Source organism: Ahaetulla prasina, chromosome 4 (genome assembly GCF_028640845.1).
Source record: "Ahaetulla prasina isolate Xishuangbanna chromosome 4, ASM2864084v1, whole genome shotgun sequence".
Lineage (NCBI taxonomy): Eukaryota > Metazoa > Chordata > Lepidosauria > Squamata > Colubridae > Ahaetulla > Ahaetulla prasina.
In genome coordinates this window covers 43,539,901-43,684,079 of record NC_080542.1, presented here as the reverse complement: position 1 = coordinate 43,684,079, position 144,179 = coordinate 43,539,901, and the positions used below count along the sequence as shown (strand labels likewise).

Below are 144,179 nucleotides of genomic sequence, written 5' to 3'. Positions count from 1 at the left end.
GGAAGCTGAAAGTTCTCTATGCTGGGATGTGGGAGTTTTGCAGCAATAAAAAATCCCACCATTCCCATTATCCTAGACAAAATGGAAAGAAAAGAAACTTGTGGCAGTCTCAATCCGTGCAACAATTATTCAAACAAAACAAAGCACAGGATGCAGCCCAATTCTTTGCAGCCATCACTCGCTTCTCAAAAAAAAAGGTGGGGCATGGGGAAGTTAGCACCCTATCTATTTCTAACTTTTTGTTTTATTTGTGAAAATAGAACAGCTGCTAACACTCTGCGCTCTCAAAACAGATCCAATCAATTTCAGTTGTATTTAAAATGAAGTCAGTACAGCTAGTTGTTGCTAATTTTTTTTAAACCAACTAGTGCTATGAAATGGAACCTATAAAACTGTTAAGTCATCTTTCCCTTTTAAGGACCTGTGAATAATGCTACTTCACCTGAAGCTCACAATTTAGAAGACAAAGTCAACCAAAAATTTCTGCTTTTGAAAAAACAGTTTGCTCATAAACTCTGGTTTCTTTGCTGATAATGGGAAAATTGAAATTGAAAATAGCACCTTTTTAATGATTTTGACTACATAACTGAGCTACAAATAAATATGCTCAGCAGCAGAACACAGACAACATAATAGAAACATAACTCTGGAAATGTGGAAGTGTTCCAATTCTGTCTAATACAGGTGCTTGTAGTCCTTGCCTTATTGTCATAATTGGACCAGAATTTCCATTGTTAAGCAAGGAGTTGTGCCGATTTCCAGCCTTTTTTGCTGCAGTTAAAATGGAGTCATTATATGAATCTGGCTTCCCCCCATTGACTTTCCTTGTCAGAAACTGGCTAGGAAGGTTGCAGATGGTGATCACTAGATCCAGGGACACTGCAAACATCGTAAATACTTCCGGTTGCAGAGTACCTGAATCTCAGGCAAGTAACCATGGGGATGCTGCAATGGTTGTAAGTGCAGAGTGGTTGTAAGTTGCTCTTTTTCATTGCCATTGTAACTTTGAATGGTCAGTAAATGAATGGTCGGTAAATGAAGGACTACCTGCATGCATCTCTCCTCAAACAACCTGCTCTTTTAACAGATTGAATCTTTAGGGAAAGATGTGTGGCTTGAATTCTACTATCCTTCTGACCCCAGGAAACCTGGGCAAGATACATGTTAAGAACAGTGAGGAAATAATGATCTATTATCAACAGCCTCCAGTGATCTTAATAATAGGGTTGTTTCCTGACCACTAATAGCATCCTCCTAGAAGGTAAAAACATGATTTGCTGTTCCATTCTTCTGGGATGTTTTTGTTTGCCATCTGCAACAACACAACTATGGCTGATCTCATAAAACCTAAGCAGCATGGACTTGAATAGTAGACCACTAAGAAATCCCAAGTCTGTATGCTAGACTAATTTTTAAAAAAAGAAAAAACCTGGAAGATGGCAATGGCAAAGCACTTTTTCCTATTGTCAAATAATATTACAGAAATTTATTGATATAGCCTTGCTTAATACAAAGTTTTGGATTTTTGTTTTTTTTTACCCCCAGGAAGTAATTTCAGTACAAGTTAGAAGTAGTTGTCAACTTTTAAATATATCTCATTGCTAAAATTCCAGATAGTCTCTGGTCTTTTACTATGTTCCTGCTCAAGAGAAGTTTGGCAGACAATCTTAGTAAGAGTGATTAGGGCCACTTCACATTCTCTACTTCTCCCAGTCTCCAAACAACTTAACAAAATTGTATTTTTATTTAGTTTCTTAAATACAAGTTTATTTTATATAACAAAGAACACTATATTAATTTTATTATTACCTTCAAGGAGTTTTTGAAGTAGGATAAAATAGGTAGGTTATGCTAACAATGTTATCCATTGAGCACAGTGAGCTTGGTTTTAGTACTAATCCAGTACAATCTAGCCATGTGTACTCTTAACATAATATACTTTTGCTAGTTTTAGAATTGTGCCTAGATTGTGGCTTTGGCTCACCTGTGACTCATTACATATATTTTATATTTTGGGTGTGTCCTTTTGATGTGTTTGAGCCACTTTTCTGATGATATATTTCTATGAACGGTGTATTCTGCCACTCATACGTACATATTCTTCTGTTACTTAAGTGTGTATTTGAATGATCTTGTTATGAATCTACTGGGGAAGTCAAATTCTGGATCTGCTCAAAATTTAGGTTGTTTATTGTCTCTCTTTTTTGGCTGGACGTATCTTTGCAATCTGAAATACTTATTAAAAACCTTCATTCAACTCAGACCAGAATAAATCTTCATGTTATTTAGATTTGATTTTTATCTCTGAAAAAGTAGTCCAATTCTCCTTAAGCAAATTGCTTGGGTATTTAGTTTTAATTTTTTTGGCAACTTGCTTTTAATCTCTATTTCCTCTCATGTTCTACTGAAATGTGTGTTGTTTAATTATATTTTATAATTAAGACAGTGATTGAAAACAAGATATTTAATTTAATTTAAATGCATATTTATTTATTTTTCTTTGATAATACTATTCTTCCAAATTCAGTATAGTAATGTTGCCATCCATTAGAGAGGCTACAAATATTAGAGTGTTTTTTTTCTGAAAGAATAGCATTGTGCTTCTTTTGCTCACAAATGGTTCTTAGCTGCTTTGTTTGAAAGGAGCTGAATAGAGAAAACAGTTTACTACTCCTAGATAATAGTGGATAATAATCTAATCTCATATAAAGCAGATTTCTGCTAAGGTAATAAACAAAAAGCTGGTGATAAATTTTCAGAGCGAATGTCTTTTAGGGAGGTATTGAAAATTAATATGTGATAAATGTACTGCACTCTATTCTGTCCACCATTGATACAGTCTTCATGGATGGAGAAATTCCCAAGAGGCATAATAGGATCCTATTTCTTCTTCCTTATATGTGGAAAATCTCCACACCAGATCATTTCTAGAAACGTGAAGCTGATCTTTTCTCACTTCCCATTTCATCCTGTCCAACCTTCTCTCTCAGGGCTTGGCCTTCAATGTGGGAGGCCTATACAAGCCTCTCTTACCTACAGTGATCAAATGTAAAGGGTGCATGTGCACTGCCCACTGAGGGATTGATCCGTCACTGGGCTCTCTTATGCCCCATCAGATCCTCCCAGGCACATGTCCTATGGTCGCAATAAACTTTTGCGCTCAGACACTGATACAATCCAACTCAATATAAAATCTTTCATCTTCAAAAAGATTCCTCTAGAAATATTTTAAACCTAATTTTCCTTAGTTAGCCATGCGTAAATTATGTGCAAAGAATTAAATCATAGTTTATATCTTGCCATTCTTTGTTTTAAATGTTCCAACACTGCACATGTAGGAGATAGGCTAGGCGTTCCTCAGGCATTTCTGGATGAGGGAGATAATTCACCTAGCTTGAATTCACCCTATCAACTCTCTGTTAGAATCCCTTCTTTTTTCCTCTTTGTCATGCAGTGACTATCACTCACACCAGGCGTCTGCTTTGGTGTACCTCCTAGCCTGCACTTTTTGTCAACTGCTGTTTTTAATACCTCCCCTGCTATTGGCTTCCAAGTAGCTTTGGAAATGAACTCCATCTTGCTCAATGAATTGATCAGGAGGTATTATTTCTTCACTTCATTGGTACAGGGTACAGAAAGAAAAATGTTTTCATCTTTCTCACAATACTGTGACAACCTAATAGTATCATCTGTTAGGCATCTTGGTCAAGATAGTCAGAGAGAACTTTTACTACAGAGTATATTATTAATCTATAAAATCTACTAGCCTAAGATAATGTCTTATTCTATATGTATAGTAGCTCCTATGATACATGCTTTGTGTCTCAGTTAATAGAACATGTATTCCTGGGCAAATTCTTCATCCTGCCTTTTATAATTGACAAAACTTTGCCACTTTTCTGCATAGTACTGAAAAGCAGTGTTAAGGTATTAACATTTGATACTTAAAGAATCTTTTAGGTGGATCTGTTTTCTGGAACACCAAAGTTGATAATACATACATTTACTACACAAGGTTTTACATTTTTAATTTTCCAGTGCTTTCCAGTGCCCTTTAGTAAATAAAATTTGTGAGATGGAAATGTGGACTATTACTTCTATAATGTCATTTGCAGTATCTGTTGTCCATCTGAAGGGCTTTCAGATGTTCTCTCATTTGACTTCTGGATTATCAAAGGGCATTGCCAAATGGAAACCAATCTTGTCCACAGTCCTTTTTGGTTATTTTCTTAAGAATTTTCTTTTAGCAGAATGACTGACCTTTTCTGACATTTTTTCCCTTCCCATCCCCATCACATTTATTGAAATTAAATGGACAAGGTGTGGAGAATGAGCATAAATGTTATCAAAAATAAAACAAACAGCTTTAAGACGTTCAAAAGAGTTTTGGATTGTGATTTTAAACTGGTTTTTAGAGAGTGTTCTTCAAATTTTATCAAAAGATGTGAGACAATGCTAAACCTGCCTTATGTTCTAGAAGTAAAGCTTGGTTTTTAGGTGTAACTCTGTGGAATCAGTCTTCAAGGGTAAGGGAAGACATGCATATGTGGTCAGAAGTCTTTTTATTCATTCATATGCATTACTTTAATTAGTGGTACATACTGCTGAATGGATGTGTTTCCCTCTAAAGAGAATGGGCTGCCAGTCCAAAATGAGCACTCTTTGCACAAGTTTGTTCCACAAGGACTGAAGAAGTCACACTTTAAAATGTGATTCTACAGATACACATACATTTCCTATTTTACAATGAAAATCGTGGAAACTTTCCTTGGAATAATTCTCCCCTCCTCAAATTCTGTGACTTAAAAGGACGAGTGTGAAAATAGAATGGGAAGCATGATATTCTTGTCTCTCCCTCTGCAAAATCCAGAAACGTGGACTTCGCTTCTCCCCACCTGCAATTTTTGTCAAAGAATGCAAACTCTGTTTTCTGCCTTTGGGTAGGAGGTGGGCATCGACCCAGTAAGGGCATGTCAGGAACAGTTAATTTGCTCCTCTGTGGGCATAATTGGGTAACCCAACAATCATTCTCTTGGCCAGGCGAACAGTCACTCGTTGTTCCAGCTACTAGCTTTGCCTTTTGTCTTTGTCTACAACAGCGGGGGTTCTGGAAACAATCCATTCTGAATTATACATTCCCTTTTCTAGCGCTAGGCCTATGTGTAAGGTGCTGAATAGCTTTTTGTTTTTGGCAACTATCCCATTTTGAAGACTTAATATCCCAAGTTAGGTAGATTGGGTAGCTACGTTCCTTAAAATCTGAGACAAAACCTATTGAAATATTTTTTTAAAAAAGTACTGTTGATACTTGGAAATATTGACTCCAGAAAATGGTAATAAATTAGAACTTTATTGTTAATGTTGGATCTTTTGCTAAAATGATAAGATTGCAATATTGGTTTTGGTATGATGCTAAAATTGGTAAGATTGATAAGTTCAGCGTGGAAAGAAAATTTGGGAAAATACTAATTTTTTTTCCAAGTTGATTGGTGGAGTTAGAACTAACATTTAGAACAATGGTTTTTAAAGTATGGTCTTCGGACCCCTAGGATCCCTGAGACTATATTAGGGGTTCTCAAAATCGTTTGCTAGCTTAGGGTGAAAAATAATACTATATTAAAATCCCATCAAACAATTGCTACAAATGGTAGTGTCAATGAATGCATCCATTTTAATTTTTATTACAGTATAAATATCAATAAGTATAACCTATATAAATATATAAACTCTTTTGGAGTTTAAAATTGGGTAGGGGTCCTGAGATAAAAAGCTTTAATAAACAGTGCTTTAGAACATAGTTATGGTAATAGGAAGCATAGTCAGCACTGGCTGCCTCCAAGTTCATGTCCTCTAAATCAGCTGAAGAAACTTGTAATTGAAAAATAAATGTACACTATCCATTGTTTCAGGTTTAATTTGGTGACATCAGTGTTTATAAAATTTTGATGTGTATGGCAAAATTGCAAACATTAGAAAGAAACAAGATACGGCAGACATTAAAAAGGAAACGAGGTATGACATGTGTTGTCTGTGCATTCAAGAGAATATCTCAAGAGATCTAGAACATTTAAGAGAGAGAAAGAGAAAGAGAAGCAGACAAGTAGAGGAAGGTATAAATTCACAAGCTTGTTTTTTTTCTTCAGATATAGTAAAGTGAGAGACACATGGCTCCCTCGGTGGCTCAGTGGCTAAGACACTGAGCTTGTCGATCAGAAAGGTCGGCAGTTTGAATCCCTAGTATAGGTCTCCTGCGTGAGCAGGGATTTGGACTAGATGACCTCCAAGGTCCCTTCCAACTCTGTTACTGTTGCTTTTATACGTGACTTACTTAAAATACGTTGAATTATATACACTCAGTGCCTTGAGCATTGACCATGAATGCCTCAGAATTCATTGATTATATTCTCCTATATTTAAGCAAATATCAGAACAACGATGAAAAGTCTGTGATGCTTGAATAACTTTATTTTACATAGATGACAAGGAATGGGGAAAAGGAAGGAAGGAGGATTGCAGAACCAGAAAACCTATATGTTCCCACATACTCTTAGCTGCCCACTGTTAACTCTCTGCTGTATGGCAACTCTAATCAGAAAAGTAATCATTAAAAGTAATGGCTGAATCAGAATATGTTCTTGTACTTCGAGACATTTGGGTTGTTCTTCAAAGAGAAAGAGATCTGTAGCTGGATTAAGATTTATTTATTTATCATATGTCACATTTACATCACATTTTGATAAAAACACAGGAGACATTTCATACAAAATATGAAATATAAAATCCAAAATATTATATACTTATGTCTAGTATAGTTTTTGCTTCATTTGTCACAGCCAGGAAATCAGCAAATAGGCTCTGTTTTAGCAATCTGACGCTATATGTTGGGTGGTTTGTTTTTCTGCCCACAGTCACAATTCCACAATGGTATTTTACTGCCCTTATAGAGAGCATTTACACATCTGTCTACCATTTGCCAGTGCAAATCCATGTTTCAATAGATTGAGGGGTATAAATAAGGATAAAGATAGGACTCAGAAATATTTACTTATTGGATCTTTGTCATCTTCTTCCATGGTTATTTTCTAGATTGAATTATTTTCAAAATCAAAACCAAAGACTCAGCTTCCAAATATCCATGTTTTCTCATTCCAGAAGGCCACAGTACTCTGTCTTAACATAAGAGTCCTAATTTTCTTCACCCAAACTTTAGTTCTTTTCCTGTGTAAGAAACTCTGAGCTTTAATAAATTTACGCAGCAGAATTATATAATAAAATATTTCCTAGATTATGCCATATTGGCTGAAAGAGATAATCACATTTTGGAATCCTCCAAAATGTAAGGCTGTTCAGCATTTCTGATTTAATTCCCTTCAACTTAATATGTGTCTGCAACTCTTCAAAGCAGTGATGCCTTCTTGTGTGACTGCATAACCAAAATTTACTTTTGAGTTCCACAGCTATGCAATGAATTTCTGATAACACGATCAGTTCCTCTGATCATCTGCGCTGTACCTTTTAACCTTAATAATTAACCCATTGTCATAGTTTGGGGAGTCCAGATCAGACTAGCCTTCTAGCCTCTCCTCCTAGTTGACCATTGTTATCCTGCCCAGAATTAGGAATGGAAACCAAGCCTCAGTTGTACAGCTGTCTGCCTTATTGCTTTTCTGTGGCACAGCTGTGTGCCTCTAGTCTCCCTTGCAATTGGCTCTGGGCCACGCCTCTGTGTGTTAACAGAGGGAGGGATTAGTCCACAGAAACCTTGTGTTTTGCACTGTCAGGGTGGGGATGTTATGGGCTGTGAGTTGGTGGAAATCCTCAGGGTGCATTCCCCAGCTGTGAGCCTCTTCCTGAGTAGAGGCCCCATTCAATGCATCCCCTTTCATGTCTAATCTCCTGGCATGTGCCAGCTCTTTTGTTTGCTGGGCTCACATCCTGGCTTTTTTCCCTGCGAATTGTGTATGTGTGTGTATGCGCACATGTACGTATGTACGTGTAGGAGATTGCTTGTTTTTTTGGCTAAAAAGGAGGTAATCAAAGCCATCCTTGGGGGACTGGCCTGGAGGCCTTTCCCATCTGAAGGTCTGTTCTCCCTGAGTGGGGCCAAGCTTTTTAATATCCTGTCTGACTGGTTTACTCCGGACTATAACTTGAAGAAAAACATCGGCAGACATCCTACAGGAAAGGAGCTGTGGATGTACAGCCAAATGCCTTAACCTTTTCATGTCTGGGGGGAGCAGCAAACACTTCACACATGTGCTGGCTATGCCTTTTTGTTTTGTTTTGTTATTCTTGTGCACATGCAAGTCTGGACCAGCCTTTATGGTTTGCCAGGATTCATGTGACTTCTTCCCTTGCAGCTTTTCAGTGCAGCCTCCAAGTTACTCTGTCCCCAATCTTTTCGCTGTCTCCAACCTTAAGATCACCTTTCCCCAGATTGTTAAGGATTATCTCCCTGCCTTATTTGTGTCTGGAGTCAGAGCTATTTCTTCAACCAGGAGTCATGGGAATCAAGCCTTTTGAAATAAGCTGTGCCAGAGTGGAGGGTATATCAATAAACCTATTTATGTACGTGAGTGTCAGGAGGATTGATGCATTTCATGGAGCTAGAGGACAGCCTGCTGGAAGTTTAGAGGGTGGTCTCCATGTGAATCTAGGTGTCATTGGATAGAATTTTCCTTAGAAGTGTCTATGTGGTAGAATTTTCCTTAGAATTGTCTAGAACCTGTTCATACAGGTTCTAGATAAGATATATAACCACATACAAATACATTACACTCTTATCTTTTGTGCCATCTAATGTATTACATTAGGGTTCTGCTAAACGACACAAAATTAATAAAAATGGTAAACTATTAATTTTTAAAACAAATGTTTTATTACACAGCAATAGAGTGATGCTACTTTTTAATCTTTTTTTATGACAAAACGCTTAAATAAAATAACAGGCTATGCCAACATTCAGCTTAGCATAGAAACCTAATGGAAGAGTGTAGTCCACCCTCATAGATGGAAGAAAAGACTAAAAATTACCTTGGAAGGGTAAACGTTCAGAGGAAAAGGCCTTCACCCATTATACCATGGAAGGCCTGCCAATGATCTCAGCATGATAGCAACATTGTAGGGAAATCAGCCATCCTCCAAATGGACTGGCCCCAACTTATTATGGTTTTAAAAATGAAAAGGGTTTTTTTCCGAATTGGAAACAAACTGCAAGGCAGTCCAAATTCGAAAATGTAGAGCAATATATTCCATGTAACAGATCTCCAATACCACCCAGGCAGCAGCATTTTGCATTGGTTGTCTTTTCCAAATGTAATTCAAAAGCAGCCCTCACTGTACTGATCCAACGTGAACATGGCCAAGATTTATACGCCAAATTAGGCTGGCTTCTGACAAATTCAGGCTATCCTCACTGCAACCTTGAAGATTGGTTAAACAGAGAGATTGAATGATGACATCTAGCGAGCTTCCTGACCAGTGGGAATCTAAATCCAGATCTCAGGCTAATATCTTGAACACAAAGCAACACTAGCTTACCAGTCAAAGCAGAACAAAAATATTACAGCATCTGTTTGACACTTGACAGGCATAGACAAAGGCTGAGTTCAGGAGAATCATCAAATTGAAATATATAAAGAGAACTTGCAACCCCAAAACAGGAAAAGTACCCAGTTTCAGTTTCCTTGCTGAAAAATGCCACCCTTTTATCTGAATTACTCCAATCACTCTTTCCTTTAGTTCTTTAAGTGCCTATTTCATTTTGCCTGCTGATGAGTTCTGTATAACCTGGAAGCTTGCATGCTTTTATGCTGATGGAATTCTTTCCTTGTGTACTTTTGAAGACTGGCCTTTCAAAATCCTGGCTGTCCATTGCCCATGTTACTCAATAAGGCAACATTTTATTTTAGAAGCTGAAATAGTAGCCAGTTTCCCAGTTAAATGAAACCATTGTTAATTCTTAAGCTATTTATCCATTTTTCTCTAGAAATTATTAATTAAGGGCATTAAAAACTGTTTAAGACTGCTTGCCATTAATTATTTCTATGTCTAACTAATATTAAATATCTTTTATGGCACAACTTGAATATTTTGTCCCTTTCTTGTCCTTTGATAGATAGATGATTCCCTGTTTAATATTGTATATTATTTAGTGGAAATTAACATGAACAATTTACAGAATTAGTTATTGTTTTGTTCAAAGGATAAAACACTCTGTGTGTGCTCTGGGACACTTTTTAAAATTATGGTTTTATCATTCCTCACGCAAATCAAACCCTTTTTGCTTTCAACTCCAGGAAGCCTAATTATTGCTGTGCTGCTTGTCTTCCTCCCCTCCCCCGCTTCCTCTCCTCCATCACCTTAAGCTGCAACACCAAGGTTTAATGCACCTGGGACTGGTTATGGCTGGCTTAACTCCAGATTTTATTTCACTGGCCTGAAAATGTCAGATTGCATCTTGAAGAGATGCCATCCCTCCCTTGCAGAAAGCATGCTGGAGGCGGCTTTCAAAACTTTCAGGCCTTCAGGTTTACAGAATTGGGTTTTTTTCTTACTCATTGGGCTACTGCGTTCCTTTTCCATTTTCCTTGTGAAGTATCTGTTATGTTAAAAGCTTTGGGGTTGCAAAATCTGTCTGACCAAAATATAAGTTACTGGAAAGCATTCCCCAGCAGGACATGGTGAGATGGTTCACTTTTAAATGATGTTGTTAAAACCGCAAAGTGGTGGTCCCAAGAAGCTAACTGGTGTTTATATCGAGACTGTCTTTGATCAGCCACCTTTGCAGAACATTTCCCCTTCTCCGTTTCCATATTCCTTTCTGAAAATCCACAGTCAGAGCAAGGGATCCACTTGGATTACAAAGACAGCAATCAATTTGTTATTGTAGATAATTTTATATATGTATCTTCATCTTGTCATTCATACTAGTATTATTCAACAGAAATGTTGGAGGTTGTTTTTTTTTAAAATCTAAAACGATGATATGGTAAGTTAGAATAAGCATTTCTGGTATGCAAGCATTTTAAGAGCAGAAATTCTTGCTTAGTCCTTCCTCATTGATGTCCATTTTGAAAGAGATCAGAATCACATTCCACATAAGAGCATTAACATCTGTGTATGTGTGAATGAGAAACCGAGATAGAACTCTGTGAACCAATCTTTCATCTTTTTTTCTCCCTAGAACATATTAAACCAAATCCTTTTAACAGCATCATTTCATATCAAGCACTGGAAAATCAAGCAATGCCATGCACATTTGGCTCAAAAATAGTGTAACTAAAGGGAATTGATTAAGTAACTCACATATAGCCAGGATGTAAAAAAGATGTTGAGACTCTAGAAAGAATGCAGAGAAGAGCAACAAAGATGATTAGGGGACTGGAGGCTAAAACATATGAAGAACAGTTGCAAGAACTCGGTATGCCTAGTTTAATGAAAAGAAGGACTAGGGGAGACATGATAGCAGTGTTCCAATATCTCAGGGGTTGCCACAAAGAAGAGGGAGTCAAACTATTCTCCAAAGCATCTGAGGGTAGAACAAGAAGCAATGGGTGGAAACTAATCAAGGAGAGAAGCAAGTTAGAACTAAGGAGAAATTTCCAGACAGTTAGAATAATCAATAAGTGGAACAACTTGCCTGCAGAAGTTGTGAATGCTCCAACACTGGAAGTTTTTAAGAAAATGTTGAATAGCCATTTGTCTGAAATGGTGTAGGGTTTCCTGCCTTGGCAGGGGGTTGGACTAGAAGACCTCCAAGGTCCCTTCCAACTCTGTTATTATGTTATGTTATATAGGTTCCAGATAGATTTGAAACTTCACCAGTACTTTCATGTGTTTTTTTTTCTCTCTTTTTCTGTAGCCATTGAAACACAAAGTACCAGCTCAGAAGAGATTGTACCCAGTCCTCCTTCACCACCCCCACTGCCCCGAATCTACAAACCCTGCTTTGTGTGTCAGGATAAGTCATCCGGCTACCACTATGGTGTTAGCGCCTGTGAAGGATGCAAGGTGAGAGTCAAAATAGATGGAGGCATAACTACAGCAGGAAAGCTAAAGAGAATAAGGGGCACTCAAATATACAGGTTCCAAAGACGAAGTGTGGAATGCAGAATCCTAATGCAACATTTAGAGATTTAGAGGAGGTCACAAATGTTAGAACGCAGGTCCTTGTATCAGCTATGACCCAGAAAGACCATTTTCTCTTGTCTTTTCCAATTATTCCAAAGGGCTTCAAGAACGTTTGATAAAGTGTCCAGTCATCATCTGGCAACTGTCATCATGGGCTTTTGCCCATGTCATGTGGCTTTAAGAATGTGGATGAGCAGAACTGTGTTTCTTACAGAGCTGGGAAGATTTGAAAGTAATGCCAAGCTCCCGATCCCTCTACTTCTCTAGGAAATGCTGAGTTTTGTGCTTTGTTGACTCTGAAGATACAACTCCCATTATATATAAGCATTTGCTTCATTGGTTGGGGCTGATTGGAATTGTAATAGAGGCTACCAGTTATTTACTTCTTCTTTGTTTCATTCATGATACGTTATCTATTATTTTTAAATGTACTCCTCAGTCCAGTATGTAAAAAAGACGAACGGCTGTGACACTACCTGTTCAGGCACATGCTCCCACTTGCACTAGGCCATCACCATGACTTTTTAAGTTAAGCTGTCAGAGATCAGACTGGGGAGGAAGACATGGCCCAATCAGCTGATCTTTTTCTCCAGCTCATTAACAGAGAACTCTATATGCCTCTGACACAAAAGAAAGGGTTTTCTTCCTCTCCACCCCAAGTCCCTTAATCTCATTAAGGGATTCATTCCCCTGGGTTCCTGAGCCGCAGTCTGGCTGCTTCTGTGTTTACCATCTCCTCCTCCTTCCTCTTCCATATCAGTTGATTTCTGCTTTAAGTGCACCAGTCAGGTGTACCAGGAGCCCCCTTTTTGTTAAAAATAAAAGCTCTACTACTTTTTGGTTTCAAAATCAGATTAAAATTGTAAACGTACTTTTAGAAATTGGTCTTGGATGATTTATACATGTGTGGGCTTTTGGTTTCAAAGAGAAGGTGCTATTAAATTAATTTTAATTAAATAAATTTAAATAAAATTATTAAATAATTTAAAAATAATAATGAAATAATTTTTCCTCTTCCCTTCTTTTATTAGTTTTTCCTTGGTAAAAACTGTAATATCTTGCATTGTTCTGAGTATGGTATCTGTGTTTTCTAAGTTAGGTGGGTTGTTTTTGGAGGTTACATACAGTCCAAATATAGGAAGCCCAATTTTCATACAGTTAGAGATCCAGTTTGGTCTTGTGCGGGTGTCAGCAACCCGCAGCTCCGGAGCTGCATGCAGCTCTTTGGGCCCTCTGTTACCGCTCCCTATTGGGTAATCCCACCACTGACTGGCCATGCCCCTCACCCTCCCCTCCCAGTCACTCCTCGCCTGGCCTAAGAAGGTAAGGGCTGTGGCGGGGGATGGGGAAGCGGCCGGGCTGATTCTTCATTGCCTCATCTCTTGCTGGCGCTTCTTCCAGCCCTTGTTGGTGCTGGGCCTCGGTCACTTGGGGAGACATGCAACCTGCTCTCTGCCCTGAGATACTGGCCTGACCCGGCTGCGACCGATGCTGGCCTCACTAACACAAGGGCTGGCTGAGAAGGAATGGGATTCAAGAGGAGGGGACAACAGAAAGGGGGATGGGCCCACTGCACCCAGCTGTGGCTTTAAAACTTGCACAGAGAACTTTTGTTGCCCAGAGGACGCTTTTCAATGAAAGCCGCTGGCGGCACCACTCCACTGGAGGAGTAAAGACGCTCAGGGCAGCAGGAAAAGGGGGCTGGCCCTGCTGAACCTTGCATGCCCACCCTGGGGGGTCAGGCTTGGAGAAAGCCGGAGCACCCTCGCCAAAGATGCTCGCCCATCAGCTGGTCAAACCACTGCCCCGTGCACCAATTCTGTGCTTTGGCCGAGCCTGGCTGCTCACTTGAGTAGGATCTCCCTGCTCATGCGCACCCTCACAGCCCCGCTACAGCCAGCCAGGTGGTCATGAGAGGAGAAGGAGGGGAAGGAGGAGGGTTGCCTGAAGGGAAGCCTCTGCCATGGCTCGCGCTCGTTCCATCAGCGAGCCCGGATTTCCAAAAAGTTGCCAAGAAGAAAGAAAAGGAGTAGTGAAGAGCCCCAAGGAGAGCTCACTGGGTTGGCCCAGCCTTGGCTTTCTAACAGAGACACACACAGACCCAGAGAGACACAGAAAGAGGGACACAGACAGAAAGACAGAGATTCAGTGAAAGGGGAGAGAGAGGAGGAGAGAGAGGTATATATAGAGAGAGATAGAGAGAGAGATGGAGGGGGAGAGGCGAGAGAAGGAGGGGAGAGAGACATAGATACAAAGGGAGAGCAGGGAGAGATCAGAGGGGGAAAGACACAGAGAGATACAGAGAGGGGGAGAGGGAGGAGATAGAGAAGAGGAGAAAGAGAGATACAGGGTGGGGGGAGAGAGAAGGAGAGATGTCAAAAGGGGTTTGTGGTTCCCAGTGTTTTTTAACAACCGGTTCTTTGCCCTAATTATCGGCTTATTAAGTGTAGCTAGGGGGGGTCATGTGACTGAGTGGGAGTGAGTGATGTTGGGTTGGCCACGCCCACCCAGGTTTTGTGGCTCCCGATGTTTTCTGGGGGAAGTGGGTCCAAATTGCACTTTGAGTGTTTAAGTTCGCAGACTCCTGGTCTAGTAGCTAAGGCAGTGGTGGTGAACCTTTTACTCACTGAGTGCTGAACAGGTACGTGCTTTACGTGCTTTGTGTGCGCGTGTGCCATCTGCGCTAATGTGCGGCTCCTTCCTCATGCGCTGCGTGCACAACCACACTATATGTGCACAGTGTTTGCACATGCCCCCCCGCTGTGCGCTGCGCCCACAATTGCACCATCTGTGAATGTGCACAGGTTTCACGCGGCTCCCATTTGTGCGATGCGTGCACAATCGCACCATCTGCGCATGCATGTAGTTTTTGCGCAAGCAATGCATGTGCACATATGTTATCTGTGCATGCACACTGTGCACCAGTACTCTCATGTGCATGTGCTGGAGAGGTCCAAAGATCAGCTGGGTCCCCTGAATTGCACGCATGCGCACAAGACGCCAGAACACCAGCTGAGGCGCACACACATGTGCAGTTGCAGGTGAGTTGGCCGACAATTCGCATGTCCGGAAAAATGGCTCTGTGTGCCACTTCCAGCACGTGTGCCATAGGTTTGCAATCAGGGGTTAAGGCATCACATTATAACTAGATCATGAGTTGTAGTCCCATTTTAGACACAAAGGCAGCTGAGTGAACCACTTCTGATAAATATGTATATACAAATGTATGTATGGAGAGGGGGGGGAGGGAGGGAGGGAGAGAGAGAGAGAGAGGGAGAAAGAGAGAGGGAGAGAGAGAGAGAGAGGGAATGCACTGGTAGAGCAATGGAGCGTCTATTAGAGCTATATACTGTATCTGTAAGTGGCAAATGGCCTTTTATGCATACATATCCTGTATTTAAAATGTGCTTAAAAATCATGAAGATTTACCAGGTTTATTCATTTGGGGTGAAGTTATTACTGACTAAACTGCAGTTTTTCTCCACTGAATTGAGGATTGAGGATTAACGGCATTCCTTTTTAAATTCCACAATTTTTTGGAAGACGGAACAGAGGACTAAATTGATTCTCAGCACACCATATGTAAGAAGATTTTAGTCTGTAAGAAGATAGTCTGTGTGTGTGAGACAAAATCTTACATAATATGCACACTCAGCCATCACTATCTTTCTAAATTATCTCTCCATAAATTTAATTCCAGTAAATTCTGTAACAGATCTAATGGGTCAGGAGCTATGACTATTATTGAGGTAGAGGAGAATTAGGCATGTCTGCTACTGATTTTTTAGTATTGACCTATTTTATAAGGCTATTATAAGGATTATTGAGAAAAATAAATGTCCTGTACTATTTGGACAATGAAAAAGCTATATGCACAGCTTATATCATATAGGTCATATAACTTTACCATCTTGTTGAATCTGAGCAGGTTTTGGATGTCAGATCTCATATTATTTGCATCGTGTTTGTATTGATGGTTGCTTTTTTCATGAAAGAAAGCTAATATACAGGGTTCTTTTGTTTTTATCCTGGCTGCTAATTACCCTTTATTTTGTATTTTTATTTCTGATTTTTTTTTTGGTGTGTGTATATGTGTATATATGTGTGTGTGTGTGTGTGTGTGTATATAAATTATTTATTTTACTCCTGCTATCCACCTAGGGTCAGTTTGAGATGGGAGACCACAAAAATTGAATGAATGAATTGACAAATATTCTGCTATCCTGAACACATGATAGATAATTCAGTGTGCTTCATGTCATAATTGATTTCTGAGCCCATTTTAATACCTAAGATCTCAAAACGTTATACCCAGTTTTTGAAATGGTTGAATTGTATCATTTTTAATACCATTAGCTAAATCTTCCCAGAAATGCTAGTAATAAGTGACGTGATAATTGTTTAAAGCCTAGCACAAAAGTTATGGTTAGTTCTGAACTGGAGACATTGTGATTTTTTTTAATGTTATACCTGCTCTCAAGGAGCAAGGATCTTACAGCAAAGTGAAGAAGCCAAGCCATGTTTTCACACCGTAGGAAAGAGAGAGTTGACTTTGCTCATGCCATTTTTTTCTTCTTCTCTGAACCCTACAGGGCTTTTTCCGTCGTAGTATCCAGAAGAACATGGTATATACCTGCCACCGGGACAAGAACTGTATCATCAACAAAGTGACCCGGAACCGCTGTCAGTACTGCCGCCTACAGAAGTGCTTTGAAGTTGGCATGTCCAAAGAATGTGAGTGAATGGTGAAGAAAAGACAAATGGGGTGGCCAAATCATTGACCATTAGTTAATATTTTGCTGTAATAGCAAGTTTAAATCCTAATTATTCATTGAAAATTAGAAGCCAGTTTGCTAAGACATTTTCAAATTACAGTTCAAATAAAAATGCTGAATAGAATCTCCAGCTATACAGAATTCTGAAGGCGAGAATTTCAATGGTCCTACAAGGAAAGTAGGATACAAACTCACAGGGAGAAGTTGAAGTGGGTTAGAAAACAAAGATGAGACAATTGCTGATTCTGTAATACAGAGAGAACAAAACTTAAGATGAGAGAGGCAGGTCATCTAACTGTACAAAAAAGCAGATTTCTTGCTATCATTTATTATGGAAATAATGATTATTCAATTTGCAGTCTTACAACAAAAAATAATCCCATCTGATATTATCTGGAGGAACTAGACTCTAATTCCCATAATTCCCAACTAGCAATTGCACATTAAGAGAACAGTTCCAGTGAAACCAGATAGCATCAGCTAGGAAAAAGACTGATTTGCTGATTCTATTTTCCCCCCCCAATAAAATGGTATGTTAGGTGGGATAAATGGATGGCTCTTTTTTCTGTCACTGGTTCTTAACTGTGCTACTTTTCAGAAAGTTGGCATTAGCATATTTTGTCAAATAGCATTCTCTTTCCATCTAAAAGAAAAAGAAACCTGGGAATTTTTCTAGTTTTCTCCCAAAGGCCTGGTGCAGGGGGCTTACCCCTCTGCTTTGTTCTAATTTTGAGGGTGTTTCCCCGGCAACCATGATTGATGATGTCAGAGATAAATGACGCAGACAGGACCCTCCTGGCGTCTGCAGTGCTTAGTTGTCATGGCTCCCGACTGTAATGGGCGGGGGACAGAACCCCAGTTTGCAAGGGTTGGACTGATAAATCCATGGAATGAAAAGAAATGTCTCAAATGTGTAGAGAATCTATGGTTAATTTGGGGCATCCCAAATCCTATTGTTTCTTTTTCCCTGTTCATTCAAAAGTGAGGAGAAGAGGATGATCGAAAAGGGGCAGACTGTATTCTTTGTGACTTTATGTTCTCTTCAGCTTGCTAACAATATGGAATCCAGGAGTGTGACTGTATATTTCCAAGAACTACAGAGGGTAGAAAAAAGTGGGGATAAAAAGTTTGGTTTGGTTTGGTCTTCTTCCCCAGATTTTAACGCATAGCGCATGCTACCTGCTGATGAAGCGTGTGGCTAAGGATTCCATTATAACCAAGGACGTTCTGAGGGCTGAGTGAGAAAATGGAAACATCCATTTTGGATACAGAGCTCCACCTTTTTGCTAGGCATTGTGGGGAGAAGGGAGACATATTTCTGCAAAAAAAAATAAAATACAGTGTGGTAGAGAGAGGCCAGGAATCGCAAATGTAGACCGCTTTAACCGAGACTGCTTTCAAGATGTGCGCGTGGGCACACACATAGACCTATCCCACAGTGTGCTTTTGAATCCCTCCCTTACTCGTTTCTTTTAGTGTTCTTCACTTTTCCTCATGCCAGCTGCTTTTTCTTACCCCACAACCTCTATGTGATGATGGATGCACCATCCACCCCCCTCTTAACTGGCTGTCTGGTCTGTGCTTTATTGAATTTGCCAGGCAGACATGACTGATTTCCGAATTATCCCCCACCCCCACCCCCTCTCCCTTCATCAGGCAGGATGGTGATATGTACCAGCCTACCCCACGCAAAAGACACATCTGGCATTCCCTCACCACTTGTATTAATTTAAAGGAAGATTCTTTTTCCTAGGAAATAAAAGTCAAGAAACCTTACAGTTCGAAAAGGATTGTTTTGCTTCTTCCACCAGGATATTCACATATGGATTCTTTATAAAAATATACCACACAGAAAACGACAACAGCAAAAAAGGCTTTGTAATGCTTCCATAAATCCAGCATGCAGAAAAGCAGTGCCTCAGATCTGATACACCTGCTTATCGCTTTTCGCAGCCAACATTACTTAGTTTTTTTTCCCTGTAGATTAATTTCCATTATTTTAGGAGCTGTTGTCTGAATTTCTTTTGTTTATTAGAACTTGAAGCTTCACATGTTCTAAAGTTTCTAGTAGGTTATTTGTTTTAAGTTAAAAGTCTGGAATAACATATCTAATTATAATTAGTCAAGCAAAGTAAAATTCTGTTATGTTAGCTCATTTTAAACGATTCACACTGAAAGAGATCTAAGAATGTTCTTGTTTAGGTTAGTGAACAAGTAGTAGGTAGTTAGTAAAGTGTGTAAAATGGCAGGCAGAAATACGGTAGGTCTTAGGAAGCATTAATAGAGAGAAAGGAAAAGACAAGCTATGAAAATTTCTGAGTAGATCATAACAGACAAGAGTAGGCCAACTTAGATTGGAGGGTTGTTCATTTATTTTTTTCCTAATTAAAATAATCCCTTTGATTCAAAAAGTTTCCTTCCTTCCTTCCTTCCTTCCTTCCTTCCTTCCTTCCTTCCTTCCTTCCTTCCTTCCTTCCTTCCTTCTTTCCTTCTTCCTTTCTCCTACTTTGCTACTGAATTATCAGGTAACTATAATGGACTGGAAGTAATAACTTCTTTCTGATAGACAAAAACTTTATTTTGATCATTGACCAAAAAAAGAACGTTCAATAAAATGAATAACACAACTTCCCCCAGAACAAGAACTGTTAGCAGCTATTTGTGGGTGAAGCTTACGCATAATATAGCAACATTTCCCTTTTTTTAATAGAGATAAATTTATTGTGATTGTTTAACAGATAAAAGTTATCAGGGTTCCCCATAAATTTAAATAAAAGAGGGGTAATCAGTTAGTGGTGAATGTCCCTCTAGAAGTGACAATACAAAAGAAAGGAACTGTAGTTTCTATGGTACCCTTATCACTAGGGTCGTATTGAGTTCCATATGGGATTTTCTAGATTTCCCTTCTAGGACAGGTGTGGGGAGAGCATTCAATAAAAAGAAAGGTCTCTTTGGTTTGTATAAATTGATAGAAATACTTCCTCAGTCCTTTAGTTACTGTGTGCTTTGATTGCTGTAATATGTGGGGAAGAACTTAGAAGAAGGCTTGACAGCTGTTGCAATATTTATTTATTTATTTATTTATTTATTTATTTATTTATTTATTTATTTATTTATTTGGGAACAAGTAACAGTATAGACATAGACACATGAAAAAAATTGGCACAAATAAAAGGATATAAATAGGCAAAACATAACCATAAACACATAGAATGATTACATATAAATGGGGACAGTAGGACAGGGACGGTAGACATGCTGGTGCGCTTATACACCCCCCCCCTTTAAGGACCTCTTAAGAAACATGAAAGGTCCACGGTAGACAGTTTAACATAAAAGGTATGGGGATTAGTGAGACTAACAACCTGGTCAGGTAAAGTGTTCCAGACATTTACTACTACTAATGCAGAAGTCATATTTCCTACAATCAAGATTAGAGCAAATTACATTGAGTTTGAATCTATTGCTAGCCCTTGTGTTATTACAGTTGAAATTAAAGTACTCATTTACAGGTAGGATGTTTTGGTAAATAATCTTATGAACTAAGTTTAGGTTGGAACGTAGACGGCATAGTTCGAGGCTATCCAGACCTAAAATTTCAAGCCTGGTGGGATAGGGAATTTGATTTCAAGCAGAAGATTTGAGTATTCTTCTAGTAAAATATTTCTGGATCCTCTCTAATATATTGATGTCTGAAATACAGTGAGGGTTCCAGGCAGGTGAACAGTATTCAAGTATAGGTCTGGCACCTATAAGCCCTAGTTTGAAGCATAGCATTACCAGAGAGAAAACTTTGTAAAATAAGATTGATACCTCTTAATGCTTTTTTTGCAATGGTGTTACAGTTTAATTAAGTTTTTAATCTTGAATGCTGAGTTGAGCCTCCTGGTATGCACAATGGATAGCAAACTCATATTCTGGCCAACTGTATTGGGTATTGAACTTCTTCTCGGCTGAATTCTGGAGCCTGTATACTTTGAAAAGACCATCTTCCATTTATTCCTCCTGGCTCCCTTTGATCTTCTCTGGAAAATGGGACTATTTCTCATTTCAATTGCTTCTTAAAGTTTCAGCTTTCATTAGAATGCTTTTAATGATATTTGCTGACTTTTATGTTAATAGTTTGAAGGCACATTTAGATTGCTATTAAATTTATATATTTTAGTTCTTGTTTTATTTTCTTATGATCAGTGTGATAATTATTATTCAAGTGCTGCTTTGGCAGTTTAGAATTGAATAAGGAATCAGAGTAATTCAGAAATGTTGTGGGAATAAGGAATCTCTCAGAACTGGATAAGATTATATTTATCTTTGAGATTTTTTTTTATTGCGTTGGCTTTAGTTCGAGCATATTTATGCACATGCGTATATAGATATCATAAAATCATGTATTTGTTTTCTCCACAAAAGGCATAAATCATTGGCTTATAAATACAATACTTTGGTGGATTGGATGGATGATTAGTTTATATTCTTAGTTTGGAATAATATGCAACAAATATTTTTACTTCCCATTTAACATGATGTTGCACTATTGTAACTTGTGTTTAATGTTACTACTTGGACATATCATGGCAGTGTGTATTGGTTTGGGGCTAAGAAGAACTGTTGTTAATAATTAGGAGGCATTTAGGTAATCTACAAGATGTGAAGAAAGCAGGCTTTTACTGTTTTTGATGGCTGCAGCCTTCTTAACATGATCCTTAAGTTCTTGGGAACCAACAGTCCTAGGGAACATCAGCTTCATGATAGAGAGATCTACTTTAGTCTTGTATTTCCAAGTCTGATTTTTCTTCCAGAAAAGATGGTGTTAAAAAAAACCATTACTTTTTCTCTCTGGCTAAAATTCCTTCTGTTGTATAAATATATCCCAGCCCGGAATATTTTTTTTTGTTATGTATTTTTTGTTCTATCCTTCCTTTACTAAACTTGCTTCTACACATATGTAATGTGTAGAAATATGGGAAATTATTTCAAATTTTCTAGTTAACCAGTATTCAGATTCTAGGAATGCACAATTGGCCTGGGATTTTTCTTTCTTTCAACATCCTTTTTAAATGCGTATTTTAAATCTCCATTTCAGCACCTTCTTGCAAATGCTACATAGCTTCTTGTGTCCTCTGACCCCTGTTGCTTACTATCAAGCATTCCCATTTAGTTCTTCTTCCTAACTCAGCAACTTCATTGTTCTTCCTTCTCTTTGCCTTCTCTCTGTACTCTTTCAGGAATACTTTTTTTTTCTTTTTCAGTCAATGTTTAAATATTCCCAACTATCTGGATAGTATCTTGAATTCTGTTGAACCTTATCTACTGCCAATTTGCTTTGACCATTAGTAGGTCAGATTCTTGTAGAGAGCTTAAGCATACAATAAACTATATATTCATTTGAACTGCCTGAGTTTCCTGATTTTCTGTGCTTGACACCTGACTTGGTGTTGAGTAGATTACAACCTCCATAATTTCCAACCAATATCACCAGTATTGTTGAGGGAAAAAAAGTTTTATTCCATCTGGAGAGCACCAAGTTGGGAAATGCAACACTTTTTTTTAGCATCTCTTTATTTTTGATGCTCAAATTAAATCAGCTACATGTGCCATTAGTAAAAATTACTAATTTTGGGGGATCATTGACTATGTAATAAAAATGAATGTGGGAGGTGGGATGAGATTCCCAAATGATCAGCAACCAAAAACAAGGGGAGAAGTACTGTATGTATATTTTTTGAAAAGGAAAAATAAAGTTGTATCAGCTGTACTGTTATCATTTGCAGAAAGGCAGGACATGGCTTCCTTTACCTAATTACCTTCCTTTACCTAATTACCCTTTTCAGATTACCTAACCAGTTCTTGCTAGTTCCACTAACTCTGTTTTCAGAATTGATTATCTCATTCTAGAAATCCCTATTGTATGTTAAATTAACTACATCATTATCATCGTCATCAGAGCCGTGGTGGCGTAGTGGTTAGAATGCAGTATTGCAGGCTAATTCTGCCGATTGCCAGCAATTTAGCAGTTCAAATCTCACCAGGCTCAAGGTTGACTCAGCCTTCCATTCTTCCGAGGTCAGTAAAATGAGGACCCAGATGGTTGAGGGCAATGTGCTGACTCTGTAAACGGCTTAGAGAGGGCTGTAAAGCACTGCGAAGTGGTGTATATAAGACTAAGTATTATTTCTACTGCTATCATTTTTCTATATCTGCATGAGAAATATATTGGCTGCTCATTGAAGCTTCTGATTGTTTGTTGTCCCTTTGATTTCTTTTGCAGCTGTCCGGAATGATAGGAACAAGAAGAAAAAAGATGCTCCAAAGCAGGAATGTTCAGAGAGCTACATCATTACACCTGAGGTGGAGGATCTCATCGAGAAAGTGCGCAAGGCTCACCAGGAGACCTTCCCTGCCCTCTGCCAGTTGGGCAAATACACCACCGTGAGTGACGGCCAAAAGAAGTCTGGGTGGGAAAGCTCAGTAGGACAACTTTTCCCAAACTTGATACCATGAATTGGCATTTTAACATCTGTCACTCAAGCCTTTGCAGCCCATTAGAGAAATTTGTAAAATAATAGATGATTCAAAATTAAAGTCTTAAATGTTCTGAACGGAGATATAAGCATTCCTCTTATGCTACTGTTTAGACTAAATGGTCTATTTAGCTTTCTTGGCTTTCAGCAGGCAATTTTCTACATTTTTTAAAAAACCATTTCTTTAGCAATAAAGATGAAAAATCACCTTCTCTGTTCATTTGGTTGTATAGAATCTACTAAAGATGGCATTCAGCGTATGTTTTTTGAAAGTAAGAGCAGAGGTCTTCATTTCTGTTGCTAGAATTGACTTAACTATTCCCATATAAACATAATTTATTTAATATGTAATAATTAGTTATGTTACGGCCAGGAAAAGGCTACAGGAAACTTTGGACAATTTTTGAGGGAGAACGGGCAATTCAGAATTGATTGATTGATTACTCATGGAATAAAGCAGGGGTGAAATGCTCCTGGTTTGGACCGGCTCGCCCAATCTGGTAGCAATGGCGGCTGGTGGTTCAGAGAACCGGTAGCATAAATCCCTGGCCGCACCCCCTGCCTCTGCTGAGCTGCACCATCATCAGAATGTTTTTTTTTTAACTTTTAAAAGCAGTTTTTCTTCAGCTGAAAACATGCCTTTAAAAGTAAAAAAAAGCCTTTGATGATCCCGCGGCTCAACTGGGATTGTCAGAGCCTTTAAACTCTTTTTTTTTAACAACCTCTTCGGTGGAAGAGGTAAAAAGAAAAAGATTTTAAAAAGCTGTTCTGGCGATCCCAGCTGAGTTCCTCATCACTAGAACCTTAAAAAACATGTTTTCTACAAGCTCTTCAGCTTGTCAGAGGAGCCTTTTAAAATATTTTTTTCCCTCTGGCGATTCCAGATGAGTTTCCTCATCATCACAGGCTTTTAAAATCATTTTTTAACAGCCCCCACTTACAAGAGCCCCCACCCATGCCCACCCAACCCCCCTCCTCACTTACCTATAATTACTGCTCCTTTCCGGCTGGCAAAGCCATGCTTTACTTCAGCTATTGCAAATACTTTACTTCAGCTACTATCATGCTTTACTACATGGTACTGATTACCATCTCCTCATGAGCAACTGAATCTGCCTGCTTTGCTGGCTGAGGAACTCTGGGAGCTAAAGTCCACAAACCTTAAAGTTACTAAGGTTGGAGACCCCAATCTAAATAAATAAATAAATAAAATAATAAAATAAAATATTTGTGAAGCTTTCTGAGATTTGGTGTGTTTCTGTAGTGTTTCACTCTAACTACACAAACACACAAAATCTCACAAAGCTTTATGTGGCATTTTGTGTGTGTGCGAGTCAATTGTGTTGTGTGTGTGTAAAGTGTGAAAATGTGAGGTTCCTGCTTGTTGCAGGGGCCATTTTGGGTGAAGTGCAGCTGCTTTTACATTGTGTGTGAGTCAGTTGTGTTGTTTCATGTGTGTGTGAAGTGTGAAAGTTCGTTTTTGGTACCTCTCATTGTTTTGTATACTTTGTTTATTATTTTTATTATTTATTGTTGTTGGCCACACCCACCCAGTCATCTGACCACCAAGCCATGCCCACCAATTAAGCCACGCCCACAGAACTGGTAGGGAAAATTTTTAGATTTCACCCCTGGAATAAAGTGTTTATTCCATGAGTAGACAAAATATCTGAACCACCAGAAATAACCTGGGAAACATTTTTTAAAAACTTCCACTTCAATAGATCATGTTAAGCACTGATTTATTATAGGCATAGGTCATTGAACAAATTCAAGTCAATTTTTTAGATAAGAAGTATAATTGTGGCTTGTTTAGCCAATTCCGTGTCTGCTTTTTCTCCTTTTTAACTGTTTTGTCCTGCACTGGCATGGCTACAAAATAAACTCAGGAAGGCATGTAAAGAAAGTATTGCCTTTCTCATGTCACACAAAGAATTATAACCCATAAGCTAGTATCAAATTCTGGCTTCAAGCATACGGGTTTACTGCTGTAAAACAAATGCAGCCATTCTTGTTTTGTCAAATGCAGTTCCTTTTCTCTTCCCCTGTCTCCAATAGAACAACAGTTCAGATCAGCGGATATCTCTTGACATTGATCTGTGGGACAAATTCAGTGAATTGTCCACAAAGTGCATCATCAAGACAGTTGAATTTGCCAAGCAGTTGCCAGGCTTCACCACACTCACAATTGCTGACCAGATCACACTCCTCAAAGCAGCCTGCCTCGACATCTTGGTAAGGAGATGGGTCCTTTTCCTTTTCAAACAAAGCTCAGCAATTAAAAAAAAGAGAGAAAATATATACAATTATGGAGCAGTAGGTATTAATTAGGACTGAAGCCATATTTTCACAGGATCAGCCCAAGGCTAAAGGAGAATGTTATGATGGTACCCTATCTCCATTTCTTACATACATAATCATTATTTGGAGAACCAATTTGGTCTAGTGGGCAAGGCCCACTCAGGACGTTGAGTTATAGCCTGCCTTAGGCATGAAAGCTGGCTGGCTAAGCTTTGGGCCAGTCACTCTCCTCATAACCAATGGATCAATACTTGGTTGATAAAAACAAACAAACAGACCCTGCACTTGCGAGAAAACTCTAGGAAGAAACAAAAAGTGCTGTTCATTATACTTATGGTGATAAACTAGGAGCTCAGGACAGGTGTTGAGTCATACATAACAATGTCCAGTGGAACAGAAAGACCAGGATGTTAAGAGAATAGTTTGAAAAGTAGCTATTGTGTCTTCCCAGAGATCTGCCACCTGAAACAGATGACGTACTCTGTCTAACAATAGTACAAGTCCTGCAGCTGAATTTTGCAGTAATATATTACACACTGAATGTGATCAATGTTACAGGTAGAACATGACGGGGAACAACTGTGGTGCATACCTCTAACATACTTTCCATCACAGATCCTTCGGATATGCACACGCTACACACCAGAGCAGGACACCATGACCTTTTCTGATGGTCTGACCCTCAACCGCACTCAGATGCATAATGCAGGCTTTGGACCCCTCACAGACCTGGTCTTTGCCTTTGCCAACCAGCTGCTGCCACTTGAGATGGATGATGCTGAAACCGGACTCCTCAGCGCCATCTGCCTCATATGCGGAGGTGAGTGCCATTACTGGGCCAATAAATAATAAATAGGATCAAGATTAAGTTTTGGACATTTGCATATTTTCAGGGCTTGCCTATGGAATGCACAGAGGCATTGACCCTTACCTGTCAAAGGCAGAGAGCAAAAGCTACCCATGTTGTGCATGTACGTATGCGGCCAGGTATCTTGATTTCAGATCGCTAAGAAAAATGTACATTGCATAACACTCTGATGACAAATGTCATAATTACCTGCTCAGACCTACTGTATCTATGTGTAGCAGCTCTTGAGTAAATATGAACACTCCAACCACTGTCACAACTGACCCAAAACTAATTTTAGGTAGTTCCTAATAATATTAATACTCAGTTTTATTCCTTTTTCTTGCTTTTGTGCCTGGAAATATTTTCTTTGGAATCCTCTTCCACCATGGCATTATCACTATAAAATGCATGCAGTGGCATAAATATCTACAATCTAGGCTTCCTGATCTGTTGTCTCTTACATTTGTCGTTTCTCATTTTCATGTTGTCTAGAGAATTCTGAGAGTTGAAGATCACACTTCTTAAAGTTGCTGGGGTTGAGAAACACAGACTTACATGATGTTAGACACATATTGCCTACAGTATGTGGGTATGAAAGGAGTAATCCAGCAGTAAGGAGTACATAAATTACAGAGGAATTTCTGTAATTTCTGTTTAGCATGCAGAAATATCCATTCATCCAACAGCCAAATTCAGTGGTACCTTGGTACTCAATTGCTTTGAAACTCATTGAATTTGATACTCAGTGCATTTTGATATGAAAATCCTGGTGTTCATCGCTTGTTTGGTACTCAGTATACAAGCTAGAACTTGTCATTGTCAGCTACCTTGTGGCTCACTACATTATTTCTTATGAGAAAAGTTTGTTTGGTACTGATCGTTCTAGGCACTCAACATGCCTCCCGGAGCCAATTAATGATGAGTACCAATGTAGCTAGTTGTCATTGGGACAGAATGTTTGTGAGGCTTCACATTTTAAATAAAGGATTTCATTATTCCTACATTATAAAATCTTGGCTGTTTAAAAACAAAATACTATATTTTAGCCATATAAGCCTCTCACCCCAACATTCATAGATACACCTGCATAAGTTTTACCATCTCTTTGAAGTTTATTTTGATTGATTGATTAATTTATTCAAGTTTGTAATTGTTTCTTTTAATTCAGGCCTTTAATCAAAATAATGCATGGGAAGGAAAAATGACAGATTTAAAAAAAGAGTAATAAATAGTTAAATGTCAGACCAATATATACTGACCTTTTTAGAAAGAAAAAAATCAATCAGCAAAATTAATAAAGACAAATAACAATAGTAGAAACAAAGCACTAAGAAGATAATAGCAAAACAAATGGCCAAAAGTGTGCATGTATGATTTATTATTTAAATTTATCATGGTCATCCAACTCTAATGTATACTCTAGGCATACAGTTCATATTAGAACATAGGTAGAACATAGACGCGGTGGCTCAGGAGCTAGGACGTTGAGCTTGTCAGTCGAAAGGTTGGCAGCTCAGCGGTTCGAATCCCTAGTGCTGCCGTGTAACGGGGTGAGTTCCTGTTACTTGTCCCAGCTTCTGCCAACCTAGCTGTTTCGAAAGCACATAAAAATGCAAGTAGAAAAAATAGGGACCACCTTGGTGGGAAGGTAACAGCGTTCCGTGCGCCTTTGGCGTTGAGTCATGCCGGCCACATGACCATGAGACATCTTCGGACAGCGCTGGCTCTTTGGCTTTGAAACGGAGATGAGCACCGCCCCCTAGAGTTGGGAACGACTAGCACGTATGTGCAAGGGGAACCTTTACCTTTAACTTTAGAACACAGAATCTTAGGCTGGAAGAAGGGACCTTGGAGGTCTTCTAGTCCAACCTCCTGTTTAAGGCAGGAGATCTTGTATTACTTCAGTCAAATAGTTGTCTTATCTATTTTTGAAATCTCCAGTGATGGCACACTCACAACTCCAAGAAACAAGCATTGATTAATTGTTTTCACTGTCAAAAAATTTCTCCTTAATTCTAACAGAATAACAGAGTTGGAAGTTCTTCTAGTCTAATTCCCTGCTCAGGCAGGAAGCTGTATATCACTTCAGACAAGTGGTTGTCCAATCTTTTCTTTAAAACTTACAGCGTTGGAGCAGCCACAACTTCTGAAGGCAATCAATTCCACTGATTAACTGTTGTAGCTGTCGTGAAATTTCTCCTTAGTTTTAGGTTGTTTCTCTCCTCGATTAGTTTCTATCCATTGCTTCTTGTCCTGCCTTCAGGTGCTTTGGGGAATAAATTGATCCCCTTTTCTTTGTGACAACCCCTGAGATACTGGAACACTGCTATCATGTCATCTCCAATCCTTCTTTTCATTAAACTAGACATACTCTATTCCAGCAGCTTTTCTTTATATTTTAGCCTCCAGCTCCCTAATCATCTTTCTTGCTCTTCCCTGCACTCTTTCTAGTCTTGACATCTTTTTTACATTGTTACAACTAAAACTGGATGCAGTATTTTAAGTGTAGTCTTACCAGGGCATTATAAAGTGGTATTAACACTTCAAATGATCTTGATTCTATCAACTGCAACACACTGCTGGCTTATATTTAAGTGATTGTCTACTAGAATTCAAGTGAACAATTACTTAATATTACTTAATATTAATATTAGTCAAGTAACACCCAAAACTTTTTCACAATTTTAAAACCACTTTTTTATAAGATCTTCCTGATCTTATAAATTCATATTTTACCAATATCTTTGGTTTCTGATTATTAATCTTAAAATCTGATAGAATATCAAAACCCTCCATATTTTTCATCAATAACTGAATCCCTTTCCAAGGAACTTGTAAAATCAAAACCAAATCATCCCTAAACGCTCTCAGCTTAAAAGTCTGGTTTTGTTTTGTTTTGTTAGTTCCATTATAGAATAGAATAGAACAGAACAGAATAGAATAACAGAGTTGGAAGGGACCTTGGAGGTCTTCTAGTCCAATCCCCTGCTTAGGCAGGAAACCCTACACCACTTCAGACAAATGGTTATCCAATCTCTTTTTAAAACTTCCAGTGTTGGAACATTTACAATTTCTGGAGGCGAGTTGTCCACTTATTAATTGTTCTGTCAGAAAATTTCTCCTTAGTTCTAAATTGCTTCTCTCCTTGATTGGTTTCCACCCATTGCTTCTTGTTCTACCCTCAGGTGCTTTGGAGAATAGCTTGACTCCCTCTTCTTTGTGGTAGCCCCTGAGATATTGGAAGACTGCTATCATGTCTCCCCTAGTCCTTCTTTTATCAAACAATTATCTTCTTGCCTTATTTGATAGATATCAAGAACAAAATAAACAACAAAGAGGACAAAAGACAATCTTGCCTTGTCCCCTTCTGGAGTTCATATAGTGAAATCACCTTTAATATAATTGGAGCCTTCTGAGGCATATGTATCAACTTGAATCCTTGAATAAAGTTATTGTCTGTTCATATTTTCCAAACTTTTAATTTTAAAAAAGGCCAGTTCAAATTATTTAAAGTTTTCTCTGCATCTAAGATTAATGTGGCTTGTTTTATGTTATGTTGCAATATTCTTACATCCAATATAGTTCTCATATTATCTTTTAATTGTCTTTTAGATAAAAATCCACATTGAATAAAGTGATTAAAACCTTGTAAAACATTTTAAATCTGTAGGCTAAAATTGATACGAATAGTTTATAATTATTCAGTGAAGAAGAAACTGGTCTGTAATTCTTAGTAGAAGTTAAGTCTTGTCCTTCCTTTGTAACAATATTGGTCTCTTTCCAGGATTCTGGAATTGCATCTCCCTGTAAAATAGACATCTTTCCCTTTTAAGGGTTATTAACTCCAAACAACCACAATTTTCTCAGTCTCTTCCTTTTTCATGATCCATTTTTCCTTGTTTTGTGATTTCATCCTCATTCATTTTCTTTGCACAATCAGACTGCTACACCATGTTTTTTTTCATACTGTTCATTTTGCTTCTGTATTCAATCCAGCACTGATTAATAACCACACCCTTTTAAAATAACTAATTTCCATTGTATTCAATTTACTTTAATGCAGGGGTTTCCAACCTTGGTCCCTTTAAGATTTAAGCTTTGCTGGCTGAGGAACTCTGGGAGTTGAAGTCCACAAATCTTAAAGGGACCAAGGTTGGAGACCCCTGCTTTAATGTGTCTTCTGACATATCCAACTCTTGCTTGCATGTAACAATGTGAGGAGAAGCAGTTTGATATTGTCATGCACTGGAGCATAATTTGTAGCTTTCGCCAGCCTATGGATTCCTGCTTTTCTGCACACCAGTTTGCTTTTTCTGACTTATATTTTAGTCCTTTTATTTATAAATTGCCTACAGCTTCACTTCTCTACTTGTATGCATCAACTCCACAAGATTAATCAGCTCTGCTCCATAAGATCAAACCACATTCGGTCATATCTATTACAACCTTCTCCTTTATAATACATCTGTTTTTCTTTCATTCATTTTATTTTATTTTTTGTTTGTGGTATTTGCTACTCTTACATTCCAAGTCACGATTTCCATATGACATTCAATTATCAATCTTTATTACAATCATGGATTATTAACATGAGAAGGGTGGAATACAATAATAATTTTAAAAGTTATATAATATATACTTGTTAATTAAAGGAGATATTGTATTATGATAGATTTACTTAGCCGTATATGAACTTTTATTGTTTTTTTGTGTTTGCTTAGTGCTTTTAAACCTTTTTATAGATTTAAAAAAAATATTTTTGTTTTTATATTCTTCTAACTTTAAAAATCTTTTATTTTTATTTTTTAGCTTTTAAAATTATTGTTTATATTCCACCCTTCTTATACTGGCTTATGACTATAATAAATATTTGATTGATTAAAAACACAATCATAGTCAGATAAATCCGCCCTGAGTCCTTCGGGAGAAGGGCGGTATAAAAATCAAATAAAATAAATAAATAAATAAATAAATCCATAGACCTTATGGCGTTAATCAATTTCAGTTTTTACAAATTATTTTTCAGTAGAATAGTGGATGAGTAGATTTGGTGGTACCTTTGCTACTTACTACATTCTCTACTAATGGTAAGGACAGTAATGGTCAATTTTTGCAGAACTTGGCCAAGAAGGGACAAGGGCAGTCAGAACCCAGTTTTATTCCCAGGATGTTCACACTATTCCGTGCATGCTAGGATATTTAATCTAATTTTTTCTTGCAAGCCAATGCACCATCCAAGAAGGTATATGCAGTGCCTTGATATGCAGAGTTATGAATAGGCAATTCATGTGATTTATTTGCTTACTAAAGTCACAATTCTGTGTTCGAGAGTAATACATACAAGGTTTTTTTTTTACTGGTACTCATTGTATGTGTACATTTCTGGAAAGAAAAAGGAGGGAGGGAAACCAAAAGTAAGTGTGCGGTCTCCTGAGCAATAGCACCACCAGGTGGCTAGATCTAAAAAGACATCTATAATGATAATTGGTAATTTTTAAAGCTTTTGATAAATGAGGTAAGATGTGGGAAATGCCTGAATCCATTTATTCTAATTCCTTCAGATACTAATATTATTGACTGAAAAGATATAGAGGAAACGTGTTCATAATACAGGGAATCTTTGCTTAATTCGTTCAGCTTTAATAAACTTACAGGTTCTCAAAATTTCAGCCATCGTAGAGTCCTCACATTCATGTGATCACAGGTGTTTGGCAACTGATTTGCACATAACAGTTGCAGCACCCCATGGCCATATGATCACTATTTAAGATCTTCCCTGCTGGCTTTCCATAAGCAATATCAGTGTTTGGGAAAGTTGCAATTCCCCCCTCCCTCTGCACGCATGCTACAGTACCCCATTTCCACCAACTTGTTCATGGCTTGTGCTGGCCCTCCAAGACCTATCCTTGTCTCCCCCATGTGCCTCCCCCCCAGCTCTTTCCCTGGGATTCCCACCACTTCCTGTTTAGCAATTTACATGTTTTGGGTTTACAATAGCAACCAGGATTATCAGGATTGTCATTGCTAAGTGATGCACTCATGTGGCAATGCTCTTTATGACTCTGTCACTTAGCCACAGCAGTCCTGGTCCCAGTTGCTGTTGTAACCCAGAACTCTCTGTTCCTATGACAAAGCTTCCATTGGATGCTGCTAAACATTTACTTTCATTATGGAAGGTAAAAACATAAATATCATAAATTGTTTTTTACTTATATCCCACCTTTATCTTTTGTTAATTTAAGTTGGTGAGTTTAGTGCTCCCTTTTCCTACTACCATAATAACCCTGCAAGGTAGGTAACAGAGATTGACTAGCTCAAAGTCACCCAGCTGGCTTTCACGCCTAAGGGAAAACTAGAACTCACAATCTCCCAGCACTTTAACCACTAGAACAAATTGATCTCACACTCAGTTTTAGTTAAACATGACAATGGCACACAAATTTCTTTGATTATGCACAGGTAAAAGTCAGCCATCATCCCCCATAAAGTGCCTTCCAAAAGATTTTGCTAGCTGATGGATGGGAACTGAAATTAAATCACATTAGGAGGATACTAAATTCAGAAACACACAAAAGAAATGTTGTGATACTTTTTAAGGCAAAGACTGTATTGCCACAGAGAAAGTATGAAAAGTGAAATGTATTCTATTCCCTTTTCAATTGCCTCACCTCCTTCTCCTCTCTAGACCGACAAGATCTGGAACAACCAGACCGAGTGGATCAATTGCAAGAACCTCTGTTGGAAGCCCTGAAAATCTATGTGAGAAAGAGAAGACCTAGCAAACCCCATATGTTCCCCAAAATGCTGATGAAGATTACAGATCTACGGAGCATCAGTGCAAAAGGTAAAGGCAGAGTTTCAGACCCTGCATGGGAAAAAAAGTTTTTCTTCTTTCTTAAATCTGTAGGGAGGCAGATTTAAAAAAAAATAATTCACAATTAAAAACTGTCTGATATGTATGACCGTGTTGAACATCATGTTCAAAACTGAAGGATACTAGTGAGCATTCTTCAATATATACCGCACTTTGGAAGGTTTTTGAAAGTAAATTATATTGAATATTGCTTGCACCAGGGGTGAAATGCTACCGGTTCGGGCCGCTTTGCCCAAACTGGTAGTAAAAAACACTGGTGGTTTGCCGAACCAATAGTAAAAAATGTAAAAAAAAAAGTTCCGACAATCGGCTGAGCAACGCACAATTGTCGGAACTTTATTTTTTTTAATATTTAAAGCATTCTTAACTACCGTTTCTCCAGAACTGGTAGTTAAAAATGCTTTAAAAAGCTAAAAAAAAGTTCTGACGATTGCACATCATTCCGCTGATCGTCTGAACTTTTTGTTTTGTTTTGTTTTACTTTTTAGGCATTTTTTTAACTACCGGCTCGGGCGAATAGGTAGTAAAAAATGCTTTAAATTTTTTTTTAAAAAAGGTTCCGACGATCAAAGCTGTGCCGCATGATTGTTGGAACCTTTTTTTTTTTTTTTACTTTTTTAAAGTATTTTTTACTACCTATTCGCCTGAGCCGGTAGTAAAAATGCTTTTAAAAAGGTTCCCACACGCGTCACAGCTGATCACCCACCCCACCCACCCCCATGTGTACTGTTCTACTTACCTTCCCAAGCCTCCTTTTGGTGCGCACTGCACGTGCAGCGTGCATTTGGCACATGCGCGACCAGCAAACTGGTAGTAAACCAGATCAGATTTCACCACTGGCTTGTAACCTTAGTATATTCTCTTGGCTTATTTAGGAAATGCTCAGGTTATGTTTTGTATTGGTAAATCATCTGTCTTCCTTCCCGCAGGTGCTGAAAGAGTGATAACTTTGAAAATGGAAATTCCTGGATCAATGCCACCCCTCATCCAGGAAATGCTGGAGAACTCTGAAGGCATGGATTCTTTAGGGGGATCAACAGGAGCTCCTTCCCGTATCAGTAGCTTAGCTCCACCTCCAGGCAGCTGCAGCCCTAGCCTCTCGCCCAGCTCCAACAGAAGCAGTCCTGCCACACATTCACCGTGACCATGCTGGACCCCTGAACTAGTTGCTTGATCCCCCCCTCCTGCGCACATCGGTCTTTTGCTTCCTGGGTCTGCCTGGACACACGTCTCAGGAGGAGCAGAGGTGGGGTGAAGGCGTAGCAGTGGGACAGACTGTTGCTGCAGGCATTCTTCTCCTCCCTCTCTGTACCACATCAGTCCTGCTCAGACCCAAGAGGGAAGGCTTCTTATGTTCTCCTATACCAGCACACTATTTCTCACTTAGCTGTTCAAACAAAACAGGGTTCCGTTTGCAAGTAAGAATCCTGTTCTCATGGAGGGAGGCACAGACTTTCTCTGAAGGCAGATCAGCAAGTAGATCTGAAGGACGGCTGCTCAAAATTAGGAGCAAGATTTTTTTCCCCCCCAAAAGAAACTAGTTACAGAAAAAAAAAACTTCTCTGTGGCACGTATCCCCCTCCCCACTCTCTTCTTCAGTCTCGTCATGCACATATACATGCCTCCACAAAAGTGTTGCTTGCTTCTTGTTGCAGTGAAAATGAAGTAGTGGGTTTTTTTTTTTCCAGTTGAGTTTGCATTTCAGATATTTCGGGGAAAGGGTATAACGTTTTTTTTTAAATTGCTCAAACCTTCTCTTCATCCTCAATTTGACCGTGCAATCTTACCTTTGTCTCTTTTCTTGCCGCCTCCTACTTGTCCACTCACATATGCCTAAAAATGTCACCAGCAATTTTTTTAAAAAAAGAAACATTAGTTCTTCAGTTTCTTTTTTTAAAGTACAGTAAAACATGGAGGGAAGGATTCATTTAAGAAAGAATAACTATTATATATACAAATATCTATAAATATATATAAATACATTTGAAAAAAAAAACTTTGTACAAGTTTGGAATTTGAAGGGTTTCTAAAAAAGAGGGTGGCAAGGAAAAGGCCAGAAAAACCAAACCAAATCATGGAGATTCATGTGTGGTCATGCTTCTCATTATAGATTCAAAACTGTTATCTAGCCAAGTACTTGAATTTGGTAGCCACTCTTCTACGAACACTATGCCAGGAATGACTGAGAAACCTGGCTTATTGGTAAGTAATCATGAGTTCGTGCACAGTTACTAATAAATTCTGCTCAGCTTAAATAGCCAGAAATGGCCAGTGGCAAAGAAGTTATCACTGCATTCAAAACAAGTCTTGGCTGATCTCTTGTTTAAGAATACAGAGTCTGCAGAGCAAGGCATATTTAAAAAGAAAACCCACAAGCCACTGCTCTAATTTGCTTTGGTCCTATTTTCAGAGAGAGCTAACTGAAAGCAATAGGACAACATTCCTTGCTGCCAGAATTTCCTGGAGTGTGTTTAAGTTTCAGTGTTTCCTGCAACTGTGGCTAGTATGAGTTAAAGGAACTTAATTTTGGCTAGTCACGTACTTACTGGCTGCTTTTATTTGCAATATATCTTGTTTGGATCACATGGATACAAAGTTAAAATCTCAACATTCTCTTTTTTATTTCTATTTTGGCAAATGAAAAATTGAGAAATGAGGGGGTTCTGAACATTGTGATAAAAGTATTGTTTTGAGCAAAAGGCTGTGTTTTCTAAAGGTGTGTGTCAGTGTGTGTGTGTGTGTCAAAAACACTTACGTTGTTACATGTTCTTACTAACAAAAAGCCAATTTCTCCCTCTCACTCAACTCCTGATTCTTATTATAAAATACTTTTGAAAGAGCAACTTTAATATTGTAAGGCACAGAATTTTATCAGGGGAAACATCTTACTTTTTTCCTTCAGTCCACTGACTTTTGTTCACTTTATTGGTTTCTAGGTTGAATAATTTGTATCCTCTTTTGGAAGAGAAAGATTAAGGGCAGGGGTCTAAAGAGTTAACGTTGGAAGATTTGTGGTGGGTGAAGGGTTTCTTTTCTATAATGATTCACATAATCTGAATTGCCTATCACCAACTTGTTGTGTCTTGTGATCCAAAGGCTTGGGGAAAGATTGCTTTTCAAAGAGAATAAGGCAGATAAACAATCACTGTAGTCCTTGAATATAATAGGACTAGTTTTGAGTTCCATCCATAACATGATACCACTAGTTTTCATCCCTATGCCTATTTATCTGAAAAAAAAAAGTTTGTTTTCCAACTGTAGAATTCTACTTGTGTTTATGTAGAAGTAAATCAAAGAGGCTTCATTCCAAAGCCGTGGAAATAGGAATGAGGTCCTTCAAACTGCCGCCCCATTAGGTTCAAAACAACTGCCTTGGGTGGATTCCTGATTTATCTATAGAGAACACACCATGCTTTAAAGATGTAGCCAGCTCCAAGTCTCTTTAGGGCAGGCTGAGGAGATTATCAGTATGGTTTATTCTAGGTTTTTTTTTTTTTTGGTGTGTGTTGAGATTTGATTGTCTTAGAATATGTGACATGACATTTAAACAGAATTGTGGAGGGTGGGAGTAGCAGCAAGATTTTTATTCTCAAAAAAGCCCCTCCCTCAGGTTGCAAGGCATGTGTTTCACACTTCTCAGATATGTATATAAAGTTGTTATTTCATATAAAAAGATCCTGGTGAATTTAAATCCTCCCATAATTGTTGAATTGGGTGGGGATGGGCTTGTGCGATGTCTTATGTGTGTCCCTTAAAAGAAATGACTGTCTGGTGTAAATGAATTACCTTATTCTCAGCCCTATTGCATTAAGTGATCAGCAATTTATTGAAGGGTTAAGTCAGCAGGGATTAGCCATGGTAAGTCAATGGACCTTTCCTATGGTAAGGTAATATACTTTTAAACATTAGATGCCAAGGAGTAACAATAAAGGAAATCTGGGTTTGTTACAATTATATATTTTGAAATTTCAGAAATATTTGGCTGGCTGCCCTGGAAATAGAACTAGACCGATGATAAGGTGAATCCACATCTTAGTTCTTATTACACCAATGTGCAATAACCTTGCACTTAGCAAAGCAAATTTGTAAGGGCACTAAGGTGGAATTTCAATGGCACAATGAGCTTTGTTTAGTTTAGAAATCTTTTACTAAATGAACTACAACTACCCAAATGTATTGTCCCAAAGCTGCTTTTTCAAGAGGCAACTGGACTTTCTGTTTTTTCTTTGAAAACGATTTGCTTCTCATCCAAGAAGCTTCTTCAGCTGAAGAAACTTCTTGGATGAGAAATGAAACGTTTTCAAAGAAAAAAACAGAAAGTCCAGTTGCCTCTTGAAAAAGCAGCTTTGGTACAACCATGACCTGGATGACTGAGAATCTCCATAGACATTTACCCAATTGTATGTTTTTGACAGCAAAGGCAGAAAAACTCTGCATGACAATTCAGTGCTGTCCAATCAAAATGGAGAAACATGATAACATTTAACATATCATTAATGTATGGATTAGTTACAAAAGCCAGATGAATTTGTCAATATTGTTCCAGTCTGGGATTAATAAATAGGTTTGCAAGTAAGTAATTAGTATACTCTTTCCAAATCATCTGCCTGACCTATGTTAAGAAATCACAAAATATTGGACTAGAAAGATTGTGCTTCATCAGAACAAGGCAATTCTTACCAGATTCTCTCCTATTTAGAGTTGTGTGAAATCCTTTAGTTCATCTTTGAGTATTCTAATAGGAAACCAGCAGCTTTTAACATTGTCATTCTTCTGAGCATCTCTTTGATGAAGCTGAAATTCAAATGTAAGGAGGATTAAGAAGTTTAAGTTTGTAAACCCCTTTCCTCAAGCTGCTGCCCTCCAGTTATGTTGGACTACAATCTTCCAACATGGACATACTTCTAGCATTTCAAAAACACTTGAGAGAAAAATCAGTTTTCCTCATGCTTTTGTTTTAGACCATATGACATTTGAGAAAACATGGAAGATAATCTTTGAAGTAGCAAAATGCACTGTTTGTGGTTGGGACATCTGACTTCCAAGGCACCTAATGAAGCAGGAGGGCGCTCTTGAATATTTTATAAAACTCACCTCCAGTATAGGAGAAATGATTGTGCAGCAGCTTTATTCCAATATTCCACCAGAACTTTTTAAGAATGGTTCAGGCAGAAATTCTGCAAGATAAATTTTCTCTGGTGTGAAGAGAATAAAATGGAAGAAAAAATAACAGAAATGTCCATTTTATAATTAATTGCTGTTAGTTTCCTGGATACCCCAAAATTGTGACTGGAAAAGTAAGGTAAAATACTGGTTTAGATATACTACTTCACATTGTTTCACACTCAGAAAATAGACCATATTTGTTTGACCATTGACATTTCTCAAATGATGAGATTACGTTTGTTTTCTTCTGTTACATGCAGTGGCATTTTCTTCTCCTTCCATTGGTGTTTCTCATAAAAGGTTGGAGGTTGACAATCAGAATAGTGTTTTGTTGCACAGAGCTATGACAGCAATCCTAATATGGATCAGTTGACAAGAGGGACAAGTCAACTCTTGTGCTTCTGTGCTTTTACATTTGTTTGCTCATGGCTACTCCGAGGCAGACAGGTTCGATGGAGCAGGCCTAACAGGCTGCGACCCCTTTAATGTAAGGATGGGCAATCTCTTTTTGTTAGAATCTTGCTTATCATCTGTTAACGTTGACTCAGAAGAATCACAGGATTTAAAGTAATCCAGTCATTTGATTCAAGTAGATGGAGTTGGAAATTTTGTCCCTTTCTATTTTCTTTTTGGTGGTGGGATTTATGAATGCATTTAGACTTTTCTGAGGTTTTTCACCTCTTATCAGTTGTACAGTATGATGGGGTGGGCATACTTAGTGACCTAAGCGATATAGAGGTTACTCAACTTTGCTTTAATGATGCCAGCAGCTAGAACCAAGTCCAGGAAGAGATGGAGTTCAGCAACCCACCTGTTCAGCAGTGGATATGGAAATGGGGCTAAGGGTATTTTATTATTTAATCAAGATGGAGTAGTTTCAGCTCTGGAAACGAAGTTCAGCTCTTCCTTTAAAAACTGCAATTCTTAGCACTGGCAAGCATACGTTGTAAGAGTTGGTAAAAAAAAAATGAAATAAGGTGTCAACACCTCTTTTAAGTGGAGGTGATAAATATGGAGCCTATCTGGGTACATGGTGGGGAAGGGAAGAATCATTTCTACATTGTGCTGCAGTATGATAGTAAGTATAGCAAACACTTGTGTCAACAGATTTCATCCAATTTCAGTCTGTATAAGTCTGTATAAGTGCTTTTGGTTTGAACTGTTCTAAAGCCAAGCTTAGCTGAAATTCAGTTACACTGTACTGAAATCTTTGCTTCTGAAGACTCAGAGGTACATTTGGTAGTGTAACATGCCACTCATTAATCAAGCTTTGCCAAATGCTGTGAGAAGGTAAATTACCAAGTATGCAATATCTCATTTATGCACAATGCTCCTTCCCTCAATATAGGACCACAGGTAAACAAGTTTAACATTGAGACTACAAATGTATCAGAATCCGGGCTAGAGTGTATTAGCGTGTCTTGATTAAGCCTATTCCACAAAAACGATTTTCTGCAACATCAGTTTAGAAATTGGTACCTTGGTCGCTATTTCTGTTATTTCAAAATGTCATTGCCTTGGTCCAAACTGATCCCATTCTGTAGCATCTTCCCTCTCTCTGTGCAAAGGGAAAGATGGTAGGGTGGGGTAAACAACAAACTGACAAATGCTGATTTCCTGTTGAAGGTCAGAGTGACACAATCAATGACACCCCTGCTGTTTCACCAGACTAGTGAGGAAAATGCAAAGCTGTCAGGCCAGCATTTCCCTTTCAGGACCTGAAGCTTGAGCTTTTCCAGCTGAAAAGAACTTCAAAGCAGGTTCTTTTGCGCTGTGTCTGAGCCAAATGTACATCATCTCTGCAGGCATAAAGAAGACAATAGTATGGGATTACTATACACAAATGTGGAATCAATCCAAGAATGATGAGAACATCCCTTGTGCAAGTCACAAAACGATGAACAGTAGCCAAAGATGGGGAGGGCTTTAAAATCAAAGAAATGTAAAGAGAATTATGGGAATGGTTGTGATAAACTGCCTCTAAAATAAGAGTAACTGAAGATTTGAACTGGAGAATAACTCTCTGATGAGGGAATGTGATGAGCCTTACATCTGCCTTACAGAAAATGGTATTTGGATTCTTTATCTTTGGAAGCCTGGACCCAGTATTTTATGAAGCTAATGGAAGACAGAGCAAAAGACTACTAGAAGCAGATGAGATACACAAGCCTTTTGGCAACATCAAAGCCAGTCTGAATCTTCATAAATGGAATTATTCAGAAGCCACTTTAATTAATCTGAAGAACTGATAGTTTCACCACCAGCTTTCTTCTTATGCATTGTGCAGCATTCAGTTGTGCAAATAGGGACAGCAAATAATTTCCCAACAGTTTAGCAGGAGAAAAGAATGGCCAGAGAAACTCTTGGAGAAAAAGCATCTGAACAGCTGCAGCTGATCCATTGTGGATGACGGAGAAAAAAACTTCCTGCTAAGTAAGCAGAGACTGTAGGAGGAATACAAGGTAGGCAGGTTCCAGGGAGTGAGCTCACTGAGTGAATGAACAGGGATTAAATAGACATTTTCCCAAAGAAATCTCTAAGTCAAACATTGTACTACACTAACCTGTGAGCCTCAGAAGGAAAAGAAATAAGAGTTGGTTGTTGGTGATGCCTTAGTAACCAAAAATGCAACAAACCAAGTAGCCTACACTCATGACCTGCAATGTTTATAGCATGCTATTCTTGCCCCCAACCCATTGGCTTATGGTTGCATTAAATGCAGACTTGTAGCAGTTACTGCAGGCCAGGGGAATGGGGAGTCAAAGGTTTGGAGCAATGATCAGCCAAAATTCAGCCAATAAGACAGTAGGTTAAAAAGTTTCCAAGTTGGTTTCAAAGCTTAGAGGCTTAATGGAACAATCCATCGTTTTCTTGACAACCGAATAAAAGTGATGTGCCATTATCTTCCAATATGTTTTTTTTTACAACTTTCCAAACTAAACCTATTACAGGTAGTTCTCGACTTGCAATCCAATTGGGATCAGAATTTCAGTTGCTAAGCAAGGTGGTTGTTAAGTGAATTGCACCCAATTGTACAACCTTTTTGCCACAGTAGCTAAGTGAATCTGTGCAATTATGAAACGAACCACACTTGCTCAGTGAATCCTGATTCCCCCATTGACTTTGCTTGTCAGAAGTGACTTGGGAATGTTGCAAATGGCAAACACATGACCCCAGGATGCTGCAATGGTCATAAATACATGCCAGATACCAAGCACCTGAATGTTGATAACATGAACGTGGGGATGCTGCAAACCAATCCAGTGCCATTGTAACTTTGAAAGTTAGCTAAACAAATAGCAACAAGTCGAGGACTACCTGTATTTGAATTATTGGATATGCAAATTGTGTTGGTAAGAACCATTTACTTCTGGAGTTATGGGAGTTATCTAGATGATGGGTTGCTGGCATGAGTTGTTCCTCATAAGACCTGGTAAAAATGTGTTGGCCAAAGCATGCTGAGCTGAATAGAAGGGCTTTTAATTGAATCCTCTGAGAGATTGAAATGAAAACTCTGAAGTGGGAATCTCAAAGATTTGCCTTTTATAGGAAGAATTGGGAGTGTAAAACTTGTGACAAAAAGTAGTACCGCTGGTGTTTTCTCAAGGAATTGCAGATAATTTTATTCAAAAGCAAATTGCAGGTTTCTTAAATAATGGGGGATGTTAATTCCACCAAAACCTACTGGGAAAGAAGTAAATTCCTAACTTGTGTCACTTACAATTTCTCCTTCAGAAGATGGAAGAAGTCTCAGGAGACTTGATACCAACTAATAAAGATAGTTGAGGAAGTAGAAATATTGGAAAGTGGGTACGGGATGATGATAATGTAACCATGGAATTCTTGATTTTCAGTCAGTTAAATATATTCAAATTCATATCTTGGATTTCAGGCCATCTGGTTTTAATAAATTTAATAAAAATAATTAGAATTCCATAGCAGGGAGAGCAAATGGAAAAGGAACTCAACTTTAGTCTCAAATTCCTACAAAAGGAAATACTAAAAGAAAATTACAAATCATTCCAATGGGAAAAGAAATAAGACAGTGGAAGAAACGAGTGTTCGTGCACAAAACTTGCGGAGATTTGAAACAATCGAAAGGAAATGCATAGAAGATGGAAAATTGAACATGTCACCAAGAAAGAAGAACTGTAGAGATGGGATCAAGAAAGCTGAAGCTCAGTGCGGAATATTTCAAACATCGCAAAAGTCATCCTTAGATGTCTTCAAAATAGAGGAAAAAGAATCCACATGCTAGCTGCTAAATGAAGTAAAGTAACAAATACAGAGCTGCTCATCTCCTATGTTGGCTCTGGCTTCTCCAACAAGAGGTAGTTGTGAGGAGCAAGACAAAGAGGCAGGTGAAGCACGAGGTTAAATAAAATAATTTCAACAACAACAGCTCAGTATATCTGTTTATTTCAAACAAGTTTGAATCTCAGGCCCAGGTGAATTTTTGAGTTATTGGGAAGTTTTGCTGATGTCTGATGAACCCTCCATAGTTGGCATTTGAGAAATCCTGGAGATCTGTTGAAATGTTAATGACTAAAGAAAGTAGTTATCAAAATTTGTAGATAGCACACAAAATATTGGGATAATAACGCAGAAATGGCATTCAAAATGGGATGTGCAGGACTTTGAGTCCTAAAGGCTTCAGGGAGGGAGTGGCCATGCTTGTTGTACCTGTTGGTGTCTGCTTAAAGAAGCCACACCTTTTTGTGGACTTGTATTCTTAACTATGAACCCCATGAAAAGTTTTTCCTAAATAAAAAAAATAAGAAAATGATGACTGTCTCAGATGTGTTTTAGCTCTCCTACATCCATTTTTCGAAGGATGACCGCAGTGGTGAAATCTGAACTGGTTTGCTGGCTGCGCATGGGCGCTGTGCACACATGCGCTGTATGCACAGTGCATGTGTGCACAGAATATGTGCGCATAGCAAATGCAAGGTGCAAGCACACACAGTGCACACCAAAATAAGGCATGGGGTAAGTAGAACAGCACATGGTGTGATCAGTTGTGGCGCACAATCTTTTTTTTTTTTTTTACTTTCAAAAGCATTTTTGAAATTTTGAACAAATGCTTTTAAAAGTTAAAATTTTGAACAAATGCTTTTAAAAGTTAAAAAAGGCAGCTCAGCTGGGATCATTGGAGCCTTTTTTTTTTTTAACCTCTTAAAAGCATTTTTAATAACCCATTCGGCCGAATAGGTTGTAAAAAAATGCTTTTAAAAGTAAAAAAAGGCTCTGACAATTGCGTGGCTCAGCTGTGATTGTCAGAGCCTCTTTTTTTAACCTTTTAAAAGCATTTTTTTAAAAAACCAGCTATTGGGGAGGCATGGGCAGGGGGGCATGGACGGGGGCCGGGCAAGAATTTTTGCTACCAATTCTCCGAACCACCAGCCGCCATCGCTACTGGATTGGCTGATCCGGTCCGGACCAGGAGCATTTCACCCCTGGATGACCGTCAGTTTCAATTGTGGATCTTATTCATGCAATGTCAGTCCTTTCCACTAAAGCCAATGTTTCCCTCTCCAGTCCTCTCCAATTAAACTGACTGCTGCTGGGAGTTGTAGCTCATTAGTCCTCATGTTTCTTTGTATTCTGCCCAATCCTAGAGCAGTAGAACAGAACAGAATAGAATAGAATAGAATAGAATAGAATAGTTTATTGTCACTTTGAATGTACACTAATCGGCATACATTAAAATGAAGCTACATTGCATACAGCTCTCAAAGGGTCTCTCCACCTTTAACAAAAACATGACAAAATAAATAAATACAAAATTATGCATGTAACCATATATATAACACAGTCTAGTTCAGATGTATACATGTACATGGCAAGAGAAACAAATCTTGCAAGTTTACCAGACGGATGGCATTGGGACCAAAGCTATTACAGAATCTGGAAGTCCTGCTAGAAAGACTTCAAAACCTCCTCCCAGAGGGGAACAACAGAAATAGACTGTGAAGTGGGTGTGTGGGGTCTCTTAACAATGCTTTGAGCTCTAAGCACATAGCACTTATAAGCAGTATCCTGAATGACAGGAAGCGAGCTTCCATTCATCTGTCCTTACCACTCTCTGAATGGACTTTCTATCTGAGGCACTGCTGTCACCAAACACATTGCACAGTGATGCAGTTTGTTAAAACACACTCAATTGTGCCTCTGTAAAAAGTGGCCAGGATAAAAGGAGAAAGATGTGATCTCCTCATCTGATGCAGGAAATGCAGGCGCTGGTTTGCACACTTCATTAAAGATGACGTGTGGAGAGACCAGTTCAGATTGTTACTTATCTACACCCACAGATACTTAATGTTGTTGACCAGGACCTCTACAGCTGCATCCTTGATACTGAGTGGAGTATGACTATGCCAGCTCTTCCCAAAATCTACGATGATCTCCTTTGTTTTATTAACATCTAGAACCAGGTTAATTCTATTGAACGAGTCCACCAAAGCCTTCACATTTTCCTATATGCATCTTCATTGTCATCCTGGATAAGACCCACCACTGCCATGTCATCCGCATACTTCACAATATGATTTGTAGCAGATTTGGCACAGCAGTCGTGGGTCATCAAGATGAACAGTATCGGACTCAAGACACAGGCCTGTGGGGAACCTGTACACAAGGAGCTGGAGCTGGAGACTTCTCTTGCACAAACTTGTGCAAACTGAGGTCTATCAACAAGAAAATCCAGTATCCAATTACATAAAGGAATAATAAAATGTAATAAGCCCAGTTTGTTCACCAAATGCTGAGGAATGATTGTGTTGAATACCAAACTAAAATCAATAAACATGACTATTCTCCTCCTCCAGATATGCCAAGCTAAGATGAAGCACATAGGAAAGTGCATCATCTATAGAGTGGATCTTCCAATAGTCAAACTGTAATGAGTCAAATGTAGGAAGCATGCATGAAACCACATAATCCTTTACCAATCTCTCAAAACACTTCATCTAATGGAAGTGAGTGCCACAGGATGGTAATCATTAAGGCATGTGATGTTGGTTTTTGGGGGCACTGGTACAATGATGGCAGTCTTAAAACATGATGGAACCACGGCCTGATGCAATGAGAGGTTGAAGATGTCTGTGAGAACAGTGGCCAGCTGGTCAGTACACTGCTTAGATACTCACCTAGAGATATTATCAGAACCAGCAGCTTTCCAAATATTGATTTTCCACAGGACCTTTTGAACAGCAATTGTATCAAACCTGATACAAACCTGACACAAGACCTAGGTTTAACTCATAGAATCATCTATTGTAATATCCTTCCTGTCAAAGACTACTTCAGCTTTAATTGCAATAATACAAGAGCAACCAATAGATTTAAACTTAATGTCAACCACTTTAATCTAGATTGCAGAAAATATGACTTCTGTAACAGAATCATCAGTGCTTGGAATACTTTACCTGACTCTGTGGTCTCTTCTCATAATATATATATGTCTTTGGTTATTCGGGTTTTCTCCCGCGTAAAATTTGAAGTGGGAGAAAACCCGAATAACCAAAGACCTACATACAAACACCCGCGAAAACCTCAGAAAACACACACACACACACACACACACACATATATATATATGCTTATACCTTTATATACTATATAACCTATCTGTATGATAGTTACATATATTGTGACAAAATAAATAAATAAATAAATAAATAAATGAGTGAGTGCCTGTTTATCAGGGAGGGAAACAGCTTTCCTAGCTGGAACATTGTTTATGGCCTCAAACCAACCAAAAAACCTATTTATGTCCCCCTTATATGTCAGGTAAGCTGCCTTATAGTCAGTAATGACCTGAATACCTTGCCACATACATCTCAGGTCCTTAGGATCTTGAAAAATGTTTCTGGCTATAGGCTCACTTTGCTGTTTTTATAGCACATCTCAAATCAGCTCTTGCTATTCTAAGTGCTGCCACTTCACCTGATTTGAAATTTCTCACCTTCAATATCACAGGGACCTCTTGTGACATCCAAGGTTTTGCTCCTATGTTGCTTAAGTTAACATGTTGCTTAAGTTAACACATGACACACACATGTATCTAAGGCCTTTTCTAGCTTTGCCTTAAAAGATTGGTGGTCTGAGTATGCACAAACACCAGTCAGAAATAACTAATTAATTTATTGTTGCTGCTTTTGGCCACAAGAGGCCAGCAAAAACCCTTAGAAGTTGCTGACAATATGATGAGGATATATTTCTAACACTTCAACAGAGGGAATCTCTGGGACAAATCTTGCAGGGCACTATTCTTCCTTGTTAAACTGCAAATCCCAACCACACAGGTAAGAAGGAAGGAGATGCTGCTGTTTAGGTTGGAAGATAGACATGTAACAGAATATCCAAGGGATAGGGTCAAAAAAGTCAAAATGACAGCCACTACACTGTGATGGAAATTATGCCTGCTTTACCTATGTGCCGTAAGTGCAAAGCTTACATGACATTATGGTGTGAACAGGCATTACACTATTGTGGCTGCCATCTCAACCTTTTTGACCACACCCTGTGGACCCGTCTGGGATGCAGCCCCTTTTCCCCAATGAATTCAGTTATCAGTTATCCAGGCTTCCTCACAGGTATTCTTAGCAGGGTATCCAGTTCCTTCTAAATTTCTATGCAGCTGTGTCCATTTAATTTGGCTGTTGAATTAAAGCTTGCCTAGATTTGTCACAAGCTTAGACAAGCATGGACTTTGATTTGCAAAGAGCCAATTCGGTCTAGTAAAACACCAGACTAAAAGGCAAGAGACTGTGAGCTCAACCCCCACTTTAGCCATGAAAGCCAACTATGTGACTTTGGGCCAGTCGCTCCTTCAGTCCAACCCACCTCACGGGATTGTTGTGGAGAAAGGAGGAGGAGGAAGGTGGGAGGAAGGCATTCGGTGCCTCGACTTATTTAGAAAAATCTACCAAGTCTTCTATTCTGTTTAGTTCACGCCAGCTGTAGAAATACTTGACCTTGAGTCTAGTAAAAACATTTCTAAAAAAACAAAAAGCAGCTTGCCTGCAGTTTGCATTTCTAAAAACAAAAAGCAGATTGCCTATTGTCCTCCAGAGTTGTGATGACTATGCCCCAAATCTCAACTATCATCCTTGCCATTTTCTAAAAACACCAGGTGGATGGTTTTTAGCTCACAAACAAGTTTACCCAATGTGAATAACAACTACTGACTCTCTCTTGGGAGGGGGGAGGGCAGAAATACACAGTGTTGTTTTCCATCCCAACAGCACCCCAATCAGACTATAAGTAATCCTCAATTTATAACCATTCATTTAGTAACCATTTGAAGTTACAATAGCATTGTAAAAAAGTAACTTATGACTGTTTTTCACCCATAGTCAAGTGATTAAAATTAAAATTTAGACTCTTGCCAACTTGGTCATATTTATGATGGTAGTGATGTCCCAGGATCATGTGATCAACTTTTGTGACCTTCTGACAAGCAAAGCCAAGTTCACTTAATAAACTCCTTACTAATTTAACAAATGCTTAGGAACTGTGGCAAGAAAAGTTGTAAAATCAGACAAAACTCACTTAACTGTCTTGGTTAAACAACAGAAATATTGGGCCCAATTTTGGTTTTAAGTGGAAGATTACCTGTACTGGAAAGAAAAATCGACCTGAAAAGTCAGACCTGCAACCTGCCCCATTGTGGCCATAGTGAAGGAAGGGGTTGAAATCCAAGCAAGGGTTTCTTAATATGACTCAATTTCCAGCTGCTTTATGCAAGGAATCCAGCAGCTGAAGGTGGCAGTGTGAAAAGCTCAGGCCTTCCAAGGTAAAGGTAGTCCTCGACTTATAGCCATTCATTTAGTGACCGTTCAAGATTACAACAGCATGATAAAAGTGACTTGTGACTGTTTTTCATACGACGGTTGCAGCATTCCATGGTCATATGATCAAATTTTGGATGTTTGGCAACTGGTTCATATTTATGATAGTTACAGGATCCCCAAATCATGTGATCACCTTTTGCAATCTTCTGACAAGCAAAGTCAAAGGGGAAGCTGGATTTACTTAACAACCATGTCATTAATTTAACAACTGCAGTGATTCACTTAATAAATGTGTCAGTGGTGAAGTCTAAAAATTGTTGCTATCGTTTCTGAGGGCGTGGCTTGGGCGTGGCTTGGGCGTGGCTTGGTGGTCATGTAACTGGGTGGGTGTGGCTAACTTGACGTCATGGTAAGTTACTCACTGTTAGAGCCAGCAGCTGCACATTCTGAAGCACATTCTGCCCTTCTGAAGCCCCCAACGCTTTGCGTTTCCCTCTGCCATCTGGCTTGACTGCCCAAGTGAATCTTGGAGCATTCTCTTGTCCTGCTCTCCATCCCGGAGGGCCACGCATCTCCCCCGCCAATCCTCCATACAAACCACCCGCCCTGTTTCTGAAAAGGCAGAGCTCCCCCACCGCAGGGCGATCCAAAGAGGGAGGGGGATGCTGCAAAAAATACCGCCTTCCACCTGGGGTAAAATGTAAAATTTGTTACTACCAGTTCTGTGGGCGTGGCTTGGTGGGGGGCATTAATGTGACTGGGTGGGCGTGGCCAACTTTTTTTTTAAAGCATTTTTTCTACAAACTCTTCAGTTTTAAAAGCCTTTGATGATCAGGCAATTCAGCTGGGATCGCCAGAGGACCCTTTTAAAAGCATTTTTTTTTACAGCTTCTTTGGTCAATGAGGTTGAGGAAAAATGCTTTTAAAAGGTTCAGACAATCCCAGCTGAGCCACACAATCATCAGAGGCTTTTTTTTTACTTTTTTTTTTTAGTAAAAAAGTTTTATTTTTACAATCATGTCAAACAATTCATTCAATGTACAGTTATATACATTTAGTCGGGCCTGCCCAGTCACCACCCTCCTTTTTAACACTCCCCTCTTCTACCTTCTTTTACTATCCAAACCTTCCTCTCCTTCTTTTATCTACATCCTCTCCTCCCTCCACCCTACACCTTCCTTCTCCCTCTTCTACCCCTCTTCCTTCCTCTTCTCCTCTTTCCTACCTCCTACTCTCTCTTTTCTCCCTCCCCACCGTTCTAAAATGGTAGCTGGGCAGACCCGACCCTACATTAATTATATTTATACATCTTCAATAATCCCTGTACATTCACCATCACTCCATCTCTAGCCTCAACCTCCCAATTCCCCTCCCCCATACCCCCCGCCCCCCCAGAACAAAATGCAGGGTATCAAAACTAACAATCATAATCTAAAATAATTCCTAAATTATAATCTCTAGTCTCTTCACACTTAATCACACTCTCAATTCCCCTCTCCTTCAGAAATATATCTAATACAAAATATTTCCTAAATTTACTCATATGCTATTCGATATTTTTTTATCTGATACTTATTCTGAATATAATCAATCCACATTTTCCATTCTAAAATATATTTTTCTTGTGTATAGTCTTTCAAATAAGCAGAGATTTTTGCCATTTCTGCCAGATTTGATACTTTAAGTGTCCATTCTTCAATTGTAGGTAATTCTTCTTTCTTCCAATATTGAGCAATCAAAAGTCTTGTGGCTGTTATTAAGTTCAAAATCAATTTAGTCTCTATAACTGTACAGTCCATAATTATTCCTAGTAAAAAGAACTGCGGGGTAAACTTAATCTTCTTTTTCAAAATATTCTGCATGATCCACCATACTTTAATCCAAAATGCTTTAACTTTTTTACAAGTCCACCATATATGGTAATAAGTGGCATCTTCACAATCGCATCTCCAACATTTAGCCTGTACATTAGGATACATACATGGCAATATTTTGGGGGCTAAATGCCATCTATAAAACATCTTATAAAAATTTTCTCTCATATTTTGCGCTTGTGTAAATTTAACATTCCTCACCCAAATTCTTTCCCAAGTTTCCAACATTATTGGTTGCTGAAAATTTTGTGCCCACTTAATCATACAATCCTTAACCAATTCAGTCTCTGAGTCTATTTCTACTAATACATTATACAACCTCTTAATATGCTGTTGGCCTTGATCTCTCATTTGTTTTAACAAATTATCCTCAATTTGCTTAACACCTATTTTTTGATCTAATTTCCATCTAGCTTGTAATTGTCCATATTGGAACCATGTATAATTTTTCCCTTCTTCCCCCATCTTTTCTCTAGATTTTAATTGTAATTCCCCCTTTTCCATACAAAGAAGTTCTTTATAGGTAACTACCTCCATCTTTTGATATATATTTATATTTTCTATCATGTGTCTCGGGATTGCCCATATTGGAATCTTTCCATCTAATTTATATTGATATTTCCTCCAAACCCTCAATAATGCATTTCTAATTATATTATTTTTAAATATTTTATCTACTTTCTTATCATATAATAAATAGGCATGCCACCCATATAACAAACCATAACCTTCTATATTCAAAACTCTTTCCTCAGTTAAATTAATCCAATCAGTAATTAATGATAAGACAACTGCTTCATAATACAATTTTAAGTTGGGCATTTTAAGACCCCCCCTTTCCCTTGTATCCTGCATTATTTTTAATTTTATTCTTGGTTTTTTGCCCATCCATACAAATTTATTAATCCCCTTTTGCCATTCCTGTAATTTAATATCATTCTTAAGCACCGGTATCATTTGAAACAAAAACCTGGGCAAAACATTCATTTTTATAGCCGCTATTCTTCCCAGCAAAGATAGTTGTAACTTCTTCCAACTCTCCATTTCTTTCCATACCTTCTGCCATAATACCTCATAATTATATTTATATAATTTAACATTTGAAGTTGTAATATATATTCCTAAATATTTAACCTTTTTAACAATTTCAAAACCTGTAGTTCTTTCTAACTCTTCTTTTTGTTGTATATTCATATTTTTAGTTATCATCTTTGTCTTTTGTTGATTCACCTTAAATCCAGATACTTTGCCATACTGACCAATTATATCTTTTAAACCAGTAACTGAGTATATTGGTTGAGATACAGTAACAACCAGGTCATCTGCAAAAGCTCTTAATCTGTAATCTTGATGTTTAGCTCTAATTCCCTTTATTCGATCGGAACCACGTATTTTATTCAGAAGAATTTCTAAAGTTAAAATAAAAAGTAATGGGGACAAGGGACATCCCTGTCTCGTCCCTTTCCCAATTTTAAAAGTTTCTGTTAACCCACCATTTACTGTAATGTATCTTTAAGAGTTTTGGAGGGAAATTTAGGCGGGAACTTACACGTTCCTGATTGGTTAATGCACCGGAGAAAACTGTATATAAAGAGGGGTTTTACCGGACGTTCTTCGCTGGGTTCACTATAAACTAAAGAGCTGTTGTCACTCATCTGGTCTCCTGTCTCGTTATTGCCCGAATCTAACACTGGCGACGAAGGTGGGATGTAGGCAGTGAGATCGGGAAAAAAAGGCGCGAACCCAGCCAGTTTCAAGGACGGAGAGTAGCGATGTCCAGCTACACGCCACCACCGCCATTCGACCGAGCAAAGGAGAAATGGGGGTCATACATGGCTCGTTTCGAGTGTTTCCTCGAAGCAAACGAACTACAAGGAGTTTCGGACAACAGGAAGCGGGCATACTTCCTGAGCCATTGCGGTCCAGAGGTCTTCGACACCGCAGAGTCGCTATCAGAGCCAACGCCGGTACAGTCGGTACCGTGGCAGACGCTGCAAACGGCACTTCGAGCGCATTACGCCCCAGTACCCTCAAAGTTCGTGCAACGGTTCGAGTTGAGGCAGAGGGTACAGCGAGAAGGCGAGTCGATAAGCGTGTACATGGCAGCGCTAAGAAAAGCCGCAAATCACTGTGAGTACCGAGATTTGGAGGACTCCTTACTCGAACAACTCATTTGCGGGGTAAGAGACATTCGATTACAACGCCGGCTGCTGTCCAAGAGCAACCTAACCCTGGCCCTAGCGCTGGACGAGGCTAGGGCTCATGAGATGTCGACCAAGGCGGCAGAAACTTTGCAAAAGCCGACGGCGCCAGGAGCCGGAGCAAAAGCAACTCCGGTCCGCAACGAGGAAGTCCAGGCCGAGTCGGAAGGTGAGGAAGAGGAAGAGGCTTTCCACACCCAGAAGCCGGGGAAAGAGGACCGGAGTGAATGTATGAGCTGCGGGGGCCAACACCAACGACAACAATGCAAATTCAAGGGCATAGCGTGTCGGTGGTGCGAAAAGAAGGGTCACATAAGCGCAGGCCTGTCGAGCCCCCAACCTTCCCGCCAAAATTCAAACCGACCAATCAGAGCGGGAACCGCAAAACGCCCGGATTGGTCCATTCAAAAGGGCAGTTAAACCAGACTTCAGCAAGAGTAGCCCTAGCATCGACGCGCTAGAGAAAAGATTTTACAAAGGTACACGTCAAGGGGTACCTTGCAAGATGGAGGTGGATACCGGCTCATCTATCACAATGATGTCATGGGACACCCTCAAGAGGACTTGCCAGCCATCGCGCGCAGGTTACAGTCCCAGCATATACGAGTTCAAGACTACCAAGGAAACCGAATTCCTGTGCGAGGGGGAACGTCAGTCCAAGTCAAGTATGGACAGTTCAAGAAAACCCTGCCAATCACCATAGTCGACGGAACCTTACCAAGTTTGCTTGGACTTGACTGGTTCCGGGCTTTGGGCATGGGAGTGACCGGGGTGTTCCGTAGCGAAATCGACCTCAAGAGTGAACTGCTGAAGGAGTTCGAGGACGTTTTTGAAGATGGCTTGGGCAAGTACGGGGGGACCCTATTTCCTTCAATTTAGACCCCAGGTTGCCCCCATCAGGTTGAAGGCTAGGAGGGTTCCATTCGCCCTAAAGCCCAAGATTGACCAGGAACTGGACAAACTAGTAAACCAGGGAATACTAGTGCCCGTTGATCACGCAAAATGGGAAACACCTATAGTCACCCCAGTCAAATCGGACAGGTCAGTCCGGATTTGTGCTGACTACAAGGCAACGTTAAACAAAGCATTGCAGAAGAGTGCATACCCCGTCCCAGTAGTGCAACACTTACTGCACTCGTTGGGACAAGGGCAAGTTTTCGCCAAACTAGACTTGGCTCAAGCCTATCAGCAATTACCAGTAGATAGCAGCACAGCCGAAGCGCAAACCATTGTCACACACCGCGGCGCATTCAAATGCACCCGGCTCCAATTCGGGGTGAGTGTAGCCCCAGGGCTGTTCCAGAATCTAATGGAGCGACTATTGCAGGGTCTACCCGGGGTGGTACCGTATTTTGATGATGTTTTGGTATCAGCCGAAAATCTAGTGGAACTAAGGGTACGACTGAGGAAAGTTTTGGGCATTTTCCGGTCTGCCGGGCTTAAAGTTAAGCTAAACAAATGCCAAATCAGTGTCGGATCCATAGAATTCCTGGGCTACAGAATAGATAGGGAAGGGATTCACCCCACGGAGAGCAAGGTGAGGGCCATCAGGAAGGCCCCAGCCCCAAAAAATAAAACGGAGTTGCAGGCGTTTTTGGGTCTGGTCAACTTCTATGCGGTGTTTCTCAAGAACAAGGCGACAATAGCCGAACCGCTGCATAAGCTACTGGCTAAGAATGCCGCGTGGTCATGGGGGAAAGTGGAAAATAGGGCATTTGAAGGGGTAAAGAACCTATTGTCTAGTGATAGCCTCCTCATCCAATACAACGGCACGTTGCCATTAGTCCTGGTCTGCGATGCATCCCCCTACGGGGTGGGGGCTGTGCTCAGCCATAGGTTACCGAATGGAACAGAAGCCCCTATAGCATATTACTCCCGAACAATGTCTTCGGCTGAAAGGAACTACAGCCAGCTGGATAGGGAGGCTTTGGCTATAGTCTCAGGGGTGAAAAAATTTCACGAATATGTATTCGGCCGAGACTTTGAAATTGTAACGGACCACAGACCCCTGTTGGGCCTGTTAGCGGGCGACCGCCCCATGCCCGTGGCACTGTCACCCAGACTAACTCGATGGACTATTTTCCTGGCGGCATACTGCATACAAGCTGATCTACCGCCCGGAAAGGAGATGGGGCATGCGGACGCTTTGAGCAGATGCCCGTTACCAGAGACTATTGAAGATCCAGCCCCAGGGATACCTGTCCTACTGATTGACTCTTGGGACGCTGGCCTGTCACTTCAAGGAAGTGGCAAGGCGTCTTACAAGGACATTACCATAAGGACTGTGATTGGATGGGTGTTGAGGATGGCCCGCTGCGCGCGGCGTTCAGGACTTTGCGAAGAAACGGGAAGAATTATCTGTTCAAGGGGGGTGTCTGTTATGGGGGGATAGGGTGGTTATTCCGGAAAAATTACGGAAAAAGGTACTAGAACTGTTGCATGTGGGCCACCCGGGTATAGTCCGGATGAAGAGTCTAGCAAGGAGCTATGTGTGGTGGCCCAGGATGGACAATGAAATCAGTGACGAGATAGGGAGATGTCAACCCTGTCAAGAGTCGAGGCCACTACCCCCCACGGCCCCTATCAGGGAATGGGAGAAACCACAGGGGCCATGGTCTAGGATTCACGTAGATTTTGCTGGGCCATTTCATGGGCAAACCTTTTTAATCGTAGTCGATGCCTTTTCGAAATGGTTAGAGATTATCCTAATGAAATCCACAACGGCAGAAGCCGTTATCTCAGTCCTGAGACACCTATTTGTCACCCATGGGTTGCCCGACACCCTGGTATCCGATAACGGCCCGCAATTCACGGCAACACAGTTTGAGGGGTACCTAGCGGAGGAGGGCATCAGACATGTCCTCTCGGCGCCTTTCCACCCGGCGACGAACGGACTTGCAGAACGTTTCGTTCGGAGCGCCAAAGAGGCGCTCTCTAGAATAAGGCCGGGCGACTGGCAATTAAAGATAGACACTTTCCTTGCAGTCCAACACAGAACCCCCTGTGTAGCAACTGGCCGTAGCCCGGCGGAACTATTAATGGGACGGAAACTCAGGTGCCAACTAGACCGACTAAACCCCACATACACCCCAGACGGGTACAAAGGAACACAAGGAAAAACGAGGGAAATGACAGTCGGGGACCAGGTGTGGGCACACAACTATAGCGAAGGCCCGACCTGGTTAAAAGGAACAATTATAGGGGTAACCGGTCCGAAATCATATATTGTGGATATGGAGGATGGCCGGGTATGGAGACACCACATAGATCAAATACGCAAAAGACTAGCAAGTAACAGAGACAAAAATCAGCCAGACCCTGACTATCCAATGTTTGAATTCACAGCTGACTCAAACCCGGGGCAAACGAGGGACTTATCTGAGTTCGACGAAGTCCAGCGACGCCAACCGGGCCCTCAGGAGGACTGCAGGGACAACTCTGCAAATAATCCAGGGCTGGATAGCCCAGAGGAGGAGCTTGGAGGAACTCACAGTCCCTCCGGACAGCTCGACTCACTCCCCGAGAATGAAGTGCGCAGGTCTGAGCGAGTTAGGAAACGCCCAGCCTACCTGCGTGACTACGTAGAGAAATAATATGTTAATGTTATGTAAATATGGTTACAATGCGTTCTGGGAGGGGAGGAGTGTAATGTATCTTTAAGAGTTTTGGAGGGAAATTTAGGCGGGAACTTACACGTTCCTGATTGGTTAATGCACCGGAGAAAACTGTATATAAAGAGGGGTTTTACCGGACGTTCTTCGCTGGGTTCACTATAAACTAAAGAGCTGTTGTCACTCATCTGGTCTCCTGTCTCGTTATTGCCCGAATCTAACATTTACTATTATTTGTGCTGTTTGCTTCTGATATATTGCTTTGATTGCATGGATAAAATAATCCCCAAATTGCATTTTTTCTATTACTTTGAACAAAAACTGCCAATCCAATCTATCAAAAGCTTTTTCAGCATCCAAAAAAAGTAATGCCGCTGAGACTTGGTTGTTTCGTTCCAAATATTCAAGTAAATTTACGATTTGCCTCACATTATATCTCATCTGCCTACCCTTAATAAATCCTGACTGATCATTATGAATTATTTGATTCATCACTGGCATTAATCTATTAGCAAGTATCTTGGTAAATATCTTGTAATCAGTATTTAAAAGTGATATAGGCCAATAATTCTCTGCTTTAACACCATCTTGATCTTCCTTCGGTATTAACGAAATAAAGGCTGTCCTCCATGAAGGGGGAACATCTCCTCCCATTTGAATTTTATTAAATAACTCTTTAAGTGGTTCAACCATCTCATTTTGTAAATTTTTATAATAAACAGCTGTTAAACCATCTGTACCTGGTGCTTTACCGATTTTAAGTTGCTTAATTGCTAACAAAATCTATCTGATCATAGTCCGGTTTGGATTGAATTTGATTGGGAAAAGGAGGCTAGGAGATCATGGAGGTTGAATGAGAATTTGTTTAAATATGAACAAAATGTAAATGAATGTAAAAAGCAAATGAAAGAAATTTTTATTATGAATATGAAAAAAGAAACATCTATAGCAGTGGTTCCCAACCGGTGTGCCGCGGCACTAAGGGGTGCCGTGAGATCTTTTGAGGGTGCCGCCAAAATTTCGGGGAAATTTCTCGTTCTCGGTCACCTCCTTTTCACAAAAGGGTGGCTCCACCTGTTGAAAAGCCTGGAAAGCCCTCCCGGGATTGCTGATTTGCTGATCCGCCGAGCAAACAAAACAACCCAGCCTCTCTCGGAAGCTCTCTCGCTCGCCGCTTTTCCATTCCCGAGGACGCCTTCAGTCGCCGGCCTGCGCTCGTCTACTTCGCTGGGAGGAGCTTCGGAGCTTCGGGACCGCTGGGAGGCAGGCAGGCAGGAAGGGTAAAGAGGACTCGGTTCTGCAGTGTGGACGCGATTTCCCCCTTTCGCGCTTGTCGCCGTTAAATCCTTAGGAGAGAGGAAGGGCTGGGGTTGGAGGATTATTGGGGGATCGGGATGGCAAGAAGTTTTTTCGGTTCCTTTTCAGAACTGTGGAAGAAAGGGTGTTTTCCCTTTCCTAGAGTTTGTGTCTGTGATTACTTTCGGAATACCAAGCTGATTTTATCATGCCTTTGCGATCCGCCCGAGTTATAGAATTAAAACAAACCCTTTCACTCGGCTCCCATTCATTCCTGCTGGTGGGGAGTCATTGGTTTGAGCAGCATTCAGCCCACTTGGACTTGAGATCTCTGTTTTGACGCACTCTTGAGATTGAAGGCAGATTGGGGGGTTGCGTTGGGGGGCGGGGAAAGAAAGGCAAAAGGTTTAAAACTAATGAGTTTATGCTGTAATGTGAAAGCATCTACGTGAAGCCAGTTTGGTATGATTATTAAGTCATCAACTAGAAACCAAGAGACGTTTAATTCTAGTCCTGCCTTGGGCACAAAGCCAAATTGGTGACCTTGGCCAGTCACTTCTCTTGTCCCTAGAAGAGGTAGAATTAGAATTAGAAAAGAAGTAGAATTGCCAAGTTACTTCTGAAAACAGCTGCCAAGAAAAGTTCAGTAGTCCAAAATGATTTGAATGTGCAATTGTTTAAATGCAGTTTATTTGTCTACTGATGGCTGATTTGTTTGAATGCAAAGCTTCCAAGAATTCCCTAGTTTTCGGATTTAGCTTGGTGTAGGATGGCCACACATTTACATGCAAAAGAGACAATTAAAAAAACTAAGGAAACAAAAAGATCACATCTTCTCTAGCTGTCAGCACACAGATAAGCAGGGATTAACACCAAACAACCAAGCAGAACACAATAGAAATATTAAGGAGAAATATTCAAAGAAATATTAAGGAGAAAACCACATATCCACCAACATTGGTAGGGCAAGTTATTGTATATAAAAAGGCATCAAAGCCACCATGACTAGCATAGATATGTTACCTAGCCAGGTAATGAAATTTCTTCAAGCAAATAATCAAGCTTAGAGAGTGCCAAGGAAAGTTATCCTAATTTACAGATATTGTTTTTTATTCTGTATTCTCTTTAATTCTTACTTGTTTTAATGTATTTACGCATAAATGTATGTATAAGGAGCTCTGTAATGACAGGTTTACAGAACAATGTATGAAATAGTATGATTGAAGTGGAAACAAGGCAGGGGTTGAATGAATAAAAAGTTACTATAAGGTTAGTGAACAGTGTTCGTGTAGACTAGATTTAGTGAGACTTCTTTTTCTTTTCACTTAACTCTCCTTTGCTTATCATCTATTATATTTTCTATGCTTTACTTACCATTGCTTATACAAAAGAAAGCAGTGCGGTTTGATTGATCCATCAGCATTCTCATTCATACTTCTCACCAGTGTAATTCCACATGGCACTTTAAAAACAAAAACAAATTGAAGCAGCCAACTTCACTATTCCAAAATAAGAGAGTAACAGCAGCTTAATGGCTACAAGCTTACAGAAAGGAATTTGAAGAAAACTGATTAATTAGGGATTTTTAAATGCTGAAGTTTATCTCTCAAAGTTTTAAAACGTGCAGGTATTTTAAAACGTGCAGGTACACGAGCACACAATAGATTTAAGCTTAATGTGAACCGCTACTAGCTCATAAAGCGCTTCTCTTATTTTGCTGAAGGGAACTGGGCTCTGCACTTGGTTTGTGACTCACTCTCACTCGGTTTATTTGCTTTGGAACAGGGTAGTTTTGTCTTTGGGGGTTTTGCTCAGCAGTTATCCACTGAAACTATTGTTTCAGCGTGCAGGACTAGCCTAAGATAAAAGGTTTTAACATATTTTAATGGGGTTTTTATAGGTTTTTTATTTTATTTTTTTATTTTTTAGAAGGATGGATAAGTTCGTAGTGAGGAAGCGAAAAGTACAGGCAGATGAATCTCCAGACCAAATGGTGGCTTCCAGTATTGGTACTGCTTCGGAGGCAAACACTGAAGGTGTTCCTGCTCCATCTGAATCAAATTGCGAAAAGGAAACACGCATCTCTCTCGAAGAAAAGGACATATATTGATGCCTATTTAGCATATGGTTTTACTTCAACCAATGATGAAGATAATCCGTGTCCTGTGTGTTTAGTTTGTGGAGCTACACTCAGCAATGAGGCCATGGTACCTAGTAAGCTCAAGCGGCACCTCAATAGCAAACACCCTTTTGTGTCACAGAAGGACATAGCATATTTTTTTCGTATGTTAGAAGGGCAAAGTAAGGCGGCTACTAAAATGGTCAAGAAGGTAACAGTAGCTGACACTGCTCTTGAAACTTCCTTCAGAGTAGCAGAGCTGATAGCAAAGAAAATGAAGCCTCATACAACTGGTGAAGAAATCATTGGCCCTGCATGCAACATAATTGTAGAAACAATGCTTGGCAAAGAAGCCCAGGAACAGATTTCGAAAGTACCTCTTTCCAACAACACAATCAGCCGTAGGATATCTGAAATGTCAACAGATATTAATGAAGAAGTTGTGAAGCAGATAAAATCGAAAAGAAAATTCGCATTGCAGGTAGATGAGAGTACTGACATAGCTGGAAAATGCCAACTGCTTGGGTTTTGCAAATTCATTGACAAGGATATTGTGGAACAGTTTATGTTTTGCAAAGAGTTACAGACTACAACTACTGGAGAGGATATCTTTGCATCTGTAAATTCGTACCTCACTGAACATGGTCTTTCATGGAATTACTGTTGTGGCATATGTACTGATGGTGCACCGTCGATGATAGGGAAGTACAAAGGCTTCATCACCAGGGCATTGAAAGAAAATCCATCTATAACTACAACTCACTGCTTCCTACACAGAGAGGCTTTAGTAGCCAAGACGTGTGGAGAAGAGTTAACTGAGGTTTTAAACCAGGCTGTCAAGATGGTTAATTTAATCAAATCCAGGCCACTGCAAAATAGAGTTTTTCAAAAGATGTGTCAAGAAATGGGTGCGAATCATATTTCACTGATTTTGCATACTGACATAAGGTGGTTATCAAGAGGTCGTGTACTGAACCGCGTTCTTGAACTCAAAGAAGAATTAGAAGCGTTTTTCCGAGAGGAGAGACATGATATATTCAGAAAGCTGCTTGAAAATCATACTTGGTGTTTGAAGCTGTCATATTTGGCAGACATTTTCATGAAGCTGAATGAACTAAATCTCTCAATGCAAGGAAGACTTGAGGGAATTGTAACATCAGTTAACAAGATGAAAGTTTTCAGAGAAAGCTGAAATCATGGAAGTCGGCTGTTCAGAGAGACGATGTGTCAAACTTCCCTTCTCTTCAACAAGCAGGATATAACGGCTTTGGAACTGTAAAAAATCTGATTCTTAATCACTTGGAACAGCTGAGAGAAGCAGTTGATAAGTATTTTCCATCGCTGTCTACAGAAAAACTAGAATGGATTGTATCACCCTTGAACTGGCTGACATGGCTGAAGAGCTGGACTTCACGGCAATAGAACGTGAATTTCTTGATATGTCTGCTGATTCAACACTGAAAGTCAAATTTGAGAAGAGTGACAAGACACTGGCAGCTTTTTGGCATGCAACATTGGGGGAATACCCTAATTTGGGTCAGAAAGCTATTTCTCTACTTTTGCCCTTCTCCACATCGTATCTGTGCGAGCAGGCATTTTCTGCCATGGCTACAATAAAATCGAAACAAAGAAATAGGCTTCTTTCACTTGAGGACGATATGCGGGTGGCATTGTCAACAATAAGACCTGATATCAAGAGTTTGTGTTCCAAGCATCAATCACAAGTTTCACACTGAGTATACATGCATGATGCACTGTGGTCTATTTGTGTGTTTGTCTTGTATCATAGTGTACTTGAATACATTGTGCAACTACAGTAAAACTTGTCACAATTACATATTTGTATCGTAATACTATTTTTTTTATTAAGGCAGAATCAGTTAAACAGTATTCTCATATCATCTAGGAGTATAAGGTGTTGTTGCATGCAAACTCTCGAAATGAAACAAATAAATAAATAATAATAAAAAAGCTACGGAGATTTTAAATATCTATTTCCTTATAAGGGTGCCGGGAACTTTTGAAAGGCTTTCCAAGGGTGCCTCAAACAAGAAAAGGTTGGGAACCACTGATCTATAGAGATGATTTGGGATGCTAGCAAGGCCTATATGAGAGGAAATCTTATACAAATGAATATTAAATACAAAAATAAATTGCAGAAAAAGAAAAAGGAATTGGAAGAGGAAATTAAAAAGAAAGAACAATTATTGATAAATAGCCCAGGAAATAGTAAAATAAAAGAATCAATAAATATATTGAGGTCAGTTTAATATGTTGATGGCAGATCAAGTAGCAATTAATTTACAATATGTAAAACATAATACATTTAATAATGCCAATAAGCCAGGAAGATGGCTTGCCTATTTAATAAGGAAAAAACAGAAATCACGAAAAATTGATAAAATAGAATATAGGGGTAAGGAAGTTTACCAAAAGAACTTGATTAAAAAAGCATTTTTAGAGTATTATAGTAAGTTATATTCTAGGGACATGATTGATGATACAGAGATAGAAAGATATTTACAACAACAAAATATTTGTGAGCTTACAGAAAATCAAAGAGAAGAACTGAATCAATTAATTACTTCAGAGGAAATTTTTTTTACTTTTAAAAGCATTTTTTCAGCCGAAGAAAAATGCTTTTAAAAATAATTTTTAAAAAAACTCTGATAATTGTGCGGCTCAGCTGGGCATGCGGGAGTGGGGGCAAGGACTTTTGCTACCAGTTGTCTGAACCACCCACCGCCATTGCTACTGGATCGGGGGATCTGGTCCGAACCAAGAGCATTTCACCTCTGCTTCCACCCATGCCTCCAGTGCCGGCTCCGTGAGGATTGGGGCTCCAAAGCAGCCCACTGGATTCCTACCCAGCCACCTGCCTGCTCTCTTTTACAGCCAGCACCACTCCAAGAACTAGGCCCACAGAGTCTGGCGCTCCATGGGAAGAAGGCTCAGTTGTGCCACTGCTTGCTGGAAGCAAAGAAGCAGAGCAAGAGTGGCAGAAGCCCCCCACATGGGGAGAGGGCCAGGCCCGGCCAAACCACAGCAGAGGCTGCAGTGCTTTCCCTTTGGCTGGGCAGCGGTGGTTACCTGGGTAGGCCAGTGCGGGTAGCCCTTCATCTTGGCGCTCCCTTGCCTGCTGCCGTTGTTCTTGCTAACTTCCTTCCCCATTTGGCTGCAGACATCTGCCTTCTCAAAACAACCCCACTGTCATTCACTTTCGTTTTGTGGTGTGAGAAGGAAGAAAACTAATGGTAGCAGTGCGGCGATGCTGCAGGGGAAGGCAAACGGGTGGCAGTTGGCCAAAGGCCTCATGGAAGCTTAGCATGCCAGGCCCAAAAAGGCGAGCGAGCCTCGCCATTTCCTCTGAGGAGATGAGCGCAGCGGGTCTCCCTCCCCCCCTCCGCCAGCATCAGTCCTACCTTGTAGATCCTCCACCAGCGTATTCAGCATGCCAAATGGAGCCAGCCATTGGTAAGGCTGACAGTGGGCGGCCCTTGGTGGAGATGCAGCCACTGCTCCGGGGCTGAGAGGGGCTGTCACTGCAATGGTGCTCCGAGAGGGCAGGTGGATGTCCTGGCCCCGGGGCTGCTGCACATGTCCAGGGCAGCACAGCAGCGGTGTCTCCACCAAGGACCACCCACCCACCCAGCCGGATTGGGCTAGATGCTGATTTCGGAGGGTAAGCGGGCATGAGGACTGCTGGGAAGGCAGCGTGGAAGGCAGGCAAGCGTGGCCGGACTGCGGGGAAGGGAGTAGGCTGCTAGCTGCCTTCCCCACAGCCTTGCCATGCTTGCCTGCCTTCCATGTGGCCTTCCACTTGCCTGCCTTCGCAAGCTGGCCATAGGGATTCCAGGAAGGCTGCATGGAAGGCAGGAAAGCATGGCAGGACTGCGGACTTCCTTCCTTCCTTCCTTCCTTCCTTCCTTCCTTCCTTCCTTCCTTCCTTCCTTCCTTCCTTCCTTCCTTCCTTCCTTTCTCTTTGTTTCTCTCTGTCTCTTTCTCTCTCTCTTTTCTCTCTCCCTCCTTTTTTCCTTCTTTCTCTTTCTTTCTTTGTCTCTGTCTCTTTTTCTATTTCTCTCTCTCTCCCCCCCCCTCTCCCCTTTCTCCTAAAATGCCAGCAAAACCCACCACATTGCTCCTAAAGTGGTCTAGGTCAAGGGTCTCCAACAGGGGTGAAATGTAAAATTTGTTACTACCAGTTCTTGGGGGTGGGGTAATGTGACTGGGTGGGCATGGCTAACTTTTGTTTTTTATTTTTAAAAGCATTTTTTCTACAACCTCTTCAGCTGGGATCACCAGAGGAGCCTTTTAAAAGCATTTTTTTGCAGCCTCTTCAGCCAAAGAGGTTATAGAAAAAAATGCTTTTAAAGGGTTCTGGCAATCCCAGCTGAGTTGCCTGATCGCCAGAACCCTTTAAAAGCACTTTTTTTTACAGCCTCTTCAGCTGAAGTGGTTGTAGAAAAAATGCTTTTAAAGGGTTTAGACGATCTCAGCCCAGCCGCACAATCATCAGAGGCTTTTTTTTTTTTACTTTTAAAAGCATTTTTTCGACCGGAAAAAAAATGCTTTTAAAAGTAAAAAAAAACACCCTCTGATGATCCTGTGGCTCAGCTGGGCATGCGGAGGACCCACACAGTGTAAGTGAGTGGAGGGGGGCAGGCCAAGCGAGTCTGGCGGCTGGGGTGAGCAAGCGGAACTGGTTCGGGGGCATGGCCAGCCAGCAATTACTAATGGTTCTCCGAACTAGCCGAAATTACCGCTACCAGTCCTCCTGAACCGGTGTGAACCGGTAGCAACCCACCACTGGCTACTGGTTCAGTGAACCAGCCCCAATATCAGCTACTGGTTCTCTCGAACTGGTCTAAACCAGTAGCATTTTACCCCTGAAATGTGGCAAGGAAGATTGTAAAATGGAGCAAAATTCATTTAACAACTGTCTCACTTAGCAACAGAAATTTTGGACTCCATTGTGGTGAGAAGTCGAGTACCTGTAGACAGGTAGAAGTACCTGTAGACAGTTCTCGTGTTTTTTGGCTGAATATTGTGGTACGTTAAGGCACAACTCAATCCAGTTTCTACTAGGAAAGGAAAGAGTGCCAGCTTGGCTGAAAGTTAACAATTTCTCATAGAGGCTTGCTGGAGAATATTATAAACCAGTGAAAGGCCTGGAACCAACCTAAATTGAACAGTATCTAGTCAGTCTTTAGTAATCTCAAAAAAAAAACAAAAAAAAACATGATCTGATCTAGCTAGTGTTTGGCTGGGAAATTGCCAGGAAATCTAGGACTGGTCTCGCTTAGCAACAGAAATTTGGGGATCAATTGTTGTCATAAATCAAGGTATCCTGGAAGGATGTCATGGCAAAGTCCTTCCATATTTGTTTCTAAGAAAGCAATTGACCCATGTCCTTGTAGTCATTAGGAATTGTTGGGAGAGAGACTTGAGTCTTAATGAGACTTGAGAGGCTTTGGGTTAAAGAACCCCAAGAATTGCAACCACTGGTTTCATTCCATGGTTTTCACACAGCATTCAACAGGAGCCTGGCTCAAACACCTTGAAGCCTATAACGAAACGGGGATGGACATTTTCTCTAGAAGCAACTATTCTTTCTTTAAACATCCTTTGCAATCCCTGAGAGAAAAACACGGAACAAATGCCTATCTCTAGGCAAAGATAAAATTTAGACTAAACTGTAGGAGGTTTTGGAAACTTGTCTGGCAGATGCACCTGGTCTCATGGGGACCAGGATATGGGGATTCAGAGTGCCCTTGAGAGTCTCAGATAACTGCAGACGAAGCTTGTGTAGATAAGCTCTGCTGATGTACTGTGTGGTTACTCCCTCCAGGCCTGTGATCTGTCTTCTGGCTAATTTTTTTCTTTCTTTTCCCTTCCCTTTCTCCCCCTCTTCTGTCCTTGAGAAGTGCTCGGTACTTCATCAAAGCCCACGTCCCTGACAAAGCAGTTTGCTTGACATTTTCTTAACAGGCCCTTTTTTGGTTTTAAAATCCTTTCCCATCCCCCCCCACCCCGAGCACCACCACCACTTGAGGTTGAAATAGAGATTTCATAAAGTTGGGGGATGGGGGATAGCTGATGCTTCCGTACTCTAGGCTCAAATCCCCAGCTTATGTTAGGATGATTATTCCCAGGAAATCCAGCCAGTGCAGGGACGCCATGAAAAGGGGAAATACTGTTATCATTAGGCCAGGTCTCTCTCTTTGCTTAAATTCTGAAAGCTGTAATTACCACTGACCTCAAAAGCAGTAAACTGGGCAAGGTAGGGTTACAGGGTAATGTATATAATGTATGAAAGAAAGATTTCTCAAGTATTTAGGCATCTTGCACAATAGAACTGCTATTATTATTCACCATGGGTGGTTCCTCATTAGGAAAATCCTCACAAATTATCACTGTTCTTGTGTATCTCTGCATGTGAAATCTTCCTAAACTTGTGTCAGATTCCTTCCTTCCTTCCTTCCTTCCTTCCTTCCTTCCTTCCTTCCTTCCTTCCTTCCTTCCTTCCTTCCTTCCTTCCTATAGGACTGCAGCACAACATCCATAGTTATAGGCCCCCTTTTCAAAGAGGAGTGTTTTTGATGCACCTGTGTCCTCTTTACACTGACCTTTTTATTCATTTTATCTTTGTAGAGGGGTGAAATTTACTTACCTTCACTACCGGCTCGCAAATGTGAGCGCACCTGCACCTCCTCCACACATGCACAGAACCTTTTACACATGCACAAGAGGGTCAAAAATGGGGTGTGAAGATGTCCAGGTGGGCAGACAGAGCCGGATAGAACTGGCTCAATTTCACCACTGCTTTGTAGCTACAATAATTTCTAGCAACCTATTTTAGTTATTCTAATCCTTACAGTAATTATGTTCGAATACTTTGAGAAAAGCTAAAAAGAAAGGATTTTATCTGAGCAGATGCTTCCCATTGAGATATCTCTTCTGCCCAGTATTTGAAACCAATTCAAACCAGTGATTTTTGTCAACTTCCAGAGGAAACGTTGACTTTTTAAATTTCATTTTAAGGAAAATAAATAATTAAAGAAAGAGAGGTCAAACCCTTCTTGCATTGAATGCCAGTTTTGGTTCTATTTTGGGGAGTGGGTGCCACTGGAGTTTTTGATTGGGTGAAGACATCTTTCTGATCTTAATGAATCTTTTTTGGCTTTGACATCTCACTGTAAAAAAACCTGAGGCTTTTCTTTCTGCAAGACTCCTTTCTCCCTCTTCAACAGTCACCCATGCAGGAATATTGAGTGTACGTATTCATGGAGGAAAGATGCAGCAGCCTGAATTGCCAAAATCTAGGAAGCCCAAGGACATCCCCTCTAGCAACAAACAAACAAACAAAAACATCTGGATGAAGACTGAAGGACAAGTAAGAAATGAGGAGGTATAGCATAGTGACTGGAAGAGTGTTAGAATATTATTTGCACTGCTCTGATGTAAAATGCTCAAATCAACCTAGAAAACCTGCGTTTGACATGGCAGTTCCATAATTACAGCTTCTAATGAAGCTCTACCTGCAAGCTATATATATATATATATTTATGCATGTCAAAAAAAAGGGGGTTAATATGAGAAAGAAGGGGAGGGTGAACAGTGCCAGATGACTGTTTGTTTTTCTTTTCACTTTCCTCCCCTGAGAGCCACCTCTGAGTTTGGGGTCCCATTCCATCTGTAACAGGAAGCACCATGGTTGACCCTTGGCCATCAGCCTCTACCACCACCCCTGCAGAGGCAATCCCCTCCCCCAAATAGCAGCGAGCAGTATTGAAAACACAAGCAGAGGATCAAAGGACAGAAATTGTTCCTTTTTGCAAACACTTTGGTATCCTTTATTTTACAACCAGCGATCTACAGCCATCCACATGCCATCTATCGCTCCTCTTTACACTCTCATGATTCAAAATAGAAAATAAACAACAAAACCAGGTTACCTAATGAATAAGATAAACCATGAGCCCACAGATGTTATGTGTGAAATGAATAACTTTGAGTTGGCCAAGAACTCAGTAAGGTCAAGAGGGATTAGTAGAATATTGGATCAAAAAATATTCTGGAAAAAAGTAATGGAAAACTATATACATATTTTTATTTGTATCCCATCTTTATTATTTTTAAAGGCAAAGAACATATCTCTCATACCATGGATGTGTATTATTTCATGTAAGCAAGAAGTCACCAGGACCTGGTTCAACCTTTCTGGCGATGATTTCTACCTGCTCTTGGAAGGATAGTTTGGGGCAGTGCCACCCCATTCAAGACCAAAGGTCGCAATTCTCCATAAACCAAGGAACCCATGGGCTATTAGGCTAAACAATAGTTTATGAAAATCAAAATTTGGAGATCTGATTTGAAACAGTTGTCGGGGAGTAAAAGAAGGCATATTTGTGAAGGTAGTGATTGCATCTGCTTCGACACCCTAGAACATAAAATGCTGAACAAGAGTATCTTTGGCCTGATCCTGCTGTCTTGTGTTATATTCTTGGTTTTGGCAAGTTTGAGATTTGTTTGAGCACGTCTGTCCTTCAGAAGTTGGTACTGTGATGGGATGCAATTCTTCATTAGTCAAGGCTTCCCACTTAAACAACAACAAAATTTTCCCAAATTGGATCTGTTTAAGGCATTGTTAAGTTTTGGTCTTGAAGATGGTAGAAGCTAGGAAGGCCTGGAGGAACGTTGTCCATGGGATCGCAATGGGTCGGACATGACTTCGCAACTAACAACAACAACAAAAAGTTGGTCTTGATCAAGCTTGTCATAGCATAGTGCCTATTTCGGTGGATCTAGCAGAGTTGGCCTTCAATTAAGCAATGCTATCTATCCCTTTCTCAGTTCAGATCACCCTTCCTCAGCGCTAGTCCTGCTGGTCCCTTTCAAAGGGACTTAAAGGCCTGGCTCTTTGCCTTTGCCGGTGATGAATGAAGCCTCCTTTTAACCTAGTTTGGTTTTTGTTTCCATCTATTTGATATCCTGCCATCTCTCCCTTTTTTGTTTCCTGTTTTTAATTGTCTTGTTTTTGTGTTTTAAATTATTTGTAAACTGTCCAGAGATTCTAGGAGTTGGACAACATATACATTTTAACGATAAGAAAAAGAAAGACAAAAAAAATCTGGATAGTGGATTTGGCAGAGCCTGGAGACAGCAGAATAGAAGAGGAAGAACTGGAGAAGATAACAAAATACAAAGACCTACAAATAGAAATTGAATCACTATGGCAAAGGCAAGCAAGTGTACTACCAATAGTAATAAGTGCCTTGGGTGCAATCCCAAAAGAACTGGAGCACCACTTGAACACCATTGGCATTGACAAATTTGCCATCAGTCAATTGCAGAAGGCAGCTTTACTTGGAACAGCTTCCATCCTGCAACAATATCTATAACACCATCAAACATCCCAGATTTGCCTATCTTTGGTAAGGACTAGATAATAGACAAAACCTGCTAAACCCAGTCTGAACATCTGGTTGACTGTGCAAACAATAATAATAATAATAATAATAATAATAATAATAATAATAATAATAATAATAATAATAATAATAGCAACAACAACAGCAACAACAACAACAACAACAGCAACAACAACAACACCTTGGTTGATACCTAGGATGCTGGCAGCAACCCGTATTAACCATCAGTGCCAGTCAATGATATTTGTGAAACATTTTTAAATGTTCAGTTGACTGAGTTTCATGTTTAATGAATAAAAGAGATAATAATAATAATAATAATAATAATAATAATAATAATAATAATAATAATAATAATAATAATAATAATTCCACCTTATTCAGAAACTGTCTATATACTCAGACATTACCTAAACAGCACTTAGGTCCTTAGTTAGGATTTGAACCAGTCCCAGACTGTGAATCAAACTGAAGATTAAAACACTACTACTACTACTACTACTAGCATTTATGTCCATTGTGAATGTTTGAAAAGCTACATAGAATCAGGAGTTAACAGTTGTAAGCCACAATGTGCCTAAACAACTGAACTTACTGGACCATAACTAGTAGCAGCTTTCTTTACTCTTTTCTGTTGAAGAGGGAAGGCTTGAAGCAAATCGGATAAGGTTAAAAATAAGCCCACAATCATCTTTTTATTCTCAGTTGTTCAAGGTTCAAAAGACATTTTCTGGACAGCCTTGAGAGCGTGAGATTCTGAAGCCTGCATCTGTTGTGGTTTGAAAGGATGCCTTCTTGGCAGTGTAATTCCTTTCTCCATCCATAAATAGATTAGGTACTAAATTGTCTTCAGCCCAGAAAGACAGGCTTTTGAAATTGTAACCCCAGTAGGTTTAATGAGGGAAGACTGAAGTTATTAACCATCTTCTTACTGAATGCTACACAAGGGTTAATACAGTAGAGAAAAAACTGCCTTTAACCTAAAAAAAATTGGCCAGGGAAATAATGTCCCAAGGGAAGAGAAGAGGAACATTTGCACTGGAAATATTAAAAATAGTCTTGGATGAATATATATTTTTGGAAGGGCTGACAATTTTTGTTTAGCATACTACACAACCATGTCCAAAATCACCTCTGAGTTGTTCATTGCATGATGAGCAAAATTTATTTAGAAAATAAAACAGTGCAGAACAATGTATATATATATATATATATATGTAGGTCTTGGCATTTTCGGGTCTTTTCCCGTTTCAGATCTTTTCCCGTGTAAACATCTTGGCGATGTTTCGACAAGGTCTCTCATCTTCAGACTGGTGTCTTTGGCTTCGTACTTCTCTCTCTCTTTTTTTTTTTTGCTCGAGAAGCACGAAGCTGAAGACACCAGCCTGAAGATGATAAATAATAATAATAATAATAATTTAATTTGTATACCGCCCTTCTCCCAAAGGACTCAGGGCGGTGAACAACTAAATAAAATACAAACACAGACACAAACAATATTAAAAAACAACCCTTAAAAAACTTATTCAATTTGTCAAAAAATTTAAAATACAAATTACACCCATAAAATTACAAAATTTAAAATCCATTAAATTAAATTAAAATTTTAAAAATCAAGCCAGTCCAGCAATACAAAATAAATAGGTTTTAAGTTCGCGGCGAAAGGTCCTAAGGTCAGGTAATTGTCGGAGTCCAGGGGGAAGTTCGTTCCACAGGGTAGGAGCCCCCACAGAGAAGGCCCTCCCCCTGGGGGCCGCCAGTCAACATTGTTTGATGAATGAGAACTCATTGAAACATCGCCAAGGTACTCTCAAACTTACAAGGGAAAAGACCCAAAAATGCCAAGACCTACATACCTATACCTGTGAAAACTTACGAATGTGCATATATATATATATATATATATATATATATATATATATATATATATATATATATATATATATATATATATATATGTAGATCTTGTTATTCAGGTTTTCTCCTGCGTAAAATTGGAAGTGTCTTGGTGACGTTTCGACGAAGTCTCATTCGTCATCTTCAGGCTTCAGCTTCGTGCTTCTGGGAGCAATGTGTGACTGCAGCTGTTTCTTCCTTTTTAACTGCTAGTGGGGGTTTGAACTGATTGGGTGGGAGCTTGGCTGTGCTCTGATTGGATGGGGTTTTTTTGGTGCTCTGATTGGATGGGGATGTGTCCTCTTTGGGTGGGGGCTTGGTTGTGCTCAGATTAGTCTGAGCTGCAGGGGGCAGCTCCCAGAAGCACGAAGCTTCTGCTCCCAGAAGCACAAAGCTGAAGCCTGAAGATGACGAATGAGACTTCGTCGAAACGTCGCCAAGACACTTCCAATTTTACACGGGAGAAAACCCGAACAACCAAGACCTATATATATATATATATATATATATATATATATATATATATATATATATATATATATATATATATATATATATATATATATATATATATATATATATATATATATATATATAAATGAAATATCCCAAGTTTAATATTTTGACATAAATAGGTTGCAGAGAACTTTTCTTACTTGTGCCTTTCATTTTTCCTACTCAAATGCATTTGTCCTAATTGAAATTCATCTTGTAGGTTTCTACCTATTGTTCCAGTATGTCAACATTCTACTAAAGCTTCAAATTGTCCTCCATGGTGTGTTTGTTATCACTCATCTTTGTGTCATCTGCAGACGCAAGAATCGTATTTTATAGCCCATCATCCAAACATTTATAAAACGAAGAACATTGGCTTTAGAATGGAGCCATGCAGTACATCATGTGAAGTTTCCTTCCAATTTGACATTGACATTGTTGTATGAGTGACACACAAATGCTCAACCAGTTCTCTATCCATATAATGGTAATTTAATCAAGCCTACATTTTGCCTTTTTTTTTTCTTATCTAGGATATTGTACAAGATTTTGTTGAATGCTTAACAAGATACATTGCAACCACCAGATTCCCACAAACCGATCTTTGACTAAAAAAGAAGATATAATCCAGAATGAAAAAGTAAAAAATAACAAACATAATGGTGCCAGTTTTAAAACCACTTAAATTTTGTTGACCTCATGAATTGAGTTCACGCTGGGTTAGCATCTTGGAAAAAAATGGCAGACCACCTCTGGTTACCAATGTATGAATTTGGTAATGAAGTTATCAAAATTTGACCTGAAGATGATGTGGTCTCAAAAATATTATTTTCCACACAGACATCTGGAAAATGCTACCTTGGCTGTAGAGTACGTGTAGACACCTTGTGTAGATGATTCAAATTGTACTTCTTTTTAAAGGCAGATGAAAATATTCCCACTGTGGGAGAAAAAAATGGGTCATGTGGAAAGTACAAGGAGCTGGGAACAGAAACTGTTGTGGCTTCTCCATATAGGTTGAAAAAAAACCCCATTTCCTGTATATTTGTCATGAGAGCAGAAGTAAATCTGCAAAGGCCCCAGTTGTGTCATTTTCCTACCCAACTATAGGACATAATAAATGGCCAAATGGTATAATTAAAACCTTTCAAATTGTTGCTTTAAGTACATATGTAACAGATTGCTATTAAAATAACTACATGACTCATGAAAGCAATAAGTTTTATGATGAAACTTATTAGTTTCTTCAATGAGATGAGAGATCTCATTGAGACCTTTGATGTGACGTGGAGGAACAATCCACTACTGACTCCTCTCCAAGATCTCAGGAGTTCCCATGGTGGATGCTTTCTAGGGTTGGGACTATGGTGTAATGAATAGAATAGAATAGAATAGAATAGAATAGAATAGAATAGAATAGAATAGAATAGAATAGAATAGAATCAGAGTTGGAAGGGACCCTGGAGGTCTTCTGTTCCAACCCACTGCTCAGGCAGGAAACCCTATACCGTTTCAGACAAATTTTTGTCCAATCTCTTCTTAAAAACTTACAGTGTTGGAGAATTCACAACTTCTGGAGGCAAGTTGTTCCACTGGTTAATTGTTTTAACTGTCAGGAAATGTCTTCTTAGTTCTAGGTTGCTTCTCTCCTTGATTAGTTTCCACCTGTTGCTTCTTGTCCTGTCCTCAGGTGCTTTGGAGAATAGCTTGACTCAGGGGTGAAATCCAGCAGGTTCTGACAGATTCTGGAGAACCGGTAGTGGAAATTTTGAGCAGTTCGGAGAACCGGAAAATACTATCTCTGGCTGGCCCCATAGTGGGGTGGGAATGGAAATTTTGCAATATCCTTCTACCAGAAGTGGGCAGGGAATGAGGATTTTGCAGTATCCTTCCCCTGTCACATCCACCAAGCCACACCACGCCCACCAAGCCACACCCACAGAACCGGTAGTAAAAAAATTTGGATTTCACTATTGGCTTGATTCCCTTTTCTTTGTGGCAATCTCTGAGATACTGGAACACTGCTATCATGTCACCCCAGTCCTTCTTTTCATTAAACTAGACATACCCAATTCCAGCAACCGTTCTTTAATGCGAGTCTTTAACGTAAGTCAAGCCACCAAAAAAAAAAAAAGACTTGCTGTGGATGGATCTGGAGTACAACCAGTCTTCTCCCTGTCTGTCTTCCACTATATGTGTAATCGATAGTAGCTCTGGAGCTGTGTGACAGCTGGAGAACAAGATGAAATGTGGGCATTCAATCCTTTCTCAGAACTAGCCATCAAAGATTTGGTAGTCCTTGTTTAGTAACCACAACTGGGACTTAACAACCAGAGTTGTTAAGTGAATCAGATATTTAAGTGAAACTGCAATTGAGTTTGATCTTACTTCAGCTTTCTTTTGCTGAAGGTCTCAAATGTGAGTTATTTTTTCATCACCGTCATAAGTCTGATTGGTAACTAAATGAAGACCACCTGTATAGTTGGATTGCTATTGCCCTAATAAACAGCATTCAAAGACTTCTTATGAGTCAATTACTGAAAGGCAACTCCATATTTCATCCCACTGCTTTGGTAGTGTGTTTTTTTCTAATCAAAGCTATAGAGTACAGATTTATCCTAAATACTTTTCTGAAAGGAAAAACTTCCATTGAACACATGTGCAGAAACCTAGCAGTTTCGAAAGCACGTAAAAAATGCAAGTAGAAAAAAATAGGGACCACCTGTGGTGGGAAGGTAACAGCGTTCCGTGCGCCTTTGGCGTTGAGTCATGCCGGCCACATGACCACGGAGACATCTTCGGACAGTGCTGGCTCTTCGGCTTTGAAACGGAGATGAGCACCACCCCCTAGAGTCGGCAACGACTAGCACGTATGTGCGAGGGGAACCTTTACCTTTACCTTATTCTTGAAATCTTGAGAGCGTATGATGGATCCAATCAGAAAATGACTGCCTAGAAAGATGTATGGTTATTCACCAAATGGCAGCCACAGGTTGTGTTAGCCCCACCATAAAACATCCCTGTACCCAAAGTTAATTTGGTCAGGTTGCTCCCTTTTTTAAACCTAACAGAATGACTTCTGCTATTGGCTTACTAGTATCTTTTTTTCTAGGAAAGTGTGGTATTTTGAAGCAAAAGAGCTTCTTGCTTCTTTTATATGTAAAGAAAGTCCATAAATCCTAGGTGGGATTCAAAGTCATCCTGGTAAATTGAGATATTAAAATGAAACTTTATTCTGCAACATATTATACCCCTCTCCCCATGACTGTTGTTTTTTAATTTGAAACACACATTTAATTTTTTTTAATTTAAATTCTTCAGCAAAGGTCCTTTAGTACCAATGGGCAGTTTTTGTTTTTCTGGAGGATATACTACAGTGAGAGAACATCCATCACCATCCAGCTTTCTTTTGCACATTAAGCAGTAGTAGATATCTCAGTAGAAGCCAGGTAGTCTTGGTTTTGAACAATAGTTTATACCAGGAGTGTCAAACTGGATTTCTTCAAGGGCCGGATCAGCATTGTAGTTCTCCTCTGCAGGCCGATGTGTGTGGGAGACAGGATGGATGCCTCCTATAACACCCTGTAGGCCAAAACTGGGTGAGGAGTGGGATGTGGCCCGCCCCAGCACTCTGTTCTGGCTGCCAGAGGCACTGTGGGCTGATCTTTTGCTATTTCTAGGCCAGCCCCATGGGCCAGATTTAAGCACCCTATGGGCTGGATGCAGCCCACAGCCTTTGAGTTTGACACCCGTGGTTTATACTCATTTACTGATTTATAGTCCTCTGACTAGGAGGACTCCTGACATACATTGACCAGCCAAGCAAAAGCCTGAATTTTTTCTGCCCTGGCATTTTTTGCTTAAAAAGCAAAAGTATCCTTGCTTGTTTTTTTCATTGATACTCATATTCTTCTATAGCCAGATAAATTGCAGATTTTGCTAATTCAAATGGGACTTGCTCAACTACTTAGGAAAATCCCAGAATACTGGAAAATCATCTCACTCCTTTATTCCCTCTATTCTAAAATATTGGCAGCCTTATCAATCTATTTTTCATGGCAGTAAATTTAAGCATTTTTAGACATATCAACCTACCCTTAATAAGTATGTGAAAGTAAATAATGAATTGTCACAAAAATGACCAAGTCCCATAGTGCAGAACGTTGCATTTTTGTTCTAAGTTAAATTCAACTTTAGCTGAAAATAGATGTCCATTCATATTTCTGGCCCTGGAAGAATCCAGCTCATCCAGGGAACAAATCAAAGAGACAAGGAAGTATTATCTGCTCTTATACTGTTAAGTCACCTCTGGCAGAAGAACGGGAAGATCGGCTGCTCTTGGTGGAGTTCTTATGATGAAAATGAGCCTTGGATTCATAATGGTTCGGAATCCCATCATGAGATGATGTCTCTTTGGTACCTCCATCAGGTGGGGCTAGAAAGTGCTGTGATTTCTCTTGTTTCTGATTGGACCAATTGTCCTGCTGTTCATAAGATGCAGTAGCAGGAGGAGCAATCACATGACGTCTCCGGCACCGCTTCTTGAGCAAAAGGTGAGCCAGCTCCGCCAGGCTGAGAAAAGCTGAAACAAGCCCCACCATGAAATAGAACTGAATGAAGATGGTCTTCTCGGTTGGCCGAGATACAAAGCAATCAATGAGATGAGGACACATACGATGCTTGCAGATATATTGATATCCTACTTGGAAGCCATACAACATCCACTGCCCTACCAGAAAGCCCATCTCAGCCAAGATTCTTACTATGACATTGACTATGTAGAAAGTTTGAATATTTTGGGTTCGTTGACTAGGCTGGAGTTCAAATTGTTCCTGAACTTTCCTCTCTGCCTGATTGGCTTCCTCCTGATTTCCTTCAATTTCCTTTAAGCCACGGTTGATCTTGGTGGTCTGGTGCATAGAATAGATGACGAACAGAACAGCTGGGGCCGAGAGCACCACAATGTGGAAAACCCAGAAGCGGTAATGGGAAATGGGGAATGCCAAGTCGTAACAAATCTGTTTGCATCCCACCTGCTTAGTGTTGCACTCAAACTCCTCCTGCTCATCATCAAAGACATCACTGCCCACTGTGGCTAGAATGAGGATACGGAAGATAAGCATCACCACCAGCCAGAACCGTCCGACCATGGGTGAGTGCTCCTGCACTGCATCTAGCAAGGAACTCAAGAATCCCCACTCGCCCATGGCTGCTGCAGGAGAAAGGAAAGAAGAACAGAAAGATCACCTTCAATAAAGTTCTCTAAGGGAATTGGTGATGTGCTAAAAGCAAATGGTTAAATAACAAATAGAGGGAATAGAGGAGAAATGCAGGCAAATGATGGACCTCCACAAGCAGCGAATAATTTGGAATGTGGTAATATTCTACTAATAATGGAGTCAATTTGTTACTACCGGTTCTGTGGGTGTGGCTTGGTGGCGGGGTGTAATGTGACTGGGTGGGCATGGCCAACTTATGTTTTTACCTTTTAAAAGCATTTTTTCTATAACCTCTTCGGCCAAAGTGGTTGTAAAAAAATGCTTTTAAAAGCCTCTGACGATCAGGCAACTCAGCTGGGATTGTCAGAGGAGCCTTTTAAAAACATTTTTGCTACAACCTCTTTGGCCGAAATGGTTGTAAAAATGCTTTTAAAAATCTCTGATGATCCCAGCTGAGCCGCGCAATCATCAGAGCCTTTTTTTTTTAACTTTTAAAAGCATTTTTTCGGTCGAAGAAAAAATGCTTTTAAAAGTAAAAAAACCCACCTCTGATGATCACGCAGCTCAGCTGGACATTGGGGGGCGGGGAAGCAGGGTTTTTTGCTACTGGTTCTCTGAATCACCAGCCACCATTGCTACTGGATCAGGTGATCCAGTCCGAACCGGGCGCATTTCACCCCTGAATGGAGTGTAGAATAAAATGAATGTTTCAGCAGGAAATAGCAGGAAATCTTTCTGTTTCAGTTGTGAGTCTCTCTCTGCCTGCAAAGAGGAGAGTGGGTCTTGATCCTGGTAGAAGTTTAGGATTGCAGGTAAAGTTAAATTAATGAAATAAATGCATTATTGGGAATGACCAATCGAAGAGGTACACATGACACTTTTAAGTTTAAGCAAAGCTGGCTGGGGAATTCTGGGAGTTGAAGTCCTCCAGGCTTAAAATTGCCAAGGCTGAAGACCCCTGATATAGAGGTTAGTGTACTGGCTTAGGAGAATAGATGTCTGGGTTCAAATCCTCTTTTAGAGATGATGCAGATTACGTGATCTTGGGCCTATCTTAGTCTAGGTTTATTCACAGAATTGTTACAGAAACAAAGGACATGCAACATAAACTGAATATCCCTTCCCTGGCCATGCAATAAAATTCCACATGAATCTTTTATTGCTGACAGCTGTGCATCTAAATCAAATTAAAGGCCCTATAATACTGCGTATTTATTTACTTCATATTTATTTACATTTATATAGCATATTTTTAGAGCTGTTCAACTCCAAGCAACTCTGGACAGCAAGCAATAAAAAGCAAGTATATAAAAAAACCCAAAAAACCCTTAATGGTTAATCCCAAAGTGGTAATCCAAAACCAGTCTCAGTTCTACCCAACATCCCAAATGAATTGTGCAGTCACTCTTATTTGAAGGTTTTGGGAAAGAGACAGATCTTCAAAGCATTTTAGAAGGAGAGTGAGACTGGGATCTGACTATCCGGAGGAGAGCTGTTCCTGCGGGCAGGCCCTATAGCAATGAAATCATATTTCCCAGATCCCATCACATGATATTACTTGATGGGATCCAGAACACCTGACTCTGTCTGAACAGATTAGGACGTTGGAAACTGTGGGAGGCACATGTCTATGGAAGATCTCAGTCATCCAAGTCATGGTTGTCCAGTGGTCGGTTGCTACCAGTTTGAGCGAACTGGCAGCAGGAGGCTCCGCCCACTTGCCCGGACATCTCTGCACATGTGCAGAAGCGTCACGCACGTGCGCGGCCACAAGCAAACCAGTAGCGGTGGCGGCAGGAGGCTTTGCCTACCTGCCTGGACATCACTGCACATGCGCAGAAGCTTCTGTGCATGTACAGAAGCGTCACACGTGAGTGCGCCCACAAGCAAACCAGTAGTGGCTGAAATTGAAACCCACTTCTGTGGTTGTTGCAAAGGTGCTTTTCCGAAAGGCAACTGGATTTGCTTGGTTTTTTTTCTTTGAAAATGTTTTGCTTCTCATCCAAGACATTTCTTCAGAAGGATGTTTCTAGGATGGGAATTAAAATATTTTCAAAGAAAATAACCAAGGAAGTCCAGTTGTCTTTTTGAAAAGCACCTTTGTGATGTTCCCACATGTTCCCTCAAATAGGCAGGCCCTATGCCAGATGGGTTTACAAGTTTACAAATAACCGATACTTCAAATTGCCCCAAGAAGCTTATTGGCAACCAGTGCAGCTAACAAAACATAGGTTTACATGGGCATATTAGGGCACAGGTGTATTTGGGACCAAGTGTAGCTTCTGATTGGTCCTCAAGAGCATTCCCATGTAACATATGTGGTCCAAGAATCCATATGTTTTCAAGAAAGTGGGTTTGAATAAACAAGTTACCGTACTTTTCAGAGTATAAGACTCACTTTTTTCCACACTAAAAGAGGGTGGAAATGTTGGTGTGTCTTATATACCAAATACAGCCATTTTTGGCCTCTTGAAATCCTACCCCGCATTCCGTTTTTGCCAAAAACAGGCCTGGGAGTTGAAATCCTCCAGGCTTAAAGTTTTGCAAAATGGGATGCACAGAGGGTTTGAGAGACCTGCAGAGTGCTCCTGGTGGCTGGGGAGGGCTAAAACATGACATGTGGGGGGTTTGGGAGGCCAAAAACGGCCCAGTTTGTCACAAAAATTGGCCCATTTTTCGCAAAAAGGGGTTTGTTTTTGCCCTCCGCAGTCCCCAGGAGCATTCTGCAGGCCTCCCAAACCCTCTGTGTGTTCCATTTTTGTGAAAAATGGGCCCATTCTGTGAAAAACAGGCCCATTTTTGGCCTCCCAAACCCCCCATGCATTGCATCTTTGCCCTCCCCAGCCCCCAGGAGCACTCTACAGGCCTCCCAAACCCTCTGCCGGCCCTGTTTTTGTGAAAAACGGCCCCATTTTTGGTTTCCAAACCCCCCCACGCATTGCATTTTTGCCCTCCACAGCCCCCAGAAGCACTCTGAAGGCCTCCCAAACCCTCTGCACATTCTGTTTTCATAAAAATGGGATGCACAGAAGGTTTGGGAGGCCCGCAGAGTGCTTCTGGGGGCTGGGGAGGTCAAACACTTTTTTTTCTTGTTTACCTCTTCAAAATCTTGGTGTATCTTATACTCCGGTATGTCTTATAGTCCAAAAAATATGGTACTACACTATGGATGAACTAAATGAACTAAATATCTATACTGTAGATGTAGTACCAAAGATCAGGGTGAATCACTCTCTCCATTCTCATCTCAACTACTCTAGGGGAAATCATTTTGCTTTGAAAGGAACATGAAAGTCTTGGCAACGTCAAGACAGGTTAATGACAACATCAAGACAGAGATGTATTTTTTTTTTTTGGTCTGTTGTTAACTTATCTGGAAAGAAGGAATTTCAACTACTATCTCACAGCTTATCCCAATCCCCAGTTAGCTAAGTGGGTAAATTGCTTTGGGGAGAGATTGCTTCATTAGTCTGAGACAAGAATTTCCACTGGGCATTGCAGAGACAGTAGCAGTCTCTGGAGAAAATGAATGCCTAGAAACAGTCATAAATGTGGGCTAAGTGTACAGTAAGAGAATGCAGCATGTCTTCTGAACTAAAAGAAGAAGCCAAGTATACTTTTACATTTCAAAAGTTATGCTTTTAGAGGAAAGGATTCACAACTTTTGAGGGTTAGTGGACATAATCAGTGGTGGGATTCAGCCAGTTTGCACCACTTCGGGAGAACCAGTTGTTAACTTTCTGAGCAGTTTGGTGAACTGGCTGTTGGAATAAATCATTAAGGCAGAGAACCTGTTGTTAAATTATTTGAATCCCACCACTGGACATAATTAGAATTTTGAGAATAGGCACACTCACAAAACAAGTTTCTATACAAATTTTATTAGAAGACAATTGGTTGAGGCTGTTTTCCCCCACCTCTCTGAGCCTCCCACATTGTTTTCTTTCACTTCAGAGATCTTTCTCTGTGCAGGAATGCACATTTCCAAAACTGGATTATAACTTTCCACCATTGTTATTTTTTATTTTCTAGGACTGGCTCTGGCAGGAAGTTTTCATCCTAAAAATAGAGCTCTTTTTCTCAAGTGCTCCAGAAAAGTCTCAATTTAAAAAATACAATATCTACACTGGTAAGATCAAAATAGCTAACCGATGCTAACCAGTCTTGCTTTCCGCAAAGGAACTTTCTGCAGCAAAAAAGTAGGAAGAAAGCTGCCAAAACCTACATAATCTAAGCTGTGAGAACATTCTGGAACCATGAGAGGCTTTGTGTGGCTGTACAAGTGGTCCTTGACTTACAACCAGCATTGGCACCAAAATTTCCATTGCTAAGCAAGGTAATTGTTAAATGAGTTGTGCCCAATGTTATGACCCCTTTAGCACTATTGTTAAACAAATCACTGCAATTCTAAATTCGTGGTTGCTGAATGAATCTGTCTTCCCCCATTGACTTTGCTTGTCTGAAGTTGGCTGAGATGTCACAGATGGCAATCCCATGCCCCTGGGATGCCATCATAAAATACACACCAGTAGCTCAGAGCCTGAATTCTGGCCACATGATCACGGGGATGTTGCAATATTTTTGAAATTCAAGGACTGGTTGTATGTCACATTTTCAGTTCAATTTTAACTTTGAATGGTTGCTAGATGAATGTTTGTAAGCTGAAGACTACCTGTAGCCATCAGGATGTCATGGGAGATTGTTGAGAATTTTGTGAGGAAGTAGTTCATTTTGAATTCTCCTTTTCATATAGTTTCAAGGAATGATCCACTTCTGATAGGATGGAACAATAGTAGAATAATACAAATTGCTCAGATTTTTATCTATGCCATCTAAATGGATGGCACACTCACTGTTGCTTCTTACTTTAAGTTATTCTAATAGGATAATTCAATACCAAAGATTTATATGTGGGTTAAATTAGAATATATTACAAAATATATCACAGATGCTTTTCTTCTAGCTCAGAGTAGCTTTTGTATAATAAACTCTACATTATTTCATATTATAGAGAAATACGTCAGTATTAGTGTGCACTTACACGTTTATAAATTTATCAGGCTATTCAGTAGCCCAAAGCCTTAATTCATAGTCCTAATTCATTGATGAATAGCTGTATGCTCACTATAATTAATTTATAAAATGCACGGTCATTTCTCATTTATTTACCTACGATTTTATTTTCACTAATAGCCACACACATACAAACAAACATAATTTCAATGTAGTTAAAAAGCTACTGCATAAATGCTTAGGAAAGCAAAAGAATATTTGCATATTTAAAAGAGGTATTGGGAAATCTTTTTTAATAAAATGTAAATGTCTACATGAAATTACTTTTAGTAACACTGATGATTATACCTAAAATGATCCTTAATTTTGCACCACAAATAAATTTTGCTAATTTTTTTAGGGTTTTAGCTATTCATATTTTAGGTGAAGTATTAGCTGGCTGGACCACTCTAGTAACAAGTGGATTATAAATGCAAATAAGAAAATGAACTGCGCAATAATCTGAACAGTTAAGGGACTCAATATGTTTAGTCTAAGAAAGAGAAGCAGCTCCCTAGGGGGCTCAGTGGCTAAGACGCTGAGCTCATCGATCAGAAAGGTCAGCGGTTCGAATCTCTAGTATAGGTCTCCTGCGTGAGGAGGGGGTTGGACTTGATGACCTCCAAGGTCCCTTCCAACTCTGTTACTGTTACTTCTAGTACTTGAAGAGAGGATCAATTATTTTCCAAAGGGCAGGTCAAGAATCAATGGGGGGAAGTTTGTCAGAGGAAGATCCAACCTGGAACTAAGGAGAAATTTCCTGACAGTGAGAACAATTAATCAATGGAACTGTTTGCCTCCTGAAGGTATGAGTGCTCCATTGCTGGAGGGTTTTAAGAAAAGATGGGACGACCATTTGTTCGGAATAGACTAAGGACCTCCAAGGTCCCTTCCAGTCTGATGATTTTATGATTCTATTCCCTTAGCTGATTTTCTACTAATGCTTACTGCGATCCAATAAAAAAAGTTGTTTGCTCCCACTTTGTCCTGTAAAGTTTCTAGAACAGCAAAAGCACTTAGACTTATATGCTACTTCACAGTTCTTTACAGCCCTCTTTAAACGGTTTACAGAGTCAGCATATTGCCCCCAACTTCTTCCAAGGTGGGTCCTCATTTTACCCACCTCGGAAGGATGGAAGGCTGAGTCAACCTCTAAGAATAGAGGAAGGCCCACATTATCCCTGAAATCATTGAATATTTGCATAAAATTAAGTGGGAATAATGTGGAGAATTACTCACTAGGATTGAAGACTTTTTCAATTCGCTCCTTTCTATGAAATATTTGCTTCTGATAATCCTCACTCTAAGAAAAGACCTGGAACGATCATACTGCAAGGTATATGGTATCCACAAAGTACACACACACACACACACACACACACACACACACACACACACCCAAGGTGCTCTCCTTTAGTCACTGCATTGTTTTTCTCCCTATCCCACTTTTCTAAATAAAAATATCCATATGGCAGTAGAATTTGCAGAACTTTACTTCTGGAAAACAGATACAAGTTTTCTCCATCTTACCTGTATTTCAGCTCTGATGTGATGCCGCCTTCTGGCTTGCTCAAAGATCTCAGCTCTCCATTTTATCTTGTCACCTGGGATGCTGGCACCTGCTTTACCTAAAGCTGGGTTTTGAGTCTGTCTGGCATCTTTTGTTCTCTTCCTGCTGCCTTCAGCTCTAGCTGGGATAGTGGCATGGAGAGAAAGAGGGTGGGCTTTTCCTTTAGCTCAGCCTGGAAACATTCAACTGTTAAAGTGACAGGGCTGTTTCTCTGGCCTGCCTAGTGGTCTTCTCAGCAAGGGGACAACAATGCCCCATTTCCTCTCCTCTCTAGGAAGCAGATACTTTTTCAAGCCTTAGAGGCTGCAGGCAGCGATGGTGTCTATTTAGACTTAACCTCATTTAAAAAAGCAAATAGAATTCTCACCCTTTAGGATTTAGGAATCCTAAATGTTATAGGAATCTCCAATAAAAGACAATAGATTAGAATAATAAAAAAAGATAGTTAGAAAAATGTATCATTAACCTTCCTCATTCTTCCTTGTTATTTTTGATTCTGAGGTTCTTAAATTTAGAAGGGACCTGGAAATGTCTCCCAAGAAGAAGGCTAGGGATTTCTCAGAATTGGACTCTTTCTTTCCCCTTTTGGCTCTGTAGATAAGATCTTTGTAGGAAAGATGCCAGGAACTAAACATGAGACCTTCAAATCAGACAGATGTACCTCCGGGCTGCTGCCAATATGTATCTATCTCATAACTGGATTGTTAAAGATCATCTAGTCCAGTTTCAGACCTCAGGGACCACTAAATTCAAAATTTTAAATCCTGTGGACCACTAATATGATCTGCTTAATGACTGGCTGGCTGGGTGTGGCTAGGTGGTCATGTGACTGAGTTGGCTTGACAAACTTGATGTCACTCAGGTCGAGGTGTGCCTTGCTGGCCTCTACTCGCCCCCCCCAGCTACTCCTCGCCTCCCCGCCTGGACTCCTTAGGGTCCCAACAGGAAGCAGTTGTTAGAGCTAAGCAGCCACCATGAGACAGAGTTGGCAAAAGAGTTGGCTCAGTTCAAACTGGATCTGATCGAGAAGGAGGCTCAGCAGAAGCACCCCACTGAGGACTATGAGCACAGGCTTTCCAAGCAGAGGGAAAACCTGTGGGAGTGCAAGGCCAGGTACTAGTGCCTGGAGGCCCAGTGGGCTGAGATGGTCAACAGTTCCAGACCATGATGCAATCCCACTGGAATAAGGCCCTTCGTCTCTTCACCACCACTCTTCCTTCCAGCCTTCGCCCAAAGACCCACACCAGGAGGCTGAAGCAGACCCCAACCCACACAAAAAGACCCTGAAGGGGGAGACTCTCTGCAGCAACACAAGATCTCATTGCAAGTATCCAGTCCAGGGGCCATAGTTTGAGGACCCTTGATTTAGTGCAATATAAAAAATGCAAATAATTTTTCTGGGGACCACCAACATTTTCTTGTGGGCCACCAGTGGTCCGCGGACCACCAGTTGGTGACCGCTGATCTAGCCCAGATCATTGCCAACTTCTGCTGTGGAATTCTGTTTGGGATGCTCTTCTGCTTTCCACTTGTGGAGCAGACCTGTTTCCTTCCATAAACAGAGCCACACCAGGTTTGACTTTGTTTTTCCTGCCCTAATCTCTCTGCCTGAAGCCAAGAAAAAGAGAGAGACCAGGGAAAACTCTGACACCCAGATGTATGGTTGTCTGCAGGGTGAACAGCTGATGTCTTGGCTTCCAGACTTTGCAGTATTATTTATTATTTATTATATTTGTATACCGCCCATCTCCCGAAAGACTCAGGGCGGTTCACAGCCAAAAAACAACAGAAAACATATAATACATATAAACAGTTAAAAGAATAGACAGTTAAATTCAATTGATGCCCTAAAACTTTTAAATACAAATTTAAAACCTCAATTAAACCCCTTTTTTAAAAATCCCAATTTAAAAACTACGTTCAAGCTAGTCCTGCTCTTCGAAACAGCAACGTCTTCAGCTCGCGGCGGAAGGACCTGAGATCGGGGAGTTGACGAAGCCCCAGAGGGAGTTCGTTCCAGAGGATAGGGGCCACCACAGAGAAGGCCCTCCCCCTAGAGGTCGCCAGCCGACATTGTTTAGCTGACGGTATCCAGAGGAGGCCCTCTCTGTGAGAACGCACTGGTCGGTGAGAGGTTAATGGTGGCAGTAGGCGGTCCCGTAAATATCCCGGCCCTAGGCCATGGAGCGTTTTAAAGGTGATAACAAGTACCTTGAAGTGAACCTGGAAGACCACCGGGAGCCAGTGCAGACTACGCAGGAGGGGTGTTACACGGGAGCCACAAGGTGCTCCTTCTATCACCCGCGCAGCCGCATTCTGGACCAGTTGGAGTCTCCGGGTACCCTTCAAGGGGAGCCCCATGTAGAGAGCATTACAGTAGTCCAGGCGGGATGTAACAAGGGCATGAGCGACCGTGCATAAGGAAGCCCGATCCAGAAAGGGGCGTAACTGGCGTATCAGGCGAACCTGATGAAAAGCTCCCCTGGTGACAGCTATCATATGATCTTCTAAAGACAGCCGTGCATCCAGGAGGACGCCCAGATTACGAGCCCTTTCCGTGGGGGCCAATAGTTCGCCCCCAATGGTCAGTGATGGAATTAGCTGACTGTACCGGGCCGCCGGCATCCACAGCCACTCGGTCTTGGTGGGATTTAGTCTGAGTCTGTTCCTCCCCATCCAAACCCGTACGGCCCCCAGGCACTGGGACATCACTTCAACAGCCTCATTGGGGTGGTTAGGGGTGGAAATATAGAGCTGGGTATCATCAGCGTATAGATGACAACTCACCCCAAAACCACGGATGATCTCACCCAGCGGCTTCATATAGATGTTGAACAGAAGAGGCGAGAGAACCGATCCTTGTGGCACCCCACATAAGAGGCGCCTTGGGGTCGATCTCTGTCCCCCCGTCAACACCATCTGCGACCGGTCGGAGAGGTAGGAGGAGAACCACCGATGAACAGTGCCCCTCACTCCAAGTCCCTCGAGTCGGCGCAGCAGGATACCATGATCGATGGTATCAAAAGCCGCTGAGAGATCTAATAGGACCAAGACAGAGGAACAACCTCTGTCCCGAGCCCTCAAGAGATCATCAACTAGCGCGACCAAGGCTGTTTCCATGCTATGACCAGGCCGGAAACCGGACTGGAATGGATCAAGATAGACAGTTTCATCCAGGTACTGGGGCAACTGTCGTGCAACCACACTCTCGACAACCTTTGCCACAAAGCGAAGGTTGGAGACCGGACGATAATTTGCTAAACTAGCTGGGTCAAGGGAAGGCTTCTTGAGGAGGGGCCCTCACCACCGCCTCTTTCAAGGCGGCAGGGAAAACACCCTCCATCAAAGAAGCGTTCACAATTTTCTGGAGCCAGCCTCGTGTCACCTCCCGGGTGGCCAAAACCAACCAGAAGGGACATGGGTCCAATAAACATGTGGTTGCATTCAATCTCCCCATTAACCTGTCCATGTCCTCAGGAGCCACAGGATCAAACTCATCCCAGATAATAACATCAAGACTTGCCTCCTCCACCCCGTCTGGATCCACCCAGTCTGTGTCCAACCCTTCCCGAATTTGAGCGATTTTATCAAACAGATATTGTCCAAATTCCTCAGCTCGACCCTTTAAGGGATCCTCTACCGTTCCCTGATGGAGGAGCGAGCGGGTCACCCCAAACAGGGCGGCTGGGCGGTTATCTGCTGATGCAATGAGGTTGGAAAAATACTCCCGTTTTTTTCCTCATCGCCACTAGATAGGTCTAAATTTGAGACCTAACTAGTGTCCGGTCAGATTCGGAGCGGCTGGCCCTCCAGATACTCTCTAGGCGTCTTTTCCGGCGCTTCATTTCCCTCAGCCCCTCAGAGTACCAAGGGGCTAAACGAGATCGGCACCGGGTCAGAGGCCGCAAAGGTACGACTCGATCTAGAGCGCCAGCCACCGCCCGATCCCAGGCGGCGACCAGAGCTTCAGCCGAGTCGTGGGCTAAATCCTCAGGGAATAGCCCAAGCTCCGTCTGGAACCCTTCAGGGTCCATCAGGCGCCTGGGACGGAACCAGCGAGTCGGTTCCGTCTCCTTGCGGTGGGGGTCAGCGGTTCGAAAGTCTAGCTGAAGGAGTGAATGATCTGACCATGACAAGGGTTTGATAACTAACTCCCCTAATTCCAGATCATTCAACCACTGTCCAGAGACAAAAATCAAATCCAGAGTGTTCCCCCCGATGTGAGTGGGGTCGTTCACTAACTGGGTCAGGTTCAAGGCCGTCATGGAAGCCATGAACTCCCGAGCTGATGTGGATGCTATCCCCACCGACGGCAAATTGAAATCCCCCATGACCATAAGCCTGGGGATCTCCACTGCCGTCCCGGCGACCACCTCCAACAGCTCAGGCAGGGTTTCTGTCACGTAGCAAGGAGCTAGGTACGTGATCAGTAAACCCACCTGAACCCCACGGCCCCACTTCACAAGGAGGGACTCACATCCGGTTATCTGTGGTACAGTGATCTCCCTCGGCTCAAGACTCTCGTTGATAATAACCGCCACTCCCCCACCCCTACCCTGGACCCTGGCCTGATGGAACGCACGGAAACCCGGTGGGCACATCTCTATCAGGGGAACCCCCCCTTCTGTGCCCAACCAGATCTCCGAAATGCCAATCAGGTCCACACACCCCTCCTGTATAAGATCGGAGATGAGGGGGGGCTTTATTTATCTGGCATTACATAACATTATGATGCAGTACATGCCTTCAACAATAGTTTATAGGCTGGCCATCATTAACAAGCTCTGCTTTCCTTAGAACATTTATTTGTTATTCCTAATAAGGCATGATTGGGGGCCAGTATGAGAATGTTGGTTGCCACTGGCTATCAATATTTTGGAAACATACATTGTCACAGATTAAGCTTTGACCCAATTTCATTGATTGAGTTCACTAATAAACCATAATTTGGCATTAGTTCATCTTGAAGTTATTAATAAATAATCTCTGCTTGCTTTCCAAGGTAACATTGAGTTGGTCTCTGCTAGCTATCCTTAAAATTAATACTGATAATTTTGCTGTCTCGTCCTGTTAACACATTTTTTCTTTTTATTGACATGATCTCACATGGGTGTCCAGCATTCAAATTCAAATACAGGCTTTTAACACACCTGAAACTTTGAGGGCTTTCTTCCAATATTGGAAGCAGAAGTTGATATAATGGACATTGCCTTATGTGTTGTTGTTTTATCTTATAGGAAGTAGGACTAGTGTAGAATGGCCATCTGGCTTAAGGAATGTTTCTGAAATATGTCTTAAATGTTGCAAAAACAGAAAAATCATTTGAACATAAAGTAATAGTGTATGTTTTGTAATTGCAGTGCTAAATCTCTGAAAACAATTTCAGGTTTAAAAGATATTAGCTCTATCAACTTTCAGGACTTTAGATGTTAGATTCAATAAGAAAAATTTCAAGGCAAAGATGAGTATCACTGAGACTGGATAAAATATGATGCAAAAATGTGTGTTATGTTAGGTCAGTTTTTTAATTTATTAGCTTTCATTATTCATAGAATTAAGATGGACTTAATTTCCTATTTGGCCAAGAATTTATGATTGAATTTGAATCACAAATATGAAAAATCAATACTTAACCATGATTTAGCAAATAAAAAACAATTGGCTAACACACTAAAGTATAAATTATGGTTTGCAAATTATAATGGCTATGTTCAGGAAAGGTATTAAGCCAGAAAGCAAAAATACATAGCTGTGTATTGATATCTCTCAACTTTCCATACTGCACATGATTATTATAAAAACAAGGGGAGAGTAGACTATACATTTTATAAAGAATAAATAACCAAAAATTGTTTTCCAACAGCACATCCATAACTCTGAAAAAGCTCTTGTTATACAAAGGAATTGGACAACTGGTTCCTCCATAAGGTGCATTTAATGCTGCGGAGGTTTTTCTTAGTGATTTGAGAGTCTTTAAATAGCACAGTACAGGAGACTGAAGTGTTGGTTGAAACTCTGCAGCCATATTCCTTTCCATCCCACCCAGTCTCCCCCTCCCCCCCCCCAGTGGAAACTCTGACAGCTCTTTCAACACTTGACTGCTTTCCAATAAACACTTTGGTCTAACTGATAGAGGGCCCTGGAATGTCATTTGTATGATCCATGCTGGGTGGAGAGGAAGGGGCCACACCAAAGGTCCGGGCCTGATAACATCATGCTCAGATCTGTTTTTTTCAAAAGTGAGATTCATCAGTGGAAGAAAAAGCAATAGTTTGGAGTCTGGCCCTAAAGAGGCTTTCTGAATAACTTTTGCAGGTGATATATTATTTTTTCAAGGCTGTGGAGTTACGTTATCACTTGCTCTCTCTGCTGCCCTGTGACAAAATTATGTATCTCCAGAGCTGCCTGTTATGTACCTGCATGTCTTTGCTCTAGATTTTTTGCCTTCCAGTCTGATGCTTATTTGTGTATTCAATTGGGGGAGGGGGAAGGGAGAGAGACGGGGATGGACAAGATATTTCAAGGCAGATTTTATTCTTAGGGTTTTAAAACTACATTCTATAATAGGATTTGTACTACTGTACCCCATTATTAAGATTTTCTGCTTGGACAACAGGAAGCAATAAAGAAAAATAACTTGAACCCATTAAGTACCTTAGAATGTAGATTTTCAGTAAAACTTTACACTCAGTAGATGAATAATTCATTCAAAATGTGATCTGAACTGGAATTTACTAAAACAATTGTCAAGCTAGGACTCCCTTGGAGAAGTCTGCAGAAATCAATATATTCAGTTTTAGTTGTGTAGTGCTGTAGTGTTGTGTAGTTTAGTTGTGTTGATGTCCCCCCCCCCTTCCCAATGTTATTAGTGGAGGGGCAGCTTTCCTTCTGTGAATAAAGGCAATGCATGCATTAGAATAGGTTTGACCAGGGAAGAACAAGGAAAACAAGGAGCATAAGCGCAGCACTTAACTACAATTTATGAAAGTAACTTCCTTTTTGTGATTAACTGGTAAGCTCAGAAATAGCTGAAAATGATTTAGTATCTAATTAGAGGAAGAGAGCATTTTATAAAACATTATTTCCCTTTGAAATGAAGAAAATAGCTAAACAAGGTATAAGTGTAAGTATTCAATTCATGATGCAGTGAGAGAGAACATTAACAAGTCCTTTTTTTGTGGAAATGAATTCAGTGAGTATCTTACTCCAGAGCTGTTAAGATGCCAGGCCTCAAAAACCCTTATTGATTGGATCAGAGGAGGAGAAGACAATCAGTCCTACATTTCCATGAAGTAACCACATAATCATAAAAAGGAAATTACTCTCATGAATTGTAGTTAAGTGCTGTACTTGTGCTCCTTGTACTCCAAAGCTACTCTTCCTGGTCAAATCTATTCTAATGCATGAATTATCTTTATTGCCCAGCCCTAATGTTTTTATATTCCTGACGAAGAAAGCAGAAAGTCTTCATGCCCCCCCCCACTTCCAATTGTGTCTGATATTCAAGAGACTTCTTGACCAAGTGCCTATGTTTTTCTTGGCAAAGTTTCTCATAAGTGACTTATCATTACCTCCTTCCTAGGACTGAAATAAAATGACTGGCCCTAAGTCAACAGCTGACTTTGTGTCCACGATTGAACTAGAAATCAGGGTCCTTGATTTCCAGCTGTATTGCTTTAACTGTTGAATCAAGGTGGCTCTCACCATCCTCCTTCACAGTAATTTAAATGATAATTACTGACATAAATGCTGCCTAGCATTTCAGTTTCCAAAGTGCATGCAAAGAACTTTAGAATTGCAATCTGGATGGAACAATCCAGAGAGAACTTTGAGATCAGATGTTCTAATATATGAATGCTGTCTTTGAGTCCAGAGAATAAAGTATATATATTTTACTGCTGAAAGAAAGACATGAAAAAAAATATAAACTGCTACTTTTTATTACTTATGGTTTTATCAAGAATGACTGCTAGAAAAAGGACAGACAAATATTTACAGCATTAGAAAAAAGCACAACATTTAATATCATCAGGTATCTCATAAAAAGTATTTGAAATCAGTTTCTCTGTTTACTAAAGAATTAATTTTTAACTACAATGAAGAGAAATGCAAATATATTTTGTTGTTAGATTAGAAGTGGTCATCTTCTGACTGCTCCAGATAATGAACTAGCTTCTTACTGCGAATTGGTCTGTCACAGATCATGGGCTGACCAAAGCCCTCATCAGAGCCTAGTTCAGCGACAAATGATTCATCCACATGCTTGGATTTCTACAAAGTAAGAATGAAGAACAATAAACTCTCAGGACAGTTCCATGCATAGCACTGCAATCTTCTACATAATGGATGCCACAACAATTATAATATTCTAAGAAAAGAAATGAGGTGATAATATTCAGGATAACAGGACTTAAAAGAAATGATGCTAATTGACTCAACACTCCACATCTTGCTCATCATCACAGTTTGTGCTTTCTTGAGCACCAGGAGACAAAAATCCATTGTGATATAATATCCTCTTACCAAACAGGAAAAAAGGAAGGCAGCAGTTTTGGGGGAATGATGAACGCCAGACACCAAGCTAGTTTTCAAAGAATTTCACAAAGCTGAAATAATTCTGCTTTAATTTGGTGGGAGCATCTCCTCTCATTTTCATAGTTGCTATGATGGGCAGACAGGGCAAAATGGAGCTTTATGTCAGGATTAAAAAGTTCTGAAGTGGTCTTTAGTTCTTTGCCTTGTTTTATAAAGGCCTTAAGGGGAGGGTAAGATTTCTAGTTTACGCAATAAGCATCTAAACTAGAGAAAGATAAATTAGCATAGTGTGACTGTGAGCATAGTGTTACTTTTCCCAAATGACAAGTTAGGTTTGTTGCAGCATAGAAAGCTTCTACTCAGTATGAGAAACTCAGGCAAATTATTTGTTTCAATTAATCCTCTTTTTTTTTTTTACTGAACTCCCTGAAAATACGTATTTATCCCATACATGCCAAATAGTTTGTGGTCCAACAGAGTAGGCTTAACCTAGGGCATCTTTTAAGGTTACACTAAAAGCTCAGAGATAGTAATGAAAACAAGCAAACCTTAAGTGCTATTCTTTTTTTAAGGGTTTGGCCAAAGTCAGGATCAGAATCTTCACTACTGGAAGAGGAAGACACCCTTCTTTTAGCAGTTTTCTTCAGTTTGCTAAGCTTTTGGAGGCCATCATCTGAACTGGAACTTGAACTCTTAGCCTTGGTGTGTTTTGTCTTTGCCTTTTTCTTAGTGAAAGGTTCCTGAACAGGAGGCTGATTGCCTAAAGAAATAGAAACAAATCTTTGTCAGCACCACATCTTTAAGCTTCTTTCAGTATCAGAAATACTGATAACAGATTTAGAAATGCTTAATTCCTAATCAGGGAAAATAATTAAGTTGTACTGTACTTCCTAGTTGTTCTACTAGACAGGAATAAGAAAAAACAGAAATGGGGTGAATAACAGGAGTTTATCCCGTCACATGGCAGTTGGATGTCAGCTTTCTAGCTGACAAACCCAGTGTCTTAGACCACTGAGCCAGCACCCCCTCTAAAAGAAAAATAAAGTAAAATTTAAAGTAAAACTTTTTTTTGCAAAGTACTAGCACCATGATGGCAAACCTATGGCACATGTGACACAGGTGGCACACGGAGCCATATCTGTGGGCACGTGAGCATTGCCTTAGCTAAGCTCGTTTTTTGCACACGCTGGCCAGCTGATTTTCAGGTGTTCCGGGCCTACTGGAAGTTGGGAAATGGGCCATTTCTGGCCTCCAGGGCTTGGGAAAGACAGTTTTCGCCTTCCCCAGGCTCCTAGAAAGCCTTTGGAGCCTGGTGAGGGCAAAAAATGGGCCTACCGGGCCCACCATGCCATCACATGCCAAAAGCAGGGAGACAGCAGGGCGGTCATGCGGGCGGCGCATTGAATTATGGATGCGGGCACCCCCCCCCCGCTTTTGGCAAGTGATGGCAAAAATGTTAGCCATCACTGTACTAGAGGTATTTATCGACTTTTGCCAACACCAGAACTGAAAAGATGTTTCCTGGATTTGCTTATATGGGAATGGGATGAAGAAATATCCTTCTACATTTTATAGATGGTGAAGAGATACTAAATTTGTTCATACGTCTTGTAATGAAGATTCAAAGTCACTTTTTAATATATTTTTATTTTTATCACACCCTATTCAGTTCTTTTTTTGCACTTTTTATTCTTTACTATTTTTAAGTTCAGTTTGTATTAGCTTTTATTATTGTAATTAAAACTTTTAAATAAAACGTTATACACACACACATGCCAAGACAACAATTCTGCTATTAGATCCAAGAAAAAAACAGTGTGAAAAAGAATGAATGAATAATATTGGGAAAAATGCTTCCAATGAAATGCCTTCTAGACCCTGTTTGTACAGAGGTTGCAAGGCAAAAGAACAATGTAGAGCAACCGCAATCAAAGAAAACATTGGGTTGAAAATATTGCCCTTTTGTTGGTACACTGGATTTTCAAAGGTTTTTTTTAAGCATTACTTTCATTCACTGGAATGTTAACGATGAGTAATGCTCATAGGAAAAATATGGAAAAATCAAAACTGGAGAATATGAGAAACATCTCTGATACTCATGCTGTTTCAATTTTTCTATGTTGGAATGGGGGAAGCAATTATTCTAAAAAAGCTTCAGGAATTAGAGGAAGTAAAATATACAGGTAGTCCTTGACTTACAACATTAGTGACTGTTCAAAGTTACAACAGCACTAAAAAAGTGACTTATGACTGCAATGCTTATTATAGTATCCTATAGTCACGTGATCAAAATTCAGATGCTTGGCAACTAACTCGTATTTGCAATGTCCCAAGGTCATGTGATCACCTTTTGTGACCTTCTGACAAGCAAAGTCAATGGGGAAGCCAAATTCACTTAACAACCATGTTATTAAATTAACAACTGCAGTGACAACTCATTTAACAATTGTGTCAAGAAAGGTCATAAAATAGGGCAAAATTTACTTAAGAACTATCTCACTTAGTAACAAAAATTTTGGGCTCAGTTGTGGCCATAAATTGAGGATTACCTGTATTTTGAACCAACCCGTAACGCTTAGTATCGTTTAAACTAAGAGTAAGTGTGGCGTAGTGTAATACAATCCATGACAAATAATAATCATTGGCTATACAGTGCAGACATATTACAGACTCAGTTATGTGGCATAATACCCATGGCTATGTTTAGGTAGTATCTTGCATTAAAAATGGCAATGGGGATGGATGGGTGGCAAATGAATTCTGGCTTTTATAGACTAAACAGAGATTATGATACAAGTGAATGATATATGCTTACCCAAACTACTGCTCTGTGCTTCTGGCGGTTTGAATCCAACTTCTCCCTTTGCTTTCCTAAGACATAAATTCTGTATTAAATTATGCATTTATTCTGCATCAGAGCCAGCAATACATGCCCATAGACATTCCTAACTGGAAAAAAAAAAAACTTTACCAAGAGATTGCAATTAATCTTGGGATTGATTTGCTCAAAGGTTGAGATTTACTCCATTTAAAAAAAAAAAAATTCCCCCCCCCAAAACTTACACCATTGCAGTGAAGGCAAGTACCTGAAAAAAGTAGCGAACTTCTTACATTGCATTCTATTGTGGGGGGGTGTGTGTGTTACAGTTGGAAGTATAAAACAGAAGCAATTTATTGTAATATTATGGTTAAAATTAAAAGCGGTATTTTTCACAGAATATTTAAACAATTTATAATGCTGCCATCTACCTAGCAGAAAGATCAGGATAATACAACAAGGTTTGAATATACTTAAAACAGAAACAGCAGGTAACTTTTGTATGACCAGTTGATGAGAGGTATGAACCTAAAGTTTGTGGAACTCTTCATTAGCAAAATGGGGGAACTGGAAAGGCCCATCTATGTTATTGCACATCTATTCTGCGTGCAGATGATTCCAGGTTCTAATTCCAGAGCCTTCTGACTTTGGATAACTGTCTAACATCCTGGGAAAAAATTGCTCGTCTGCATAGATCAGGGATGGGCATTTAATTTTCCCAAGTGGCCACATGAGAAACAGACTGTTGTGGAGCAACAGGACTGTGAAGGTACATAGGCATGTACATATATAAATTGTAATGTGTGCATGGCATAGTGGTCCTCTGATGGGACTGATCTACAGGGCCTCTGGCGGCTTTAGGAAAGATTGGTTAACTGTCCATCCAGTAGCCCACGTAGGTATCTAACTGTCTTCTGAAGTACAAGAGGGGCCAGCTGTTGGGCTCACCTGTTGTAACGTCTCCCTCGTTGGTTCTGGCAGTAAAGCCTTTTTAAATTTCTGACTGACCTCACATGGATGAGAAAGGTCCAACTAAGGGCGAATGTGGCCCGGGGGCCTTAAAATCCCTAGGTCTGACATAGATTGTTCAGGTCAAAAAGAGCAAATAACCTGACCTTGTACATAAGGCAGTTTTACATTTACATTTGACATTTTTTTTTTAAAAAAAAAGAACGAATTATTTCTGGTCTTGTCAGCATTTCTATGTAAGAAACCCACTCCCATGAACTATAACAAATCTTTGCAAAAACTATTTTCTCAATCTGATTAACCTTAAAAGGCTGTCTGTTATCCAGATAAATATTTTTAAGACACAGTCAAAATAGGAAAATCACATCTGAAACTTACGTAAAAATAGGCTTCGGTTTTATCATTGGTCTTGTATAGTGTTCAAGGAAAGCATCTTCATCCGTATCTGAATTAGAATCCTGTAGAGATGTTGCTTTTGCCAAATATAATAGGGAAAAAAAAATCAGCTGCAACCCAAAAATGTGGGAGGAAGGAAGACTAAGTGACAGTACGGATAGTCCCCACTTACTATAGTTCATTTAGTGACCATTTAGTTATAGCAGCACTGAAAAAAAATGACTAATGGTTATTTTTCACACAATGATTATAACATGCCCTTGATCACGTGATCAAAGTTCAGATGCTTTGCAACTGGTTCATATTTATGACAATTGCAGTGTCCCGGGATCATAGGATCAGTTTTTGTGACCTTCTAACAAGCAAAATCAAATGAAGCCAGATTCACTTAATAGCTACTTAACAACTTAACTTAATAACAGTGGCAAGAAAGGTTATAAAACGGAGTAAAATTCATGTAAAATTTTTTTTTTGCTTAGCAAGATAAATTTTGGATTGAATTGTGGTCGTAAGTCGAGGACTACCTGTATATTCTTAAGCAATAGGGGAATATAGCAAATGAGGAAAGTGTTCTGTTCCAATTGTAGCATAAACAATTACATTGTGGAAATTTTATCGAACTGTTTGAGCACCTATGATTTGAAAGAATTAAAACAAAATCTGGGTAGGAGGAGTAGAACAAAGCCGATGTGCCTAGTCTTCCCTCTCCACTCCACTTTCCAGATTTATTTATTTATTTATTTATTTATTTATTTATTATTTAGACTTTTATACCGCCCTTCTCCCGAAGGACTCAGGGCGGTGTACAGCCAAATTAAAATATACAATCTACAATAGTAAAACAACAAATTAAAATAACATATTATATAACGGCCAAAAAATTTAACAGTTTAAATGTAAAACCGTCCAATTGACCCCAATAAAACACAGATCAATTTATTCCATTGCTGAGCTGGGGCATTCCCTTTATTTACTTAGTTGCTGTTGCCTTTGGCTTTGTCCCATTCTCTGGCTTTCCACGCTACTTTTATCTGGACCACAAATAGCTGTTGTGTGCATGGATCAAAACAGCTGTTTCAATTCAAGCGTAGGACACCTAGAAACCTTGTACAGTATACTTTCTGCATGCAACAATTTTGTATAATCTTACTAGGAGCTGTGGATTAGAATGATTTAAAAAAATAAATAATAATGTTCTTTCACAAAGGTTCCACTTCATGTTTGAGGTTGTTTATAGCAAAAATGCTTTGGGAAGGTACCGTTCAAGTTAAGATTCCAAGCTAATTTTAAATTCTTTGAAAATTTACCTGCTACTTTGTGTCGTATATAAGACTCAACCTCAGAGTCAACAGAACCTTCATTTCCATATTCTGAGTCAGACCAAGGATTTACTCTCATTGGTGGTTTTATTGGCCTGAACAGTTTGGGGTGTTTCGTGTCATCTGAAATTTAACAGGCTTGTCAGACCATAGAAAACATAAACCGACAGGAAAAATTGATTCCTACTAGAAGATTTTACCTGGCTCCATTTTCAGTTTCCTCATCAATCTTTGTTTAAGAATACTTGGTTCCTTGCTGGTCCCTGGGAAATCTTGATTCTCACTAAAATCAATTTTTTCACCCTGCAGATCAGCAGATGAGAAGGAGAGTTTATCATTACTGGGGATAGGTGAAAGAAAGTTATGAAGCTAGTAAAGAAAACTGAACACATGCACCCCTCCAAAGGCTGTTTACCTTGATTTTTCTTTTTAATTTCTTCTCTGCCCCCAATTTCATCTCTTCAGTTATTCGGGGGATAACTCTCCTCCCTTGGGGAGAAGGCAGGATTTCCTGAAGCTTTAGGGTTTTTGCTTTTGCTTTCCCTCCTTTCCCTCTGTTGGATTTGCCTGTGACTGCTAACATCTCATCCTGTTTTTCTTTTGCTTCTATCACCTAAAGTGTGAATGATAAAAACAAAGACTAATAGCTTGCAATGTTTGGATTTGCAGGTATTAAATTTCACCAAAAGGAAATCAACTTATTGAGGGCATTCCTGCTTTAGCTTCACTCTGCAGTTCTATGTAAATGGAAGAGAGGAATTCTATACCCAAATCTGAAATAGGTAGAAATTGCTGCATTCATTAATAGAGCTCACTGGAATTTCAGTGCTATGTGTGCATCTGAGCTTTGCTTGACCAGTAATGGTAAAGGTTCCCTTTGCACATATGTGCTAGTCGTTTCCAACTCTAGGGGATAGTACTCATCTCTGTTTCAAAGCTGAAGAGCCAGCGCTGTCTGAAGACATCTCCATGGTCATGGGGCCGGCATGACTAAACGCCAAAGGTGCATGGAACGAATGCTGTTACCTTCCCACCAAAGGTGGCCCCTATTTTTCTACTTACATTTTTATATGCTTTCAAATTGCTAGGCTGGCAGAAGCTGGGACAAGTAACAGGAACTCACCCCATTATGCAGCACTAGGGATTCGAACCGCTGACCTTTCGATTGACAAGCTCAGCATCTTAGCCACTGAGCCACCACATCCCTGTAGGTTTACTTTAAAATATATCCGTAGTCTCAACATTTCAGTTCCCCTTTTTAAATGCCAGCACTCTACCCAAATGAAGACACAGAACTATTGATAAGGGATGTTTCACTTAAAGTGGAAATGGATTGCTTCTGGCCCCAAAATCCAAGTTTACCCACATCAAGTTCCTCAATAAAAGCAGCCAGATCTTCTCTCCATAAGTCAGTAGGATCCTTCTGTTTCAGGTTTTCTAGCTCCGTTTCCTAATAAATCCAACAAGAAACAGTTAAGTCCAGATCTGACCTTTCAATACTACTGCACCACAAATATTTTTTAAAGAACGCATCCACCTACTTTATTATCCCGCTGCTTGCACAGTTCATCCTTTTTTTCTTTTGTTAGGTACCAGAGGGGCATGTTCAGAAGGTAGTTAAAATCTGGCCCACTGGCTGCAACAGATTGGTTTTCTTTATCAATATCTTCTTCCATATCTTCTTCCTCAGTGTTCTGGCATGGCAGAAGAGAGATGTGGCCAGGGGTTAATAGCATGATATCTGTTTACTCGGTACTTGTCCTTTCAAGGGGATCAGGAGACAATCCATCCCAAACCCTTAACAATTGAGTGGATTAAAAGGACGAGATTGAGAAACATACCTTCTGTTGACACTCTTTCCATGTCTTTACTGGATCAGAGTCATAACCCCTTTCAATGAGAACACTTATTAATTCTTTCTTGGGCTTGTTCTCTAGAGGGGAAGACCACCAAGAACAAACCCAGATGAGCCAGCAGCCAAAATAAAGTGTCATATTTTGTACAAATGCTAAGAACGTGTCAACTTGCATGCCACAAACACAAAACCCACACCAAAAGTTTTGGGATTACTCTTAATGGAAAGCAGGAAAGTAAACACCCGTATACATTTAGAACTTCAACTTGTACATTCAGTTTAAATTTTATTGTGTAAATTATTTCAGTTTTTATTTCTAGAAAAGTAAGCTTAGAGGCAATATGCCTGGCAGGGAAAATAAATTCTTTGCTAGGTGTTGGTTTTTGTTCTGCCCATTCTGACCCAAAAAGTGAAGCTAGGAACTATTTCTGTAATACTTGTTCTACTACCTTTAATGGCTTGTAACAAAATCCTAACAGTGCTTACCTATCACTATTTTGCCTTCTATTTTTTCAAGGATGAAACGAGCTTGGTTGTTTAGTTTTGCAGATTCTGCACCCAGCATGCCAGTGAGCCACTCTTTTCTTAAACAGTAGTAACGCAGTCTGACTTGATAGAATTCGTCTAGAATATCCTCTGCAGTCTCATATTTTTTAAGGCAGCCAACATGGTCGAAAAGTACCTGGAACAAAGAGTAAGGTACCACAGATCTATAGATGGCAGGGCTGTGATCATACATTTAAAAGCTGGATACAGTTCCTTTAATGGTTCCATGTAGAACCTACATGGTCTACCCCCATTCACCTCCATTTCTCACTATGATATTTTGATACTTTTTAGGAACTGTACATGCCTGGTTTCTAAAACAAGTCCTTAACTTACAGTGAAGTGCAAATCTCTCTCAAAGTGACAAGAGCAAAGAAGCTTTTCAGAATTTGGGGGGGAAAAGTTGCTCTCTTCCCAATGTAGCAGAGATCACATAAATAGCTAAAGTAGAGCAATAGGCAGACATGGTTAAATCTACTAGCAAAACTGATTTTCTATTTCTCCAGTCTTAACTGAGAATTTGGATTCTAAGATTTCAATTAAAAACTAATGATTTGTAGATTTTTTGTAGATGCCTTGCCACAAAAGGATTCTATTCTGAGACTCATGTCTTAGCTGAATAAATGGAGATGGCTTCCAGAGAGCACCATCCTTTGTTCTATAATTTAATTTAATTTATTTGTTTAAAAGATGCATATGGCCTGTATACGTGTACATGAAAGTACAGACTTTCTAAGTATGCCTATCTTGCTACAAAAATAGAAGCCTTCTGAATTTTTACTTACCATATTGTTACAGGAAAGAGGAGTTTGTAATTTGAAGACTTTATGTAGACCAATAGTCTCTGCCTCCACTAGTTTATGTTCACTCATTGTTATGATGAATTTGACAGTGGTGTCTGTGTGGTACTCTTTATAGTCTATTATGAGTGATGGAGTCTTCTCTGTGCCATTTAGCATAGGCTCCAAAACCTGTTCTTTGTAAGTCTTTTGAGAGATGGGAAGAAACAACATGATGATTTTATACTTTCCTTTGATTGGGGAGTACAGAAACATATTGTTATTATGGCTCAGAGAGCATAGTACAAAAATAGAACATGCCTTACCTGTGTCCAGGTTCGAACTGGAAGCTCTGAAATTTCAATGGTAGTTGAATTAAGAACTGATACTTCTCCATTGATAAGGAAATGGTTTTGCCCTAGTTCATGTATTGTCCCCTTGAAGTTCTTGTAACTAGGAATCTAAAAATAGTAGAAGCTGAATTAAAATAAACCAGCCTGAACATGCGTCTTATTTGCATAATATGATCAGAATCCAAATTGATTAAGATAATTTCAACGAAGGCTTCTGAAAATAGGAATAAGAGAGATTGTAGAGAAAAGGTCATAAATGGTTTTATGAAAAGCAAAACAAAAATCTCCAGTATAGGAATAATATTTACTGACTTCATACTACTTTCTTTTAAAGAAAGTGTCATTTTAAACCTTATTTTATCATAAGGAATGTAGTCTAGGCAATTTTTTAAAGAATTTAAATGGTATGGCTCTGAAATCCAAGTAGTCAAGAAAATCTAACTGTGTCTTTGTCCTCACACCTGTGATTTTTTTTCTCTTCTCTAAAATTAACAGATCATTTTTATTTAATCATTGATGCAATTTTATTACCATTGTTAATGGCTCCTCTCCATCAAGCATACGTCGAATGTTGTTAACCACTTCTCGGATGTCATAATTAGGTACTTTACATGACCAGCCAGTCCCAATGCCTTCAGCACCATTGATCAGCACCATAGGAATGATTGGAATATACCATTCAGGCTCAACTCGTTGGTTATCATCGTACAGAAATTTCAGCACATTGTTATCCACTTCTGGGAAAGCCAATCGTGCCAAAGGACTAAGAAAAATAAATTTAATTGAAGTTGTGTTAAATACTTCTAGAAATAAGTTTGGATAAGATTATGGAGGTCTTCTTTCCGGGTGAAGAGAAACAAGGAAGAAAAGAAATAGCCAGAAGATGGCAAGGAAGTGAATAAATGGCAGTAACTTTCAGTAATCTCTACTTCCCCTTTAAAAGCCACAAAAGAAAAGAAAATGTAAAAGGAGGTTGGGGGAGGAGAGAACCAATATCAGAAAAATTCTGCCTCTTGAAAGCCAACCCAAATACAGAGGAATTTCTTCATTACCAGAGACACAATGCATGAATATATTGATTCAGCACTTAAAGAACTTTTCTTTTGACTCCTCTTTTTCCGACAGAGAAAGAAATTTTGCTAAATCTCTTTAAAATAGGATTTGTGTGTATTAAATCCTTGATTTAATTGAGTATTGTAATAGTAACAAGAGTTGGAAGGGACCTTGAGGTCATCTAGTCCAACCCCCTGCTCACGCAGGAGACCTATACTAGGGATTCGAACCACCGTCCTTTCTGATCGACAAGCTAAGCGTCTTGGGTGAAAACTAGCTATCAAGTTCACTCATTTTGAGGGGAATCAGTGAAAACAGTAAACATTTTACAACCTTCCTTTCCACAGTTGTTACATGAATCACTGTTGTTTAATTAGTAACATGGCTAGGTTAATCTGGCTTCCCCATTGACTTTGCTTATCAGAAATGTGATCACATAACTGATGGACACGGCAACTGTCATAATTATGAGTCAGTTGCCAGACATCTGATTTCTGATCATATGACCATGGAGATGCTGCAATGGTCATAATGTGCCATTGTAATTTTGAACAGTTGCTAAATGAATTGTTGTAATTGAAAACTTACTGTTCACTATGTTAGAAGGGAGTGTCTAAGTCGAAACTAAGAAAAGCAACCTGCTTCTACCAACCTGAGCATTGTGAAGATATATCTAGGGCTTGCAGCGTCTTTTCCACCATGCAGCCTAGTTCCAAACTGACCAATGGGTTGAAGTAAGTTCAGGTTGTTGCTGCCCACAAAACTTTGAGCCAAATTAATAATAGTCAACATCAGTGAGGTCTGAAACAAAGTAATAATTATCAGTGATGCATCACCACCAAAACTATCAAACATCAATAAAATGAACAGGCATTGGAAAGATAAGCCAATCACAAGCATTAGCCAGAAAAATCCAAAGTTATTAGAAATCTACTTCTAACTTTATTCCAAATAAACTCTGCTTCAACTACTGGCCAATTGACTTATGGTTGGAGAATTACAGAAGAAACTCCATCTCCAAGCCTTGTTACCTGTTGTTCAGCTCGCACGTCATCCCAGCTCCATCCCACCTGCTGCGGTGCCCGTCTCCACTCAGATGGCTGAGCCGGATGATGCGGCGCCTGCCTTCCCTCTTGGAGCAGGTGGGGTGGATGCCTGCCAGCCTCTGCCCACTTCTCGACACAGCCATCCAACCAGGGGTGAAATCTAAAATTTTTCCCTACCGGTTCTGTGGGCGTGGCTTAATTGGTGGGTGTGGCTTGGTGGTCAGGTGACTGAATGGGCATGGTCAATAATAATAAATAATAAAAATAATAAAGTATACAAACTTTGGGAGGCACCGGTCTACCTTCTTTAAAAATAGAGGCCCCAGTCTACCAATTGCCTTTTACTGAGAAGCCCCGGTCTACCAGTTGCCTTTTACTGAGAGGCCCCAGTCTACCAAGTGCCTTTTTTTGGCAGGCACCGGTCTACTTTCTTTAAAAATAGAAGCACTGGTCTACTAGCTACCTACAGCGCTGATCAGCTGTAGTGCGGCCCTTTAAAGTGCTGCGGCAGTCATTTAAGTCATTTGCAGCTATATCACCACCGAGCGCTTCAGGGACAGAGAAGAGGAACAGCGAGGCATGGGCATTGGGGGAGGGGACAGGGATTTTTGCTAACGGTTCTCCGAACCACCTGCCCCAATCACTACCAACCGGGAGCATTTCACCCCTGCATCCAACCCCCTTCTGCTTGGGAGGCACTGCACCACTACTTTGCCAGCTGGTGGGGAACGCAGTGGTACCAGCAGCTGGAGCCTTCCCAGGGCTGGGAGGGGAGACCCTGCCAGAGCTCCCTGCAAGGTGTAGCAGCTGCAGGAGCCCCTCGGCAGCGCCTCTGCCTCCTACCTGTGGATAGAGGTTGGCCAGTGCCATTGGTGCAGAGGGGAAGGTGCGCGCTCTGCCTGCTCTGCTCTTACTGGCCAGACGTGGGGCTCTGCGCTGCCTCCTCCCAGCCAGAGTGCCACGTTTGTCTGGTTGCTGATTGCCTTCAAGGAGGGAAGGTACCCTTGGGCCACCTGGACCCCACTGTGGGGGGACAGAGGGAGAGGGAAGAGAGGTGTCTCCCTGACAGGTCACAGGTTACTTATTTTGCATGGATCTCTAACGCTTGGCTTTGCCTGACAGCCTGCACTCACCCTCCACAGTACAAGTGGTTGAATTCTCATAACACGTGAAGCTGGGCAGGAGAGCAGATAGATAAATGGACGGATGGATAGATGAGACAGAGAAAGAGAGACAGAGGGAGAGGGAGGGAGGCCCATTTCCCACAGGAAAGAAAATACTGGGAGCCATAAAACCTGGGTAAGCATGGCTGGGGTGGGGATGGTTCATGTGACTGGTTGGGAGTGAGTGATGTCAAGTTGGCCATGCCCACCCAGGTTTTGTAGCTCCCGGTGTTTCCTTTTCTATGGGAAATGGGTCCAGATAGCTCTTTGAGTGTTTAAGGTTGCAGACCCCTGCCCTATGCAAATAGAGCAAATGATGAATATGCTGGGAATATAAGTTAGTAATATTTATAAAGTCGCTTTATAAATTGCTGATCACTGGGTTAGAAAATCAAGAATCACACTTATCCTTTCTTGTAACTTTTTGGGATCCCTTTAATATTTCTCCTACCTCTCCATGGTGGTAAGAGGACATCTCTGCCACTGATCCAGCCAGCTGAGCAACTTTTACTTCCCGCTTGTCATTTCTTTTGAAGCACGTATATAAAACTTTTCTCTGACCTGGTTTCAGTCCTGAAAGAATCAGAGAAGCCATTAGTAATTACAACTTCTCTTCATAGTGAGCCTTACTTAGCTAAGGCATTCTTTTTTTTTTAATTGAAAAAGTTTTAAAAAACAAAAACATTTTTCCCCCTTTCCCCCCCTCAAAACCCCCCCTTCCTTCACCTCCCCCCCCGGGTCAATCACAAGGTATTGTTATTAGCTAAGGCATTCTTAAAAGGACAAATTTTTGAAGTTAGATTATATATTAGTTTATTGAAATATATCTGCTTTATATCAAGGCAATAAATATACATTTTCTGATGCATTAAATCCTGCTTCAAGCAAGAATGTTTAAGAATATAAGATTTTATAAATGTTTATTTGTCAGTTACAAAAATCCTATTAAGTCAGCTCTTTGTGGTCTATCTCTTTCAAAAATATTATGCAATAAATTCAAAGTACATAAAATCTTGTTTAATTTGTAAAAGAAAACACTTACCATCAATTAATGATGGAATGGATCGCTCATTATCAGAATTTGAGAACAGTACAAGTTCCTTGTTGATAAAATCATTGTAGGTCAGGTAATTTGTAGTTTTCCCATATAGGTAATCCTAAAGAAGGCAAGAAAATTTAAGATACGTCCTTAAAATAGTATCCAAGTGCTTTCTTCTACAGAGGCGTTACCATTTTTAATGGCTTTTTTTAAAAAAGCAAAACAGGATTTTTTCACTTGGAACACATTCCTAAATGTGAAAGTAAAACCTTTTCACTTGGACCACACATTGCTAGTTGCAGCCTTGGGGCATAAAGTTCATAAAGAATGCATATACATTATTTGTCTTAGATATAATTTGTCATTTCATTAATATACATAACAACTGCCTTCATCAAACTTTAATAATTGGTGAGTGAAAAAGTTTTCATTTAGGAAAAAATCAAACTTAAAATAAGCTTTATTGACTGCAGTGGAAATATATTGAGGCTGAAACTCTTTTACTGAAGTTGAAACTGCTTGATTTTAGCTCAGAAATTTTAAAAAACCAAATATTTATATGTTTCTTATTACTAATTATTTCTCAACTACTGTCAAATGTTTAAGGATAGTCAAAGATAGGAACATCCACTGATGCTAAAATAATAAAAAAAACCCACCAGACTAACCAACAGCACCTGAGGGTAGAACAAGAAGCAATGGGTGGAAACTGATCAAGGAAAGAAGCAACTTAGAACTAAGGAGAAATTTCCTGACAGTTAGAACAATTAATAAGTGGAACGACTTGCCTGCAGAAGTTGTGAATGCTCCAACACTGGAAATTTTTAAGAAAATTTTGGATAACCATCTGTCTGAGATGATGTAGGGTTTCCTGCCTGGGCAGGGGGTTGGACTAGAAGGCCTCCAAGGTCCCTTCCAACTCTGTTGTTATTATTATTACTATTTGTATCCCAGAATCAATAGAGAATCCTCCCTGTTCAAAAGTTCTATATATATATTATTCTGCCTGAAATTATTCAGAAGGAATTCCGTTTTATTTTAAAGGCTACTTACATCTGGCAGTCCAAGAAGCTTTCGTTGCCTTCTATCTTCCATGAAATTTGTCAGCCACTCCTTTCGATCATCAACCTTTTTTTTACTAAAGGCCTAGAATGAACAAGAATCTTACTAAACAATACTTTACTCTGCCAAGTGTTTAATTAAATCACAGAAGTTTTGATAAGTAAGGAGGAATCAAGATGCCAAAAAGCAGCAATTACTGTAAAGAACTCCTCTGAAAAAAGTATTCATCACCGTACTTTTAAACTCTACACATCTGCTGCCTTATTAAAAGCCTCAACAGTATGAAAAAGCTGAGAAAATTCCAGGACATTACTAACCATCAAAGCAAATAGGAAGAGACATCATACACATTCGGCAACACAAGCTAGATCCAAACCCACAAAAATTTGAACCTACCTAAGGAGCCGATAGTGAACGCCTGTAAATATTCTTATTCCCTCAAATGCTTCCTTGGATATGATGGTTTGGAGATGGATTTACAAGCAGAGATCGAAAATCAACAGCTTACAGATCTCTCTTCGTCAATGGAAGAGAAATTGCCACCCTCCAAACACACTGCAATATGCTCCACGGCTGCACAGTTAATAAAGAATGGTGTGAGTATCAACCTGATAAACTTAAAAGAACAAAAATGTAAACTAAGTCTGCTGACGGCAGAAACGGTTTTCTCTATCTTGGATTTGTCCCCAACTGAAACGAAAGGGAACTCCTTAAAAGAGGAGTTGTAAAACATTGAGAACCAGCCAAATAACAATCCTACCAAAGTACGTATCTTCTGTACCACATGTGCCACAAAAGCATCAGCAGCAAAGCCAAGGGCAACCTTATCCCTACACCAAGGAAAAGGGAAAACAATCAGAGCTGACCACCCTGTGGCAAAGGGTGAAAACAAATTTTCAGTGTGCATGTAACCAAGAGAGGGTGCCATTTAAATTGCAAATACTATCAGCACCCTAAACAAACCACCCTATACATATTAAATAATAAAATAAACAGAGGTGAATGAGAACAAAGAGAACAGTTATCTTGTGAGGAGCATCTGATTGATTTACAGCAGGCTGACTGACTTCCATCTAGCAGAGGCCAAGAACAAATTCTACATACATTTGGGCAACCCACATGTATTTAGCATTTAAAACGACACCTTTAAACTCCTAGTGCCTTTTTGGTATACTTTTGCTATGGCTTCCTTTTCATGGTGCCTGGAAGCTGCAGGGATATGGATGGGAACAACAGGCTTCAGGTGAACCCTAGCCAAACAGAGTAGCTATGGGTGCAAGGGACCTCACGATCCAGTTGTTTATCATCTTTAGTTCTGGATGGGTCTGCACTGCAGTATGTATCTGTGGGTTCTCCTGGACTTGCAACTCCTGCTCAAAGAGCAGCTGACAGTTGTGGCTAGGAGAGCCTTTGTACAAGTTGCGTACCAGTTGAACCTTACCTGGATCGGGAGGCTCTGAGCACAGTCATTCATGCCCCAGTCATCCCTTGATTGGATTACTGCTATGTGCTGTACATGAGGCTACCTCTGAAGATTACTAGGAAAGCCAGAGCTGGTGCAGAATGCAGTAGAGTAATTCTGAGGGTTCTTAGGTAGCACATATAACACCATGTGAGCTATGGGTTGCCAGTTTGCTTTCAGGTCCAATTCAAGGTGTTGTTTATTACCTTTAAAGTTCTATATGGGATGGGTTCAGTGTATGGGGAGCTGTCTCATGCCAAAGGATTAGCCCATCCCATTGCGCCAGCAGAAGAGGCCTGCTGCAGACCCTGTCCGCTAAGGAATTCAAGTGGGTAGGGCCAAGGAGAACAGCCTTTTCTGATGTGATCCCAACTCTGTGGAACCTTCTACCACTGGAGGCGAGAACTACTCCTACCCCTTTGGACTTTTGGAAGGGTACAGATAATCCTCAACTTATGACCAAATTGACCTAAAATTTCTGTTGCTAAGCGAGATAGTTGTTAACTGAATTTCGTCCCATTTTGTGATCTTCTTTGCCATAGTTGTTGAGTGAACCACTGCAGTTATTGTTAGCAACAAGATTGTTAAGTGAATCCAGCTTCCCTATTGACTTTGCTTGTCAAAAGGTGATCACATGACTCCAGGACACTGCAACCATCATCAATACATGCCAGTTGCCAAATATCTGAATTTTGATCACGTGACCATGGGGATGCTGGTTGTAAGTGTGAAAAATGAACATAAGTAACTTTTTTCAGTGCATAGTTGTATAGTTATTCCTCAACTTACAACCACAATTGAGTCTAACACTTCTGTCACTAAATGAGTCTGCTGACGGCAGAAACGGTTTTCTCTATCTTGGATTTGTCCCCAACTGAAACGAAAGGGAACTCCTTAAAAGAGGAGTTGTAAAACATTGAGAACCAGCCAAATAACAATCCTACCAAAGTACGTATCTTCTGTACCACATGTGCCACAAAAGCATCAGCAGCAAAGCCAAGGGCAACCTTATCCCTACACCAAGGAAAAGGGAAAACAATCAGAGCTGACCACCCTGTGGCAAAGGGTGAAAACAAATTTTCAGTGTGCATGTAACCAAGAGAGGGTGCCATTTAAATTGCAAATACTATCAGCACCCTAAACAAACCACCCTATACATATTAAATAATAAAATAAACAGAGGTGAATGAGAACAAAGAGAACAGTTATCTTGTGAGGAGCATCTGATTGATTTACAGCAGGCTGACTGACTTCCATCTAGCAGAGGCCAAGAACAAATTCTACATACATTTGGGCAACCCACATGTATTTAGCATTTAAAACGACACCTTTAAACTCCTAGTGCCTTTTTGGTATACTTTTGCTGTGGCTTCCTTTTCATGGTGCCTGGAAGCTGCAGGGATATGGATGGGAACAACAGGCTTCAGGTGAACCCTAGCCAAACAGAGTAGCTATGGGTGCAAGGGACCTCACAATCCAGTTGTTTATCATCTTTAGTTCTGGATGGGTCTGCACTGCAGTATGTATCTGTGGGTTCTCCTGGACTTGCAACTCCTGCTCAAAGAGCAGCTGACAGTTGTGGCTAGGAGAGCCTTTGTACAAGTTGCGTACTAGTTGAACCTTACCTGGATCGGGAGGCTCTGAGCACAGTCATTCATGCCCCAGTCATCCCTTGATTGGATTACTGCTATGTGCTGTACATGAGGCTACCTCTGAAGATTACTAGGAAAGCCAGAGCTGGTGCAGAATGCAGTAGAGTAATTCTGAGGGTTCTTAGGTAGCACATATAACACCATGTGAGCTATGGGTTGCCAGTTTGCTTTCAGGTCCAATTCAAGGTGTTGTTTATTACCTTTAAAGTTCTATATGGGATGGGTTCAGTGTATGGGGAGCTGTCTCATGCCAAAGGATTAGCCCATCCCATTGCGCCAGCAGAAGAGGCCTGCTGCAGACCCTGTCCGCTAAGGAATTCAAGTGGGTAGGGCCAAGGAGAACAGCCTTTTCTGATGTGATCCCAACTCTGTGGAACCTTCTACCACTGGAGGCGAGAACTACTCCTACCCCTTTGGACTTTTGGAAGGGTACAGATAATCCTCAACTTATGACCAAATTGACCTAAAATTTCTGTTGCTAAGCGAGATAGTTGTTAACTGAATTTCGTCCCATTTTGTGATCTTCTTTGCCATAGTTGTTGAGTGAACCACTGCAGTTATTGTTAGCAACAAGATTGTTAAGTGAATCCAGCTTCCCTATTGACTTTGCTTGTCAAAAGGTGATCACATGACTCCAGGACACTGCAACCATCATCAATACATGCCAGTTGCCAAATATCTGAATTTTGATCACGTGACCATGGGGATGCTGGTTGTAAGTGTGAAAAATGAACATAAGTAACTTTTTTCAGTGCATAGTTGTATAGTTATTCCTCAACTTACAACCACAATTGAGTCTAACACTTCTGTCACTAAATGAGTCGTGCTCAGGGGTGAAATGCTACCGGTTCGCTCCGGTTTGGGTGAACCGGTAGTGATAAAAACTATTAATCAGCTTTGCCGCGCAATCGTCGGAACCTTGTTTTTACTTTTTTAAAGCATTTTTTTACTACCAGTTCAGGCAAATAGGTAGTAAAAAAATGCTTTAAAAAAGTAAACAAAAAAAGGTTCCGACGACTGCATGGCAGAGCTGTGATCATCGGAACCTTTTTTAAAGCATTTTTTTTACTACTGGTTCGGGCGTAAAAAATGCTTTAAAAAAAGTAAAAAAATAAAATAAAATAAAATTGGCCCACCCAATCACATGCCCATGCCCACAGAACCGATAGCAACAAATTTTACATTTCACCACTAGTCTTGCCCTGTTTTATGACCTCCCTTGCCAGTTATTAGGTGAATCACTGCAGTTAGCAGCATGGTTGTTAAATGAATCTGGCTTCCCCAAAATTCAAATTGACTTTGCTTATCAAAAGATGGTAAAAGGCGATCACATGACCCCTGAACACTGCAACTGTCATAAATATGAGTCAGTTACCAAGTATCTGAATTTTGATCATGTGATCTTTGGGAGGCTTGCAACGGTCATAATTATGGAAAACAATCATAAGCCATTTTTTTCAGCGCTGTTGTAAATTCAAATGGTCACTAAATGAATGGTTGTAAGTTGAGGATTATAATTTGGTTTTGCCAGTTAGCTGCTTACTGTTGGAGGTAGTGGATGGGGTAAGAAAACCTTATCCCCGTGTTGTTCATCTTTTAGTCCTTTTTTGTACATAGTTTTAAAATTTTAATTTGCATAGTTTTCTATTTATCTTTTAATAATCGGTAAACTGCTTAGGGTCGCCTTTAGTGGGTGGGTGACGTAAACATTTAATAAATATACACTTTTTCAATCTTTTTAAAATGTGTTTTAGGCTCAGAAGAACTCAAGCCCACTCCTAAAACAATTTGGTTCCTGGACATTAAAGAATAAATATGATAGTCAAGGACAAAATGTCAAGGACATTTTACCAGTTCAGCTCCCTCCCTTCCACTCATGAATGTCCAGAGGAAGTCTGAAAAATCTGTTCTTCCCACAAGACACAGTGCAGATGACCTGAGAAAAACTTCTGATTAACTCTTTCAGTGCCCTGCCACATTCAGAACAAACTGGTATTCTTAGACTGGATGATTTGAGAGAAACTCTGGTGACATAACATAAAATAACCAGAGCTCTAATTGATCTGGTTTTACCAACTATCCAAGACAGTTGCCCATCATTTTGAGAAAAGATTTTGTTGGCATGGCAGTCCCCTTCTCTGACCTATGGAATTTAGATATCAGCAAAGAGTCCCCTGGAACAGATTGAACTTACTACATCCTGTCCAAAATGTAAAAAATTCAAAGCATAAAGAGATGAATGCTGCTGACAGATCTGGAGGTTTTGACTACCAAACCCTGGGACCCACAACCAGAGTCAGGAAGTAAACTGCACCAGGAACATGACATAGACATACCAAATAACTACCACGCACTTCAATCTTCCAAGCAAACCTTTGCCTTAGGAATCACATGAACTCATGATAATGGCAGCCTCAGATGCAGAAAAAATATCACCACCCAGACTTGAACCAACCTCTGGAACAAATTATATTCACATGAAACAACAATCTGGTAATGTTCGCCATGTTAAGTGCAAACCACCATAAAAGTTATCTGACTCTATATAGCGGCACAAGAATGGCAAAGGCAGGCTAAATTATAACCAGGGTCTTCTTAGATACTGAAGAAACTTTGTATCTCATTTTCAATTTCAATTCATTTAGAAACTTTGGTATATCATCAGTCACCCCCTCAAACAACGAACAAGGAAGTTTCACATTAGAATCACTATCTTTGCTCTCTTGGAACACCACTGAATGTGAAGCCAGAAATAAACACCCTGCTCTTTAACCTCACAACATATGGGTAGACTTAACTAGAGTTTCAACTGGGAAACTGACCATTTTAGACCAAGCCAAATCTAAAAACACTAGAGAAATTTCCAGAAGCCTAGCACTCTAACAAACTAGCCATCAATAGACATGAAGACATAAACAATATGTACATACTATGCAAGAGACAATCAACAACCAGAAAGGGAACAAAAAGACTAAAACACCTCCCCACCAGCAATCAACACCCACATGAGCAGAGATAGCACCAAGATTAACATCAGACCAACAATGAAGATGTAAACAATACCCCAATCAAGGAACTGCCAAGCAAACTAAAATTAAACATGCTAACCCAAGAACCTCCAAGATCACCCCTATCAACACTGACAGGGCCAGCCACCAGAATATGTTATTAAGAAAAATCAAGCTTTTGATAGTGTGTGTCATACCTTGTGTACTAATCAAACAGGTGGTAAGGGTGAAGGGGAACTCAGACACAAAACAGTTATGTAGAGAACAAAAATGGAGTCTGTAAAAAAGGATTCAAATCCCTATACACCAATGCATAAAGTATGAGGAATAAACAAGATGAACTAGAAACCCAAGTACATGAGGGCAGATTATGATACTGTTGCCATTACGGAAAGCTAGTGAGATGAAACCCATGAATGGATTCCATGGAATGGCATGACATGAATGAAATATACAGCTAGAGGGATTTAAATTGTTTAAAAGAAACAGATCTAATAAAAGAGGAGGTAGAATTGCGCTATATTTAAGAAATAACTATATCTCCACATAAATATAGCAGAACAATGATGAAAAATCTTCTTGAATGTATTTGGATCAATATAAAAGGCAAGAATGTTATTGCCATAGGTGTATACTACAGGCCATCCAACCAGGGTAAATAAATAAACTTTTTGCTAGTAGTTAACTAAGGTATGGAGGAAGCACACCACAACAGTAATGGGCAGACGTGAAATTTACTTACCTTCGCTACCGGTTTGGAAGTGTGAGCGCGCACATCCTCCAAATATGCGGAGAGCCTTCTGTGCATGTGCAAATGGGACGTGATGACATCCAGGTGGACGTCCGCCTCCGGTGCTTCCAGCCCACCCGAGCCAGATAGAACCAGCTGAATTTCACCACTGGTAATGGGGGACTTTTAACTATTCTGACATCAACTGGGAGACAAACTCTGCACCTAGTGGAAGATCAAACCGATTCCTGACAAACCCAACATGCAACTTTGTCTCCCAAAAGGTAGGAGGGAGGGAGGGAACTAGAGGGTCAGCCATATTGGAATTAATTCTCATTACTAGAAATGAAATGATAGAAAACATTGAACTTACAGGAATTTTGAGAGGGGAGGTAACCATGCAATATTGGAATTCGCAAATACAAGCAATAGAACAGGGGTGTCAAACTCGTGGCCTGTGGACCGGATGCGTCATGTGCTGGCTCTGTCCCTGCTCAGTTTAGCGAAGGGAAAATTAGTCCCGATATGTCATGTAACACTGCCAGTTTGACACCCCTGCAATAGAACAAAGTCAAACTAGAGTCTTGGACTTCAAGAGAACTGATTTGAATAAACTTAAAAAGAGCTTGAGAAGGATTCCATGGATGAGAATCCTCAAAGGAAAAACAACCCAAGAAGCTTGAAAAAATTTGAAAAGTGAGATTATAAAAATCCACTCTAGCACAATTCCAACAAAGAAGAAAATGAGAATGCTCTGATAAACTGAAAGACAAAAAAGGACAAGTATAAAAGATACATAACTAAGGTAGAACATTAGCAAATAGCCAAACTCACAGTCAGAAAACCTAAGGCTCAAAATGAACTAAGGCTGGCGACAAGTCAAAAATAACAACATAAAAAAAAAGTTTCTTTCAATATGTAAAAATGAAAGTCAAGCAATTGGTCCATTAATTGGAGAAAATGTCAAGGAGCAGCTGAGAGAAAGCAGAACTGCTTAGGTCACTTTTTATGTCTTTACACAAAAGGGGGGAAAAAGTCAATCCTATCAAAAAAGTATGTAAGATGCAGCTGAGGAATACAACTCAAAATAAGCAAAAAAATGGTAACAGAATATCTATCCACTCTAGACGAGTTCAAAATCACCAGGACTAGATGGATTATACCCCAACGTACTGAAGGAATTGGCAGACAAGATCTCACAACCATTGGACCATATCTTTCAAAGATCCTGGAGCACTAGGGAACTACCAGATGACTGGAAAAAGGGCTGATGTAGTTCCTACTTTAAAAAAAAAAAAAAGAAAAAAAAAGGGGGAAAAGACCCTATCAGCCTGATGTACGTACCTGGGAAAACATTGGGGGGAAAAAAATCAAGCAACGAATCTGCGAACACCTAGAGGCAAGCAAAGTTATAAACAGAACCAAAGTTATAAACAGTTTTCTGTTTGTGAAAAACAGATCATGTCAAGATAAATCTTATTGCATTGATCTGCATGGAGAGAAGTATGTAGTGGGGAATCCCAAGGCTGTCTTAAGCCTAGTATTCTTTAATTATCTTAATCAGATTTAGAAGAGCGGATAGAAGGTGAACCCATCAAATTTGTAGATGACACTAAGCTGGCAGAAATAGCCAACGCTCCAGAAGATAGGGTCAAGATGCAGTTTTAAACACCGAGCCCTATCTAACAAAATGAAATTCAACTGTGAGAAAAGTAAAGTTCTACATTAAGATAAGGGGGAAAAAAGCACAAATATAGAATAGGTGACACAATAGTAGTACCTGCAAGAGGGATCTTGGAGTCCTAGTGAACAATCACTTAAATATGAGCCAGCAATGTGCAGCAGTTGCCAAAAATACCAACGAGGTCCTAGGCTGCATTAACAGAGGAGCAGAATCAATATCACATAAAGCGTTAATAATGCCTTGGTAAAACCACTCTTGGAATATTGCATCCAGTTTTGCTCACCATGATATAAAAAACATGTTGACATTAGAAAGAGTGCAGAGAAGAACAACAAAGATGATTAGGGGAGTGGAGAACAGTTGCAAGAATTTGTTATGTCTAGTCTAATGAAAAGAAGGAACAGGGATGACGTGATAGCAATGTTCCAATATCTAAGGGATTGCCACAAAGAAGAGGGAGTCAAACAATTCTCCAAAGCACATGAAGACAGGACAAAAAGCAATAGATGGAACAAAACTAATCAAGGAGAGAATCAATCTAGACTGAATACAGAATACACAACCTAGAGAATAGAGATTTCCCGACTGTTAGAACAACTAATCAGTGGAACAACTTGCCTCCAGAAATTGTGGGTGCTTCATCACTGGAGTTTTTAAAGAAGAGATTGGACAACCTTATATCTGAAGTGGTATAGGGTTACTTGCTTGAGCAGGGGTTGGACTAGAAGACCTCCAAGGTCTTCCAATACTGTTATTCTGTTAAAATAAACTGAGAGGAAACTCCACTCCTTACTAGCACTGATGATGATACCTAGTTTGAGTAATGATATGTCTGCGAGAGAACAGCCATGCTCAGAGAGAACCCACCCCCATAGAATCCATGCCTTTATAAGTTATATCTCCCAATTCAACATCTTTGTCCCAAGAGACATGGTCAAGAAATGATCACTTTACTGAGGGATATAAATCATTATTTCTCTTAACAGATCCCGGCATTGGACAAGGGAAATACTGTACTGGTCTGAGTGCTATATCCTAATCATTCTAAAAACTGAGATTACGTCAATAGACTCAGTTGAGAACCTAACACAAATAGCTATTCTCAACTTTTCTAGATAAATTGTTTCTCATTAATTTCTATATACATCTCAATATCCCTCAACCATATATTGTTGAGATTTGGGAAAAAGAAGAACATTATACTGATGCTCTTGAATTATGTTTTCCCACTGCTTGTATTGTCAGTGGAAGGACTTCAATGTCAGACTAGTCACCATGGGCGAATAGGCGGCAACATAAAATAAACAAATAAATGATGGTCACCTACCGTATATACTCGAATATAAGCCGATCCGAGTATAAGCCGAGGTCCCCAATTTTACCCCAAAAAACTGGGGTAAACTGGGGACTCGAGTATAAGCCGAGGGAGGGAAATGAGGCAGCTACCGGTCAGGGAAAGCCTCCCTCCCTCAGCCGAGAAGGCTGGCGGCCCCCCCGCCCCGCCCTCTCACTGCACCGGCAGGGCTTCCCCGCGCTAATGCAAAAGCCCGCCAAGTTTGCACCATCCGGTATAATGTGAAAAAAAGAAGAAAAAAAAAACTCGAGTATAAGCCGTATATACTCGAGTATAAGCCGAGGGGACGTTTTTCAGCACAAAAAACGTGCTGAAAAACTTGGCTTATACTCGAGTATATACGGTACTTATTTATTTTATTTATTTATTTTTCATATTTATATACCGCCCTATCTCCCTAGGGACTCAGGGCGGTTCACAGGCAATTAAAAATACATATAAATACAAACTAAAATGACAATTAAAAAACTTATTCTATAGCCGAATTATTAAAAAACAGTATAAATACTAAAAACCCATTTAAAACCAGTAAATTTAAAATCTAATCCAGTCCCGTGCAGATGAATAAGTGTGTTTTAAGCTCGCGACGAAAGGTTCGGAGGTCCGGAGGTTGACTAAGTCCTGGAGGGAGTTCGTTCCAGAGGGTGGGAGCCCCCACAGAGAAGGCCCTTCCCCTGGGTGTCGCCAGACGACACTGCCTAGCTGACGGCACCCTGAGGAGTCCCTCTCTGTGAGAGCGCACGGGTCGGTGAGAGGTATTCGGTAGCAGTAGGCGGTCCCGTAAATAGCCCGGCCCTATGCCATGGAGCGCTTTAAAGATTGTCACCAACACCTTGAAGCGCACCCGGAAGGCCACAGGTAGCCAGTGCAGTCTGCGCAGGATAGGTGTCACGTGGGAGCCACGAGGGGCTCCCTCTATCACCCGCGCAGCCGCATTCTGGACTAACTGAAGCCTCCGGATGCCCCTCAAGGGGAGCCCCATGTAGAGAGCATTGCAGTAATCCAGGCGAGACGTCACGAGGGCGTGAGTGACCGTGCATAAGGCATCCCGGTCTAGAAAGGGGCGCAACTGGCACACCAGGCGAACCTGGTGGAAAGCTCTCCTGGAGACGGCCGTCAAATGGTCTTCAAAAGACAGCTGTTCATCCAGGAGGACGCCCAGGTTGCGCACCCTCTCCATCGGGGCCAATGACTCGCCCCCAACAGTCAGCCGAGGACTCAGCTGACTGTACCGGGATGCCGGCATCCACAGCCACTCTGTCTTGGAGGGATTGAGCTTGAGCCTGTTTCTCCCCATCCAGACCCGTACGGCTTCCAAACACCGGGACAGCACTTCGATAGCTTCATTGGGGTGGCCCGGTGTGGAAAAGTACAGCTGGGTGTCATCAGCGTACAGCTGGTACCTCACACCGAAGCCACTGATGATCTCACCCAGCGGCTTCATATAGATGTTGAACAGAAGGGGCGAGAGAATCGACCCCTGCGGCACCCCACAAGTGAGGCGCCTCGGGGCCGACCTCTGCCCCCCTGTCAACACCGTCTGCGACCGGTCGGAGAGATAGGAGGAGAACCACCGGTAAACGGTGCCTCCCACTCCCTCCAACCGGCGCAGCAGGATACCATGGTCGATGGTATCGAAAGCCGCTGAGAGATCTAATAGGACCAGGGCAGAGGAACAACCCCTATCCCTGGCCCTCCAGAGATCATCCACCAACGCGACCAAAGCCGTCTCCGTGCTGTAGCCGGGCCGGAAACCGGACTGGAACGGGTCTAGATAGACAGTTTCATCCAGGTGCAGGGGAAACTGATATGCCACCATACTCTCTACAACCTTTGCCGCGAAACGAAGGTTGGAGACCGGACGATAATTACCTAACACAGCCGGGTCCAGGGAGGGCTTCTTGAGGAGGGGCCTCACCACCGCCTCTTTCAAGGCGGCCGGAAAGACTCCCTCCAACAAGGAAGCACTCGTAATCGCCTGGAGCCAGCCTCGTGTCACCTCCTGAGTGGCCAGCACCAACCAGGAGGGGCACGGGTCCAGTAAACACGTGGTGGCATTCAGCCTACCCAACAACCTGTCCATGTCCTCGGGAGCCACAGGGTGAAACTCATCCCAGGCAATATCACCAAGACCACCCTCAGACGCCTCATCTGAATCGCCGCAATTTTGGTCCAGACCGTCTCGAAGCTGAACGATTTTATCGTATAGATAACCGTTAAACTCCTCAGCACGTCCCTGCAACGGGTCATCCCGCTCCCCCTGGTGAAGGAGGGAACGGGTCACCCGAAACAGGGCGGCTGGGCGGTTATCTGCCGACGCAATGAGGGAGGAGGCGTAGCAACGCCTCGCTTCCCTCAGTGCCACTAGGTAGGTCCTAGTATAGGGCCTAACTAGTGTCCGATCAGCCTCTAAACGGCTAGACCTCCAGGAGCTCTCTAGGCGTCTTCTCCGGCGTTTCATCCCCCTCAGCTCCTCGGAGAACCAGGGAGCCGGTTGGGATCTGCGCCGGGTCAGAGGCCGCAGAGGCACGACACGGTCTAAAGCCCCAGCCGCAGCCCGTTGCCAGGCTGCGGCTAGTTCCTCTGCCGTGCCATGAGCCAGACCCTCAGGAAGTGGCCCAAGCTCCGTCCGGAACCTCTCCGGGTCCATCAGGCGCCTGGGACGGAACCAACGTAGTGGTTCCGTCTCCCTGCGGTGTTGAGTGGCGGTCAGAAAGTCCAGGCGAAGGAGAGAGTGATCTGACCATGACAAAGGTTCTGTGACTACATCTCTCAAATCCAGATCCTTCAACCACTGACCAGAGATAAAAATAAGGTCCAGTGTGCCACCCCCGATGTGAGTGGGGCCATCCACTACTTGAGTCAGGTCCAAGGCCATCATGGAAGCCATGAACTCCCGAGCCACTGTCGATGACAAGCCGGCAGATGGCAAGTTAAAGTCCCCCATGACTAAAAGTCTGGGGGTCTCCACTGCCACCCCGGCAAGCATCTCCAGGAGCTCGGGCAGGGCAGCTGTCACGCAGCAAGGAGCCAGGTACGTGACCAGCAAGCCCATCTGACACCTATGACCCCATCTCACAAAGAGGGATTCACATCCGGCAATCTGAGGTACAGTGGTCTCCCTCGGCTCTAGACTCTCTTTAATAACAACCGCCACCCCCCCACCCCTACCCTGGGCCCTCGGCTGATGGAATGCACGGAAACCCGGTGGGCACATTTCGACCAGGGGCACGCCCCCTTCAGTGCCCAACCAGGTCTCCGTAACGCCTATAAGATCCGCAGCGCCCCCCTGGATAAGATCATGTATTAGGGGGGCCTTACTGGCCACGGACCGTGCGTTGCATAACATAAGACGAAGGCCCAGGCTCTGAGGGTCTTGACCATCCAGGGAACGGGAAAAGTCAGAGGGATCGGGGCACGCGATCGCCTGCAAACACCGTGACCCCCTAGACCGATATGATCCCCCCTTCCGCCGTATCTGCCCCTCCCACTTACCGTGCAAATGGAGCCACCCTCACAAAAAGGAACACACTCCCCCCCCATAACCTCCGAACCCACTAAATAATCGCCACGAGCACGCGCAGGAACTGGTTTCCCTCCCGACGGGCTACCCCCAACACCCGCTCTAACCCTCCCACCCCTTAAAAATGCCCTATCTAAAAAACCCCAAAGGCTCTTTCTCTTCGCATGCCACCTCTGTGGGTCCCAAGACCCGTCATTGAGGCCGGCCCTTGGTAACAAAACGGGCCATTCCTGCGAGGCGGGGGCACCTCGCAGGCGCAAGAGTTCATATGCAGCGTAACGCATAGAAAAGTACGAATCGGCGAAGGATGCTAAGATGGTAAAATCCCAGATGGTAAGACATTAACAGAAGATGGATCCTCCAACGGATGTCCAGTTGTCAAAGAGGACAAATAAAGCTGGAACCAGATGGAGATGATAAGCCTGAGCAGACAGACCGACAGCTTCCATGGTAAACCTATGGAAAACGTTTCTACAAAAGGTCATAATAAGGTAGAAATGACTACCAGTCTGTCCATAGTCCAATCCAGTCCAGTCCAGAAACCCGTGGGTACAAATATTATTATTATTTATTATTATTATTATTTATTGGATTTATAAACCGCCCTTCTCCCGAAGGACTCAGGGCGGTGTACAGCCAGGATAAAAAAGAACAATATACAGTTAAAATACAATTAAAAAACTTATTATACAGTATGGCCGAAATAATTAAGAATTATGAATCTAAAAACCCCAATTAAAACTAGAGAGAAAATTTAAAATTTAAAATTCAACAATTTAAGAAAGCCCCGCACGAACAAACAAATATGTTTTCAGTTCGCGGCGAAAAGTCCGAAGGTCAGAAATTTGACGTAAACCAGGGGGGAGTTCGTTCCAAAGAGTGGGGGCCCCCACAGAGAAGGATCTTCCTCTGGGGGCCGCCAGCCGACATTGTCTGGCGGACGGCACCCTGAGAAGGCCCTCTCTGTGGGAGCGTACGGGTCGGTGGGAGGCATAAGGTAACAGAAGGCGGTCCCGTAAGTACCCAGGTCCCAAGCCATGGAGCGCTTTAAAGGTGGTTACCAAGACCTTGAAATGCACCCGAAAGGCAACAGGAAGCCAGTGCAGTCTGCGCAGGAGAGGTGTCACATGTGAGCTACGCGTGACTCCCTCTATCACCCGCGCAGCTGCATTCTGGACCAACTGAAGCCTCCGAGTGCATCTCAAGGGGAGCCCCATGTAGAGAGCATTGCAATAATCCAGGCGGGAGGTAACCAGAGCGTGAGTGACTGTGCATAGGGCATCCCGATCAAGGAAGGGGCGCAACTGGCGCACCAGGCGAACCTGGTGGAAGGCTCTCCTGGAGACGGCCGCCAAATGATCTTCAAACGACAGCCGTGCATCCAGGAGAACACCCAAGCTGCGCACTCCCTCCTTTGGGGCCAATAACTCGCCCCCAACAGTCAGCTGCGGCTGCAGCTGACTGTATCGGGGTGCCGGCATCCACAGCCACTCCGTCTTGGAGGGATTGAGCTTGAGCCTGTTCCTCCCCATCCAGACCCGTACGGCCTCCAAACACCGGGACAGCACTTCGACAGCTTCGTTGGTACAGCTGAGTATCATCAGCGTACAGTTGATATCTCACCCCAAAGCCACTGATGATCTCACCCAACGGCTTCATATAGATGTTGAACAGGAGGGGTGAGAGAATCGACCCCTGCGGCACCCCACAAGTGAGGTGTCTCGCGGTCGACCTCTGCCCCCCTGTCAACACCGTCTGCGACCGGTCGGAGAGATAGGAGGAGAACCACCGATAAACGGTGCCTCCCACTCCCAATCCCTCCAACCGGTGCAGCAGGATACCATGGTCGATGGTATCGAAAGCCGCTGAGAGGTCTAATAGGACCAGAGCAGAGGAATAACCCCTGTCTCTGGCCCTCCAGAGATCATCCACCAACGCGACCAAAGCTGTCTCCGTGCTGTATCCGGGTCGGAAACCGGACTGGAACGGGTCTAGATAGACGGCTTCATCCAGGTACTGGGGTAGCTGCCGTGCCACAGCACTCTCTACAACCTTCGCAGTGAAGCGAAGGTTGGAGACCGGACGGTAATTACCTAAAATAGCTGGGTCCAGGGAAGGCTTCTTGAGGAGGGGTCTCACCACTGCCTCCTTCAAGGCAGCAGGGAAAACTCCCTCCAACAAAGAAGCGTTGGTAATCCCTGAGCCAGCCTCGTGTCACTTCCGGGAGGCCAGCACCAGCCAGGAAGGGCACGGGTCCAGTAAACATGTCGTAGTATGCAGCCTCCCAGCAACCTGTCCACGTCCTCGGAGTCACAGGGTCAAACTCATCCCAAATACCCTCCACAAGACCCGACCCCGCCCTCCCACCTGGATCATCCCAATTCCGGTCCAAGCCGTCCCGGAGCTGAACGATTTTGTCGTATAGATAACCACTAAACTCCTCGGCACGGCCCTGCAACGGGTCATCCCGCACCTCCTGATGAAGGAGGAGCGGGTCACCAAACAGGGCGGCCGGGCGGTTATCTGCCGACGCAATGAGGGTGGAAGCATAGAACGCCTCGCCTCCTCATTGCCACTAGGTAGGTCCTAGAATAGGATCTAACTAGTGTTCGGTCAGCTTCTGAGCGGCTGGACCTCCAGACTCTCTAGGCGTCTTCTCCGGCGTTCATCTCTCTCAGCCCCTCGGAGAACCAAGGGGCCGGGCGAGGCCTACGCCGGGTCAGAGGTCGCAAGGGCACGACACGGTCCAAAGCTCCAGCCGCGGCCCGTTCCCAGGCCGCAACTAGCTCTTCCGCCGTGCCGTGGGCCAGGTCCTCAGGAAACGCCCAAGCTCCGTCAGGAACCTCTCCGGGTCCATCAGGCGCCTGGGACGGAACCAACGCATTGGCTCCGCCTCCTGCAGTGGTGGATAGCGGTCCGAAAGTCTAGGCGAAGGAGGAAATGATCTGACCATGACACCGGTTCTGTTTCTAAGTTGTCTAATACCAGATCATTTCGCCACTGACCAGAGATATAAATCAGGTCCAGTGTGCCACCCCCTGTGTGCGTGGGGCCATCAATTACCTGGATCAGGTCCAAGGCCGTCATGGAAGCTCCCGAGCCGCTGTCGATGACAAGCCCGTCGATGGCAGGTTAAAGTCCCCCATGACTATCAGTCTGGGGGTCTCCACCGCCACCCCGGCGAGTACCTCCAACAGCTCGGGTAGGGCTGTGGTCACGCAGCAAGGAGCCAGGTACGTGATCAACAAGCCCATCTGATCACGATGGCCCCACCTCACAAAGAGGGATTCACAACCGGCAATCTGAGGAACAGTGGCCTCCCTCGGCTCTAGACTTTCTCTAATGACAACCGCTACCCCCCCACCCCTACCTTGGGCTCTCGGCTGATGAAATGCTCGGAAACCTGGTGGGCATAGCTCACAAGGGGAACCCCTCCGGCCCAACCAGGTCTCCGTAATGCCCATAAGGTCCGCGGCTTCCCCCTGAATAAGATCACCAATCAGGGGGGCCTTATTGACCACGGACCGGGCATTACATAACATCAACCGGAGACCAAGGCTCTGAGGACCATGGCCCCCCGGGGAACGGGTGAAGACTGAGGGACCCGGGCAGGTGATCGCTTTGGGGGACCGAGCACCGGCTCCCCACACTTTATATGGCCCCCCGCTCCCGCCATATCTGCCTCTCCCACTTACCGTACAGATGGAACGATTCTCCACTCCTGGAACGAACCCATCCCCCTCTGCCTTCGGACCAGATGGTAAAATGCCGCGAACAAGCACAGGGGCTAAATCCCTCCCCGACGGGTTATTCCCCCCACCCGTCGTATCCCTCCCTCCCCTTAAAAGACCCCTTTTAAAAAACCTATTTAAAAATCCCCAGAAACTCTTCTTAGCTGCATGCCACCTCTCTGGGTCCCAAGACCCTTCGTTGAGGTAAGCTCTTGATAACCTAGAGGGCCATTCCTGCGAGGCGGGGGAACCTCGCAGCCGTAATAGTTCGGTGGATGAGTATCTCATGAAAGAATAATAGTTTACGACAGCGAAAATGTAAAACCCAAGCCGGCATAGATGTTAACCAGCTTCTAGTCCAACCGAGTTGACTGTTCCGCTCAAGTCCAAATGAACCCAAAACCGGCCAAGTCCAGATGATCCAGGAAACAACCAAGGGGTCCAGGGGTCTGACCAAATCTAGTGGTCTCCCCCCCGGCAGCTGGTACCATAATATCTTCCTCAGTTGCCGGCCACTAAGGTGGAATAGTGGCCCTTGGAAACTCGGCATTTCTCCATCCTGGGGGAGGGACTCCTGCCGCTCCGTAGTCTGATGGAATGCCGCACGTTCTAGTGCCACCAGTACCGCAATTGCCGCCAGAATCACCGCCGTTCCAGAGGCCGCCATTAATAGTGCCGGATCCATGTTAAAGACATGTCCCCGCACGCCGCAGATAGAAGTCAAGGACGCCCCGCCGATGTGCCGCTGATGAAAAATGCGGCACAAAATCATGCCGCTGAGGAGCATTTCAGCGAAGGCCAGGCCTGATAGAAAAAAAAACCACTGGGGGGGGAGAGAAACAGCCGATCTTCGGGCCCTCCAAAAGTCCAGCCCGAGCGGCCCACCACCCTGCCGCCAACTTTGTAAGCGGCCAGGGGATCGAACTAAGGCCCGCCCGGGATGACTACCCCACCCCGAGATAATCGCCGCCATCCGCTGTCCCTCAGTTGGTAAGAGTACGGTTCCAAAGTCCTGCCGCTGATGGAAGTCGCGGCCGAGGCGAAGCATACCCCGAAAAGTCAGCTGGGAGGGGTATGCAAATACATGACCACCCAGCTTCGATGGTCAAAAGTCCGGTGGGGGGGGGGGGAAGGAAGGCAGGCCATACGACAAAGGGCAGATGAACAAAACACGATGTAAAGTACCAAAAGAGGGGAACAAACCACAGCCTCGCCTCCGGCCTCATCTCCCACCGCGGCCTCACCACGCCCACCGCCGATGGAACCGATGGGGCCGCAGAACACTGGACGCCGCTGGACAGGCGCCTCGCGGGCCACAAGACCTCGCCAGGCGTAACAAAGCGCCGATGGAACGGGCGGGCCCACAAATAGGCGAATGGGCCGGAATCCATGCCTCAGATGGAATCGGGCCGAATTCACGTCGCCGCTGGAGCCAGGCCGAAATCGAGGCCGGAGCCTGCAGCAAGCAGCAACAGGCAGCAGCAGGCCTCCCTCGCCTCCCAAAGATGGCCGCCACCAACCGATCCGCCGCTCTTCCCTCGGCCCGTTCTCGGCTGCCGCACATCCGAGGATCAAAAGACCTCTCCTGCGGCTGCCAAGCAGATGACACAGCGCGCCGAGGGGCAGGAGCAGTCTGGTAAGTCATCCGGAGTCCACCATTTCGGGAAAAGCACCTTACGCCGATTCGAGCCCCTCTAGCAAACCGCCATCCTCGCGCATGCGCAGAGCCAAAGTTTCACCTAATTTGCAGACTCTCTCCCCAATTATAAACTCTAAAGGTCACACTGGGCATCAGATATACATACGTTTGACCATCTCCAGACTCAGCTATGAAACAAATCAAACTCTTCCTTCAATTGACAAAATTATCTGTACTAGAAATACAAGTTTTAAGAGAATTTCTAAATGAAAGTGCAATGTGATGCCCAAGGACATTGCACCAAAGAAATTCCTATTAAGAGAAAAATGAGACAGGGATGCATTCTAGCTTATCTTCTCTTTAATACTGTACTTTTTGGAATATAAAATGCACTCCCCCCACAAAGAGGGTGAAAATGTTGATGCATCTTATACACCGAATACAGCCATTTTTGTCCTCCTAAAGCCACGCCCATCCCATTTTTGTGAAAAATGGGCCTGTTTTTTGCAAAAACAGGGCACAAAGAGGGTTTGGGAGGCCTGCAGACTGCTTCTGTGGGCTGGGGAGGGCAAAAACTTTTTTTCCTTGCTTACCTCTTCAAAATCTTGGTGTCTTATACACTGGTGTGCCTTGGTATATATTAGTTCCCTTATTGGCAAATTAAATAGTCAATCTCTTCATTTACTAAAACTGGGAGAAACACAACTCTATTCTTTTGTATGCAAAAATGTGCTGCTTTCTCAAACAAATACTGGCTTGAACTAGGCGCTCCAAATATTAGCTGAGCACTGCCAAAAAACATCTAATTACAGTAAAACTAAGGTCACAGTCTTTGCTAAGCACTTAAGATGCATGTCCGGTGACTAAATAACTATCTAATAGAGCAAGTCAAACTTTTGAATATTGAGGATTTTTTTCCAAGGTATGGATAACCATAAATTTCATGCCAACTAGTCATTTGCATTAAAAAGTGTTGTATTTACAACCTTTTACTTCTCCAAAGGAGTTCAACATATACCTGCAGCAATTAAACTTCTCTTAGCTAAGATCTGAGTCTAGCTCTGTTTTGGAGCTCAGTTGGGCCTCTAAAGGTCATTTCTTTGGAAAAAGAGTCCATATTTTTGAGAACCATCTTTAAAGCACTTTGCTGCGTTTCAAACATGGTCCTGCACAGTTAAAACTGGCCTTCTTGAAATTGAAACTTCTACCTGGGTTTACATCTTCTTCTATTGGATTAAGCTCCTCTTCTTTCCAATTGGTTTGGACCCCTTTTATTATGACTGACAGCTTTCAGTGCTCCTGGAGCCAGGCAATACATGCTGAATTGCAACTCTATGGTTATTCATGGCAAGCTATTATCTTGATGGGCTACAAACAAGCTCTAGATCAGTGGTCCCCAACCTTTGCAGCTTGGTAGCCTGGTGTAGTGGGGGAGAGGGGAACTGGCCTGGGTGACTGTGGGGCGTGACTTGCTCAAGTTAAGCTGCGTGCCAGCTTAACATAAGTGCACCGGCCTGCTGCATGTGGGAACCTGGTTGTGAATAGGCTGTGGCCCAGGGGTTGGGAACCTTTGCTCTAGCTGATCTCAAACAGTGGGCTATTGATTTAGAGTTGCAAGCAGAATTTCCATCTCTACCAATAAACACTTTGAGCCACTCTGCACATTGTGTCCAACTGATTAAATATCTTAGTTGACTAACAATCCCAAAATTCAGAAGGGCCTGTTTTTTTAGTCAGATTCAACACCTTCCCAGCAGCTGTTACTGAAGGAAGATACAAAAATCAAAATCCTCTTCAAACAGAGACTGTGTCCATATGGTGGAGGAATAACTGAGTTGACAGATTGCTGGTCTATGACCAAATAAAGATTTGATTGATTGATTTAATAGCTAAATTAAGTACATTTTACGTTCCACTAAATTATGCCTAAACTAACATTATGTTTCTTATAGCTGTCTGCTGATAGGAAATTAAAACCTCAAAATATGAATGAATTAAGTTGATTTCATATAAATCCAACAATCTTCAGGAAGAATATATGCAAATAGCCCAGAAAAGTTAGTTACAGAGTTCATGTTCGTATTTTGCAATCAAGTTTTTGCAAGTTCATATTTTGCAATCAAACACAAAAATGTATATTTATCCAAATGTGATAATTAACTGTATAGTATATTTTAACTTTTATAATTGCTACTAAATAAATGAAACTTGAGTTCAGGCACCTAAACTCTACAGACTTCCTAAATCCTGTGGCAAGGAATAAGATTACCAACTGGGGTTAAAAAATAAAATAAGCAATGGTGGCAAAGCAAGATTGGCTGATGTATGGTAAAATTTTATCTTTTGATTCTGGTGACCCAATACTAAAGCCGAGGGTAGAACGGACTTTTTATCATCTATGGTGGACATGTGATAAAGCAAAACATTTCTAGAGTACAATTCATATTTTAATACAGAAAATTTTGAAAATGGAGATAAAAATGAAACCAGAACTTTTCCTTTTGGGTCTAATGGAAAGAGAACTGGAGAAAAAATTTGGAACTTTGTTACTATATATGTTGACAGCAGCAAGACTATTGTATACGCAAAAATGAAAGGACACTTCGATTCCTACCATGGTAGAATGGTTGCAGAAGTTGATGGAGTGGGCTAAAATGGCAAAACTGACTATTTTGATTAAAGAAAAGAACATAAGTACTATTGTTTCCACATGGAAACCACTTTTGAACTTCATGCTTAATGTGGAAAAGAATGAAATTGACATTGGGTTTTACAGATTAGATTGATAGATCTTTATAGAAATGAGTTGTTCATACTATTATGGAAAAACAAAAAGCTGTGATCTGATGTTAATGCCTTATTTTACTGTAACAGAATCAGAAGTCAATACTCACCCCCCTTTCCTCACTTCTCTTCCCTCTTTCCTCTCCCCACACCCTGCTCTTCAATTTACCTTTGTATTTTATAATACTCTATTACTTAATTTAGAAAATGTTTTAAAAAAAACAAAATGAGCAGAAAGGCTTCTCGTCATTCACTGTCCAAATAAATTTACAGACTCAAAGAAACAGAAGAGAGAACTTAATCTACCAAGGTGATTGCAGCGTCATCTTCAGGGCCAGAGTACTTGAAAGGTATTCGATGCCTTGTCATTGCTGCAAAATATTCCTTTGCTTCCTTTGAAGTGCTGGTACCCAGACCTAAGGAGACAGAGAATCTAAGTAAAAAATTTAGATAAATATTTCACTTAATGTGCAACTTTTATTTAATTATAATTTCAGTTTCAAGGCTGCCTGATTCCATAGTGATTAATCTGGATGGCTTGCAAATAAAAATTAAAAGAAAACAAAATAGACAAAAAGGACAAGAAACAACATTCCAATCAGATTTGGCATATAAACAATAAAAGAAAAACTATTCACAATTATTCATAAGTGCAACAGCAGAATCATTTGATCTGAACTTATTCTGGATCCATCTAGACTCAAACAGGTAAAAAAACACACCCACACCCATAAGCATTCTAAAATTTGCCACTCTTCAGATGTTGACTATAACTCACTGACAAGGTTAGATGTGAAGTATAGTTCAACATACCTCAGGACATGAGGCTTAGAAAGGCTAAATTAAATGTTTATCCAATCACTTTTTTTGTTAATACTTTGCAATCAAACTGACTACCTGTACCTAGTGTGAGGCCTTGCAATGTAAGCACTGTAGTTTTTATAGATTAGGATAATACAGAATACAGCACTTACTGAAAATGTCTGTCTCCCTTAATTCAATTAATATATCAAAAACATCATCAAGAACATTTTCATTTGATCTTGGTGTTATGTAGGATAAATTAAATGTTCTAACATACCCCTTCAGCCTCCTGCCTAACATTCAACTTGACAGCTAGGCTGTAGACAAATAACTTTCCTCATCTTTATCTTGCACTTTACATGGAACACATTTTTTGTTTTGATGAGCTAGTTTAAAATAGTTGACATATAGCCCCCTAATCCCTTTATTCCAAGTAAGGTTAAAATAGTTCTGTCCAACACAATGCATTCTTTTGAGAATCTAAAGTTAGCCTTATTTAGTTCATCTGACATTACAGTTTAGCCAAACCTTTGTAGTATTTGATTTTCCAATTTTTGTAGTTAGGGTTGCTGTTCTTCCATTCCTGAAATTCAGGAATGCTATAGAAAGGAATTTCTTCTTTGTTTTTGGAAACCTATGGAAAAGCCAAATATCTCATTTTGAAGAGTTAACAATATAAACTAATGAATTTTAGTAAGAATATTTTCAATTGCTAATGTTATCACTCAAACAGGTGGGGAAGCTCACCTTTACAAGGGGAGTAATGAATTCCTCTAGGAAAGGATGTCTCAGAAGAGATGGCCAATTATGGTGAATGAAATTAATCAATAAACCTTTGATATGGGAACCATCTTGATCCTACAAAAATGTTCAGAAGGTAAGATTTCATCCATTGGTGTTAGAAAAATCAATAATCCTCAGTAGCGTTATATTCTGAGGCCAATTGTAACTGATCTTCTAATTACAGCATTTGTTTGTCAGTTTTGCCCATAGTGACCATATCAGATGTTACACAATACCTATAATTTCCCGTCCATGTGTCATTTATGGATTATGAAGTTCAGAACTTCTGGAAAGAACTAAGAGCAAGACTGTTTTATAGTGCAAAACCAGTTATGATTGTTATGTCTAACAATAGATACCAACTGATCCACTATGATTGATAAGGAATTATGGCTGCTGTTATAGGATATTTACACAGAAATAACAGCACAATAGATATATTCCTTTACTAATCTACTGTAGTTATTACTAAATATTTTTGAGATCTTGATTTCTACATTTTTAGGAGTTGGGAATGTTTTATATCAGAAAGTACTTTTTCATATGCTCCCCTTCCAGTTGCTGATGAGATTCTATTCTGCATCTTAGTTATCTGAGAATTGAAGGAAGTTATTCTCTTGTTTATTTGATAGCAATTTTGTGATAACTCTAGGGTGACCTATGTTTGTTCTTTCTTTCTTTTTAATTAAAAACACCTAGTGAATTCCAATAGATTTGAACAAAAGCATTTTAAAAAAATACTCTAGTTCAGAGTAAGTTTTATACTTCCATTTCAACTTAGAACATTTGAATTAACCACTTTGTTAGAGCTTGGAATAAATAAAAAGTAAGTTTCTCTGCAAAGATACCCCTTCAAATGTCATTCCAGGAATCTTTTTTTAGGAAAATAAGTGGTAGTGAAGCCAGGCTGATGGATTTATGGTCAAATAATATTTATGGTGACTTTATCTTCAAATCTAAAGAGGAATTGGAATCAGAAGAATGTATTTGCCATTGGTTTATATATATACAATTGAAAGAAAGATTAAATTAGATTTAAAAAGCTGTGGATTTTATTTTGCAAAAAATGAGCTGGAATTTCTGTTGTATAGTAATTAACATATTATTGCTAACATTCATAAAATGCTATTAAATTGAACTTGGAGAATGAGTATGTGAAGCATTGTATGATTCAGTGGGCAAGGAATTTTGGATACAATACCTGAACAAAGGGAAAATATGTGGTTTAAATTATAATTAATTACATTATAGCTTAAAAGAAAATTTTATAAGATGATGTACCATTGGTAATTAACACTGGATAAATTGTCAAGAATATATATAAAAGTACCGCAAAAATGAATGTGGGAAATGAATCTTAACATAGAAGATTCTTAAAGTTAATATAAAGATAAAACCAGAGACGTTTCATTTGGGTTTAATGGATAAAGAACTAAAAAAAGTGGAACTTTTTAAGTTATATATGTTGACAGCGGCAAGGATACTTTATGCACAAAAGTAGAAGGATACTTTGATTCCCACAATGGACAAATGGCTACAAAAGTTGATGCAGTTAGCGGAGATGGTTTAATTGACTGCTTCGATTAAAGAAAACACAACTGATTTTCTTTCTATCTGAAAACAGTGTTTGGATTTTGTGCCTTAAATGGAAACCCCCCCCCCCAAGCTTTGATTTTGGGTTTTGCTGATTGGATAGGTTTACTGTTATAATGGCTATTATTATTGTTGTTATTATTTAAAGTAAAATGTTGAGGTGGTATGTTATTACCTTATTCTACTGAGTCAAAAGGAGTTGGAAGTCAGTGCTTTTCTTCTTTTTCTCCCCTTTACCCTAGACATTTTCCTGTTCCCCCTTTCCTCCCCTACTTTCATTTTTCTTTGTATTTCTGTATTTTGATAAATAAAATGTGAAATCTGGAACATCTGGATTAAGAAACATTATATCAACTGAAGGCATTGAAAAAGACTGGCTGAGGAAGTCCCTTTGCCTGAATACAATACCATTGTCTCTGTCATTACGACTGACCTGATCAGTCATGATCATGATCTTTCCATAGCGGAGGCTTTTGAGCGATTCTTCATCATCGTAGCTCTTCTTATATTGCAGCCCCACAATCTTAATAATGTTGTTTATTTCAGCATTCTCCATTATCTGAAAAAGCCCACCATTTTCTTAGATTCAGAATACAAATGTAGTCTTCTCACATTAACCCTGGAAAGAAGCATTGTTAAGTTCCAGTCACCTCAACCCACCTATTCTTTTAAAATCTATGGCAGATTGCAACTCAAAGCAGATGCCAGGATATCAGCAGAGATTTCATCGAAGGGAATAGTGATGTTTTTTGGGTAGGAAGAATGTTTTTCTATTTCAAATATTTATAGATGAAAAGAATCCAACATTTAACCTGATATTTTACTACTGAATCTCAGCAGCACAACTTGTGGAGGAAATCCCCCCAGGTATTGCAAGTAACTAATATATTACCTATTCCAATAGTCACATTTCACGGTGAAGATTCACTTGGGCAGAGGGGATGGTCATTATATTGTTCAAGAACAATAGCAAAACTCAGAAACCAATCACTGCATGGTTTTATAAATACATGTCTATGAAGATTCTCAGTCTTCCAGGTCATGGCTGTCCCAAAGGTGCTTTTTCAAGAGGCAACTGGACTTTCTGTTTTTTTCTTTGAAGACGTTTCACTTCTCATCCAAGAAGCTACTTCAGTTTTATAAATACACTTTTGAGTTAAAATTTAAATGAAGGTGAATGCTTCCGGTTTTGCACATTTCAAAAAAAAAAAAAAAAAAATCCAGTTCCTCGACTTATAACCATTCATTTACTGACCATTCAAAGTTACAGTGGCACTGAAAAGTGACATGACCATTTTTTCACACTTGCAACCACTGTAGCCTCCCAATGGTCATGTGATCAAAATTTGCACGTTTGGCAACTGATGGCCAAGTATTTGGATACTTGATGGTGTCATGGGACCAAGTAATCCTCTTTTATGAACTTCTGGCAAGCAGTGAATGGGAAAGCCAGATTCCCTTAACTGTGTTACTAATGTAACAACTGCAGCAACTGTGGCAAGAAAGGTTGTAAAATGGGGCAGAACTCACTTAGCAACTGTCTTGATTAGCAATGGATGTTTTGGACTCTATTGTAGTCTTAAGTCGAGGACTACCTACAAGGAAGGACCCATAGGAATGTTTGCAAAATATTGCTAACTAACCTGTTTGTGAGAAGCTTCCCGTACATTAAGAAGTTTTCCTCGCAGTGGAAATACTCCAAATTTGTCCCTGCCCACAACTCCAAGGCCAGAAACAGCTAGTGTCTTAGCTGAATCTCCTTCTGTCAAAATGAGAGTGCAGTTGATAGAATTCTTGCTCCCTGAAAGAGAATTAAATATCATAATGCAGGCCTCCATTTAATAGTATGCTATAGATGCTCTCCCAATGTTCTGATTCCAAGAAGCAGAGATTTCATTCATGTTTTGGTAAAACACAATCGAGCTAGGTTCAGGAAATGTAGATGGATAACTGTGAAGAGTCCTTAGTGCTCCCTGAGCGTGGTTGTTTTCTTGTAGATGTTTTATTATCCAAATTAAGTAACATCATTAGTGCTAGTAAGGACTAGGGTTGTGCTCAATGCTATATTCGAGTGGTTTGCCCCGTTAGTGTCGATGGGAATAGTTTTGGAAGTTCTGTAGTTGGGCTGCTTTCTGCTAGCTTGGTAGTTCTTGTTTGGGGTATTGTTTGCTTCTTGATTATTCGTCTAGTGTTGATCTTGGTATTAATCTCTGCTCATCAGGGTATTGATTGCTGGGAGGAGATGTTTTGATCTTTTTGTTCCCTTTTTTGGCTTATTATTTTCTCCTTTCAATGATATATAGATAAAGCCTAGTTTGGGTTATGAAACTTCTACAACAAAACAACCAAGCTCAGGGAGCCTCAAGGACTTTGTTTCAATCCTGAGCTCAAAAACTCTTCTCGATGGATAACTTTGGCTACAATGTAAATTGCCTCAAAGTGAAGATTTGGTTCTTTTCTACCCATTAATCCCAAGAACCCTAACCCCTTACAACACTATCTACATACCATTTCTGTAACTATAAACTAAATTTGAACTTTTTATTCAGGAGTCGCATAGTCTTACAAAAGGATGAATTGCTTTCTTACAACCTGGAAGGGCAGGATAAACGTTTTAAGTGTTATATCCTGACATTTGAGAGCTTCAATTGTTTTAAAGTACACAAAAAAGGTTATGCCACCAGCATTCAGCATCCTCTTCTTGAAGAATATATTGGGGTATCAAAAAGGTAGCTGTACGGTTGTGAGTGGCTGAAGAATTACCCATCCCTGTACAAGTTGACTTAAATATAACTGGTAAAAAAACAGCTAGACTTCAGTGCTTTTAATACTTGAATACATACCAGCATCATTGGCATCATCCAGTTTAGGAATTCCTTTAATTCGAGTGTGCTTAACAGCAGAACATTTCTTATTTAGTTGTGTCTGGGCTTTAAATTTGACCCAGTTCAAAATGCTTTCCACTATGCCGCAACTCATAGCCTAGAAAACAAAAGTGAAAAATGATGCTGAAAGAATTCTGAATTGTTCCATAAGGTGTCTTATTGCTGGATTGATTCATTTTTTTGCTCATCAGAATTCTCAGAACAAATAATGAAGCAAACCTTTTAATACTCACCCCTTTGATGAACTTTTCACTGAATTTGCATGTTGAACCAAAATTCTTTGCTTGAAGAGTCATATTCTCCTTTGTTTGGGAATCAAAAGTTGGATTTTCAATCAGGCTGTTAACGAATATCCACATATGATTCTTCACCTGGAATTAAGAAGATTGTATATTTTTAGCAAACTGGTTGGCTATATTTCCCAAGCAACCGTGACTACCAAATAATAAGTATCCAAACTGTCAGTATAGCTCTTGGGAAATGATGGAATCCATTTCCAAATGATTGCACAAGAATGTCTGCCAAAAACAGATCCTGTTATCTTCAAATGGATAGAGATGCTCAAAGTGGTCAATCACTACACAGAACAAGCTAAAAGCAGGATTTCTAAAGGCAGCATTGATTGGCTTAAAATGCTATATGGGATCTGAAAACTAGGTTATGCAAGGCTTTAGATTCAAAGGCATAAATATGTGAATGTGAGAACACAGACAGTGAAGTTGTCTGAAACTTTTTCAACACATATTTTTTTGAGATTATGTACTAACTGCAGAATTACAAAAGATACATTCATTTTAAGGAATAGACAAATGCTACATGTGTCTTCATGTGCTCCAAAACCTCTTTTTGCCTTCAAATCTGAAGTGCTGCACAGTCCTAATGAAAGATATATTTTGTAATTAAACCTTATGCAAATCTCATCATGCTTTCATTGAAAATATCCCCTTATTTGCACACCATTTTGCCCAGCCTGTATTTATCAGAACAGAATAGAATTTTTTATCGGCCAAGTGTGATTGGATACACAAGGAATTTGTCTTTGGTGTATATGGTCTCGGTGTACATAAGGAGAATAAAATACACTAATCAAGAATAAAAATATAGTCAAGGTTGGACCATACTGAGGACAGCTGGACAGAATCATTAAAGATTTAACTATTCTTTTATAAGTCTGAAAAGCATTGGAAACGTTAAACATTCCAGTATGATTTTTCAAGTGAAATAAGTATGAGAATCGTGAAAAAAAAAACAATTTGAGAGTTATACCTGGAAAGGCTTTACTACAACTCCACCTTTGTTTTTTTTCTTTACTACATCTATGAGTTTGTTGACAATCTGATCAGAAACGTAGTCTACATGTCTGCCACCCTAGAAGAAAAAATCATTTTTAAAGAGGATATTATATGTATTTTGGCAATGCAGACATATCAAAGTATAAAAGTAGTTGTTAGTACAGTAATCTAAAATAGAGTCAAAACTTTTAATAATAATAATAATAATAATAATAATAATAATAATAATAATAATAATAATAATAATAATTTAATTTTTATACCGCCCTTCTCCCGAAGGACTCAGGGCGGTAAACAGGCAAATAAAATAATACGATACATTTCAATAAAAACACTATTTAAAAAACTTATTCCAATAGCCTAAATTTAAAATACAATACAAAACATAAAATAAACCCCAATAAAATCCATATTTAAAAAACCCTATTAAGCCAGTCCTGCTCGAAAGGATAGATATGTTTTAAGCTCGCGGCGAAAGGTCCGGAGGTCTGGAAGTTGTCGAAGTCCTGGGGGAAGCTCATTCCAGAGGGTAGGTGCCCCCACAGAGAAGGCTCTCCCCCTGGGGGTCGCCAGCCTGCACTGTTTGGCTGATGGCACCCTGAGGAGGCCCTCTCTGAGCGTACCGGCCGGTGGGAGGCATGTGGTAACAGAAGGCGGTCCCGAAGATATCCCGGTCCTATGCCATGGAGCGCTTTAAAGGTGGTAACCAACACCTTGAAGTGCACTCAGAAAACCACAGGCAGCCAGTGCAGCCTGGGCAGGATCGGTGTTATATGGGAGCCACGAGTGGCTCCCTCTATCACCCGCGCGGCTGCATTCTGAACTAACTGAAGTCTCCGGGTGCACCTCAAGGGGAGCCCCATGTAGAGAGCGTTACAGTAGTCCAGGCGAGAAGTGACGAGGGCGTGAGTTTTATTCTGTAAGATCTCTAGTTTATTAGGAGTTTGCTATATAGGTAGTTCTTGCTATATAGGTAGTTCTTTAACTGTCATAAGACAATTAAACCCAAAATTTCTGTTGCTAAGTGAGTTTGCCTCATTCTACAATATTTCTTGCCATCGTTGTTAAATTAATCACTGTAATTGCTAGTCAGATTAGTCAGGAAGGTGCGAGGGGGATCACGACTCATAAATATGAGTCAATTTAATTTTATTTATTTTATTTAATTTATCAAATTTTTATACCGCCCTTCTCCCAAAGGACTCAGGGCGGTGTACAGCCAAAGATAAAAAACAAGATATATACAATTAAAACCAATAATTAAAAACATAGCAAATTACAAAGGCTGATAATTTAAAAATTTAAATTTAAAATTATTAATAAAACCCCAATTTAAAATCAAAACTATTATGCCAGTTCCGCTTGAATAAATAAGTGTGTTTTTAGCTCACGACGGAAGGTCCGAAGATCAGGTACTTGACGTAGGCCAGGGGGAAGTTCATTCCAGAGCGTTGATGCTCCCAGAGAAGGCCCAACTCCTGGGGGTCGCCAGCCGACACTGTTTGGCGGATGGCACCCTGAGGAGACCCTCTCTGTGAGAGTGTACGGGTCGGTGGGAGGCATAGGGTAACAGCAGGCATTGCCCAAGCACCTGAATTTTGGTCACATGTCCATGGAGTTGTAAGTGTGAAAACTGGCTATGTCACTTTTTTCAGTGCTGGTCACTAAACAAACTGTTGTAAGTTGAGGACTACCTATATTTGTTGTTGTTATACTCAATAATTTATTTCTTTATAACCTTCATTACAATTTCTCTACATCGTTAATTAGGTTCAAAGAAAAGCTTAAGAAAAAATAATTCCAACCCCAAAAGTCTACAGCTAGAGTCCATTTTCAAGTAATGATCTTGAGATCATATTATATTACACAATCTATGTATTTTAGTTCTAAACCACAGGATTACTTTTAATAAAATACAAGATGCAGAATTTTTTGTTTTATACTATTTTATATACCATGGGAATATCTTTTTAACAATTATAATTCAGATACTTGAGCAAAATTTCAGTCTTTCAAAAATGTTCAAAGTAAAAAAAAAAGAAAAAGCTGCAAGTCTTCTACAACACATAGATGCCTAGTAAGTTTCTTTTCTTCACTGAATGCTTTGATGAAGTATCTTTAGATGGCAGATTCAAAAAAGCCCTGTATATCGTTGTAACTGTTTACCTTAGTTGTAGCAATGCTATTGACAAAGCTAACTTGTTGGAAGCCCCTTTCACTCATGGTTAGACACACTTCCCACCGGTCATTAACTTCTTCATGGATTATTTTCAGTGGATTGCCAGTTTCATCCACTTTATTTTTTATGTACATGTCTACGTAATTACGGAATCCTTTGACCTACAGAGGAGACAAGCGCAAATATTTCTACAATTTTTTAAAAAAGTTGTCTTGGATGATAACATGTTAAAGGAAGGGGCCAGTGAATTTTGCACCACCAGCAGAGTTGCTTTTGCCCATTTTAGTAACTCACAGATAATTTCTTTCCATTTAAGAATACTTTGACATTTTTAGCTGATCCTGCAATATCATAGGCTCTGCGAGACATAAGAGCCACGGTATCTTTATCCAATACAGTCATTTTAAATTTGGACAGGTCAGGCTGGAAAGTAACACATGTGAAGTCCTCGCCATCAAAATGATTCAGTTTTGTCTCTCCTGCTTTAGTCATATTGTCAGTCCAAGTCTGCAAAGGAATTAAGACCAATAGAATTGTTAGGTACATTGGAGGGCAGATACATTTCTACAGAATACAATTCTTAATCTAGCCTTAAAATGTATGTGGCTTGTTGGCCCAAACTATCTTGATTTCATCCCTTAGGCTTATCACTAAATTTTTGAGATATGCTTATCAGGAAGTATTAAGATGTTGAAATAGATTTAAAATTTTGATTTGTATATAATATACAAATAGGATGAAGACTATTGCTTAACATAGTGTAAGCCGCCCTGAGTCTTTGGAGAAGGGCGGGGTATAAATGTAAATAAATAAAAATAAAAATAAAATTTAAAAAAATAAAAATCAAATATGAAGAAAATTTAGGAGCTGATAAAATAAAGCTTTGGGGCGTGTTTTTTAAAAACAGTGAAATCAATTTTTTGTGCAAAGTTTCTTATACCTGTTTAAAAAGCTTCTTATATTCGTTGCATGCTGTTTCGACTGTAAATTTGGTACTGAATATATTGCACAGCTTTGCACCATAACCATTTCGACCACCTAGAACAACATTAATTGTACATAATAATATATGTATATGAAGAGATATACATTTCAGTTACAGGGTGCATATGCCAATTCCCCCACTAAAATCAGTAGAATATTTCACAAATAAACATGCATGCAGTGGTATTTGTACAAAGAATTGGTTAGGCACTCTGTATCCTCTTGCAGACAAAAATGTATGGTCACCTTTTTGTAAAGACAGATCACTGCTTGCTCCTTTCGAAGAAAGGTGAAAAGATCAAGATGGGGAAGTTCTCCCATCTATCTCCAGAATAAGAGAAATGGTAAAAATTAAGATATAGAATTTTAAATAATCCACATTTTCTTATCTCTTATTTAGTTACCATTCATTCCAATGCATGCAATAAAAATTAGTTAAGAGGCTTCACTTATTTATGTATTTTTGTGTGTGAAAGAGATCGGAATATAGAAACAGAACATATATGGAATAAAATTTTGATTTACTGATTATTCAATCTTGCACTTCTGTAGAAACATAAATGTGAAATTTTAGAAGCAATTATTCTCATGAGAGGCAATGAAAGATTTAAAAAAGTGACTGCAGTTTTTTCCCAACCTGTGACTTTCTTCTCATCGTCATCATAGTTGCTGGAAGTTAAAAGATGTCCAAAAATAAGAGCTGGCACATACATTTTTTCTACTTGATGCTCTACAATAGGGATTCCTTTCCCATTATTCCACACAGAGATTGTATTATTCTCCCTAGAAAGAGAAGATTAAACTGATATTCAAAGAACTGCAAAGCAAACTTGTCTCTCTAGATTAAAACAAAAAAGATATTATTCACTGAATGATAGGCAACTCTCAACAGCAAATTCAATTACACTAAATGTGATCAGAAAGTCAAATTCTATGCCAGTGACAACGAACCCTTTCGGCATGGAGGACATGAAAAGGGAGCGTGCATGGGACACCAAGTGCCCAAAATGAAGTACTTCATGCTTGCGCTTGTCAGGCGGAAGGAAGAGGAGCTGCCCACGGGGCATGCACGCATCAGATAAGGTATTTGTCTGGGATGCATGTCTTCTGGTTACTGCCGCGCATGCGCCGATCAGCTGAGCGGTGTGCATGCTCATGTTGGAAAAAGGAAGACCAGTTTTTCTGGTTTCTGGCACTGCTGCATGCGCAAAGGCCAGCTGATCATCACATGTACATGCGCGCCAGAAACCCAGAAGAGCAGTGGGCAACGCCGCACATGCCAGGCGACATGGCTTTGTACGCCACTTTGGGCACGTGTGCCATAGGTTCGCCATCATGGTTCTATGCTAATCATTACACTACTATTTAAATTTACAATACAGATTCAGTTTCATAAAAATGCATATTCCCTTCCCAATGAATTAATCCTCAATGAAAGTCAAAAATATTAAATAATATTAAAACAAGACTTACGGGTCAATTGTAACTTTGATACAAGACATATTCTTATCTCTCTGTTTGTTATCAGCTGCATTGACTAAAAGAAAGCAATACAATTTTTTAATGATTGGTAACATTTGCAAGTTAATACTCTTGATTTAGTCTTCAGTTTATGCAACACTTAATTTCAACAAATTTTGCCAAAGATCAAGCATTTTGTAGGCATTTTGCTGCCTTTTCAAAAAGCTAATTCATTGCAATATCTTTGTATATTGTTATTCATCAACTATGGATCTAAAAAAATATCCTCATAAAATACTTGATGTCCTCATCATGACAGCATTTTATCTATATGTCAACATACCTAATATTTCATCGAAGATTTTATAAAGACCAGGAACAAAGGTGACATCTCTGCAATTCAGTCCTTCATCTTCATCAAACACCCACATGTGCTAAGAAAAAAATGCTTTTATTTATCTGCTGCAAAATCTTGAGGTATCCTGAAATACATACTGTAATCAGTGTAGTAATTTTAATGTTTTATAAAAATCTGTTTTTTTTAAAAAAAACACTTAAGTTTTCACAAATTTACAGCCAATTGTGTTCACATTAATCATAAATGGTTTGTAATGCATTTTCTATATAAGAAAATTATAAACTATTTGGTTGATAAAAATATAGTCTGCCAAGGAAAATCTTAATTATAATTTTATTTTGATAGCATATTACAAAGTACTTTGGGAATTAGGGCAACTTGTCTTTGCTTCAAACAGAATGTTTTTTTACCTGAGTTACTTGCTCCACGGATCCAATGTATGTATCAGGTCGAAGCAATATATGCTCCAACTGAGTTTTCTTTTGATAGATTCTTTCAACAGATAACCTCCTCTTTGATTTCTCATTCTTTATCTTCTTCACTTTGGGGTTCACATCAATAACCTCAATGGAAATAAAACAAGAAAAATTGCAAGGACAAATTCATTGAGTGCCCACTTGTTTGTAATAGGAACTCAGATGGGACTGAAATACATAGAACATAAATATCAGAATTAAATGATGAATAAACAAAGAAAACTGAAGAGAGTATGGAAGTACATGTTAGTGGAGATCAGCTCCACATTAAACATCTTAGTTTTTTGGTTTTTTTTTGCATTTATATCCCGCCCTTCTCCGAAGACTCAGGGCGGCTTACACTATGTCAAGCAATAGTTGGCTGGGTATTACAGGAAATAAGCATTGTATAAAAGCAGCTTCACATCAAGTCGAAAAATGTTCAATGGCATACTGCAAAGTCCATTCTGTGTTCTGTACTGCCCACATAAAACGGTCAAATGCAGTCTTATGCTGCTTCCTCCTTCAGGCCTGAAATGATTGGTTCAATAGTGATCCCTAGTTGCTCTCTGTAGGAGAATGCACACAGTAGAAACAGGTCTATTCTTAAGAGGGAGCAATAAAACATCCTGCCCTTCAGGATAAGATCTGCCCCAACTTCCTATCCTTCCATAAGAGCCTAAAGTCCTGGCTCTATAAATTGGCTTGGGTACTCAATGGGTGAGTTGTATTCTGGAGATGGCTGCTAGATTGACAGTAGACTCCATCTCTCGACCTAGCTCTCTGCTCCCCACTTACCCATCTTTTTTTATTAGTTGGATCAATTTATATTTCTTTTTCCTTACTATTCTTTTATTTTACCTTTGTTTAATCTTTCTTTTAAATTCTTTGCTTTTTAAAATGTTTGTAAGCTGCCTAGAGTAGCCCTAGCAGTAGACAGGCAGCAAATTTAGTTAATTAACTGCAACTCTAAAAGCTGATCAGGAATGAAGGCGAATATACATGTACCAGGACAATATTGCAGGAGCCAATCTCGATCAGAAATTTTGTATTCTGAGCTTTCAGATTCATGCCGTAGCCCATCTTCAAGGAGATCTAGGGGCTCCAGCAAGTCTGAAAGGTCGGAGTACAATGATGATCAACCCAGATTGGATCCTGCAACTAAAGCTGATATTCAATCATATCATCAGGATCTAGCTGCCTTAAAAGGCTCCTGGTCCATTTAGCATGCTTGTAGTTTATCTATGCCTCCATGTAGCATAGGTGGCAAGTTGATTGCCTCCCACTTGGAATTTCCTGTCTGCAAGCTGATTGTGGTCAAATTATTCCTCTTTCTACAATGTAATTCATCTGTCTTTTAAAAGATTTCTGTTCCTTTAATGGAATTGAAAGGAAGAAAAAAAAACCTGATTCTGTTCGAAGTCAGACTTGAGACTGAATAAAAATAGTTTCCTTCAAAAAATATCAGGAGTTTGAAATCTCCTCCCACTTACCAGAAGAGGTGGAGTTAACAGTTTCATGTTGATCTGATCTTTTGTAATATAATGCACAAACTTTGTCAGTTGTAAAATGTGGGAAAACAGATTCAGAAAGCAAACAACTTAGTCATAGATTCAAAGTGACCCAAGTAAATATGTAACACCCCATCAGATAATATTGCTTAATAGATGGGAGTTTTAAGGAGCAAGTAGAAATGATGAAAAAAAGTGGTAGTTCCTTAGGAAGCCCTGATCAGGTGAATTGCACCCAGAAGCTCTACTGTAACCAGGGCATCTTACTTAGTAGAAAAGTTGCGTAGGTATACAGAGGTGCGCCCATAATACTCATATTGATGTATTCTGGACTACCTATCATTTCTTAATGATCTTAAGTGCAGCCCCATGTGGAATGCATTGCAATAATTCACATGCAAGGGTGGCCAAGACATGAGTAATTAGGAAGTAGGGTACCTTTGTTTAGGAAAGGGTGCAATTGGCACATTAGATAAATTTGGGCAAAAGTCTAGCTGTTATTGCTCTTCAATATAAGCTTTTGCAAACTGAGCCTCCTTTCATCAGAACCGTTAACTGTAGTTTATGAAAACAGAGGCTTTTTAACTTCTCTATTTCAAGGGATATGGCCCAGATACAAGACCTGGATCCAACCTATAACAGTCAGGAGGTCAGCATCCCTTAAACCACCCTGACACGTCCATCAATCAGTCATTCACGTGGGATACAGACGATGGGAGTCAGTTTAGCTTTCAAACGAACCAACCGGTGCCCATCAGTTTCAAGGTAAACCAAAACAAAAGGGAGAGAATCCGTCAGAATGGGATGCTTTTTAAGTTGCGTGGGAACACAATGAGAGGAGGGATGGCCCAAGGTTCGATCGAAAGGGCAGTTCGGCGTTTCGAATCCCTAGTACAGGTCTCCTGCGTGAGCAGTGGGTTGGACTAGATGACCTCCCAAGGTCCCTTCCAACTCTGTAACTGCTTACCTTGAGCGGGGAGCAGTTGAGATCCATTGCGGCTGCAAAAGTGGGAAGAAAAGCGGATGGGGGAAATCTGGTTGCCGCAAAAAAAAGTCAAACCAAGGCTGAAAAGGGAATATCAGCGCCTAAAGATATCAGAAGCTGGCCGAGGCGGGGGCCGGGGAGGGAAAGACTTAAGGTTTGCAACGGGAAGAGCCGCCACTGTCGTCTCCCCGCCAGCCGCTCTCTGAACCAGCCGCTCCCGCGCACTTTGCTCACACAACGTCCGCGAGACAAGACCACTTCCAGTTGAATCGCGGTTCAAAAAACACGGTTCAACCCGCCAAAACTCATCTCACCAATCAACGAAGGAGGCCTGGAGGCCTGACCAATCCTTGCGGAGAGGAAGAGCGGAAAGGTGGGAGGAACGTTTACCCAGCCAATAGAGAGAATGCTAGAACATTCAAAAAACTCTAAAAAAGGAGTTTCTGTATAAGCGAAGCGCGCTTCTTCGGAGCGCTATGGGCTAATAGGAGCCTGGTACTGGAACAATGCCTAGAGTGCGACTTTGTTTGCAAATTAATCGCACTAGTTAATGCTTAAATATGTATTCTGTTGGCACAAGAAAAATACTTTTTCCCCTATACCCGAGGCAGCGATTAATCTATAATAAGCAATCTAGGAGTGTAAAGAGAAGATCGGTCTTAGAAAAAGGACCATAGCAACTATATTAACCAAATCGAAGAAAGAGCAGATTTAATTTTAAGGTTTTGCTATTTTCGGAGTGAGATCCTTTGGTTCGTTGCATCTGGTCTGTCCCACTTGCTGTCTTTTATATTTTATATTTTTGTGTTTTACTTTGTTGTGAACTGCAGTCATTGCGAGTTAGGTTGCATACAAGTTTAAATAAAAATGCTTATGGAAAAAGAAATTTGTTATGCCATCCTGATTGGAGCCCTTGGAGCAATGCCTAAAGGACTCCTTCAATATTTGAACATTTTGAATTTTTCGAACCTGAACACCTCAATTAAAAAAACACCTGCTAGAAACCTATATTTTTGACCTTACCTTAAGTCTTTGGTTAGGACATGAATTATTAGCCTGTCACCAGTCTTAGAATGTGGATTTAATTGTGGATTGATTGATTGATTAATTAATTGGTGCTTTTGAAGGGGGGAGGTGAATTTATTTTCCAAAGCACCAGAAGGCAAGCAAGAAACAATGGTTGGAAACTAATCTAGGAGAGAAGCAACC

The 144,179-nt window shown here is 40.6% G+C and overlaps 3 protein-coding genes across 10 annotated transcripts in view; 1 reads left to right on the top strand and 2 right to left on the bottom strand.

Moving 5' to 3' along the window:
• Nucleotides 1-43,405, top strand: part of RARA (retinoic acid receptor alpha) — a 241,541-nt gene extending 198,136 nt beyond the window's left edge. For 5 of the 6 annotated variants that reach the window (XM_058180175.1, XM_058180174.1, XM_058180172.1 and 2 more), the window contains exons 3-9: nucleotides 11,864-12,012; nucleotides 16,725-16,866; nucleotides 23,176-23,336; nucleotides 25,487-25,663; nucleotides 26,345-26,549; nucleotides 33,265-33,423; nucleotides 34,383-43,405. In XM_058180175.1, coding sequence (XP_058036158.1) covers nucleotides 11,864-12,012; nucleotides 16,725-16,866; nucleotides 23,176-23,336; nucleotides 25,487-25,663; nucleotides 26,345-26,549; nucleotides 33,265-33,423; nucleotides 34,383-34,597 — 1,208 coding nt within the window. In that variant the 3' untranslated portion in view covers nucleotides 34,598-43,405. The remainder of the gene's footprint in view (nucleotides 1-11,863; nucleotides 12,013-16,724; nucleotides 16,867-23,175; nucleotides 23,337-25,486; nucleotides 25,664-26,344; nucleotides 26,550-33,264; nucleotides 33,424-34,382) is intronic. The other variant, XM_058180177.1, reaches the window with a different exon arrangement.
• A 32,223-nt stretch (nucleotides 43,406-75,628) lies between these two features.
• GJD3 (gap junction protein delta 3) lies at nucleotides 75,629-83,273 on the bottom strand. Of its 2 annotated transcripts, none has more exons than XM_058183365.1 (2): nucleotides 83,141-83,273; nucleotides 75,629-76,551 (listed from the first exon to the last, which is right to left on the bottom strand). In XM_058183365.1, the coding sequence occupies exon 2, from the start codon at nucleotides 76,544-76,546 to the stop codon at nucleotides 75,629-75,631; it is 918 nt and encodes a 305-aa protein (XP_058039348.1). In that variant the 5' UTR covers nucleotides 76,547-76,551; nucleotides 83,141-83,273. The 2 variants fall into 2 exon arrangements, with proteins under 2 accessions (XP_058039348.1, XP_058039350.1); XM_058183367.1 differs by having other exon boundaries at nucleotides 75,629-76,548; nucleotides 83,141-83,254.
• Nucleotides 83,274-91,104: 7,831 nt separating this feature from the next.
• Nucleotides 91,105-143,239, bottom strand: TOP2A (DNA topoisomerase II alpha). 2 transcript variants are annotated; one of them, XM_058182907.1, is made up of 34 exons: nucleotides 142,953-143,239; nucleotides 140,430-140,582; nucleotides 140,005-140,095; nucleotides 139,674-139,737; nucleotides 138,838-138,983; nucleotides 138,157-138,254; nucleotides 137,511-137,723; nucleotides 137,204-137,377; nucleotides 135,012-135,113; nucleotides 133,979-134,116; nucleotides 133,704-133,842; nucleotides 132,504-132,661; nucleotides 131,294-131,419; nucleotides 129,232-129,342; nucleotides 129,013-129,118; nucleotides 127,987-128,096; nucleotides 106,105-106,197; nucleotides 105,055-105,169; nucleotides 104,464-104,585; nucleotides 102,456-102,604; nucleotides 101,282-101,513; nucleotides 100,724-100,858; nucleotides 100,404-100,604; nucleotides 99,559-99,754; nucleotides 99,059-99,150; nucleotides 98,759-98,911; nucleotides 98,584-98,667; nucleotides 97,633-97,830; nucleotides 97,418-97,520; nucleotides 97,206-97,340; nucleotides 95,881-95,974; nucleotides 94,531-94,586; nucleotides 92,264-92,475; nucleotides 91,105-91,451 (listed from the first exon to the last, which is right to left on the bottom strand). In XM_058182907.1, exons 1-34 carry the CDS (start codon nucleotides 142,977-142,979, stop codon nucleotides 91,311-91,313), a joined length of 4,467 nt encoding a protein of 1,488 aa, XP_058038890.1. In that variant the 5' UTR covers nucleotides 142,980-143,239; the 3' UTR covers nucleotides 91,105-91,310. The 2 variants fall into 2 exon arrangements, with proteins under 2 accessions (XP_058038890.1, XP_058038891.1); XM_058182908.1 differs by lacking the exon at nucleotides 97,206-97,340.
• Nucleotides 143,240-144,179: the final 940 nt, after the last annotated feature.

Excerpts from the sequence above, each read along its gene's own strand:
- TOP2A (XM_058182907.1), bottom strand. The coding sequence starts at position 142,979 with ATGGATCTCAACTGCTCCCCGCTCAAG. Across the intron at positions 102,605-104,463 it reads CCTCTTACCACCATGGAGAG|ACCTCACTGATGTTGACTAT; the intron begins GTAGGAGAAATA and ends ACTTTGTTTCAG. Across the intron at positions 100,859-101,281 it reads GAGAGGAGCCATTAACAATG|ATTCCTAGTTACAAGAACTT; the intron begins GTAATAAAATTG and ends TACTATTTTTAG.
- GJD3 (XM_058183365.1), bottom strand. The coding sequence starts at position 76,546 with ATGGGCGAGTGGGGATTCTTGAGTTCCTTGCTAGATGCAGTGCAGGAG.